Genomic DNA, 144,179 nt, shown 5'->3' with positions numbered 1-144,179 from the left:
CCTAAAGGATGTCTTGAAGGTCTTTGTTTTGGTTCTCTGTTCAGTCACAGACTTCCTTTTTGACTTTGAGCAGATGGCATTGTCTCTCTTAAATACCAGTTTTTAATTTATAAAATAAGGCTATGTAGGGAGTAAGCAAACTTTCCATAAGTGAGTGCCGGAATGTGTTTTTCGTTCTGAAAATGAACTTTAAACAAGGGAATGGATACTTGGCCAGCATGGCGTGACACTGCCTTTCAGACAGGATCTGCAGTTTCTTGCTGGTAGGAGTTCCCAGATCTTGTGTCCCATTGAGGACACCAGGCACCAACAACCCAAATCTTCCTGTGTGACCTCAGTGACATCCCCTTCAGCCATGCTGGAATACTTGATGCCTGTATTCCTATGGTAGCACTGGGGAAATGCATAAATAAATACAGAGGAAAGAGAGAAAAGCGTAGTTGCTCCCTTGGGGACTTTTACCCTAGGGAAAAAAGACAAAAAGATTTCAGTGGCTCACCTGGCATCACATTGTCCTTCTGTACAAGTTAGGTATAATATATCAGGACTGCATATCTGTTTAAAATGATGACAGCAATTGCTTCCAAAATAAAGTTTACTTTTAAGTATTGGTGGTCATATCAAATCCTATCACTATGTCAACACTCTTTTGCCGACTGTCATGAAATATTGAAAGCTGGTAAAGAAGGGAACCTATCAAATTTGGCTGTCAGTAAAATCAGTGGAGAAAAGAAAATGTATGTCAGTGAAGACTTTAAGATAATTTAAGAGAAAGAAAAAGAGAATTTTTTCCCTTAGTCTGGTTTAAGTTCCTGGGCTAAATGCATAGTTTAATATGTAATTTGGATTTATGGGCTTTTTAATAGTTTGTATGATAGATTCGGCACAAACCAGCCATTCAGCACATCATCGTAAAGACAGGTGGGAATCCAAAACTGCTTTAAGAACATAATTTTCTGAGATGGAGGAGTATTTTTAATGTGGTATCTGTATTTATTGTGCTTTTATTTTCTGAAGTTTTATTAAGAAAAAAGTTAGGAGAGAGAGTGAAAAACAAAATGCAAATTTCCCCCCTAGTAAATGGGGTTTGCTGTCGTCCTTCTATTCTGTCGGCCAGGATTTTCTCTCCTGCTTCTGTAAGTAGATCAGCAAAACTCAATGGAGAAGCACGGATGTAAAGTCAGTGCAAATGTTTTCTGTACTATGTCAGGTGCTGATCCTCCCTCCCACCATCTTTTCTTATAAAAGCCCCAAGAATTTAAAGAAAAATCTGAATGCTGTACAGCAATAATTCTATTTTGTATTTGCATACCACTTTCCTTTCAAGATTTTAAAGTTCTTTCTGTGACAGTCTCCATTTTATGACAGGACAGATCTCAAAGAGAGATCAAGGTTTTTTTCAGACATGCCTAGAGGATCTGAGAGCAAAATTTCTATGGAAGGTGCGCTGGTCATTCGTCTCTTGTGCTATTAAGAATTACAAGTCATTTTTGAAGAGGGTTTTGTCTCCCAGATGTGAGCGCTAAGAAGCCCTTTTTTCCTGTCATGGGGAAATGTTTTATGGCTGTCAAAATTAGGCAGCAGAATTCCTAGAATGGAGCATATTAAAACTGCTTTAAGGATGCATTTCAAAATTCAAGCCAGGTGCAATATGGAAGGCTACATCTCTATTAGCAAACTGGCCTTGGGGGGAGGTTGCACACTGCAGATTATGAATATGTCTAAATTCACTTCTCCTAAACATACTCCTGCATCCAAACTGCCTCTGGAGAACAGTTCTTGGTCAACACTGTTCCCTGGACCAGCCTGACCATTGTCCATGAAAGTGCAGGACAGTATACAGATAGATAAATAAAAGTATGTGTTACAGACAATACTGGGGCCCCAGTCCTGTGCTGTTCTGGTCCTGTTTATTTCTTTAGTCAGGTTGTAGCCAAAGAGACAGATTGGGAATTAGGAGCACAAATGGGGGTCAGATGATTCAAATTTCATCTGCCCTGCTAAAAGGTCAAGAAACCTACTGAGCACTCACCAGACATCTCGTGTATAAATAAACAGTGAAAAACTAGGAACTGTTTCCAGCTAGTGGATAACTTTTACCTTAACTACCAGGGAAAGACCCTGCTGGAATGTGAAGATATATTGGGTGAAGAAGGAAAGTTCAGTGCTTGTGTGTAGCTGAAACCTCTCCATCATGAGAAACACTGCAGTATTTAAGAAAAACAGGGCAGTGCCAGGCTTAGAGCAACTGTAGATCCTCTGCTTCAGCTATGTTGTAGTAATCTAGACATCTCAGATCAAAGTAAGACCTGCTGTAAATCCTTGGAGCTAGCACACGTCTGTTGCTCACACAGCAAAACAGAAAACTAGAGAACATGCTCAGAGGGACAAAATAACTTATTCAAGGTCTAAACCCAAGTCACTAGCAGAGTAAGAGAAGTAATTCTGATCTCCTGCTTCCAGATGACCATGTTGCTTGCTGGCTTTATGCATAGCAATAACATGCTGTTAGAGGGAGATCAAATCTCCGTGTGAAACAAAAGCTTCTGAAAGCACTGCTTTTCTTTATTTGTTCAGGCTGGGGCCAAGGTGCTAAAACTTGGAAAGAAAAAGGTTAAAAAATCCCCAAATCACGTTTTCAGAAATTCTCGTACTTCAGCCTGTGCCACATAGGGGTTACACGTGTGTCTCCTACAGAAAATTTGTCTCCTAGTTAACCAATCAGTCTATTAGTTTCTGCATTGTGCAGTTCTAGGTCAGTCTTACTCATTTTTAGTACCTATATTGTGTTGGCTTGCATCTAAATTGAAGGAACTTCATTTAGCTCCTCTTAACTCTTTTGGATAGTCTAAGAAATATGTGTCTCTTTTTCTTTTAGCCTGATCCTGCCTGGCTGTGTAACTATGGATTTCTTGTGTATGTACTGTCTTAGTTTTCAGAAAGCATTGTCTCTTTTGCACTGATGGTGATGCCATCTTGGTAGGTGAGCACACAGATAGTCTCAGGTGGGATATTCTTGAGTCCTTTTGTATACACACCCCAAAAATCTTTTCAAACTCAATCTACTTTCCTGTCAGTTGCAGCATCCCCCCCCCACCCCCAATTCCCAACCTCTGTGTCCTAATTTCCTCCCTGACTGATTGCATGAGTCGTCTTTCCTTCTGCTGCTGTTGTTACTGTCATTGTTACCCTTGTTATTCGGGGAAGTGTTCTGCAGCTCAGTTAAACATCCTGAAGCCAAAGAAAAATGTGTTAGAAAGTCACAACAATTGGGAAAGATTCAGTGGGGACATCTGCTGACAATCCTGTTAGGTCAACAGCCCATGGCGTTGACAGCCTGACAGTCCTAAAACTTAGAAAACTACAATACTGGAAAGCTGACAACTTCTGCTGCCAGAAGTATGAGGGTCACTTGTCGTCGCAAATGCATGCGCAACTCCTGATCAGTCAGGGTAAAAAGCTGAGCCTGGAAGGTACTGAATACCTTCACCTGCTGCTATGTGAAATGCAAAATGAAAATGATCAGAGCGCATCCAGGCTGGGCCTGGATTTTTCTTATGAGACCACATCTGCGGTGCCGTGTCCAGTGCTGGACTCCCCATTGCGAGAAAGACATTGCGAACTGCAGGGAGTTCAGTGGAGGGCTACTGAGATGACTGGGGTTGAAGCACTTGCCCAGTGAGCAGAGGCTGAGGGAGCTAGGCTGTTCAGACTGGGAAGAGAAGGCTGAGAGGACATCTTACTGCTTTCTTAAATTACTGAATGGGAGGGTATAGAGAATATGGAGGCAGATTACTGCAGCGAAAGGCCTGCAGATGACACATATTATGGCTGGTTATTAGGAAAACCTTTTTCACCATAAAGGTGTTCAAATATTGGAACAGAGGCCCAGAGAGGTTGTGAAATGTCACCTTGGTAAATTAAAAAAATCAGATGGATGAGGTGTTGAGCAACCTGATTTTAGCTAGTGTTTCTTTGAGCAAGGCATAGGACCAGGTGGCCTCCAGAGGTCATTTCCAACCTTGATTATCCTGTGACTCTGTTCACCAGGAGGAATTGTTATTCCAGAGATCTAATAAAAACTCTGGCCACTGACATATTTTATACTTCTATACAGAGTTAAACAGAAAAAAGGCTTGGAAAGAGTTAATGGTTAAAGCTACTGAACAGTTAGTGGAAGCCATTAACAAACAAATGTTCTATGGACAAGAAAAGGAAACAAATTTACCAAGCTTAAGAAAAAATACAAAGTTTTTAATTCTTTTGAAATAACAGACTTTCAGGGGACTCAAAATAGCCAATGTTGATGAAGATATAAGTTCCTTGAAAACTTTTCTTTCCAAAATAATCAAAGTGGGATTATTTGACTTTTTACATTTTAAAATGTGAACTGTGACTTAGAATTCAGTTTTTCAGTCTTCAGAGAGAAACTATTTCAGTTCCATTTTTCCATCTGCCTCTAATCCATAACGGCAGAAATAATCTGTAAATACTATGAGGTAGAAGAAAACTTTATCACACATTGGCTTGCTAGAGAGCATATTCAGGAATCTCTGCAGCAGGCAGCACCAAAAATTTATAGGGTTGTACTGGGTGAACCAGCAGAGCAAGAGAAGTGTACCCTTACCCAGTAGAGCTATGCCCTTCCCTATTGCCAAAAGGTAGAGTTGCCTCTTTGTTCTGCTATCGATTGCAGCTATTTGTTATCTTCTGAATCTCCAGCCTTAGAGTGAAATTTTTCAGGTTTATCCTCTGCCAGAAGGTCACATTCAAAGCAAGTTCAGCTATTTTTGTGTACAAAATGCATATTAGGTAAAAACAGTGCACCCCTTTTAACCATCCTCTCTTCCTTCTACCATCATTTATTCTTATCCAAACTTCTTGATTTAATCTGCATGTGTGCACAATTGAATAACCCTTAGATTGAAGCTGGACATTTTTTGTTTACATTTTATTGTCCTTCCTTGATTAAGCTAAGGGCAATCTGATTCTATTTATGCTGCCTCTGAGCTTTTCCTTTTCAGTTCTCGCTGAAGTATACCTCTGATCCCTGCATGGCAATTGGGGTAGTTTAGATTTCAGAATGGACTGCTCCCAGCAGAGTCCTAAAAAAACCCTCAGGGCCCAACTATTTGTAACATCTATCACTTGTTCGTGAGGTGGCATATGCAGGACCTCAGCTAATCCATGGGACAGATTACTTTGGAATGGCTGAACAAAGACTGCAGATGGGTCTGCCTTTATTAACAGATGCAAATGGGATCACTTTTACAGTTTGCAATAAAATGACTGTTACAGAACACTACAGCACCTACTTTTTGTGGTATGGTTGGCATGACCGTGTCCCCTTCCTGCGCAGGGACATCAGGGTTTCTTTATGGCTGCCACTGGAAGTACTGTAAAACCCCATGACAGCTGTTCTATCTGGAAGGACAGGGCAAAAAAAAAATCCAGTTAAGTAGCACGTCAGGACTGTAGAGGGCATGTCAGACTTGAGAGACAGTCTTTGGACTGGGAATGCTTCACAAAAATCTCCTGCCTTTGTAGTCTTTAAGGTATCTTTGGAGTCAGTCCAAGTCTTCACCCTAACAGCCAGTCAGGTCCCCACAGTGGCTTGCTACCAGAACATCATAAAAAAAGCAGAGGAAAAAAGCCTTCCCACATGGGATCCAGCAAGTCACTAAAAGGACCTGCTTTCTTCAGGCTGCACCAGCTGGAGATCTGCTGAAAAGCTGCATGAAGCATGGACTGAGGCTGCAGGAGCTCTCTTACTGTTCTGTGTAACTTCTTTGGATGAAAAAAGATGCCCAGTTGCAAGCCCAGCTGTGCATAAGCATAGCTCATCTCAATGTTTGGGCATCTGGGGGGTGTGTGTATGTGTACATGTACATAGAGCAAGGCAGAAGGAGAATTCATGTTGGAATAGCTGAAACGCTGGTAGAAACCGTGTGTATAAGGGGTATTAGCTACACTGTCACTGCGATCTAAAGCAATCTCAGACCAAAAGGTCAGTACTGTTTCTAAAGATGTTAAGTACCTTCTAGCGTGAGTGGCTACTCCTGCAGATGCTTCTTGTTTCCTGTCTTTGCTGAAAAGGAAAACGATGCAGTAAAGAACGATTCTTTCCCGCAGTAAGAAAAATAACTCTGCCGAAGAAAATAGGGCTGGGCTTCCATTCAGATTGCCTAATGACATAAGATAATGTTCAAATTCAGATCAATGATCCTTGGTCTGAATCAGGCAGAAAAAGGCATTTACGCTTGATATCTCACCCTGTATAAGTGAGCAGCCAAATCATTTATGTACTAGCCGGTGGAGCAGAGCTAACAGAGGGTCTCTGAGCTGTTTTTAACCATGTCTACTGCGAGCTACCACCTTCCAGCAGTGAGGCTTGCCTGGTGGTTCGCTGACTCTGAAGGAGCAGTACTGTATCCCCATCCACTAATTCAAGGCTCTGACCTCTATGTAGTGTAATGGGGATGGCACCAACAACTTTTTTTTGGTGAACTGTTTTACATAAAATGCTTATCCCTGTATATATCTGGAGCATATGAAGTCACTGTGGTTACTCCCTTGACTATATAGTTTCAGATAAACATAGTAAAAGAAAACCACTCCAGATTGGACTCTTGCTAAGGAGTGATAGTGCAGTCCCAGGAGTTTTACTTAACCTGGAATCAGTACAGAACATCCTACGAGGCAGTCCAATTCTCAGCTTCACTTTTAAGGATTTCTGGGAAGCACAGGCATTTTCTTTTTGTCCTGCTTGTATATTAGTAACCCAAAAAATCCATGTGGGAAATCAATGTGAATTAAGATTGTTAACTCCCAGTTATTATAAAGGGAATGAAGAGAATACAGTGAGCTGGGTAGCTTAATTGTATATCTTTCAGAGTGTTTGAAAAATATGGGCTTACTTGCTATACTTATTACCTTTATTATCCAGTACAATTTGTAACCAGAAATATACGAGAGTCAATTAAGGTTTTGAAGAAAAGTTTTCTTTTCTTTTCCAAACGAAAGTGTCATACATCATGCAATATCAACTCCAGTGTTAGACTAGCAGAAATTTACTGCACCATGTCCCTGCAGTGAAAATTTGCAGCTAGATTAATGTTCCTTTAGCTGGCATTAAATCAATTTCATACATATGCTCGTATTTTCACCAGTGACATTCTGCAATAGCTGGTGTTTTGTAGGAGCAGTAAAGAAAAAAACTCAGAGGATTTGGTTCAAGCTTCATATATATATATATATGCATGCATATATATATATAAATATACAGGTGAACAACACATTTCATGCTTCACTTGTTATAAAAAAGTCTTGAGGTTTCAAAGTTAGCCAACTTGCTTCATGTTTTTCATGGCATATACACTGCTTATTATCAGTACACCTTCGCACAGTTGAGAAACATCTAGAATTGCATATATTTAATCTGGATAGAATTGAATTTTTCTTTTTTTTCCAAGTTTGTTGAAATTGTTCTCGTTATGCAACTTACACTTCAGCAATTGACATATGGGGATAAAACTGTCACATGTCTTCTTACCTAATGCTCGCCACACCGTAGCTGAAATCATCCTGGCTGATTCTCAGTAGATCAATGAGAAAACAGCACTGTCCATGACAAGACATGCAAACTGCCCAAGGAGATTCTGCCTGTCTGTGGGAGTTTGCCCCCTGACTGGGGCAAAGCAGTCTCCTGGGCAGGATTCCAAAAAGGTCATTTTTCCTGAGTGTTCCTTCTGAAGAAAGGCCATTGAGGAAAGCAGGAGTCAGCTTGCTCAGGCTATCCTCACGGAGCAGCCACTGCAGCCATGGGGGCAAAGACAGTGTCTCACCTTCCTCCCCCATTATTTATCTGACAATCACCTGGGGCATGAGGAGTGGTTTGTGCAGCAGTGACATCACCATGACATCACTGATAAACAAGTCACAGGAATTTTCTCCGTTACCTTGTGGTAGGTAAAACCATACCAGTTGCTTTGGTCGTCAACAACTATAGCTGCCTCTCTTGCATTGAACTAGTATCTCATCTGCTGCTTGATCTGACATTAGGCAATATGAATCTTTTGGGGAAAAAAACATTTCTGTGTAGGCATCTCACCTAGAGGATCTGATCTGAAAAAGAAGACCTCATTTTATCTCAGTAGTAAAGGAGGAGTAAGTCTAATGGGTGGAGAAATCACTCCAAGTGAAAGGAGAATCAAGCCCAAGATTTGCAAGTAGCTCTACTGTGAATTTGCAATTGAAGGATTTAAGGGTTTACAGGCATTCAAGTACAGGTATATTCTCTGCTGAGACACACAAGGATGTAGGGATAATGTAGCAAAGACAGCCTATATATATGGATATCTCTAAATATGCCTAGGGAAAAATATATTTCTTTTCCAGCATTACTGAGGTATAATGAGGGACCCGTGAAGGACTGTGAGGTCTCTTGGAGTGACAGTCAATGGCAAGTGCTGATCTTTTGAAGGCTGCCCTCAGGGTGCAAGTGAGCTGATCTAGCCATTTTATTGTATGATCTCCATTCTGTGGTATGTAAGAACCTCACAGGCATCGCCAGCTCTCAGTGAGATAGGAAACACTCATTGTATTTTAGAGGAGGGACCTGAAATACAGGGAAGACTACCAGGAAAATTCTTAATTGGCATTAATATCCAGGGGTCCAGGTGATCAGCCACAACCCTGAGGTGTTCTGACTTTTCTTATATATCTAAATTTTATGGCGGAAGGACTCTAACCTGGGGAAGCAGCTCTTCCCACACACCGAAAGTTGGTGGATAATGTTTCCTTAGGACGCTGCTCAACACTGATGTGTTACTTGTGATGTTTTTCTGTGAGTAACTAAGGTCATGCATAAAGTCTGTCACTAACCTGGGTAACAAACTTGAGCTGCCCGAATGCCTGTTTTGCATGTAGTTTTCTATCTTTCTATGTCTTTTTAGATATGCTTGTTAATATCAGATCAAACTCAGTCCCTGTGTTTCTAAGCAGCATCCAGAAACAAAGTCATCCACCTATTTTTTTCTAAGGAGGGATTAAATTTAATTCTCTGCAAGGTTTCATATGTCTTTTGTCACTTATTTCTTAACCCTTTGTCTTGTTGTGATGAGTATCTTTTGTCAGCACAGTATACAGTTAACATTTAATTACTGGAAAGAGAGAGGTTTGGTTTTTTTCTGACATGTGAGGCAGCAAAATTATAAATTAATACCTGGGTCAAGAAGAAACCAATCCATTAAGCATTTATTGTTGCAAATTACTTGAATGACTCACTCAGCTTTGGTCAGCAGTGTTGAGTGGAAAGAGAGGCCTCTTACATATGCATTCATTATGGAAAATCAAAATGGGTACCAACAGAGGCATTACGAGTATGGTTTCATTTTAATACATACATCTTGAGGTTTGCTCTCCCCCCACCCCCGCCAATTATTATTTAATATTCAATGCAAGGCAAACTATGCACTAGCAGAATCATAAATGAAAAGCTGCCTGAAAAAATCCTCAAAGATAGGACAGTCTTGGAAGACAGCTGATATTTCAATGTCTGCCAGCAGTGTGCATGGAACACCCAGTGCATTGGCTCATACACCTCCACCTGTGTATTGGATTTGCATGGCAAGGTTTTGGTAGCTGGGGGGCTACAGGGGTGGCTTCTCTGAGAAGCTGCTAGAAGCTTCCCCCATGTCCGACAGAGCCAATGCCAGACGGCTCCAGGACGGATCCGCTACTAGCAAAGGCTGAGCCCATCAGCGACAGTGGCAGCACCTCTGGGAGAACAGATTTAAGAAGGGGAAAAAGTTGCTGTGCAACAGAAACTGCAGCCGGAGAGAGGAGTGAGAACATGTAAGAGAAACAGCCCTGCAGACCCCCAGGTCAGTGCAGAAGGAGGGGAGGAGGTGCTCCAGGCGCCGGAGCAGAGATTCCCCTGCAGCCCGTGGGGAAGCCCCTGGTGAGGCAGGCTGTCCCCCTGCAGCCCAGGGAGGTCCACGGTGGAGCAGATCTCCACCTGCAGCCCGGGAAGGACCCCACGCCGGAGCAGGGGGATGCCCAAAGGAGGCTGTGACCCTGTGGGAAGCCTGTGCTGGAGCAGGCTCCTGGCAGGACCTGTGGCCCTGTGGAGAGAGGAGCCCATGCTGGAGCAGGTTTTCTGGCAGGACTTGTGACCCCGCAGGGGACCCACACTGGAGCAGTCTGTGCCTGAAGGACTGCAGCCCGTGGGAAGGACCCCATGGTGGAGCAGGGGACGAGTGTGGAGTCCTCCTCCCCCTGAGGAGGAAGGAGCAGCAGAGACAACGTGTGATGAACTGACCCCAAACCCCATTCCCCGTCCCCCTGTGCCGCTGGGGGGGAGGTGGTAGAGAGAACCGGGAGTGAAGCTGTGCCTGGGAAGAAGGGAGGTGTGGGGGGAAGGTGTTTGGGTTTATTACTCATTACCTTGTTCTCATTTTGATTGGCAATAAATGAAACTAATTTTCCCCAAGTCTGTTTTGCCTGTGGTGGTAACTGGTGAATGATCTCTCCCTGTCCTTATCTCGACTCACGGGCCTTTCGTTATGTTTTCTCTCCCTTGTTCAGCTGAAGGGGGAAGTGACAGAGTGGCTTTGGTGGGCATCTGGCATCCAGCCACAGTCAACCCACCACAACCTACCCTATTGTTCTTAGGAAGGATTTTCACAGTTTCCACGCAGGGGACTGTCTCTCTAATCCTAAAGATAAGCTGCACTAGAATTTTACTTCATATATTTCTGTTTTGGAATATGTGCAATGTGTTGTATCTATTGATTCTTTAGCTCTGTTGTGCTTTGAGGTTTTATGATGTAAGTGTATAGGAAAATAAATTCTGAGCATTATATTAGTTTTAGGCTTTGTTCTTCAAGTGTTCAATTTTTTATTTTCTGTGCTACTTCTTGGTTGTTTTTTTTTTATATATGCACACACATGCATACCCATACACATGCTTCCTCTATCATCTCAATTGCCTGTCCTGCCTTTTTTATAAATCACTTTTTAAAATTTCTGACTATTCTCTGTGTCATATTTAATTTAATCCAATATTTATAACCACGGTAAAATGAACAATCACCCAATGCTTTTCTGTGCAATGTTTGAAGCAATTTTCATAAATAAGGATTTAATAAAAAACAGGTTTCATTTTTTACACTCTAATTAAAAATTAAGAGGAAAAAAATTAAAAAAGAGTGATAAAAATGGACCAAATTCTTCTCTCAGTTGCATGCACTAACCTGATTGGATTCGCTGGATTTACTCTAATTTAAAATGTGTGTAAGGGGGAAAAGCAGAGCTTGGAATAACCGTTTATGAAACAGTGAGCTAGCAGCAATAACAGGGTAGTAATTAAAGAGTGCCTCTAGCGCACTCTTTCGAAGGAGCTCATATGCCTTTGCTCACTCGAGAGTGTTAACTGAAAATTTATTAAACACAAAGCTGAGAGTTTAGCAAGGCAGCCAACAGATATGCAGAGACCAGGGAAATATTTGCCACCGTTGAATTACTGCAGCTCAGCTGACTAACAGTAGTGTGTTGTGGTGTCTTGGCCACGGTGACCCCCCCATCCTTTGCTGCAGCATCGGGGTCCTCGTTACGTACTTCCCTACCTGTGAGAGACTGAAAGTTAGCGTCTCAAACATTGTGGTGGGGCACGTTCTGCTTAAAGACAAACCCTGCACGGCAAGGAACCCAGGTGAAAAGCCCATCAGCTCAGACATCAGCAACAGGAGGGGGAGGGCGTGCTGGAGGGTGCGCAGCTCCCTGGTCTGATAAGCTGTTCTGATACAAAGATCAAACAACGGCCGTGGCTGCAGGGAAGGAGAAGTTACTCCACAAACGACCCCCAAGCCCAAAGGCTCACAAACTGCTCATTAACCTGAGGAGTTCGAGTGCCCGCCCGAAGGAGGGGCAAGGATGATAAAAGGACACAAACTGAAGCCCCAGGTACGCAAGCCCACCGGGACTGCACCCCTCAGCTGACTGGACCCCTTTGGCTGACTGAACCAACGCTGGACCCAGGACCGGTGAAATCTTTCTCTCTTCCTCTCTCTCTCTCTGTCTTCTTCTCTCTTTCCTTTTCCTTTTCCACAATCCCTACACCTCATTCATTTCAAGACATAAACTGTTGACCAAGTCTGAGACTAAGAGTGGATCCAGCCACCCCTGGGCCCTTCTCTGAGGAGGAGTCTGGAAAGCAAGGGCGTCTGCTCTGAACTTCGTGACTCAACGGGAGGGATCTCCTTCTTCCCTGAATCGATGTATATGGTTACACGGTTTACAGAAGTAGTCTCATGCCAATTCCTGTTGTGAGAAACCCTGCCACCTACTACCACGCCTCCCCATTTCCATTTGCTTCTGTCATAAATAAAATCTTTAACTGATCATTTGGTGTCGTTTCACCTTAATTTAGCCTGAGGGAATTTCAAATTAAACACGACTCCCTGGTCTGTCCAGTCTGGGTCGTGACACTACCACTGCCCTATACCATTGTGTGGCCTATATCAGGGGCTGGGAAAATTTGATCCATCATGGACTTCTCATCCACAACGAGCTCATTCTCACCCTCTGGAGACAAATGTGTCTGAAATGGCATGATGCAGACTGGGGACTTTCCACTGTCAAATCTCAAATTCTAGTTGTTGCTCAGAGGGACTTCTCATAAGCAAGGTAGAATATGCACAAGGAACTGGAGCAATCAATTGGAGTGGGGACATCCTTATCTTCACTATGGGAAAGGCTCTGAAAAGTGCCACTGGGCCATCCTCACCTTTTCTTCTTCATTGTCTTTTGCCTTAGATGAGATGAGAGGCTGGGTGCAGCACAGGCAACACCACATGCTTCCCGCAAGTAGATTTTGTGCCCCAGTTGGGCCATTTCAGTATTTTGTTCTCTTTTTGACAAAACAACCCCCCAAATTAATTCCTATCCTCTAGAACAAACCACGTTTTGTGGAATTTTCAGAGAAGTCGTCTGTCCCTATGGCACTCAATTGCAAAGCTCCAATGGACTTTTCAGGAACCAGGTTTTCACCCCTGAGTTTCCAAAAAGCTTGAATCAGGGTGCATGGGATTGAAAGCGCAGTCCTCTGCATGGACTTTGCCTCATTCTGCTCGGTACTCCAGGGGACACGTCATGCTACTGTCACACCCACCCACTGACAGCATGGTAAAAACTTAAAGACTGTCCTAAGACTTTTTTTTTTTTTTTTTTTTTTAAACTTTCATAGAACAGTTTGGGTTGGAAGGTACTTTTAAAGGTCATCTAGTCCAGCCCCCCCAGGGCGGATCATCTAGTCCAACATTCAGCCTATATTTGGTGCAGCAGGACACTTAATTCCAAATGAAAACATGAGAGAACATGGGGGTGGTTTGGTACAGGTGACAGTAAAACAGAGTGGTACATCGGAGCTATTCATCACTGCAATGTGGCGCGGGGGATAACGGCAGTCTGTACTCCGTGATGCAGACAGTGCTGTTGGAGTGAGGGTGCCATTTAGGTGCAATTAAGTGAGCTTAAGTTGCCAGGGCTGGGAAATTCTTGATGTATTTTTCCAGCACACTGTTGCATGATGATTTTTCCTTCTTGGTAGAATGGTGTCTCTGATAGCTGACAAAAACAGTGGGCATGTGAGGGTTTGAGAAGGCAGATGCCTCTGTAGATGCCAAATCTGCACTCTGCATTATTATTACAGGGCAATCAAGGGTAAACATGGGTAATAACACCTGAGCGGTGTTCAAGATTTTTTATAAATACATAATCCTTTCCTTTTCCGAGACAGCAAAAAAAGCATAACCCAAAAAATCCAAACCCCAAACTTATTTTCAGCTTAAAATTTTTCTGGTGTTGAGTGATTTTGGGTGTATCTGAGAAAACCAAGGTTCACTGCTTCTCTAGAAGGAACAGATGAGTTTAAATGGTGTTTGAATCCAATCCCTGTACCATGGACTGTACCGCAGGAAACACCTTACAAGTCAGTGTGGCTGCTTTGAATCTGAAAGGGTTACTTTGATGTCTGGAATTGCCATTTGTCCAGTTCTGAGAAAAATCTTTCCCCAGTGGGAGTCAAACCCCACAATTATCACAGTGGAGGAAAATGTAGAACAGGGGTATAACAGGGGACAGGGCTATCTCACAATTTAAAAAGCACAGAATTCCTTATGGGACAGCACATCACATGTGGAAGTGAAACACTTTTGATCTGCTAAATGCTTAAAAGTGAAAGTCTTTGTCCTAAGGGAGAGAAGGAACTCTCTTATAAATTAAAACGTTCTCATTTGGATTATTAAATAGTTTCTCAGTGGGAAAAGAATAAAATTAGAAACAGTACTTCTAGCCTGAAAATTGTGGGGTTTTATGAAACTGCTTTCTTTTTAGAACAATGAAAAAGACTTGTCATGGTTTTTAACCAGATCTTGTAAAATCATTCATGGTCAGTCCTCAAAGGGCCTTACAAATATTACCTAGGTGTTGAAATGCTGCATGTGAGGGAGGCAGGCAGTATTTGGACTGATGGAATGGAGTATCGGAGAGGGAGCCTGGGGCCAGCGTAGCTCAAAGTGACTGGCAAGTTGGAGGTTATGTGTTAGCTCTAGTACCATTGAGGCTGTAAGGCCAAACCACTTCTGAGAATGGCATTGAAGTTGCTTATTCTTTTAATGCTTTTGCAAATGGTGCTCATGATTTTGCAAGACAGCTTTACCTGGATAAGAACTGGAGACAGCCAGAGACTGGATGCAACATAAAGCTTTTTACTCAGTTAATTATTGTTAAAATGGAGGATTATAATAAGGAAGTCAGAATATAGCCCTCCAAAGAGCATATTCGTTTATGCTTTATATACTTACAAATACCAACATTTATTATTTTCTGTTGCAAGCAAGTAATAATAATCCTGTGTCTGGCTTCATAAAGCGTCTGAATTTGCTAATATGTCTGTATCAATATATGGCAATACACAGTTGGCTAGCATTTGTTTGCATCTGGCTGTAATTCTGCGAGCTAATCTCATCTCCTATCCAGTGTAAAACTGTCAGATTGTCTATTACGCTAGGAGACCATTTATATTTCCACTTGTGCATAGTTAAATCATAGTTTGCAAGCAGCTCTTTAAGTCTAACTCATTCATGTGTGTGTATGTCTGTCTCTGTCTTTCTTTAGTTCTTTGGATTAACCAATACTGTGTTGGGAACTGCCCAAGAAAAACTGGGCACTCGGCATTAGAGCTCTTCCATTACTAAACTTTCCTTTCAGACATATGCAGCTATTGAGAGTTTAAGAGAGAGTTTAAGAGTTTAAGTTTCTTGTTTCTTATAGCCTCAGTGCAGTATACCTTATGCTGACTCCGAAAAAGTTTTTAATAAAGCCTTGTGGGATTAGGAAAAGGGGCTAAAAAACTAGACTGATTATATCAGAATCGATTAAATGTGCTGTAATCCTCATTCTCTGATGATAGACTTTTAACAGAAATTAGTTTCCCTGCACTGCAGTTTAAAACAAAGTTCGAGAGCTTTTAGTAAGTAGGGCCACAGAATTACAGCCTTTCTCTGACTCCTAAACAACATGAAGAAGTATGATATGAGAAAAAAAATGTACATATTATCAAAGGCATCATTTTGACACTTTTATCACAGTAAAAACAACTGCTCAGGTTTCTGAATGTTCACTGATCTATATTTTGCTTCCTTTTTTGCATTCTTAAATTTAGGTCAGGCTTTCAAAGCAAAGTTAGTCATTCTTCTCAGAGGCAGAGCAGTATTTAACTTGCATTTTCACAGGTAGCTCAAGGCGTTTTATTGTTGTCTGCAATGTGACAGTACAATCCTCCTGTAACAAAAATTAAATTTTCCTCTAGAACAAACCCCAAATTCTAAAGATCTAATCAGGATGAAAAAAATAAATAATTAAAAAATGGAAATATTCAAAACTCAACTAGCGGAGACATGCAGTTTTGCTGCCTATAAAATATATGCCAGTGAAGGGGGTTTCAAACCTGTGCAAGGTTTTCCTCCTTCTCAGTGTAGTATTTATGTAAAAAACAAACCTCCCATATCATCCATCTAGTGTAGGCTTAGTGACTTTTCTGTAGAGATGAGGTGGCAGCAGACATCTCAGACTGGATGTGCAGCCAATTTCATCCAGCAAGTGGAAAAATGGCAGACCTTTAAAAGTGCATTTCTCCCACCTGTAATACAACCTCTCTTTTGCTTATTAAATGATTTTAATACACACCAAATCCTAATCCCGCTGAAACCTATGGAATTTTTTTCCATTAATCCCACTGGCAGTGAATGGAGCCCTAGTAGCACTCAGAGAGTAGCTTGTGAGTACCTTTTTTTCCTTCTTTTTTTGTACGTCGCTCAGATTTGCCCTTACTAAGACAGTAGTGATGATGAGCCATGGGAGAGTAGGTCTCTGTAAGATACAGACCCTTCTTCATTTTAAAGATAAGCATAGCTGCAGTTTTCTCCACTGATAGAATGGGTGATAATATGTCATTTCTTGATCTGTTTGGCTCAATAAATGTCCCTGAGCCCACAGGGTACAGCCTGAGCATCCCTGTGCTTATCCTGTAACGAGAAAATGCCGGGACACAAAGAGTTGGGTTGCTTTTTCCTCCATGGAGAGCTCTGTCTTATTACAGCTAAATTTGAAAAGCTTCAGCGCTGACAACAGCAGATGAAACCTGTTGGTGCTGGCATGATGTATCTTCCCCATAATCATGTGTGCATGTGTATTTCCTATTAGCTGTAATAAGGGTTATGTATTGAGAGCAGATGCTATTTAACCAATAACTGTCTCATACTATTACGTCTGGATTTATTTAAATGCTGTTGTCTCCCCATACCATGTGAGCATTAGAGTGCAGATTTCCACAACAAACATTGAGAAAATTCTCAGTGCTGCTGATCATCACAGTGCAAGGATGCACTTTTCAGATCCATAAAGCTGACTTTTTTTCTGAAGCTGACTTCACTAGTGTCAAAAAAAGCCTTGAACCACAGAAGATGAGCATTCCACTTACAACAAAACTGCAGTTCAGAATCACCTTGGATATGAGAAGGTGCACCTCAATGTTAGACGTGCACTTGGACTGGCTTGTGCATGGGTGGGTTTTTTGAGCAGAGATAATAAAAAGGCAGAGGTTGGAGAAAGAAAAAAATAATCTGCGACAAGTTTACTCTTGGGGTGAAAGTACAATTTGGTGTGAGCTGCGTTTGCTCACTTCTCCATTAGCGGTCAGTGTCCTGAAGTATAACAAAGCTCACTTTCTAGCACAGGTCAGTCAGGGCAAGAGGTTAGAAAAACCTCTGTGAGAACTCAGGGAAAAGTAATGGGAAATGCTTTGTTTCATAAAAAAGGCAAAGAAAGAAAGAAAGAGACAGAGAAGGGAGAGCGTGGGAGAAGAAAACCAATAAGAAAACACATTTACTGTGCGAGAGTAGCTCAGCACGGGGAGCTGGAGTGAGTCAGGGGAAGGTAGGGGTTTTCTTATCACACACATTTTTCATCTCAGTCCTTTGACACAAAGTCAAATGGATATAGGCTCTGTCTACATGGCACAGGATTTCACATTTCTCCTTGAGCAGTGACTGCACATCTAGAAGCTCAGGGCTGCCCTAGGATCTGTCTCTTTTGGAGGTTCATGCCGTCTCTTCTTGAGCCTGTGGACCTACTTCTTGATCTGCTGCAGGCAGAAGGAGTTAGATCTTTTTAGAAGTTATTTCTGAATAATTAAATCCCCTCCTCCTATGCAACATGAAGTCTCATGATGCAGAACAGTCTTCTGGTCACATTTAGCCCAGGGTATATAATGTCCTCTGACGCAATTTGCAAAATGCCCTTGTTGCTTGTTCTCCGCTCTGGTCAGGAGGTTTCAGGTAATGTCAGCCAATGCAGAACGGAGAGCTGTCTTTGCTTTCTTCACCGCTGAGTCCTGGGCTTTCTCCCTACTCCAGGGGGCAAATAGATCATGAGAGGGAAATACCGCAACCTTTAAAATGTCCCATTTTATGTACTTACCTGAATACACAAAACTTGTTCAATAGGCAGAAAACCTAGACAATGAACTCTAATGGCCACATTTTCTAATTAGAAGGCACTCAGAAATCCAGGTCCTTGTTTCCACAGAGGTAACAGCACAGTTGTGTGGTTACATTCACGTACTGCTTGGGAGCACCTCTGTGCTCTGTGAGGGGTGTAGCAGTCCTTAGATGACTCCTTGGGACAGCACGATTAGGATTTAGTAGTGTCTGCCCAATGCACAGGGGTCGAATATGATCCGACTGTTTCATAGCCAGATTCTTTTTTCTCTCTAAGGTGACCAGGAGTCAGCTCTGAGGGAGAGCCCAGTCTATATAAATCTGTAAGAAAATATCTTAACACATGTGTTCAGCCTCTGGCTTTGTAGCAATTCAAGTTAATTCAGTGACAGTTGTTAGTAAAAATTCGTATTTATCCATGCAGTTTCTTTTAAGGTGGGTGCAAATGTGTGGCTGAGTTAGATCTATACATTTTTAAGCAGCTAGTTTTAATCATGTGGCTGACTTACTTTTTACATAAAACATTTTTTTCCTGAATATATATTATGTGCTGTGGAGGGTAGGCACTTGTCAGTGGTTAAATCTACTGAACACTCCAGAGCAACAGAAGAAATGACCTTACTGGCTGGGTCTTTAGGTGAGCAAAGGAATGTTGCTCTGATGTTTCTGTCTGGTGTTTCAACCTTGCAGGGCCATTTTTTGCAGCACAGATGTCTGACCAGTCTTCCAAAGGCCGAGGTGAGCAATTCCACAGGGGAAGCAAGTCAGGCATTCAAGAGATGAAGAGCTGTTGAATTCACAATACTTCTGTCTGCTTTTCTAACCCAAACCCAGACTTAACAGACGGGTTCTGAGGTCTGTTTCATGACCTCCCATGCTGTCATTGAGATCGGAAATCCCCACTGCAATTACTAGCAAGTTCCTTTGTCCTCATCTGTTATGAACATTGACTCCCTGGGGAGAACATAGTAGCCAAGAAACTGAGTAAGGTTGACATTGTGGCACTGAGCTAACAGGATGGACCCAAAATGTCATCCTTTAGTTTGGGGTGGATAATTTATTATATCTTTTTTTTTAAATTGTCTTTTCTGGTCCTTCCCAATTTTAAGAAATTAACACAGTAGCAATATGCTTAAAGGCTAACATTATACTGTATGGAGTAAGGCCAATTATAACAGAAAAAAAAAAAAAGAGGAAAAAGGAAAGGGAGGAGGTAGGTCTGTTTTGCTATGAACCCATCAGTAAATTGTACAAAATGCAGAATGCTGCAGGCCCTGAAAGATTCCAGCAGCAGTCCCTCATCTAAAACTGAGTGGCTCTATCTCCACTTCTGCAATTGCAGTCTTTGCTTCGGTTACATTATTCCTCCTCAGCCTGACTACATTTTTCTGTATTTCCCCTGTCTATTTTCTGAAGAGGCAATTGTTGTGAATGGTGGAGAAGGTTGAGTGCCTAACTGAAATAAAGGAAAATTAGTTTTTAAGGAGAGTAAATTGGATAGAATAGGACCCGTAAGGATAACAAGCTGGTGATAATTCAGTGTAGTCTTCCTGTTCTGCTCCTGTTTATTAAATATTCTTATTGACTTCTGCTTCTCAGTACTCTATGTTCTGTAGTGTACTAAATTACAGTAACCGAATATTCTGTCTACATATGCTGACTGGTCATTTGAGAGATGAGTGTACTTAAGACAGAAATGCTTTCCTTTAGTCCTTGCATCTTTGAAATGCCTATTATAAAATGTACATCTGTGAGAAGGCACTTCTCCTTGCCAAATGAGATTTAATGCTGAAAAAGCTACAGAGCTAAATAAAATAATAAACTTTAAGGAGGAACCTTCTTTTTGACTCACAGTTCTCTTTGTTAGCCACCACTAGAATTGTGAGTAGGAATAAATGACAGGGCCTCCATACCGTCCCTCCAATTAAAGAAGTCCTACCACACAAATGTTCCAGAAAGCTTAGCTTCCCCTTGTTGTGACCTAAAAATAGTGATAGATTTTATAAATTTCAGTCTCTTTTGCCTGGGGTACCAGACACTCTGAACGTCAGCCTCTTTTGAAAATGAAGGGTAAACTATACTGGGCCAAGGAATGCTCTCAAGCACAAGCATGCATTTATCCATAACATTTAACTGTTAATACTTTCTCTAGAATAGCTTTGATGGGTACATCTAAAAGTCTTTTGGGTGATGCCTGGACGTGTGTTGTGCTTTAACTCCAGCCAGCAACTAAGCACCACACAGCCACTTGCTCCCTCTTCCCCGCTCCCAGTGGGATGGCGAGGAGAATCAAGAAAAAGAAGTAAAACTTGTGGGTTGAGATTAGAAGGCTTTTGTAACAAAAGTAAACTAAAATATAATAATAATAATAATAATAATAATAATAATAATAATAATAATAATAATAATGATGATGAAAAGGAATATAACAAAAAAAAGAGAGGGAAATAAAAAACCAAGAAAAGACAAGTGATGCACAATGCAATTGCTCACCACTCGCTGACTGATGCCCAAGCAGCGATCCACCCCTGCTGGCCAACTCCCCCAGTTTATATACTAGGCATGATGTCCCATGGTCTGGAATACCCCTTTGGCCAGTTTGGATCTGCTGTCCTGGCTGTGTCCCCTCCCAGCTTCTTGTGCACTGGCAGGGCAGCATGAGAAGCTGAAAAGTCCTTGACTTAGTGTAAGCACTGCTCAGCAACAGCTAAAACACCGGTGTGTTATCAACAGTATTCTCACACTAAATCCAAACCACAGCACTATACCAGTTACTAAGAAGAAAATTAACCCCATCCCAGCCAAAACCAGGACAATGTGGCATGGGGAATCGCATAAGCTAGTGACTGCTCTCAGTAGACAACACAGATGAGGCCATTGTGTTATTGAGTGAGAAGTTTTGCTCCATGGATTTACATGGTGCTTTTGTAGCTAGATGACAGGTCTTGGTCGATTTTCTTTACTACTGCAGAATAGATTAAATATGCCAACTTCCTTCCCTTTTCAGAAGGGGACATGGGGGAATGCCACTTCTCTCCCTTCCCTAATTATTGGGCTGCACAATCCTATTCCCATTAATGCTCTTTTCTTAGCTAAAAAAAGCTTTAAAATTTTCTTTTAGTTTTTGTTGTACAGTGGCAGAATTCCACCTCCTTTCCACCTAGCATACCCTGTTCCTGGGAGACAGGGCATTTGCCAGAAGGGTATAGCTTTGAGGCCCCTCCTCCTGATGAAAGAATTGAAACCAAGTCTCCCAAGGGCCAGGCAACTATGTGACCATTAGGAGATTTTATAACTGTGGAATTTCCTCAAGCTATAATTTTTTTTTAAGTGTCACTCTGAGAACACTTTTCACAAGAAGCTCCCAGAGGAGAAAAATGAGGGGGGAAATGCCTAATTTCCCAACACCAGTGAAGCTTCTTTGTTAATCAGATGTTGAAGTGCTCAACAAACTATGCAGAGAAAAAAAAAAATGCTCATCCATTTGCTCCGAGATAGAACTTGCAGTCTCATGAGATATTTGGGACTGAAAATAGTCACATTTGTGAACTTTAAGTGCCTCCAGATATGGGTGGAAGAAGTACACTGCTTTAGGAACGTATTTAAAATTATGATGTACAAATATAAAGTCTATCCCTTGATGCTCTCATGTTCTAGGACTGCCTTTATTTCCTGTATTAGTGATTGAGATTTGTCCTTGCTTTTTTCTGCAAGACCATTCCTTGTCTTCCATTTGCTGAACTAAATATGTGCTCCATCTTGCTTAGCTGTCTCTGCAGCAGAGGCTAAACCTGCATCCAAAAGGGAATTCAACATCTACAAATTCAACATGCATTGAGCAATTTGGAGGCAGCTGTTCAGAAAACATTCAGCTTGCTGTCGCTGATCTCTCTTTTCCATTTGGTGTACCAGTCTTTTAAACCACATACAACAATCCCCCACCAAACTGGGCCCCAGGGCCCCACATCTCTCACAAAAGCCAGGAGAATTTCTTTTGCCTTATGCTGTGGTTTAACACCAGCCAGCAACTAAGCACCATGCAGCCGCTCAGTCACTTGCTCTCCAATCTACTGGGTGGGGGAGAGAATCAGAAAAAAAAAAAAGTAAAACTTGTGGGTTGAGATAAGAACAGTTTAACAGAACAGAAAGTAAGAAAATACTAAAGATAATAACAGTAGTAAAATGACAATAATAATAATAATAAAAGGATTGGAATATACAAAACAAGTGATGCACAATGCAATTGCTCACCACTCGCCGACCGATGCCCAGTTAGTTCCCGAGCAGCAATCCCCCCAAGGCCAACTCCCCCCAGTTTATATACTGGGCATGACGTCCCATGGTATGGAATACCCTGTTGGCCAGTTTGGGTCAGCTGCCCTGGTTGCGTCCCCTCCCAACTTCTTGTGCCCCTCCAGCCTTCTTGCTGGCTGGGCATGAGAAGCTGAAAAATCCTTGACCTCTTAGTGTAAACACTACTCAGTGACAACTGAAAACATCAGTGTGTTATTAACATCCTTCTCACACTGAACCCAAAACACAACACTATACCAGCTACTAGAAAGAAGATTAACTCTGTCCCAGCTGAAACCAGGACACCTTAGAAAATCATAAAGCATATACAGTCTTTTTTTTGGGGAGGAAGATATTTTTTCCAGTAGGAAGTACTTAGCTTGTTATCTAGTTTCAGCCACTTTATATAAAATTGTATGCAAGTACGAGATAAGTATATCTATCTAATTACTGTAAGATGCTGTGCCTAGCCAAGCACCTGAGCTGTGCTACCTCAACTTAGAGAAATGGTTCAGAGTAGAAAAAGTAATTCTGTTCCCTCTCTATACATACAAATTGTTAGGTTTTATACCCCTGGGATTCTTTAAAACAATTAAGGCCGTGTAAGTGTTCTGATTTATTTTTCCCATGTGCAAACATATTTAATTTGTTTGGTATATCTAATGCAATAGTCTTGGGATTTTTCTCAGCCTTCCCAGTTTAAGGTGTCCCTCGGCTCCACAATGTAGTCTTCAGAAAAACAGGAGGTGCTAGTTCCCATGTTTACATGAGAAGAATTGTTGTGAATTATGAATCAAACCTGTCAGGCTCAGGTCTTTCTCAGGGTGGAATTCACACCATGTAATTAAGGTGTCTATTTTATCACTTTGTCATGGGAGAAAAAGGAAATGAAGAGAATAGAAGTGACCTTGGTGACAATAATCATTTAGGCACAGCGGATTTCTTCCCCGGGTTTTTTCAAGATGCAGGATTTCAAGACTAGTTGTCACTCGTTTCCTTCTTGTGAGTCACAGGGACTAGACCTGGAACAGTTCTTCTGAGTCATTCTCTCAAGTTTGCTATTGCAGCAAACCTCACCATCAAACCTCTAATTTAATAAACTCACAGAGAACTCAAAGATATGTAGGCACCTTGTAAAGTCTTGATTTTCCTTTCAAGACCCAAATGTCTTGAAAAAAAAAATAAATCTAAAGAATATGGGTTCTGACCACAGAGTTGACCTTGGTTTAAGTTGGAGTAGATGACCTCAATAGGACCCCTTTCCTGACTTATCCTATGTTCCTATCATCCCAGCATAAATGGGCACTCACTGAGGCCTACAGACTACCCATGAGATGCACAAGTGACACCAGTAAGGGATTCCATTGAGTTTTCACATCTCATGATCCTTTTAGAGACAAGTGAAAATCTGATAAAACCATTGCTTTGGCTAAACCCCCTAACTGCTGTTATTTTGTTATACCACGTTCATTTCACTGAGGTGCTTCAGCTTCCTGTGTTTATGCCCCAAAATGATTCAAAGCAGAAGTTCTACAGAGATGCCAGCAGTTGGAACAGAAAGAAGCAAGAAGTAGTAAAAATCTGTTCAGCAAGAGAAGAGGATGGGGAAGCAAAAATGACTTTTAATTTCCTTTGTTATCACCACAACTGTTTCTTCGTCTTATGTTAATTACTGAAATTGAAATCTCCAGAGCACAGTGGAAAGACTTCCATCGACTTTAGTATATTCTTGACTGTAGCACGTTCTGGATCTGTACAGGAGGAAGGAAGCACGTATGCTGGCAGGAATACATCCCTTCACTAAGTCTGCTAATGGTTTGTTAAATGCAACACTGTGGGGGCCAGTTGACTTCTGTGCCTCCTGGTCCCCCCTGCTGAGGCAGAAGCCATGCCAAACAAGTATAACAAAGGCACAGAAGATTAAATACTTGTCTGTAGCATGTACGCTCTGAGACACCCCATGGCCAACAGGTAGATCGTACTGAAGAATAATCTGCTTATTAGATCATGTCTCCAGTGTCAGCAGCATGTCTGACCAGGGCCTCTAAGCTTCTGTTCCTTTTCCTGTGCCTCTTCTCCACCTATCTCCCAATGAGGAAGGCAGATTGATCTTACTTTCATGGTCCAAGTCTTATTTTTGAACCTTTTTTACATGTTGGCAGCAGAAAGGAGGGCAAAGGGCTAAGATCAGTTTTGTTATGGGAGCCAGTCAGCTCTTCTATTTGTGCTAGAGAGATACAGAATAACTGTTACGGGACTTCTCAGCAGGGCTTAGTAGCTTAGACTTGGCCACTCTGAGCAAGCACATCTGCTTGTCAAATGCTTTGCAGATATCATGGGAAACCTACCTCCAAGCCTGCTCCTAGGTCTATACAACTACGCATTGCTCTCAGGGTAAGGACCAGGGTGAAACCATAGTCTTTCCTGTTCTTGTTATATTACTCACGTGATGAGGGTGGATTACAGGGAGCTTTAAAAAACCCTCTCTGTCCATGCCTTTGCTTAATTAGCAAACTGTACAGAATGATAGATGAAGTAGAGAGAGCGAAGGAAGGAGTGCTGTGTATTGCAAAACCGTGACACGAGTCAGCAGGAGTACAGCTATCTGCACAGCACAAGTCCTGCAAAGACTGAGAGTGTTTGGACTTGGATTTCTAGGAAATAAAGCTTTATCTCATAACTGTCTCTCTGTGTTTCCTCAACTTCAGACTGTGCAGTTATTTCCTAATCAAGATGCAGTAACAAGTAGCTGTCATGGAAAGATGTGGGTGGAAAAGATCCTCTCTTGAATTTCTGCTTCTTTAACATTTCTTCTGTGAAAGCAAGTAACAGCAAGTATTATATTTCAATGTCATTATTAATGTAGTGATACCGATGTAATCACTGATGTGATTATGGTACACTGTGCACCAAAGAAAGACTCTTCGTAGTGAGACTATAGCCTCTTAGAGCAGTAACCTGTTCCTGACAGCTGGTGAAGGAAAGAAGACAAGAAAAGGCAAGGGTGACACTTCTGCTGATACACCTTCCTAAATCCCAGAAACCAGCATTTTGGGTGCTTCTCTATCTAAGCACTGGATCTGTATATTTATATTTAATAGCTGTTGATGGACTTTGTTTCCAAGAATCTGTCAAATCACTTTTTGGCATTTCTGAAATTGTGTTTCAATGACTTCTACTATGTCCTTGGGCACTATATGAAAATATAAATCCTTTCAATATTTGCCAAATACCTGCCTCATAATTTCACTTGTGTCCCTACTTTCCCTTATTCTTAGGTTGTGAGAAATAATGCATGATCATTGCATATTTCCTTTCTCCAGGATTTTCAAAACTTACATATTCTGCTACCGTATCTCCCCCCATCTTCTCTTTTCCAGACAAACACATTTTCTGTTTAATATCTGTCCATACAGATGATGTTCCATCTCTTCAGTCATTTTTTTTCCCCCTTTTTGTATTTCTGCTAGTTCTAGTACATCTTTTTTGTGATGTAGGGATGAGAGGAGCATGCAGTATATAAGATAAAGGAGTATCAAGATTTTATAGATTAGTATGATGATGCTTTCTGTTTTGTTCTCTGTGCCTTTTTCTGTAACTCCTCCTTGTGGGTGTCAATCTCTTCTCCCGAGTAACAAGTGATAGGGTGAGAGGAAACAGCCTCAAGTTGCACCAGGGGAGGTTTAGATTGGGTATTAGGAAAAATTTCTTCATCAGAAGCGTTGTCAAACATTGGAACAGGCTGCCCAGGGAAGTGGTGGAGTCACCATCCCTGGAGCTGTTTAAAAAACCTGTAGATGTGGCACTTAGGGACATGGTTTAGTGGTGGACTTGGCAGTGTCAGGTTTACAGTTGGACTTGATGATCTTAAAGGTCTTTTCCAACCAAAATGATTCTATGATTTTATGATTCTATGATTCTGTTTCACGTGCCTTTCTGTCTGCTCTTGAGCACTGAGAAAGCATTTTCAAGAAGCTACTCTGTGTTATGAGTAATCTGTGTTCAACCTGATTCTATCAAAACACAGTATTTTTTGAAATCTACATGCAGAAATAAAAGGGTCTCTCTCATAAAGTTTTTGTATAAAGGCATAGGTAGGGGTAGACAGTGGTAATGGAATACAGATTGAAGGGTGGGTTGTGAGGTCTTTCTAGATAGACTCCTTCCTGGACTTGAGAAGAGGTTTCTGGGTGAGAGGGATTGGGGTCCTCACTGAGTGGGGTTCCACAGTGAATCTTACATTCCTCAGGTGTGGACATCTCTAAGAAAACCCCAATTTTGAGAGACATGCAGTGTGGCTAAGACAGAATCTCCTGCTAAACTCTTTTACATATGGCTGCAGCAGCAAGATACAGCACTGTTATCTCAATTGTACATGGGAAGCCAAGAATAAGTGAAATTAAAAAAAAAAAAAAAGAAAAGGGGAAAAAAAAAAAAAGAAAACCCAGGACTTTTCTTTCAAAGTGGTTGTTTTTCAGAAAGTTGTTTGCCTGCAGGTTATGGCTAATCTTGGAGTGGAGCTCATGGCACCTGTTCAAGAAGCCAGGACAGAGGGTGTTGTTCAGAGAGGGATGAAGCTGTCCTTTATCAATAACTCCAGCACATTCAGTATAAACAAGCTTATTCCATCTGTGCTGCATCCTGTCATTGCCTGAACAATACTGAAAGGAAAATCCTACGCCCCGCTTACTTCCTGCTTTTGACATATGAAGCTCCAAGAGACTGAAGGCAGCACATGGTTGAAAAGAAAGAAAAGAAATGAGGTAATGGCCAAGCATGGCACAACTCTCCCATCCCGCTGACTCATCCAGAGATGACAGAATAGGTAGACCTGAGGGTGACTCCCCTGAAAACCATGATGCTGTGAATTTTAGGTATTACGTTTTGCTCTAGTTATATTGCAAGGGGAAAAGAATGGCAGGTGTGGGTCATTTATTTCCCAGTCCCAGAACTCCACATTGATGAACAAAAGCAACACACCCATTTTACAAATAGTGGATCTTAGATGCCAAGGTGAGGAAAGCCAGCCTTGTGCTCCTTGTGAGCATGCAAGCTGAGCATTCCAGCTTGGAGGGAGAAAGGGAAAGACAGACAACTGATATTTGTGGACCTAAATGAACTAGTCATAAATTAGTAACAAGAACTGCAATGGAAGAAAACTCTGCATTACAGCAAGTGTGAGGAGTAGCCCTGTCTTGTTCCTGCTACCACTATTGAAAGTCATCTCACTGACTCCGTTGACCCCTGCTCTTGCTGAAGATAAGCTATTATAAAGATGTAGTTACTGCTTTTCCCCTTGCACTCTGAAGCACTTGTTTTTTGAGGTTCTAGCAAAGTTGAGGTAAAGCTTGATTTCCCCAAGCTGTTGTACTGGCACCATTAGACATTGTGATGAAACACTGGTATGTTTTTCACAAAAGAAGAAAAGGAAGTGCTCTGTAGCCCAACATTTGGATCCATATCCATGTAGGTAGGCCCTTTGCCACACTATCTGGACCAGAGAGAGGCATCTCAGACCCGCAGACTGCAGGCTATCACTCACTGAATTCCTCATTCTTTCTTTTGCAGAAAAAGAAAACAAAAAACCAAATCCATTTCTGGAGATCTAGGAGAGACTTTTCTTCATGCAAGTGGTGCATGTACATTCCCATGAAAAGTCAGCCTTTCCAACTCCTACCTCCAAATAACCTTCAACTCCCACAGCCTCCCTGGCGAACAGAGGTTGTTCAGCCCCTCACATGACCGAAGGCAACGTACCTAATGGATGCAGCGAGGCTTGGCATATAAGTCCGAGCTCTCCAGGTGAACGGCAGTAAACTCACTGGCCTTTTGTACTCCTGTGCTTGCTGACAAGATGAACAGTTCACTCCATTGCTAATCAGGGGCACCAGCAACAGTAAACTGTTTTGGCCAGTTCTTCATTCCCCAGACCCATAGTAATGTTGTATATTGGACAAAGAAGAAAGCAGTGGTTTAGAGTTATTTAGAGTGTCTGGTTAGTGCCTAGTTAATGGGGAGAGACATATGCTGAAGCCCCTGTGTAATAACTCCTCCCCACATTAGAAAAGCATCCGAACTAAGAGAGGTATTTGAATTGAGGTCTAGTACTCTTCTGGAAGTTTTGCGTTTTAAAAATAGCACCCTTCTCTTTCCGGAGAAACAACTGGCATATGCATGTTACCAGCTGCAGCCTCAAGGTGGTGGCTCCACAGCTAGCCCACCTCCAGTTGCATCCCCGATAGGCAGTAATTGCCTGATGAAGCCTAAGGATGATTGAAGCCTAAAAGCACTTAAGGTCCAGGGAAGAGAGAGATTTAACAGACCTCTCCTCAAAAATTCCTACTCCTACCTCAGCTGGGAGGGTAGCTTTGTGGTTTTAATCTCTCCCCAGTCATTGCACAAGAAGCTCAGATGCTTAATTCAGGGTGGCAATTTGGCTGAGAGCCTTTTAAGACTTAGATGTTGAGAAGCTGCCCTTCTTGCCTTCCTCTGAAAGTCTTTTGCAGCCTCTCCCTATTTTAGGGTCACAGCAACTGATGATCTTTGATTATCTATGTCTGCAACACCTCCTGAAATAAAGTATTCTCATTTTACAGATAAAGAATAGACAACCAGAGCCTCTAAAGACTGAGGAGCCTAGTGGTCCAGCAAAAGCATGTGGTGAAAGGAAATATCCAGCCGACAGTTCCCCTCTTTTCCCTGCTCCCTGTGGCATCTCATCTTAATAGCCCAGGGCATTGGCCCTTTCTGTTAAACATGAGGAAACCTTTTGCATGGCAGAAAGTTAAATTCTGGTCTCCTCAACCAACATATGACTCTTATGCAGCTGATTATCCACTTGTTTGCATCAGTGTAAGCGTATATCTTGATGGCAGTGGAGTTATATGTGAGTAATATGGTCACAAGTGACTGAAGTCAGGCCCACAGTTTTTTAAATCTTCTTCCAAATGGATGAACAAGAACAGCAACAACAAAAAAACCCCCACCTTTTTCTTGTTTATGTTGTCTCATAGTAGAAGTAACACCCGTTAGAAGTGTCAGTTCTGACTGAGAAATTCATTTTTGGGTCTTATATGGCACCAGGTAACCTCTACTGAAGAAATCAGTACTATTGCCAACAAAATGTAGAATACAGGGAGAATATGGTTAATAGTAATATTAACAATGATAGTAACAACAACAACAATATTAATAGCATCTTCAATTTTAGTAAGGGACAAATAAACCTCAGGTTGACACGGAATTTAGAGCAAAGGAAATTCTACCCTACATTTTGTTGATGGTAGTATATCACCGTAGGAGGTGCTAAGTCTGGCTTTAAAGTGTCTGAAAATATAGAAAAGAACATGCATCAGAATCTGCCCTCATTAAAAACCATGTTACTTCTCTGACTTCAGAAAAAGCAGAATATTGGTTTCTAAAAGCAGATTTTAGCCTCACAGATGACTCTGATCATATACTTATACAGTGCTATAAATTGCTAATAGGCTTGTGGATTCTGTGAAGCAGGAAGGAACTGGTTGGAAAAGTGCTGTTTTCAAAAGAGTTTTTGAAAGAGGAGAGAAGGGAACATAATCAGGATTCTTGCAGAAATCCAAGGTCACAGGCTGGGAGCAGAACTTCGGAGAAGGAAATCAGAAGAGAAAGAAAAGTTAGAAGGATGAGAAGTGGTGACATGCAGAAGAGGGGTTAAAATTATGGTGGAAATGAAAAGGATGTCAGAAAATGTTAATCATGTAGCAGGAACTTCAGATATCCCTTGCTCCATGTCTAAGCCACTTTGCCTGTGATCCCCTTTGCAGTGCTTAGCTGGGACCAGCTCTCTGTGTTTGTACAGACTTCAGCACAATAGGGACCTGCTCTCTGTTCTCTTATATCTCCAGGCATCATCATCACACAACTAATTAACAGCAGTAATAAATGATACTGTATTGCCTCTTAACCCTCTGCATTTATTTTTCTGTGGGTTGCATTATAAAGAACAAAAATTTTTAAAAAAGAAAGATTAATAATCCTCAGTCAGAGTGAAACTCTGGAGAGATGACACCATCTGGATGATTAGTACTTGTTTCATTTGCACGTTGAACTCAGTACTCTTCCGGCACTAATTATTGCATACCCTTTCCTTATACCATGACTTCTGGGGCTGTGTGTGTGATATAAATAGCAGACTAATGACATGGTGCATGTTGCTCAGGAGACCTCATGTTAGTTTACAGCATTTCTCTGATTATTACTTTTTTAATAGAGAGAAGATAAAATACTGATCTCACAAGCGAGACATGAGAGCCTTAATTTGTTCACATTTTTCTAAGAGCCAGTGCATGATGAAATATTTATATGTTCCTCTCTGCAGCATTTTGAATGTGCTGGGTTGTTTATTGTTGTAGTTAAGAACTGATGGGGAAAGAAGTGCTGGAGCATTCGGTAGCAGGATATCCATGTCCAGTGTGAAAGTAAAATGGGTATAACCAAAGCAAACAGAACTACACACGGTGCTAAGGGCCTGACCTAACCCGTACAGACAGAGAATTTAATAATTTGTCAATTGGTGGAAGATTTGTAGGGGAAGTCACAGAGTCAAACACTGTTCCTAATGTCTGAAAAGCAAGGCAAACATAAGGTCATTAAAATGGCATGTAATGCCAACTAAAATAATGAGGTTTGTCATCTTATGGGGGTGTAACACAAACTATCTAGAATAGCCCAGTGAGGAAGCAAAGCACAGAGCTTTTGGAGAGAGGGATGCCATCTGAAATACAGACACTGCTGATGAGATGTCCATCCTCAGTTAATCTAAATGTGACCTGGTAACACGTTATCCTCCTAAGGTTTCACCCTGGTGTGCTCCTTTCTAGCTGTAAATTGACATGTACAAAAATCAGTAACTGATGATAAGCACAGTGAGGCTTGGTGTGGCATTTCCACTGTTGTGATGACATTTTGGTGGGTTAACTCATCCCCCTACGAGTGAGTTAATAAATGTTGATTGTTATTCACTCCTTGTCTGTACTGGGACTAGCAAAGACTTCTTTCTCCCTGCACAAAGTGTGGATTTAGTAAAGGTTTTAAGAACAGTGTCATGGCATATAAAAACGTGTGTATTCTAGCTTAAAGACCAGACTGATAATCAGGAGATTGAAGACCATTTCTGCTGCTGATGTTTGCTGTAATGCACTCGCTTGGCTGTTGTCTGCCCAACTCAACCATCACTCTCTGCTCAGATCCCAGCTCCGTGCCACTCTCTTGTATGTCTGCAACTCTCCACAAAATATACATTTGAACCATGGAGACCTCTTCAGCAACAATCTTGAAAATTTCTCTTCCTGACTTATAGCCAGAAACTTCCAGTCCATCCTTGCTTTGCTGTTGCTCACAAATAGTGAGACCTTGGAAGGAGAGACTGCTGGCCTGTAGGATGACTGTCAGCAGGGATCTGCAAAAGAATCTGAAATACACCTTATCATTGTGCTCAGGAGACATAGACAGAACTGAATACCTTGTGGGGAATAAAGGAAAAAGGCAGCTTACAGATTCTGAACTGCTAAATATTAGGGCAGGATTTTAGTTGTTTATCCAAACTCTATCCTGAAAATTTAAGCCTACTGAAAGCAGGTTTAGTTTTTTTAGCTATGTTTTGCAGTTCACAGACCCTCAGAAGGCTGCAGTCCAGTTTGAAATATAGTATTGAACATATGCCATTGGACACATTCTAGGTTTGGTTTAAGGTGGGGTAGGAGTTTAAGGAGTCCATGGGGACTGAAAATACTGCTAGAGCATTTAAAGTAAAGATGATATGCTCCTCTTTCCCATCCACTCTGCTCTCTCCCTACTGACCTTGCTCTGTCGGCTAGCCCAGAAAACAAAAGGACTATTGCCCTTTTCTACACTCCTTGGGGTTTCCAGTCCTTTACCTCTACTCGAGCCTTCACATCCACAAAGTCCAAGGACCAAGAGTAAGGTAAGGAGAGGGAAGGCTCCTTACAACTTTCTCATCTTCTTGCGCACCCATGCAGTGCTAGCTGCAATCCTGGCCCTCTGTGATTCATAAACTATCTAATTCTCTTTTTAAAACTCTCTCTTAAATCAAAGAATTTTGTTTCATTGCCTCCTGCTGCATGAAGGTCAAAGCCTAGTGGTGCATACTTCACTGATTCTTTATAACAGTGCCCTCTTCCAGATTGGTTTCATTCGCCATGTGTCGATGGTTTCCATTCCCGTCTTCATATAATTACAGGAAGGTGACATGAACAACCCCTCTTCACCTGCATGGATGTCTGAAACTATCTCTGGATGTCTACAGGTAATTAAGATTTGAGCTTGCTGTTCATGTAAAAGGCTTTCTCTGGTTTGGGTTTTTTTTGTTTGTTTGTTTGTTTGTTTTCCTAAAGAAACCTTGGGTTTCGTGGCTTAGATTTTAGACTTGGGCATGGAAAAAATCAGTGCATTAGAAATGTTGAATATATCAGGTACAACGCATTTGACAATAAATGCTTCCATTTCTTTTCACAAATTAGTTTATCCTCTAACAAAAGACAAAGAATCAAAACAACAAAGAATAACTAGTATTAGAAAGGTACTGAAATAAGTCTTTCAAAATAAGGAAAATCGTATGGGCTAATACCTATGTGGTGCACTCAAGGGAAAAATGCAAGCAATTATAATATTATCTCTCTATTCAGAATATGGGATTTTATGGATTTCACAATGCATGTAAAAAACCACATGTTCCATTATATTTACAATCTTCCACTTTTGTTGCATACACTGAAAAAATAGAATGCAAAATGAAGTGGAAAGTTCTCTAACCCAGTTTTATTTGACTTGGTCTGATTTGCTACTGTAAGTAGCCAACAATGTCACAGGAGGTAATTCCAAAAGTAAATGTGTGGGCATTACGTAAATGTGCTGGTAAGAATGCTACAATTTTCATCTTAAAGAAGTGACATATCAAAATATAAAGGACTATAATGAATAAGACTAAGAAGTGACATTGTAATTTGAGCTGGCTGGCCACAAACACTCAGGTTTGATCTACTTGTATTAGGGAAATTCTAAGGGCATAGGTAAGCACGGCCTGAATCACATATACTTTTCTAACACCTACAGTTCCAGCTATCTTCAGTGAGCAATACAGGTAACCTGATGGCCAGGACAGTAATGTAACTGCTTAAATACAGATGGAGAGCATGTTATATACATGGTCAGGTGCAGGCAGATCCAGCCCAAGGTCGCAACACGAAAAGCCTGTATGAAAAATCTCGTGGTCCAGTGCCATGTCCAGCTAATACATTTTTTGGGGTTGTTTTGGGGGGGGGGGGGGGGGGTTGGTTTGTTTTCTCTCAACAGCTTAAAGGACAGTATCATAAAAACTTGGATATGGGGCTTTTGAGTCACATACAGATGGTTTGTGTCTGACCATCATGAAGTATAGACATCCATGCTAATATTTGTGCTCAGGGGACAAAGGCTGTTGGGTGCTTTCCTACAGGTGTTACAGCTCCAGAACCTTAGTCTTCACTCAACGTGTTGCTTCTCTTACTGTATATGTTAATATACCATTTAAAACCAGTTTGCTGTGAATTTGTTCACAGGCTGTAAACACCCTGAGGAAGGATGGGTTTGTACATGGAAAAAGACTTTCACTGAGGTTAAGGTGGAGCAGCACTACTTGGGGAAGCTGTGGGCTTTCCTAGAACAAGGAAATAGTGTTTCCCCTGCCCTGGGACTAATTTGGTCTTGCTGGAGGATATGGCAAAACTTCCATTGATTTAAATGAATCAGAATTAGGGTCTTGGGGAAAAAAATAAACTTGCTCTTATTTGTAGGTTTTTGCCTGTGCATATATTTCAAATAATATGCAAATCCAGGTACTATGTTGTGACATAACACATATTATAATGAATACTGTAATAAATATAATACATTTTAATGCATACTCTACGTTACAATTACATAAATTCTTAATAATATAATACATATGATACAGTACAATAAAAATAAAATACATATAAAATATTATAATACATCACAATATATAATGAAACACATGTAACACAATCCCATGGCAGACTTCATAATTTCAAAATACCTCTTTTCTGATTGCCATCAAGTGAATGTATGATCAGGAGCTGATGGGAGTGTAGGGTGAGAGCTAAGAGATGAGGATGTTGTTACAAAAATGTATTCCATTTTAGCAGCAGAAAAATCAAATATCATGGCCAAGTATCAGGAAAGCGCCCCAATGCATCTTTGGAGGAACACAAATCAGGAAATGGCCCTTTTTCCCTGACTTGGTAATACCATCTGCCTGAATGTCTTTGGCAGGAGAACAGCCTCTGAAGGAAAGTGCTAGGACAATTAAGACTAGACTGGACAAAATCCAAGGAAAAATTCTGTATCAAAAGAGTGATGGACTACGACATTTAAAAGGCCTTTTCGTTCTCTGTCTATGTGCTATTTAGTGGCTTTGGGTCTGATCTGTAGAGCTTAATATTTAATACTGAAATATTTTGAAAAGTGTCATAGAAACAGTATTGCCTTCATATCTTACTGCTCAAAACAAGATAGCAGAATGGCTAGCTCAGCATACGGATGCTTTTGCAGGATCTCGTTCTCTCTTTACACTAAGAAAGATCCCTGCCACTGAGCAGGGAGGAGGAGCAGCCCTGCTAGCTGTGCTTGTACCTGTATTTCAAGACCAGCCTGGGCCAGGTGGAGATTTTTGACTCCATGGTGATGCTCCTGACTGACTGTTGATGTTTCCTAATAATGACAGAAGCTTGCAGGGGAGCAGAAGCTTACAGAAGAAGAATTACAGAAGAAGAAGCTACAGATTTGGTAGAAGGAAGAGTGAGGAAATGAAGGATTTGATGGCAGGGAATTTATGTAAATAAGACAATAAAAAATCACATTATATGCAAAATGGGACATTGCATTGTATGTAGAGTGTCTGCAGTTTTCTCAGCTTACTGCATTGACAGCTGTGAGAGAGAAAGAAGGAGCATGGCCAGTCAAGTGTATTAGCTGATGTGCACATCCAGTCCTGGCCAGGATCTGCTTGCACACACAGGACTTGGCTCCAGATAATGCTGTTACTCTTCAGTCATGTGTCATGTTTCTCTTAATCTTGCCAACAGCCAATATCAAGATACCCAGCTTTCTTGCCCTCAAATATTTTATACATAGACTTCTTAAGCACACTGTAAATGCAGGAAAGAAGAGCAGAGAAACTCTTAAAATTACTGCAGCAACTATATTTCCTTTCTGAAGCAGCAGGCAAATAATTTCCTTAATTTTATGGGAATTAACTACAAGTGTTCACCAATCTTGATATTTTCTTGAAAAATGTGACATATTGGATATGCAGCAAGGATCTGTGCTGGAGGACAAATTTGTTCATTTCTATTTGCAAGAACTGTGCAGCACAGGGAAGGTCCCCCTTCCACTTTCAGCATACCATGGTTGTGTCATCCAGTGCAAGAGACATGAGTAGAGAATAGGGTTGTGAGCGGCAGGGATTTCTCTTAGACTAATTGTTCCAATATTGATTGTTGCCAGTGATCAGCGCAGCAAGTGCTCGCTCACTTGCAGCAACCTACACACTTGGATAAGCCTGACAAACCTTCAACACAATGCGCAATCTTTTCTAAAGGTATTAACTTACTGATTCAGAAGCATTTTCTTTGTTTGTTTTGTGGTGGTTTTTTTTTCCTTCTCCATACTATTTAAATCCCTTCACTATTCACAGAAAATGTTGTCTCTGAAAATTGTGATTGATTCCTTCTTTATTTACTGAAGATATGATTTACCCCAGTGACAAGCTTTCATGAATAGTGAAATAATGTTTCAGAGGTGAGCAAGATTTAGTGGCTTTTGCGTACTTTGCATCTTTCTTAGCTTCAGTGCTGAGACTGCTAAGAAAGATAAGAACTAGAGAAACCAGCAACAGGATTTCTCTGACTTGAGTAAGAATTTTGCAGAGTGCTTCAATTTTGACCAAATTTCTGTAGTCAGTTGAGCAGATTTGCTACTGACATCAGTGGGAGCTAGGGTAAGTAAAGGCAAAGCACCGCAGTAACTCCCACTCGCAGGGCAATCAAGCTGTTACTGAATCTGGCATGAAAGACTCTGCTGGGAGTAGTGAGACAGAGACCACATGTACCACATCCTGCAGTTCATTCCACGTAGCTCGGTAAACAACCTTCAGCTGGTAACAGATGCTCTTTGAGTCTCTTGAGGTGGCATTTTAAGACACTCTAGCCTGATGCTTTTCAAGATGTTTTCTCTTAATCAATAGTACCTGCCTGTTCCAACAATTGGGGTATTTGGAATAGGAGCCCGTTCTGTTTTCACAATAAAAACAAATGTACAATAACATGGTGAGCTGCTTACGTCCCAGGTGAATGCTGAGAAGAACACAATGAGATCTAAGGATCCAGTACAAAGCAGAGAAGGCTTAATCGAAAATGAGTCTGGAGCATGTCCTGACCTAAGCAACATAAAGAGAAAACTGACATTAAAAGGTGCTAAGAGGATAAGTGTCCACAGTGATCATTACTGGTGAATACAGCTATCCTAATTTCATTGACTTGTGAATTATTTTCAGAGCATTGCATTTCTTTCTGCTCTTCTCTTCTTTGTCTTCTCTTCCTGCTGCTTTCATCTTTTTGATGTGTGTATGATTGGCAAAAAAAGGAGGAGGGTTGAGAATAGCTAATGCTGAGCACTAGAAAATATCTGGGAGGGAAAAAGACTTTTCAGATCTGAAGCTGTCCAGATGCTTTCAGTGCAGTATTTACCACAGCTGCCTTTTCCCTTGAGAATGCTAAAAAACTATACCAGTGCAGGAGTTGCGGTCCTTCTTCAAAACACTTGGGACTATCTCTTCTGTCTCTAGCTATTTCAGTTTTCATTCTGATAGATTAAAACATATGGTAGTCCACAGCTCAAAACTCTAGGAAGAAAATATTTTTTTCCAGATAAATACTCACCAGGCATTGGTGATTCTTATTTTGTATTAGAGAAAGGAAAAGAGATTCTCAAAAGAAGAGATGGGCAAAATCCTACACATCACTGATTTTGACATTTCATTTTCCCAACACTTTTGTGTTGGTGGTGCTTGCTGACCTCTGAGTACTACTGCCCAATCTAATTTCTTCCTAAGAATAACTGGTAATAGCAGAGACCTAATAGGAAACATAAAAAAGCCCAAACCCCCACCCCCCCCAAAACCCCTTGACATCCAACCACTGAACAATAGACTGAGCTAATAATTTAAGGAGACTAATTTTAAAGAAGCTACATATTAAAGAGAAATAAAAGGGTTCATTATGTGTCAGTAAGGAATATTAAGCATCCATGACCCAGGAGAAGAAAAAAAGAGAGATTGAATTCGACATCTGAGTGAAAACCCTTGGAATAAAAACAATTAGGACGTTAATGTAAAAGGATTCAGCATTTTTTTAATGTAATTGACCTTTGAAGCCCTGTGAATCTCTTTTACTTTTTTTTTAAGATTGCAAAGCATCTCTAAGAGCCCATTTGGGAACATGACAATTTAGAAAATGGAAAATGCATTCCTTAGCCTGAGTTTAGTGCAGTTGCAACCTCTCAGCATTACCCATGAGATAACACTTCAGTGCTCCTGTTTTTCTGTTTCCCAAACTCAGACAGTTACATCCCTAGATATGTCTAGGAACCCTGGGTATTTGTGCATCATTACGCTGTCTGCTTCACTCCTTCCGACCCCCAAATTGGATTAGGTCCATCATCCTTAAAGGCAAGGCATAGAACATGAATTATCCATTGTACTAACTTTGAGAAAACTGTTAAGTGCTGTAGAGTTTCAGAAGCAGCTTTTAATATATCCAGCAGATCATCCTCAGATGCAGCCTGATGTAATGGTTTCCATGGACAGTAAGTGTGCTAATGAAACCATAGATAATGAATAATAAGATCCTAGTAGGCTATTACAGTAATAGAGGGCTTGGGCGGGGGCCGTGTCAAACCTGGTGACACCTATTTAGAATGCTTCATTGATGCAAGTGTAGCAAAGCATAAGGTGGGATGCAAGTCCCTGATGCCTTCTCTGGAAGTTTCTTAATGCACTTCAGTGTTAGTGTATAACTTAGTGCCATTTGGTCATCAAAAGGACTGGGTTCAGTTTCTTATGAAAGACTTACTGGGACAAACGTAATATTTTCAGCTCAAGTCATTATCCCAAGATGTGGGCAATATTTCTCCTCTAGAAAGTAGTCAGTCTCTGGCTTGAAAATGAACAAAACTTCACCGTAGGGGAACGGGACTGCAAAGTCAGAAGGACAAATTGTTACTTAAGAAATACCATGAGAGGCTGCTATTGCCGAGGGAACCCAGCAGCAGTCAAGGACTCATTTCTCTTCTTTTGTTGATGAGTATCCGCTGAAGGGGCAGAGCAGCCTCCACTTTTTCCCCTTGAGCATTCCTATTCAAAGACTTGTAATTATGCAGATTTCATTCAGGCTAATTACAAATAGAAGATCCTAATGTCTTTATCAACATTTTCTTTTACTCCGTCACCCATTCTGGTTTTTTCTTACCCATCATTCACCTTGACCCTTTCTTTTAAAGTGCCAGCTCCTCTTGACACAGAGCCAAGTGTCTATCTCACCTTTTAATATTCCAGGTATACCTACTCTGCATTGTACAGAATACTGTATAGAAGAGACAGCTGAGCTACGTTTAATGAGCTCATTTGAGCGTTTAGGACGTATAGTATAATGCACTGCATAAAGCACATGAACCCCCATCCCTCTTTCACAAATCCTACCTGCTATATATGTTTTTTTTCATCAATTTAATCTCCAATTAATTTAGTTAGGTTTGAAACACCTTCCCGTGTCCGTCTGTCTGTGTGTAAGACACCAACTTTCTCACATCATCTGGCCACGTACAATGGGTCAAATTTTGTTCTTGACACTGTTTCCATTTTATATGATAAGGTTGGAGGCTGTAGGGCTTAGTGAAAATTTAGCCTTAGCAGCAGTGCCTGGTGGGACAGGGTGTAGCAGTAGTGAATCTATACTGTTGTGAAGAATTAAGGTTTATTGGGCATCCACAGGTCTGCGAGTGACTTTGGATAGCCTGTGAGGACATCTAGGGGAACAGTCAAAGAACTGATGTCTGGTTTGGACTAAAAACTTGGCTGGAAGATCCTGTTACACAGCTCGTCCAAGCTAGAAACTGTTAATAAGACTGTTGATTAAGGTTAGGTAGTTTCTGCCCTGGGGAGTAAAGGTGTTAAAATTCTTTACCCTGAAGAGAAAAAAAGATTGCCAGTCATTCTTTAAACTTTTTGGTGACAAAGAGGCTAATAAATTGACACATATATATGTGCTACCAGGAAGAGGAAGGAAGGTGGTTGCTCCACCATGTCTCATTTTAAACTTAGTATAACGTTATATGCATGATGGCAGTATGTCAATATTTAGGAAATGTTGCTATGAATAAAAGCAGTGCATTAGACTGCAGCAGGGTCTCCTGGAAAAATTGTTGAAAACATTGCATCTTGAGACCACATCTTGCAAACCACACTAGACATAACCCTCTAGAATATATTAAAAAGACAGATGTAGTAATGAGAGAGAAGAAAATTTGATTCAGTGAGAACTTTAGCTTAATTTCTAAGCAATAAAAATGAGAACCATGTTCTAATGTACGAGCTAAAAGAATAAGAGCCAGATCAGACTGTAGGCACTGTTTCCCCCTAAAAAAAAAAAAAAAAAAAAAAAAAAAAAGTGTATTAATTTCCTTCCAGGAAAATGACAAATTGTTTCAGTACACTCAATATGAATAATTCACAAATAACCTTATTCACATAAGTGAGAGGATTCATATTGTGCAGTCCTATTCATATAAGCAATGGAGCGACAGTTTAGCTGAAAATAATTAGCTAAGGGTGCTTTGGAAGTCTATATCAGCACCAAAGATTAAATCTGAATCACTTGAATCCTGATGTAGTTCCTTAAGTTCAGGAAATTTATCTCCTCTTTGTTTGAAACTGTTACATTGCAGTGGTCACAGGTAATGGCTTTTTTTCTAAGAAAGAAAGAAGAAAATATTTAACAATGTGTAGAAATTCTCACATCTGTTTTCTATATCTGATGAATATAAATTTTTTTTATAAGACTGAAATCTCTGATGATTGACTGTATTTCAAATAAGGTTTTTTAGATTCTCTGGGAGAGCTTTTGCTTGCATCCACATAACAGAAAATAGATTTTAGGAGGATAACTTTGGAACTCAAAGACAATGCATAAATGTTTTGGTATCCTAAAACCCTATGGAACAACTGTTCCAAAGGGAGCTCATGTTATTTGTGAGTCTTGCTGTTCATTCTCTTTCCACATCTTTGGGATCATACATACTATATTTTCAGGAAAAAAACACTCAACAAAACCCAACAAAAAACCAGAAATTTGGAAATGAAAGATCTGAGCCCTCAAAGACTGTAAAAGTAAAAATACTGTGATATGCTGACTCACAAGATTCACAACAGGCTCATGAAGAAAGTAACAGAATTTTATGTTTGTGTTAAATTATACGATATTTTAATTCTGTTTTAACATGAATTATCTAAGGAATTATGCTGTCACAATGATTCAGATAAACTCAGTGGATACAACAAAGAAGTGTTATATCAATGAAAAGGGGTATATTTTTCATACATAAATGTGGAATAGTTCATTTTAGATAAGGGTGTGAACTTCTTCCATGTCAGTGGAACTGATTTTACTTACTATAAACAGTATGTCGAGAAGAAAAAAAAAAATAGATATCTGAATTGTCAGAGAAAGAAGAATTGTTTTTTTCACATTTTGTATAGGTAGGTGAAACTCCACATAACTTCTAGCCATTTGCTGCTATGTGAATTGAGTATCTCCATGATCCAGACAACTTACATAACTTTTTTTAAACTGCAGCAACGAAATTATTCATAATGGCAAAGAAGGGAACTGACCCAGTTTACCTGAAATGAGATTCCCCTCCTTCCCCCCAGCAATAGCTGACACCAGCAAGTTTCACTTCAAACTGGGGTTAAAGCAGTTTTTTAAAACAGAAAAACAAACTTACCAAAATAACGTTTGCAAATGGGAAACAGGCATTTGTAAGCAAATGACAAGCTTGCTTTTTTAAAGCTGATGTTCTGAAGCTGATTGCACTCAGTTATTTATATCTAAATGCCTCCACTCTTTAATAGTGTCCATTTATATTTCGAGTGGCCTAGATACACAACGCTGGTGTTACACGGCTGCTCCACATGCATCGTAATTGAATTACTGGAACAAAATACAGGCAGGAGTGGCGACTGATGATGTTACATAGTTATTGCAGCCTAATAAGGTCAACAGAGATTAATTGTGGAATCAGAGCCTGTTCCATTTGAGGAGGAATATACCCCAGATGACAGTAAAAAGCACTGTCCCATATCACTTGTCAAAGATGTGGCTGGTTTACCCTCGTGCACTCCTTATTTTATGCAAGTGACACTAAAGCAAAGGCATGTTGTCCAGCGTAGCACTGCCTGGTGCTGACCTGGGAGCACAGGAGTTGGGAAAGGGCAATTTCCCAGTCTCTCTTGCTGACTTGCAGATTGTAAGAGGTAGCTGGGAAAGAGTTCAGCATTTTGGGGAGAAGCGTTTTGCTTTTTTGCCTCAGGTTGGAAAACGCGCCTTTGGAAATCCTTCGTATGCAGCTCTGGGGAGTGAGGAACTAGGAGGCTGTGATGTGGTTAGCCCGTGGTTAAAATATTCACTGCTAACAGGGAAAATGTTAGACTGGGACAGAGAATCAAGGTTTCTTTTAGCTGCAGAGATCACAGAGGGCCTAATCATCAGCATATTGGATACTATAAAGTAGGTTTTCCCTCACTGGGAATTTTACCCTGAACACGAAAAACCTTTTCTGATTAAAATCCAGTTGACACATTGCGTCATGAAGTGGTTCGGTTAAGACTGAGTAGCATATTCTAAGGAAAACAATTTCATTAAAAAGACTTAGCTAGATCTCTGCATCTCTGACAATAATCAGAGCTGTAATCCGGCAACCTTTACAAAAATAGCTCCACAACACGCAGATATGGGATCATCTGATGTGGGATCATCTCCATCCCCTGCTGTGTCCTCTTTCTAAAAAGTTACAGTTCGGGATACAATACAGTAGTCCCTCACTGCCAGTCCTACATTCAGGGCATTATTCAATTCGTATGACTTACAGCATTTGAATTTGCATCCACATTCTAGAAAATACAAGGAGTGCTTTCATGACCTCTGCTCTCGTAGAAATACTCTTCCTAAGGTAGCTCCAAGGAGAATACGTGGTGTATCCACAGTTTCTCCAGGTAGCTGCCTTTCTGTGCCCAGTCTAATCTCCCAATTTACAATATTCTTTTTCACTCCCACGGGTTTTACTTGATCATTTTGTTTTCCTGTTATTTCAACTCAGAAATATATATGTTTTCTTAAGTAACATAAATTGCCTTAATGATCATCTTGTTTGAGAACAAATATCAGCCTATGACTTACTCAGAGGTAACTGAGTTGTGGATTTACTTTATTTATTTATTTTTTTAATTAGGGTGGTAGGAGGTTGTTTCACTGGCAGATAGAATCTGTAACTTTTCTTTCTACACTGATTATCTTGATGGCCATATGCATGGCTCTAACATGTGCATGGTATATACATCCATTCTGATAAATGAATAGGCATTACAGCTGAAATAGGGCATCTCACAATCTGAATTGCTTTCTGATGGCAAACAGGGCAAAAGAAAATGAACCTGATGGATAATTTCTCATTTAAAAAATGTATTTTATTTGGTCGATGTCACATTTTTAACTTTAGTAAAATTTCTACCAGGTACTGGTAGAAAGATAGAAAAGATGCAAAAAGATAGTAATACATGTTTGTGCTCTCCTCTGCAGGATATTTTGTGAAATCTTAACAGAGGGTGATCACATGGCAACTTGCTGGGTATAAAAGGGCTGCACAGAAACTGAGTTTATAAAGGCAAAGAGATAAGGCCATGTTTCTGTAGCTTGTAAATGCAGGTGACACACCTCTCAATTGGCAGGTCTGGCAGTCCCTGAGCTCTATAATGAATAATGTGTGACATGAATTGCCACTAAGATATAGGGGAAAAGCGCTGAGACCACAACATGAAGGAGTCTCCTGCTGGTGCAGCTCAGCCTCAAGCTAACCTTGGGGAAATGCTTTGAAATGGGAGCTGAGTAGCAAGGAAGCCAGTTCTTTGTATGTCAGTGGTGTTTCAGACACTGACTTGGCAACATTTAGAGTTGTTTCTTTGCTCAAACTTTTATATTCCACTAAAAGAGGACCACTGAGGAAAACAGCACCTTCAAATGGTCATTGTCCTTTTTCAGCTTTATTTTTCCAAAGAGAAAGCAATTGCTATTTTTCCCTGAACCCCAGGCTCTAAAAACATCACTCTGTCGTAATGACCTAGAAATAAATTGGCTTGTTCACATGAATTGCTGGATCATTGTTGTCTAAGGTGCAAAAATCAGTTCTCAGCTTCCCAGAGTGTTGTGGAAAGATACTGACAAAAGGCGAAAAAAAAGCGTGATAGAAAAAAAAAAAAAAAAATAAGATGAGCTTCAAGTTCTTTCAGAATATTTTACATTTACCATTACATATATGTTGTAATTTTCAGAATAAACATCTTAGGACAGTATTGAGCAATACAAAATACTTATGCAGATTTTTTAGGTTAATTTTTAGAAGTAATGCTATAAATTCTGACAATTCATATCCAAGAAGAGAAGACTAAACCCCATGAATTTAAACTGCTTTAATAATGTCATGAAATACACTTCTCTATTTCTTACATTTTTAGGATGCCTATAATGAAACTGCTCCTCTCAGGAAAACATAAGATCAGGTTCCTACGTTTATCAAGGGATTGTCGAAGTTGGCTCAAAGCATATAGGAGGAGCTGAATACAGCTATTGACACTTTATCTTGCCGTATTACTACCCAAAGTGCAAGTGTGGTTCCTTAAGCATCTACTGTTATCCCAGTTCATTCAAGCTTGGAAACTGTCCCGGTTTCAGCTGGGATAGAGTTGATTTTCTTCTTAGTAGCTGGTATAGTGTGGTTTGGATTTAGTGTGAGAATAATGTTGATAACACACTGATGTTTTAGTTCTTGCTACGTAGCGCTTATCCTAGGTTAAGGATCTTTTAGTTTCCCATGTTCTGCCAGCAAGCAGGTGTACAAGAAGCTGGGAGGGAGCACAGCCAGGACAGCTGACCTGGACTAGCCAAAAGGATATTCCATACCATAGAACATCATGTCACGCTCAGTATATAAACTGGGGGGAGTTGGCCGGGAGGGGCAGATCGCTGCTCGGGCATTGGTCAGCGGGTGGTGAGCAATTGCATTGTGCATCACTTGTCTTTTCTTGGGTCTAATTTATCTCTTTGTTATATTCCTTTTCATTACAATTATTATTATTATTGTTATTATATTTGTATGATTTTTATTGTTATTATTTTATTGTTGTTATTAAATTGTTCTTATCTCAACCCATGAGTTTTACTTTTTCTCCTGATTCTCCTCCCCATCCCACTGGGAACAGGGAGGAGTGAGCGAGCGGCTGTGTGGTGCTTAATTGCTAGATGGAGTTTAACCACCACAGAAACTTAACAAGGGAATAGAATATGTATTAAAAGGGCTGATAGACATAAATTCCCCTGCAAAAATTGAGGCAGGCAGATAAGGATTCTACATCCCAACTTTTCCTTGTCTCTCTCATTTTGAAGAAGGCCGATTTCATTTAAATGGTTTGAATGGAGACAAAGGTGTGCGAAATTGATGCAAGAACATATTTTAAGAAATTCATAAACCCAAGAAAATCGAGCTTCCAAATTTAAGCTGTTCTATGGACTGTGAACTTTTTTGAAGTCAAATCAGGTTCTGACTAATATTTTTTACTCTATGTATAATGCAACAGGATTTGTTTGTACTGTGACTCCCTCTCTACCAGTGAAAAACATGCGCTTTTTATGTTCATATGCACACTTTGTCCGCTTTTGGTTACGCAGTGGACTACTGACAGGATAATCCTTTGACAATTAGGTTGCATACCAGGCTTTCTCCATCCCTTCAGCCTCCAAGGGCCTGTGTAAACAAATTGAGATGCTTTACACAGCCTACCTTTATGGACACCATTGCAACTCAAGATAAGGTATAAGAAAGAGGTCAAGCAATCACGCCTCCTTCCTTCATCTTCTCGAATCCTTTGTCCACACTTTTGTTCATCTTCCCCATCTCCCTTGCCCCTGTGACACATCTCCGTCTTGTTGCTTGGTAACCTCCCAGCACCGCTGTGCATGCCGGCATCAACTGCTCCCCCTTCCACTTGCTCAAAACACCGAGAGACAGTCTAAAATCGGATGAGATTTTCTTCTCTCCAATTCTGACAGACAAAACAAATTCTGAGTAAATGCTGAAAGCTTGGTTAGAGGGTAAATTCTCAATTAAGAAAATGAAACAGAGGAAGATACACAATTAGAAACAGCTGATTAACAACATGGGACTTCTATACGTCAATTATTTCAGATAGTCAATGGAAACCCTGCTACTGTGAAAAAAATAAAAAAGGTAAAAAGAAAATAAAAAGAAAATAAAATAAGGATGGAGAGAGAAAGAAATTGTTTATTACTTGCATAACACCAGTGGCTAAATATCCAGCTGGATATGAAGCCCTAATAAGTTAGCTATTACACAACAAAAATAAAGCAAATCTTATCCTGGAGACGCAGCAGTCTAAAAAGATTGGCTGAATGTTTTAAGCATCAGGGTGTCATCTTGCCACAGGACAGTATATCTCCCCTTCCTTTTTTCAAAATAAATTGGCAGCTTCTGATGCATTTTATGCTTGCTGTTAGTATTCATATTATTATAGAAAATTATAGGTGAGTATATTTCTTTTGGGGACAGCTTCTAAATTGCATATTTAACAGGAAAATGGCAGGATTGAGACACCTGCAGGTGAAAGTGGGATTTTAAGTCTCTAAGGAACTTGAGTGTTGAAATTGGGCATTTTAACAGAGCGGGGTGCTTCCAGATATCAATCAGATCCACGTTGGAGGGAAAACATAGTTTTGGACTGAGCTGTGTCCTGTGGTGGGGATCTTGGAGCTGGCTGGAACCAGCTGCGTCCAATATAGGATAGCCCCTGGCCTCTTCCCACCCAGGTCACCTCTGCAGAGCTCCCCTGCCAGTACCTGGGCATGGACGCTGGAGACACTGACCTACAGGAGGGTCAATACCTAAAGGCAGAGGAGGTTGCACAAGGATGTTTCACATAGCATTAGACACCTATATCTCAGCAGCTAAATTGTGCCTCTAGAATTGCATCTGTTTTCAGAGTAAACCAACTGAATTTTGGCACTGGTGTATACAATTCTGCATACTCAATCTAGGACCGCACACTCTCGTTACAGTCAATAGAGACCTAGTAAATGGAGCCCATCTTTCAGCTGACCAGGCAGTAGGCACTTATTTTAGATAAGTTGAACTGTAGTCTGGGCGTCGTTGTCTATATTGACCAGAGGCTTGATTCAGTAGCCCACGTATGTGCCCAGGAATATCTCACAAGCTTTAAGCTATCCTCCCTCACCGCCAGCTGTGGCTCCAAAATGGTCTGGATCTCTTGCACACAATTTGTCACAGTTGCCAACTGCATGGAGATGCCTTGAATAATCTACAGATTTTTAGATAGTACCATATATGTATGTTTGAACCTAGATTGTCATGATGTCTAATGGGAGCTTGGACACCTAGCCCAAACACAGGCATGGCATACAGAATCCTAAGTTCAGCTGAATCATCCTAGAAAAGAATTGCACGCTCACTTTTCATTTGTTTCTTAGGGATTTTTTTTCCTCAGAAACTGCATTCCGTAAAATGCATTTGTACAGTGAAATTGTAGGGACTCTTGAAATCTTAAGAGTCCAACTTAGAGAGTAAGAAGGCACCCTGCAGGATTTTTGGGGCATAAATTTGGTATAATTCAGTAGTAATTTAATAGTAAAGGAAGGGGAGAATGACTGATGTCCCAGTAATGACAATGAAATCTCTGTTCTGAGATGGAACTGTGTATACACAAATATATATAATATATCTTCTTTTAAGTGCAAACCAAACCCAAAACCTACATTCCTTTTATATTCAACAGATCTTACAGTTCGTTCGCAGCAAGTCCATGCTGCTGCTCAACCACCTCAGAAGTAAGATACAGAGAAGCCGATGAGAGCTCTGGGGGACTGTCAGTGAGTGAAAACCCAAGTCGTTTGTATTCCTTTCCTCGTGTTATGGGTTTGTGTGGCGTCGGTTTTTTTGGTAGCAGGGGAGGGGCTGCAGGGGTGGCTCCTGCGAGAAGCTGCTAGAAGCTTCCCTGGCTCCAAGTCGGACCCACCTCTGGCCAAGGCTGAGCCCATCAGTGATGGCAGTAGTGACTCTGGGAGAACAGATTTCAGAAGGGGAACCTGCAGTGAGTGAGGGGATTGGAATGGGAGAGGAACCCCTCTGCAGATCCCGAGGTCAGTGAGGAAGGCGGGGAGGAGGGGATGCCCCCGCAGCCCGTGGTGAGACGGCAGGCTGTCCCCCCCCAGCCCAGGGAGGGCAGCGGGGGAGCAGATGCCCACCTGCAGCCCGGGGAGAGAGGAGCCCACGCCGGAGCAGGGGGATGGATGCCCCACAAGATGGCCGCCGCTCTGTGGGGAAGCCCGCGCTGGAGCAGGCTGGGACTGAAGGACTGAGGCCTGGGGAAAGGAGCCACACCAGGGAAGTTCAGGAAGAACTGGAGCCCGTGGAAAGGACTCATGTTGGAGAAGTTCATGAAGGACTGTCTCCCATGGGAGGGACCCCACGGTGGAGCAGGGGATGAGTGCTGAGTCCTCCTCCCCCTGAGGAGGAAGGAGCGGCAGAGACAAGGTGTGATGAACTGACCCCAACCCCCATTCCCGTCCCCCTGAGCTGCTGAGGGGAGGAGGGAGAGAGAACTGGGAGTGGAGTTGAGCCAGGAAGGAAGGAGGGGTGGGGGGAAGGTGTTCTAAGATTTGGGGTTTACTTATCATCTTTGTTTTGATTTGATTGGTAGTAAATTAAATTGATTTTGTTTCTTCCCCAGGTTAAGCCTGTCTTTTGCCCGTGACCATAACTGGTGAGTGATCCCTCCCTGTCCTTGTCTCGACCCACGAGATTTTTCTTATGTTTTCTCCTCATCTCACTGGGGCCGGGGAGGGGCGAGTGAGCCAGCGGCTTGGTGGTGCTTTATTACCAGCTGGGCTTAAACCATGACACCTTGGTCTGTAAGGAGTTGTACCTTCGTTGCCCTCATAATTTTTCTACACTTCATAGACAGTTTTTAGGATAATTTATCCTTTCTTTTTTTTTTTTTCTCTGCCCTCTTTCTTCCTTTATTTTGTGAAAAACACACACATGCAAACACAAAAGGTGAACATGACTTCTATTTTTCATAAAATAATAATAAAATAAAAAAAACACAAGGGAGAGGGGAAAGAAAAAGGACAAACAATATTCTTTTTGTAGTCTTTTGATTAAAAGCATTGACAGCAACTTCACCTGAGGAAAGCTGTATTTTAGAGAGCACCTGTCTAAACACCATATGTTTATAGGCTTTCTGCTTCTAAGTTTCTGTATTTTTCTAAAAAATAAGCTTTGATTGTTTCAAACTGTTCCTGTATCTCTCATGACACTAATTCTAGGTGGCACCATGTGAATGTCATTAAAGGTGAGGAAGGACCAAAAGATGCAAGAATATAAAAACAATCCCCTTTCTTTCAGAGAAATAAAGTGATTCATATCTCATCAATTATTCCTCCGTGGGATTCTTGGCCTGAGTAGAAAAGACCTCCTTTTTGGAACATATGGGTGAGTCAAACTGTAATAGGAAGAAAGCACATGTCTCAGTAATTTAGTTTCAATTGCTCATTTATATCAATAAAAAAATATTGTAAACAATGCAGTTGCGTTTTTTTAGCAATGCACCAGAATAGCTGTAGATGTCTGCATGAATATCTGATCTGTCTGATATATTTCATTTATGCTTTTATGATTTTGCAAGGAACAAGGCAAGTCTTATTAGATTCTTCTGCATTAACTTAATGGGGAAAAACAAAATCCCAACATCTTCCTTCCCCAACAAAATCTGATGTGTAAGGACAAAGTCACTCTGACTGCAGACTGCAATGGGATAAGAATAAATTGCAGCACATATCACACTCCCAGATTTCCTGCTGATTTAACTACTGATTTAACTGTTTTCCTACTGATTTAACAAGTTCCATACTGACAAAAACAAGCATTAATATGGGCTGACAAGCTGATGGGAAAGAAATTGTATAGCTGCAAGTGACATCACGAGTATCTCTGTTCTCTGCAACTCTGATAAAATTTTTTATCTGAAGTCTTTTCCTATTGTCTGGATAACAAAATGTATTCTAATTCACCAAACTAATTCTACAATAAAATCCAAAGAACAAAACTAAATATTTCTCTTCTTCTAAAGACAGTTTACTTGGCTGAAAAATGGATTTAGGTTTTGGATTTGTGATGGAAACAGTGTTGATAACACACCGATGTTTTCATTACTGCTGAGCAGCTATTCCACAGAGCCAAGATCTTTTCGGCTTCTCACCCCACCCCACCAGCAAGGAGGCTGGGGGGGCACAAGAAGTCGGGAGGGGACACAGCTGGGACAGCTGACCCCAGCTGACCCAAGGGATATTCCAGAGCATATGACGTCATGCTCAGCATATAAAGCTGGGGGAAGGAGGAGGGGGAATATTTGGAGTTATGACGCTTGTCTTCCCAAAGTAACCGTTAGGTGTGATGGAGCCCTGCTTTCCTGGAGATGGCTGAACGCCTGCCTGCCCATGGGAAGTGGTGAATGAATTCCTTGTTTTGCTTTGCTTGTGTGAGCAGCTTTTGCTTTACCTCTTAACCTGTCTTTATCTCAACCCATGAGTTTTCTCACTTTTACCCTTCCGATCCTCTCCCCCATCCCACTGCAGGGGAGCGAGTGAGCAGCTGTGTGGTGTTTTGTTGCTGACTGGGGTTAAACCACAACAATCACTCAAGACTATGCCAGGCAAGGAGTGTCTTCCTCTCAGACAATTCATGATTTTGCTGCAAATTTCACAGCGTAGGCTGCTGGTTTGCTTCTGTCTAAATAATCTCTATAATCACAGATATAAGGGTAGCCAGCCTATGCAACATATTTTGTAGGGTTTGGGGGTATTTTTTTTCACTGTTGTTGAGGATATGTCAAACTGAAAACCCTACCATGGGATAACCCATCCAGTCTTCTCCTCATGGAAATTTACTTACCATCAGTCATTTTTTCCTTTCTGAGGGGTAGTTCTATAATGCCAGCAAAACTGGTTTGACAATTTTCCAATCATCCTTGAATATGTAAGAGCTCATGATTCCCAGATGCACTCAGATTAAGGATGTGTTGATGAGATCATCCAAATTCCTAGCAGTGATGTTTCAATAGTAAATAAGCATAGTCCTTTTTTTTTCCCCATGAATGAAGAGAGTATTAAGCTAAGAAAATTAATGTTATCTATCTCCTTTGTCCATTTTTATCTTTCTTTTTACTTTCTTGAATCCATGCACTGATTTTTATAAGTTTCCAACATTGATCCAGGTTGCAAGTTTTAAAATTATATCCTTCAGTATTCACTATGGTCTTCTTCATGTAAAAAATACGTGAAACTGCTCTGTGTCCTTTAAATCACTCAGAATATTCATATTTCCTTAATAATATCTTCTGAAGTGAATGAAAGACTATTAAAGTGAGTTTGCTATAACTCATTGTTGCTTTAATTTGTATTTTTTCTCCTTCTGTAAGGTGTACTCCATAGTTCCTGTATGATTGCCTCTTTATCTATCTGCATGAATGAAAATGATGGAAAAAACAGAAGGCAAAAGGAGTTTTTAGGTCTGAGATACCACATTTTCTGTACAAAAAGGTACATTTCATAGAGACATGAAGATATGTTATAGAGCACAATAGAATCACGGTGACATATGATCCACTACCCTCTGAGCTGATTTCACAGTGGTGGGATACTGATTCTCTAGTATAATTCTTGAACAAAAAATAAGTAAATGAGCATTTTTACCCATTTATTAGAGGAAAGAACATAATACCATTACAGTTAGGCCTGCTCCTAGAAAATAAAAGTTAATATCCTGGAAAGTTATTTTCTGTATTTCTTAGGTACAGAAATTAGTTCCGATTCCTGAGTCTCTTTCCTATGACGACCACCATGGCATTGTCTTAAAGGCTATTCATCACAAAATCATTCTCCCTTCTCTTCATCAAAAGCCAATTTTGAGCTTTTCTAGGTAATGCAGGTGTTGCATTGTACACTGTGATCACCCTGAGGGAAGGCAGTGTTTGCCAACAGTTGTCGTAAGACAGTAGCTAAAATGCTGAAATCTTTTTCTATATGTGGAAGAGGAAATTGGGTATTTCCAGTCAAGTAAAGACAATGCAGACTTTTTAGTATGACTGTTGCATTAATGATAACAGGATTCTAAAAATGGGCTTTATATCCAGTACTGTTTCATATCTTCATCAATGACATAGTGGGATCCAGTGCACCCTCAGCAAGTTTGCAGATGACACCAAGCTGAGTGGTGCAGTTGACACATCTGAGGGACAGGAGACCATCCAGAGGGACCTGGACAAGCTCAAGAAGTTGGCCCATGTGAACCTCATGAGGTGCAATAAGGCCAAGTGCAAGGTCCTGCACCTGCGTCGGGGCAACTCCCAGTATCAATACAGGCTGGGGGATGAAGGGATTGGGAGCAGCCCTGTGGAGAAGGACTTGGGGGTACCGGTGGATGAAAAGCTGGACATGAGCCAGCAATGTGCACTTGCAGCCCAGAAAGCCAACCATATCCTGGGGGGCATTAAAAACAGCATGGCCAGCAGGTTAAGGGAGGTGGTTCTGCCCCTTTACTCCACTCTGGTGAGACCCCACCTGCAGTACTGTGTCCAGCTCTGGAGTCCTCAGCACAGGAAAGACATGGACCTGTTGGAGCGGGTCCAGAGGAGGGCCACAAAAATGATATAAGGAAGAAATGTCTTACAGTGAGGGTGGTGAAACACTGGAGCAGGTTGCCCGGAGAGGTGGTAGATACCCCATCCCTGGAAACATCCCTCGGATGAGGCTCTGAGCAACCTGATCTAGTTGAAGATGTCCCTGTTCATTGCAGGGGGGGATTGGACTAGATGACCTTTAAAGGTGTCTTCGAACCCAAACTATTCTATGACTCTATGATTCTTTCTGCACAACTAAATCCTCACCTGTCATTAGTCAGCAGAACTTCATTGCCTCTGAAACAATAACATACACTGGATAAGAATTTGATTCATCTTTTTTTTTTCCCTTTAATTAGACTTTCTTCTTTCATCTTTCAATTTCTTCTTTCCCACCCACATATGCTTCCCCTATATGAAAAAAAACAAACCGTCAAATATTCTAGCCACATTAGCAGTGTTCAGCTGGTTTTAAAGTTAAGCAAACATGTTTAGCCAGCCTTATTTCCAGACATTACTCCCCTCCTCCTCACCAAAGTAATGACTTTCTATTTCAACAACTCATTCCAGACTACAAAACCAGATGGATTGCTCTCTACTACATGAGTGAGCGTATTCTTGATCGGAAAGTAGCAATCATTGAATACATCATGTACAATGACACCAGGGAGGGAATTGTTCTTCATTCTGCCCAGTGAAGCATGTTGGAACACCTGTTTCCTATCTTGAAAATGTTTGCGATGACTGCCAAAGAAGTTAGTGCTGAAACAGCACCATTAAGCCAAGTTATCCTGCTTGGCCACCTGTTGAAACAGAAAGCTGCCGAGGCGATTCCAAACCTCAGCTGGTCCCAGGGATGTTACACGTCTCACTGCCTATGGGGAAATTTTCTTATCAATGAAGAAGTCTGCTATTTGAGGAAAAGGAAAGCAGAAAGGGAAACATTCTAGTTTATGAAAGCTTTCTGTTATGTCAAAGAGTCTCCTTTGCTGGGTAAGGTTCACAGAAAATACCAGAAGTGAATCTGAGAACTGGTGTATTTGAAGGGAATAATGTGAGCTCCATTCCTTGCAGGTGGAAATCATATACTTTGAGCCTGAGCTACAGTCAGAAATGGGATTCAGAAAGCTTTCTTAACACAGGTTTGTGCATCTTGGATTTTATTGCCTATGTTAACTAATTTTCCATTGCCTAGCTCAAATGCGGATGTGTGTGTTTAATCAGATGAGTCCTACTCCCCATACTGACTGAATGAGAAACACATTGTATGTAGAGTGTATGAGAAAAACCCACACTGAACACTTGCTATTAAGGTGAGATGAGGTCATTACCTCTGCCACTTAATGTGTTTTCCTCCCAAATGGATGAAAAAGAAAGATTGGTGATACTTGACCTTGGAGAATTCCACTAGCTCCAGTGTTGACATTAAAGCTGTGCAAATAACTGCATTTTTGGTACTTTGAATGAGTTGGAATACAAAAGAAGAAAATATTCAGTTGATTTAAAACTACATTATTCAACTTTTCTTGTGAAAAATTGAACTCCTTTGCAGTGGATTTAAACTTATACCACAGCACAAATCAATTTGTTGTTTAAATTGTTTGTCCTTTGTTTTTATTAAAATTTAACTTATATGTAGTCAAACATTGTATATATTTTTCATTATTTCTAAGCTAATGTACCACTAAATTTGCAACTTTCTGTTGACTCAATTAAATTTTTTTTATGAAAAAAATTCTCAAATCTAGTTAACCTCAGGACTTCACTACATAGTTTTTTCATGAGATCATTATATACAAATGGAGAAAATCAACTAAGTAATTTATCTGGCTAGAGAATATACTATATCTTAAATAGTGATCTCTGGGCTTTCATACGTAGGTTTGTTTATTTTTATACTGAAAATAGCTACTTCTGTGCTAAATTTTGTGGAAAAATGATGATTTGGGATCTCAGGCTTCGATTACAACTGGCAGGTGCTAATGTTGCATGGGCACCATGATATAAAGACAGAAATCAGTTGTTTAGAAATATCAGTTGCACAACTGGGTATACTTAGAACTTTTCTGATGAATTTTCAAAATGTTTTGATAGTGTTTATTGTACTGTAAGACAATAAAACTTAGCCGTTACAAGCAACTGCAAGAAACTCAAAACAAAGATAGAATGTTAGGAAATATTTTTTTGTATCTGAATTCAGTAAACTAGTAATTCTTGTACTAGAAATAATGTGCATGTCTTGTCAAGAAAATAAATCAAAATTAATCCCAGCCTGATCGTGATTAGTTTTCAACTTTTGATTATTTCTCATCATATGATTGTTTCTTGACTATTACTCAGCTCTTCCCTGGAGAGCTCACAGCATAAATAGATGAAAATAGAAGTATCTTCCTCTCTTTTTACAGATTGAACCCGTTTTACAGATGAGGAACTGTATCTTATATGTGTTACTTGGTGTGAGGCAACAAATACATTACTAGGTTTAAAGAATGTGAAACCCATGCCTTAATTATAAGTCAAAATGACACAAATCTTAAAGCAACGTGCCAAGTGAATTTGGTATGGCATGTATCTTTGATTTAGCTTTGTTGATTGCATTGATAAAGCAAACAAAGGCAACAAAGGGAAAAAACCCCAATAAACCCTAACTAGTAAAGTAACAGATAGTAAATAAGAAGCAAAGTAGTAATACATGGAATTTCACCACACCCCACTAGGAACTCAACTGTTAGAAGTATCTTATCACTTCATATGAAGAGTTTATGAGAAAAGATTTTACAAATCATTCAGTGTACATTTAGTTTGCATATTAGGGCTTAGTTCCCAGCCATGAGATCTATTGTGTTGTGGAATGATCTTAGAAGAAAAGTAATTGCTTAAAATATTTTGAGATGAGACTGGACAGATCTTGAGGAAAATATATTGTGGAGAGTAGTATTTCCTTTAAGGGGAGATAGACTAGCTGATCAACAAGGTCTCTCTCCCATCTCTGTCTGGTTATATTGATAGCTTTCCTTCCCTTTTTCTCCCTCTTTCTCCCTTTCTCTGATAGGTATTTGAAGTATATAAATATGTAGATGCTTAATGGATACAGGAAAAAATCCCACTGTCAGCCAGAGGAAAAACATTCCTATTTTACCACCATGCTGTGTACCCAGCTGAGACACACAAAGGCAAAAATGTATCAGTTTGTGAAGTTGGGAAGGGAAAAAAGTGTAAGAAAATGTTTCCATTTTTAAAGAAAACCTTTCAAAAAGGTTTCCAAAATTGAACATGGAAAGGAGAAAAAGAGACATCATGGCAAACATAACAGCGTTCAGTGGCCAAGCTCCATTCTCTTGACCACTCCGTAAACACTTAACTCTAATACAAAGTCAACTATCGGCAAGGATGGAATTGCGGTGGGTGAGTTTGCTATCAGGAATAAGAAGAGAAATGAACTGGGATGGCTGGAATTTCCAACTGCCAATAATATGGACATTTCTGACTTGTTCTTTTGTCACTCATAAGGCAGAGTTGTGAAGACCCAGGCCCAGCACATCTATTGAGCAGGTCCTTGCTATTGGCTGTTGGCAGTCAATGGTCAATGATGTATGAGTTCTCAGAAATGCTGGTCAGGGTATTGACTGGCCACTTCTGCTGATGAACTGGCACCTTAGCCTTTAGTGTCAGCCAGTTCATTAGCCAAAATCAGTCTAGTTCCACCAAATCTCTTATTAAGATAGAACCATTGCCTGGTTATTTGTTTAAAACTGTGAAAGACTCTCAGTGCATGGGAAACTGAAGACTTCCTTGTGTGATAGAGGAGTGAGTTCAAGTCACTGACGATTTTTACAGATACTGGGTCCTCCGCCCTTGACATTTCAGAAAAAGATTGGTGAGAATGTGCTCACAGGAAAAAAATGAAGCTGAAAATCTCAATCTCTCAAGAGGAAGAAGGAAGAAAGTTACTGCTGGATTGATTTAAATTCAGAATACTGAGTAAGAAAAGTAAAAAAAAAAAAGAACACCTCTGGGAATGACATTAGGTAGTTAAGTCAAAAAATACTGACACTGGAGTCAATTTACATCATCTTTAATTGGCTACTGAGAATATGTGATGCAAGGTGAGTTTCATTGTCCTGAAAAGAACTGAAATGCAAGTATTATCTGGAATTAATGATTGCTATTTGATATCTCTCATTACAGAGATCTTAAAACACGCTCCTTAATTGTTTGCTTTAAGCATCTTTTTTCTTGAATAAAGACTGAAACTTCTAATAGGAAATACTTCTTGGTATCACCATGCATATATAGACTGTGGTGTATAGCTTAAAGAATTGCAAAGCATCAGGTTGTGATAATACAGTGCCAGAGCTGCTACAGACAGATGGGAATTTTATTCTGTCATGGCTATTGGGTCTCACCAAACACGTGAACCACTAATACAGGTCATGACTCCCAACGACTAGGGAAGGCCAGGGATGCTGTATCATCTCAAAAAGATCATAATGTGAATAAATCTTTGGTAAATGTTGTTTAGACCTCAACAGTTTATCATTACAAGATTATACTACTTAATATGTGTTTATCACCACTACAAGAGAGCTAAAATGAAAGCTAAAGCTATGTTTGCAATATAGCCATGTTCATGTTATGATTCTCCTGAATCTGTGCCACTCCAGTGGAGCTCCTCATACCACTGGAGGCCCATAATAATTTAGAAAGAGTCTTAAAAGTAGGTGAAAACTATCATTATTTTTGAAAACACATGTGCATGTACATTCCTGCAGTTGGCACAAATGTCACTGCCGGCTGGTGGATGAAACTGGGAGATGACCCCTGATGGTTGTTAGAGTGTAATTAGAGTGCTTGTAATTATAACAATAAAATTAACGTTTTTGTAAAGCAATAACATTTTGATTATGAACATGCTAAGCATTTTATTTATGTATCATTATCCCTGATCTGCAACTATCAAGCTGTAGGAGGATTTCAGATACTTTTTTTGAAAAATTTGAGACTCAGTGCCATACAGTTGATTCATAGCTCTTTGAATCCTGAATATTTTGTTGGGGAGGAGGTGTTGTTGCTGCTTCTATACAAAGTGTGTATATCTGTAACTCTTTGGAATCAGTGAAGCGCTTACTGACATTGGCTGAGATTTTCAGCCAGCAAAACTTTAGATCTGGTTGTTTCACCTACAATCAATTGAACTGTAGTCACTGCAGTCTAGAGTGGGAGGATCACAGAATTATGGAATCATGGACTAGCTCAAGTTGGAAGGGACCCATAAGGACCATCAAGTCCAAAACCCTGCTCCTTGCAGGAATACCTAAAACTAATCCATATAACTAAGAGTGTCGTCCAGATGCTCCTTGAACTCTGACAGGCTTGGTGCCCTGACCACTTCCCTGGGGAGCCTGTTCCAGTGACCAACAACCCTCTGAGTGGGAATCTTTTCCCAACGTCCAATCTGAACTTTCCCTAAGATAGCTTCACTCTATTTCCTCATGTCCTATCCCTGGTCACCAGAGAGAAGAGATCAGCATCTCCCCCTCCAATACCCGCCTTGAGGAACTTGCAGACTGCGATGAGGTCACCCCTCAGCCTTCTCTTCTCCAAGCTGAACAAACCAAGTGACCTCAGCCATTCCCTGTAAGTCTTGCCCTTGAGGTCTTTCACCATCTTGGTCATCCTCCTCTGGACACACTCTAATAGTTTGATGTCCTTCTCATATCGAGGCACCCAAAACTGCACACCATACTCAAGCTGGGGCCGCACCAGTGCAAGATGACTCAGGTCACGCTGTAATAGCCTTGTAGGGTTTAACTCTGATGCCCAAACAGAAGCGTTGGTGCTGTTTGGGAACCCTGACGTATGCATTACACCTTCATAGTCTGGCAGATGTGATACGAAACCTGCAGGAGATCTATGTCCTTCTGGAGAAACAGGCAGGATATCTGAATGCAGTGATGTGGTTGCAGCACTGGTCTCCTAAGAAACACCCAGCCATAAGGCATTAAAAGAATATATGTCCTAGTATGTGTAATACAGTAAACAACCAACATCAGCAGTTCCTGGCAAAATGCAATTATTCAACTCTCCTAAACATGGTGAAAATAGTGTACTTGAATTTCAGTGAATAAAAGAGCTTCCTGTTCCATCTCTTCCATCTTTCTTAGTACATGAGCTCACTCACTCGCTCACCCACCCCAGATGCCTTCTTGAGCTTCTCTTAGACCGTATAAGCTGTGCTGCTAAGCAGACAGGTTGATTTTCAAAACCCGGGTGCCATGCTAGTCATGGCTCAAATCCAAGGCAAGCTGTGGTTTTGTTTGCAAAGGGTGGTTTAAAATTGCCAAAGTAAGATCTTGGAAAACTGCATTTGTGAAATTCTTTCAAGGTTTCTTCACAGTGACTGTTCACAAGTGAATACAGAGTGTATTCCACTTGCTAAAACTGACACAATTTCTTTTATTCTCAAAAAGGAATACAGTTGGAATAAGAAATCAGAATTTTGCATTCTAACCAGCTAAGGCTCGCAAATAAGTAACATTAAATTTACCAGCCCACAAACCATTGTGACTGTGGTGCATCTACGTAAGATGTGTAATTATTAAGGCCTAGCTTATTAAGCACATTTGGAAATTGGCTGAATTGCTTGATTTGGTAAAAAATTACATGCTACATTTAATCAGCCCTCCTTTAAGGAACAAATGTCATTAAACACCATTTAATTAACTGTTCCTACATCCCCACTGTGTGAAAAATTGTATCCTTGATGACTACAAAACATTTTTAAGGTCAAATGTGGTGAATAAGAATATCATTGAATGCCCTCTGGTAATAGTCTACATAAAAGTGCAGCTCATTTGCATTAATTGAAAAGATTAGTTCTGTATCACAGTTAATCAGAATCTGATGTCTGTACTGTACAGATGGAGAAGACCTTCTATAGTTAAGCTTACATTTTCTTCTTTTTTTCAGTTGTTTATAAGTCTGTTAATTTGTCATGGTGGGTAGACATGAAAATACCTTCTTGCTCTATTAATTTAAGATTCCTGCTTTCTACTACACCAGCACACCATGTTTGGAGAGAGGAGAAATGGACAGTAAAAGATAGGAATTGACCATTTTGAAAAAATAATGACTTTTTTTCCTCTCTCTTTTTTCTCTCAGTAACTAATATGGTTTCTCCTTCTGTGTCTGCATGAGATCTGATATCCATCTCACTCTTTATCATTCACTCACTAAAGCCTTTCCTGCCTGTTTACCCCGTCCTTGCTTCTCCCTGCCACTATGTAATGTGCAATGCTGTGTGCCTGAGACTCCAGCCTGGTTATTTCACTGAGACCTCTGAGTGTTACTCCTTTTAGAAAAGGCGTGTCAAGAGCCAGATTTTGGGCAAGTTCCAGTGAAACAGTCAAATAATCTGAATCACTGCTGTCATCCCCTGATGTATAAAACAAAAGAGAGAAGAAAAAGATGAGATATGAGCACGGATATATATAGATAGGAAGCTATGGCAGGTGTTGTGGCTTGTGACAAAGATTTCATCTGCTCTCTAAGCAAACTGTGGGAGGGATGTCAGCATGATCCCTGGCAAGAACTGCAGCATAGACCCTAGCAGGCTTGCAGACAGTCAGATTTCCTTAGCTAGTAAGAATGAGCCCAGTATTACCTGAAAAATGTACCGATCCAAGGTTTCACTGTGACATTTGGTTTCACAGGATGCACACACAACAAGATCATTTTTCTTCTGGATATATTCCTAGACACATAGCCACTGGGACAGTGAGCTTGCCAGGGATATTTAATGGAAGAGTTCTCCCTGATGGGAGATACTCAGTGGCTTTATTTCTCTCTTGAGCCAGGAGTGGATGAAAATGCGGGAAGAATGATTTTATTCCACCTTAATGCCTCCTGTATTTTGGGATTCTACAGGGATTTTCCTAAACTTTGGTATAAAAACAAACAAAAACCCAAACAAACAAACAGAAAAACCCCAAAACCTCACACCCTGCAGTCTTGCTTTAACTTAGGCTTCGCAATGCCCTTGGAGTTTGGGGCATTTGATGTTACGTCGGTATGTAAGACTCTAGTAATAGCTCTGTAGGCTGGAGCAGGGGTTGTACCAGCCTGGCTCCATGTCAGGGAGGCTCACGGCACAGCAGCTTTCCCCAGAAGGCTCTGCCTCTTCCCTTTCCATCTCTTCCTCTATCCAATCAAGGTAACAAACCTTGTTTTGCTTCTGTTTAATTAATTGAAAACATGTTTCTTATTGAACAAATATATCTGAGGGGATCATGTGGAGAGACTGTTTCTTATTTTCATGGTTATTCTTGGGTCTTTTCTTTAAAAATGTGACAACAGAGTGATTCTCTGTATCCGGGAGAAAGCACTGAGTGTTTTGTCATGGTGTACAAGTGGTATATGCCTCTCATGGGATCTTCAAAAGATGGTTTTGTGGCACAGTTTCTTTTTTCCTGTTGTTTTTCATAATTTCTTCAGTTTTAAGCAAAGTTAAAGGATACAGAGGAAGCAATTGGACTACTGAGTTTTAAAGCCCCTTCAAACACTGGAACAGGCTTCCTAGAGAGGTGGTCGATGCCCCAAGCCTGTCAGTGTTTAAGAGGAATTTGGACAATGCCCTTAATAACATGCTTTAACTTGGTCACGATGATGCCCTGAATTGGTCAGACAGTTGGACTAGATGATAGTTGTAGGTCCCTTCCAACTGAAATATTCTATTCTATTCTATTCTATTCTATTCTATTCTATTCTATTCTGTTAATTTAATTGCGATCTCTGGAGGAAGAAGAAAAACAACAACAAAAGAGCAGCTACCAAAAAAAAAAAGGTATTTTCTTTATAAATTCAGAAGTAAGAATTAAAAAAAACCACAACAAACCTCTCAATAAAATTAGTGTTGTTGTAAATTAAGTAACCCCCAATGGAAACAAGTTCTTTTTTTAGTTATTTTTCTATTTTCTTGTCATTGCACAACTTTCTTACAAATACAGACAACAAAAATAAACTCTATAGGGTTTCTTTTAAAAGGCAGAACAAGGTTTAGTGTTCATAGTTCTGTTGAGAGCTAAAAAGTAACGTTCTCTTTAGATCTAGAAGCAATGCCTTATGCTTGCAGTGATAAAAAATAAATGTATTCCTGAAGCGGAGATGTAGGGGTTGAAGGGTGGGAGAGGAATACTTTGAGAACATTATTTATATATAAATGTTACAAATATAAATATATTTTTATATATATATATTTCAACAAAGTTGAAGGATACGGTTTAAGGAAACACAAAAAATTATTAAGTATATGAACAGAGGCCACACTCTCCTTTTCTCTCCTGATGAAGGAGTGTCCCAGGCACATTTTTGCCAAGCAGGCAAGTTGATCCCAAATGTTCTTCAGTTTCTTACAGGGCAAAGGTCTAACCCCTGAGCCCTTGTTATCTGCTGAGCTCTTCTGAAGTTAGCAAATTCCTTTAAGCAGGTCTTTGGCTCCACTCCAGTAAAATTCCCCAAAGACTGTCATAGGAGTGTTTCTAACTAATCCCTTAAAAAATAACTAAGAACAAACTCTCTGATGTTAAATCATAACAGATTTCTCTTTCAGCAGCGGAGTGCCTTCAAACTGTCCCCCTGGTCTCATGATGATGAACCTTTGAATGTCATGAAATAATACTTAAGGCCCAAATAATTTGAGGCTTAATAGTGAAATTATTTGCGGTATGAACTCTTTCTTGGCTCTCTACTTTTCCTTAATGTTTCTTCTGTCTTTTCTAATGGCATGTCTTTTTTCCTTGCATATGTAGGCATTTCAAGCTTAGTTTGGATACTGTGAGCAAACATAACCTTCATGCAGTAAGTTCCTCTTTCTGATTTTTGTACGCTTATAGACTGTGTTTGGATTTTTAGTACTCTAAAAATGTTTAAATTCAGAAATTACCTCAATAAAACTCTGCTCCATTGTCCTCTGTGAACCCATTATTTTGTTGTACATTACCAAAATACTGCAGAAGCATTATTTTTATGCATAAAGTAGATAATATGGTACAATTGTTAGTTATTTCATATACATACACAGGCAAGTATGCGCACAATATTGGATCTTATCCATACGGCAGTACTTGTCAAATGAAAATCATTAAGATTTTTCTAATTTTTTGGCAATTTTCTCTCAAAAGAAATCTTCAGTAGAAATATTTGACTTTAAACTTTACAGCTTCCTTAATCAAATAAGAATATTTTGTAGACTTCATCTTCACTATTATCTTTTTTATTAAATCTATGGACTTTCCTTTCCTTTCCACTACATCAGATTATGTGATTAAATGGCATTAGGTAGTTAAAGGAAATATTTCCTCATGTCCTGTCTGAACTTTCATCACGGGGCTGTCTCCAGTTTCCCAGTGTTATCTTATACTGTCAGGCTCTTGTTTATTAAGATCACAGACAAGGAACCACTGTTGCAGGTACTTTACGAACACAGATAAAAAGGTTCTACAAAGGCAGGTACAAATTTAGCAGTATCTTATCTGCCCTCAGCAGAGTAACGACTGGATATGCAGCAAATATTTCCCATTCCCATGAAATTTCATCTCTCTTCATCGTGATTAAGGTATATTAACATAACATGAGGGAAGCTCTGCACTGTTATTGATACCTTTGTACATGAGTCACACTACAGCCCTTGCTATAAATGTTGTAGCTCTATTCACTTTCTAGAGATCTCTCCATCTCCTTCTGCTAAGGTTAACTTTATGTACTTATTTTTTTAGATAGGACGAGGCAGAACATGCAATTGATTTAAGCTTCACACAAACCTCTGTTGTGTGTGTATATGTGTCTGTGTATCATCATGATTTGGAGCCAACCCTACTAGTATAGCTGGATCTGGTTGCTGAAAATTATAAGCATCTGAGGTGATTGAAATTAAGCATTAGACATTCACTGATCATTTAAGTTATACTCTCTAATCTGATCGGACTATACCTGGCAAAGAATACAGAGGAAAAACAAGGTACTGTATTTGGCCACAGGCTGTAACAGACTCTGTATATGTAAATAACTAAAACATGCATGGAGGCTCACAGTCTGTATCTGGAAGAGGTATCTGGGAAGCTTGCAATCTGTCCCCAGCAGCCCAAAGTCTAAATTTAAGAACAAATCCAGCAAGAATATATAATAATTATTCTGACTACTTGGGAGCATGAACTGTAGGTACCAAGATAAGATTTCATTTGGTTACACAAGCATTTCAAGAATGTTTCCAAGATGTTATTCCTGATGTATGACTCGCAGCTGGGGCAAAGCAGGACAATTCCATGAAATCCCTTTTCCAGTGGATTCCTGATCCCCTCCATCCAGTAATGTGGAATACTATGAACATGAATTTTTGAAAAAAACCCAAACACATTCATATTCATCTCCTGTGTGGCTGCTGAATCCATCACTTCACCCAGGCTGTCTGACGGTGAATGAGGTGGCTATCATGTCTAATATTTAACTAATAATTTCCTTGATTATAATCCCTTCCTGAACAATGCTATTTCTTGACAGAGCCTGCACATTTGCCAGTGTGTGCCAGAATAAGGCATCTTTTATCTGATTTTTACTTTTAGACTACTGGAAGCCCTTTACTTTGATTGGTGTTGATGAGTTACCTTATGAACAATAACATTGAACAGGACTTTGAGACCTCAGAAAATAATGTTTTGTCACATCTCTCCAGGCCATTTTGTTTTGAAAAAAAGGACCCAAAACAAAGCCAAGCCCCTCTCCCCCAGAAACAAAGAAATGTGACCTTCTGTCATGTTGTTCTGGTAGACTAGCAGGTGCCAGGAAAACCTGTGTAATTAATTTGTCTTGTGATAATCAAACTGATCCTCCTTTCTAATGTTGTTCCTGCATTATTTGGGGGGATAGTCACTGCATTCTCATTCTGTAAAAGTTCTTTTTTACAGTGGCAAACAGCTGATTTATCTTCCTTTTATTTTAAGGGCTGCAGTAGACTCGAAGGCTGATTTATTTTGTCTGTATTAGTATGGGCAACATCACTTGGTTTAATGATTAAGTATTCATGTCTGGATATAAATTACTTTCTTTGCTCTAGATAATAACAGATTATTTTTCACCCCTGCTATATGAGAATTATGAAAGATAGTTATTTCTTTAATCTCTAGCATATCTTGCTATGAAAGGGTTTATGCATTTAATTCTCCTGGTTCAGGGAAGAAGTGATCTTTTAAGACAAACTAGCATGAACGTATAGCTGCTGTCAGAATTTTTTTTCCTTTTTGAACATACTTTAGAAGAAAGAGAAAAATGACACAAAGACAAAACATTTCTTTTGCCTTGTTTTCTTAAAAGTTAAATTCAAGTGGATACACAAAAGTATTTGGAAGCCATTGAAAACACCAGAATATTTATTTGCTCAGCCAGGATATTTCATTCTGCTATGTTCAGTATCCAACCCTTCAGCAAGCAGATGAATCTTTCCTCCCCTGAGCTGTCTGGTGAGCTCGCCTTGTCAACGGGCTCTGAATTAGACTTCAGAAAGATGGGAGTTCAGTTCTACATTGAACTATGTGAAAACTCTGTAGCTTTGAACACTTCTTGTGGTCTTTATAGCTGGTTCTCGTATGTAGAAATTAGGGTAACAACTCCACCTTGTCATGTGGAGAACTTTTCTACTGCTCCTTAAGATGAGGAGAATTGCACTCAGTAACCAAGTTGACTTGATCTCCTTTGATTGTAAAGGAAACCAGAAGTGACTCAAATATAGATATCTCTGCTGTAGGCAAGTATGTTTAATCAGGTGAATTTTACCCACAGTTAAGATCTGGATGGCTGGCTGGATGCTGTCAGCCAGTTCAATATATTGCTTTTAGAAACTGGTTTTCTTCAGTAACAGCTGATGAAATCTGCTCCTTCTGCTTTGATTCTCTTTATAATGTGTCTCCTCACATAGGCAGGAAGAGCTACTAGTCTTTTGCTTATCTGAGAATTTGCACGTGTTCAGTCACGTGTATGCAAAATATCCACTCCGGTGGAGTATGTGCTATTGCATACTGATATATTTACCTCATCAATGTATGTTTGGCCAAGTATCTTCCTCCATCTTATTGCCACTTCTGGTGACCAAGATGACATCATCCACATGTTTTAAAAGTAAAATAGAGTATCAGGGATCTTTGCATAGACAACAACAGCCACCTTAAATTCATTGCTTTTTCTTCAAATTAGGATTTTTTCCCTTGGGCACCATGATGTAGCTAATCTTAATATGGCCTACTGGTTCTCAAATTGAAAAAAGGTCATTATGGAGTGCAAACGCTGTTGGTAACATACTGCTATATTAAACTTCCAGATGTCAGCTTTGGCAGAGGAAGCCATCAACAATTCATGACATTGTAAAAACATTTTTCTTGCCGATCCATTTACGATGAAGTATTATGTTGCCCTCTTGACAGGTAATGTAATATTATGTTAAGTATAAATAAATCAAAAATACAGATGTACTTGCTTGAATTATGATGGCCACTAATGGCATTTGGGGAAGAAAAAGCAAATTTGACGTCTGACTAATGTCTCTGGTTACTCCTGCCCGGTGTTTCTGAGGTGCTCTGAAGTCCGCAGTAGCAGAGTAGAGCTTCAAGGGAGCAAATGTTTGTGCTTCTTCGGTAACCCAGCTGGAGCCACACTCCCACACATTTGTTCTTCCTTTTTAAGAAGACTAATAGGAACTCTGGTAGGGCAAGAACACTGACCCTCCTCTGATGACAAAATTCAGTGCTTGCCCGGGGTGGGAGGGGAGTGGACCATCCAGATTCTCTGATTCTGAAGGTACAGCAGCCCTCCTACCCAAACTCAGCTTGGTGCCCTAGCACAATAATCTCTCCCAGGCAAATGGTAATGGTGATGCTGCTCAAAACCTTATCAGCCACAATCTGTTCCAAATTGATTTTTCTCTGTCAGTGGAAAGGAGAGTATATACTAGATAAACAGATCTATCTTTAAGCAAATGTAACCTTCTAAGAGGAACTTGTTAACAGGTAACCAGCATTTTTCTGATGCTATTTGCTTTTAGATGGATACCCATAATTAGAATGGAGAGATCTTTTTCAGGGCTAATCCATTCCATAAGAAATGAAAAAGTGCAGTTAAAAAGTGATGAATATTTCTTGGGAACAAGCTAAAAAGGATTTTGAGCTGTAATATTTAAACTTGATGATTCATGATAGCAGAATACTTAAACTGCATAAAATGTATTCATCTTTTGAACTTGTTGTTTTGCTAGCATCTCAAATGATGGATTCAAACATCTTCATAATCCACTAGTTCATTATAATCTCTTCTCAGTGTTTTGGAAGTATTATTATCTCATTGGCTTATTTATTATTATGTGTAATGTATTAAAAAGAGGGTGTTCTGTTGACCTTAAGCTCTGAAAAAGTAATATACGAGAGTGAAAAAGCAATAGTTGGAATTAATTATGGATGTAGACATGATGGAGGACTCTCTGCCAGTGTATATTGGCATAGTCCCATTGAAGTCAATAGAGTAAGACCAATTTACGTCAGCAGAGGAGCTGATTTAACAGGCATTGGAAGAAGATCTGCTGGGATTTTCACAAATGTGAAGAGAGAGGCAGAGTACTGAAAACATCAGGCTGCTTGGTATTGTATTTGTATGTACGCTATGTTTGTGTAAGCACTGCAAAAGTAACTTTTTTTTAACATGTGCAGGAAAGGTACAAAATTGCAAGGATATCAGCTGAGGGATTTGCATGAATACAAAGCTTGTTGAAACCCAATCATGGTGTCTCATAAAATGGTAAAGCTCTTCTTTTTGAACATCAAAGAAGTACATCAAAGTGTACCTCCTGATGCTATGGAAGCTGGCTGAACAGATTCAACAGTTATCCTGTAATAAGCTTTGAAAAAATATCTCTGCATAAATGAAGCAGAATATTTTGAAGTATGGGAACCTTTCTAAAATTACATGGAGTGAACAAATAGTAGGTCTAGTTCTTACCTCTCTTTCATTTTACTTCAGTATACTTCCACTGACTTCAGTGGCAATGTGCTGGATTTACAACATGTAAGGGTAATTCAAAACAGGCATTGTAAGGGCAAAGTGACAGAGAGATTATTTCAGACAAATTGCAGGAGAGCAGTAGGGAATAACCGGATAATGTCTTTCGAATATTAGTAGAAAAATAGGGCTGATTTTTGAGTCCACTCTGAGTCAAAGTGCCTTTTCCTCACACTTTACAATCTGACTACAAGGAAACCTACTTAGCGTGGAGTTTTTGGTGAAGAGACTATTTTTATAATGCAATGATTCATGCCTCCTGTTTCATATAAAGTGTTATTTTGTGCTAAGCAAGGGGCTCAGTGTGGCAGTCTGGGTGCCAAAACTACCTATAGAAAATAGAGACCTCCTATCTAGCAGTAGAAGAACTTGTCTTACAGCCAAACTCCAGACTACTTTACTGGAAAGAAAAAACTTTGAAAACCACTGTGCATTAAAAATCAACTTTGAAAATTAGCTGTTCTTATTTATTTTGTTCTTCTTTTCCTTCAAGCATGAATGACGCTGGCATAAGTCCAAAGACTTAATTTGCAGTTAGAGGAATCTCTCTACTCTCTTTCCTCCTGTAGCTGTGTGAACACAGAACTGGAGACGGTGCCTGGAGTGATTGATCTGGTCCTCTGGTGTTCCAGAGACTTGCACAGAGCCACCTTAGCTATTTCAGAAGTGGGGGTTCAATGGGATATAGCTATGTTGAGGGTGGTGCTGTGTCTGTCATGGGACTAGGAGGGGCAGAGAGAAGAGTGTGAGAAGGGTGAGGTGGAGCACCCATGGGGAGACCACAGAGGGAGAATGATGGACAAGTGAGGTCTCTGCACCCAAAAGAAACAGTCCTTGCTGGTCCATTCCTCTGGAAGCAACAAGCCAGACTTGACATGCAAGAAAGAGGTGGACAATCTAAAGCTGATCTTGCATTCATATAATTTCATCCTCTTCAGCACGTAAAGACTTACATCACTCTTGGTTTTCAAGGTCTCCATCTGGCAGAAATCTGTGGTGCTTAGCTGTGCAATCATCAGGCGAGATTGCTCTTTTGGCTTGTTTGAATCTTCTCTATGCATTGCCAGAGAAATTAGTATGATCCACAAACATAAGGCTCTGAGCTTTATTAGGCAGAACTTAGACGCTGGAATAATTGTCATGAAGAATATACACACAAATGGGACTGGATAGGGAGTATAAAAGGGAATGTCTCTATATCGGTGCATGTAGATAGCCATAAAAAGATACTTCATTAGACTTGATAAAACCAGCTGAGATTCCCAGATTTTAGCTAGCTGAAGATATGGCCTTGTTAGTTTACATTCATTAAGGGTCACCATATGTACAGCCTTTCTGCCATTTTGCATTTCTCTGATGTACCACAGCAATACATCATCAAAATACCATTTCTCTGATAATGTATTGCTGTGCTATGCTGTTAAAGTGACTTTGCTTGATGACATGCTCAAGTAATACATCTTTAGACACATGAACTGTAACAGCAGTGGCCTCTCTGTCTGTCACATGTAAGGGAGTATGGGGAATAAAAGATGTAGTGGCAGGGGCTAGGGAGAAACATGAGGCTGAGCATGTGCCAGGCTTTCTGGGACATAAAGCACACTTACCAGGAAACACATAGGAAGTCACTTAAAGGACAAATTAAATGGGCTTGCCATTGGGCCTCAGAAAGCATGTGAGTACTCCTTATCTCTGGTTCAGTAGCCTTAGCAAAGTCAACAGCAAGAAGTACCACGAGAAAATTCAGAGTATATTAAAATGATTGCTGTGAAGAATATTCCATGGGGATGCAAAACACTGGATTCTCTTAGGACCAAGATAATGCATTCAAGCTGCAGCCCAGGAGACCCAACTTCACATCTGGCTCAGATAAAATGAGTTTGGCATTGCAAACCCATTCCTCCGGTGAGTTTGTCTTCATTCAACTGTGCTGTGGTACAGTAGTTCAGGGTAATTAGAAAGTTGTGCTCAGGATCAAAGGGACTCCCTGCTGCTGAGTTTCTGAGTGTTAGCAGGGATGTGTGGTAGAAACTTTGTGATCTTAGAGCCAGGAGGCTCCTACAGAAGAATGTGCATAAAAGACATTACAGCAAGACACACTGAGATTCTCCCTTCTCCCTTTACTGAAAGTAAACAAAGCAAAATTCAGGGAGAGGAGGCATGCAATTCAATTCAAAGGCATATCCTTTTGTAAAAATTGCTCAGAGTAATATCTTTCATGGAAAACTGGATAACTCACCATTGTAATTCATTGCTATAGGAAGGTGGTGTGTCAATACCACTGGGTAGCTTTGTAGATTTAAGAATAGAGCTGGATCGCGCCAAAAACACAAATAACAATGGTATTACAACAGCACAAGTACAACTATGAGAGCTATCCAATCCTATTTTTAAGGTATAGTATGACCCACTGAGGTTAGACAAAATTGTCCTGTAACATATCACACCACACAGTCAGATTCACTATAATAATTTTGCACTCTCTTCTGAAGCAGCTGCAATGACAACTGTTAGAGATGGGAACTTGTTCCAGCTAGTCCATTGATCTGTTCCTAGATGACAATTTCTTCGTGCCTACAAATAAATCCAGGGAAACTGCAAAAGCTGCCTAAAGTGCAAACTGAGCTTAGAGAATCAGTCTTTCATTATCTGTTCTCTCTCCACGTATAATAAACCAAGGTAACATGACTAATAAATAATAAATGAGTAATTCTTAGGCCTTATGTAGCACCTCTTATCAGAGCAGCTCTGAACACACTGAAGGGAATACATAAATTAATTCTTGTAGTATGCCATTGAGACAGATATGTTTGACTGTATACATTTCACAGCTTGCTAAATTATTTTGTGCTTTTCCAATTAGCATAGTCCATAGTGTCCACAGTCATAGAGAAGTCCCCTGCAGTTCTAAATGCCCTGTAAGCTCTGTGGTCCCTTCAAGCTGGGTGTACAATCTGAGTATAAGGCAAATGACAAGAATTGTGCACAGGCAGGTGGGAAGAACAATATGCAATAGCGGGGTGGGCAGGGATTTCTGCACTTGAATTGCCCTACTAATTCCAAGTTTTCTGTAGGCATGCAGAACTTATGGCTATGGTATTCATCAGCACTCAGCAATATAGTTATGGATCGGGAAAGTCAAGAATATTTTTATTTCCACTGGAAATTGCTATTTATCTTCTTTCTTTATTTTTCCCCACAAAACCCTGAAGTAAGGGAATGATTTTTATTCAAAAGGAAGTTGCAGAAACTCCTGGAGAAGATAGCGCATTCCTTGCACCTTTACTTTTGATAGGCCATGACCTTAAGTGAAGTGTATCTGCCATTATGTATCACAGTTAGGAAATTCTTGCTGTACAACTTTCCATCTTCAAAAACATAAACAAGCAAAAAAACGGGGCTGCGGGAGATATAACCTATCTAGTGATCTCTCCAGCTGACACTAATGAGTCCACGGGGAACGTGTACAACTCCACAAAGAAAGAGCTACATTTTTGTTGCAAATCTTTCTCTCCAGCTCAAACCTTTCAGCAATCCCCAAATTTATTTTCAAGTAATTTTCTTAAGGTATTTCCTGAAAAGACAGCATATTGATGAGTTATTTGTGGATCACACCCTTTTGCTTTTTTTGAAAGTGTGTAAAAGGCTGCAGTGGAACATAGGGTGCTGAGAACTTGAAAATCTAGCCCCAACTATTTTGCTTTAAGTCACATCATAACAAGACTCTGTCACTTGCTGTAACTTTGAGACAAAGCTAAATGAGTCAAGACAGTTCGTTGCTTATGTTTCGTAAACCTGAGACAGAGCAAACTCTACAGCACAACAGGACGCATTTGGAAAGAAAAAGAATAGGGGACATTTATTTCTAAGTCTTCACTTACTATTATAAATTGTCATAGTCTATGTCATGTAGAAAATGTTAGCGAGAAGTTCAGTGAGTTACAGTGAAGCAAGTTATAAAGATCCCTTAAAAATATTTTCTATTTCTATGGCCAGTAAAAAGACAGAGGCTAGAAAGCTTTGCAATCTTAAGCCCCCTGTCTCGAGCCCCAGTCCCCCATTTCAGGTTAAAGAACCAGCCTGCCATCTTGTTGAGGTATTTTAGTGTTTTCTTTCTTCTGCTGGAATTCATTAATTCTTTCTTTTGTACCAGGCTTATAGGATTTTTTCCCATTTTTCACATGAGGTTGTTTTCATGATGGCCATAAAGGTAGAATTATTTTTGCTAGTGAATTATTTGCAAAACACAAATACATATGGAAAAATAAACACCAATGACTATGACTTAAAAGTCACTTCAATAGCCCAGGAACCAAGAAAATGCATAACCATGGGCTAATCTCTTTTCAGGGAAGAATTTAAGTGAGTGCATAACTCTTCTCATCTGTTTAAATGCTGTTTTACTGAATCAGACAAAGGTCACCCAGAGAGGATTAAACTGCTATTTACATAGTGTAAAATCAGGCAGTTTATACTTAGGTCAAACTCTCACAGCATAGTGTTCAGTAATTCTCCACTCCTCAAAACGTAAAGTGGGTATAATTAAGGTTGTAAGTAAAATCTACTCAATTTCTTCATCCACTTACATCTGAATAAATGAAAATGTAAATAAATCTAAAATAAAATTGTATATATACTGCATCCATATTTGCTGTCACATAAAACACGGTATTATTGAATACCTGTATTTTTATTCATTTGTAATGCTGCAGTTAGGGTGGTATTTGTCTTCCATATTATTAACATATAGAATAATTTGCATGCACACAAGTACCTATAATCATTTGAGATGTTCTAAGGTACCCTCTCTCTGCCTGTCCAGAAGAGCAAAGGTGTCCCATCAGTCCTGTAGGCTACCCACCAACCTCCTGTGCTTCTCTTGTACACCCCAAGATATTTGACATGATGCTCGATGTCGACAGGCTTAAAAGTCAATGAAGTAGGCATACAGCCAAAAAGACCCCACCTAAGTTGTCTCTGAAGCCAGAGACAAAAGTCAGCTCTTCTGGAAGCTGATTTATCTCACCCTAGGGGCCCATTTTAGGTCACCATGAATTGCCCTCTGCAAGCATTTGTCTTTGACCACAGAAGGCTATGTGAGACACTAAGAATATTTGTCCACTGTTTTGGTATGAAAATATTTTTCTTCCCTTACAACTAGTTCTAAAGGAAAACTGGCTTGTTTTAACTGTGACTATCACAACCTTAGCGTGTTACTTATGTCTGCTATGTTCAGATTCTCACATCACATGCTCATTGCTCTACTGCCTATATGCTTTCTGGGAACTACATGGCACCTTTATATCTGGGAGGGATATTTCAGGTCTCCTCAAAATTTGTAGTGCACAAAATAAGTGGGAGAGAAAATCAGATTTTATCTAACTCACCACATTCAAGGTGTTGCATTGCTGTCTGACTGTCTTGCCCAAGTAAATCTGGTGGCAAAGGGCTACAGTGAAAGTGCTGCCTCTGTTCCTACCTCTTCACCTCAAGAGTTACTTGGGGAGTGAGTCCACCAGAGGAGGGACGCTCTGTGAACAGCTGGTGGATCAAAGCATAGATAAATAGAAAAGACTAATGGGCATGCTCAAAGCATAGTATTATTTCATATGTTGCACTATTTCTTTTGACATATATTTCTTTACAAAGAAAAAAGCAGTTATGTTATAAAGCAGAGAAGACTTGTAATTATAATATAGTACAGAAGTCCAAGCCAATGAACAATGTCAAATGCATGCAGAAAGATGAATCCAGTTACCATGAACTTAAACAATTGTTTCTAGCACAGAGGGCAAAAATTATAGAAAAAAAGAAAAGAAGGAAATTAGAAAACTGTTTTACTAGAAAAAAAGAAAGATGGAAACCAAGTTTTTTTGTATGATGTTTTCTGCAGTATGAAAGAGAGAAGAATTTGATCTTTTTTCAAGGTGCCCCTTGAGAGCTGGGACACAAGTAGATGCTATAGATCATCTGTGTTTATTTTTCCAATACTGTGCAAAGGTCTTAAGTTAGCTAAAGCACCTATTAGAGAAGGGAGCAGCTAGAGGAAAGTACTGGCACAAAACCTCAGTTATGGTGAGACAGCTCACCAGCAAAGCATGGCACAGCTAGTACAGTCAAACAGCAAAAGGTCAGTTCAGCTTCAGTTCAGCTCTTGTGACTAGCAAGATTTTAACATTTAAAATAGTGCATGAAAACTACTGCAGGAAAGAGAAAGCAGCTGGTTGGCCTAGCAGATTACTACGGCTGTAATTTCACTTTAAGAGTTAGTTATAGAAACAGGCTGTCTGCTTGTTTATCTACCTTGTTTTCTTTTCCTCTCTTTAACTAAAAAAAAAAAAAAAAAATTATTGGCATCTGAGTCACATTTGGTGAAAAGAGAAAATATGCTTACTTGATTATTGGAAGGTTTAGTATAATAGTGCCAGGATCCTGGGGGTTTTTTGGTGGTTTGGTTTTTTTTTTGTTTGCTTTGGGTTTTGCTTTTTTGTTTGTGTGGGTTTTTTTGTTGTTGTGTTTGTTGTTTTTTTTTATTATTTTTTATTATAGTGACCTCCTTAAAGTTCATTTTTAACTAAGTCCTGGCAGAACCCTTCTGAGTCATATAACATTGCTGAAGGCTGCTGAAGGGCATCGTGTGCTTCGGTGGTGGCATGGACAGACCTGGTTTTTACATACAAATACTCTGAAAATCTGAAACTAAGTGAGCAGAAGAAATGGAACAAACCACACTGTCTGTAACACTGCATATGAATATATATTTATATACACAGTCCCTGCTACAGCATTTTCTCATCTAATTTTTCCTCAGCATTCCCTGTTCTTCCTTTAGGTTCTTTTTTGGCTTTAATAGCTCAGCTATTATCATTTCAGATATGGCTCATTAATTCTTCTGTATGAATTCATGCACAGTCAGCTCTCCCGTGTTCATGACCAAAGGGGAATAATGGCTAATGCCCACTGAGAAGGATATGTATTGTTTTAGCTGCTTCTTGATTTATTGAAATCTCTCTGTACATTCCTGCATTCTCATTTTTTTATAGAACCTGAGAAAAGAAAATATTTCAGAAGCCATCCAAAATAATGGTCCATTTCTGGTTAGTGTGAAAACATGGATGTTCTGGGAAGGGGGAGAGGAGAGGTTGAGAAAGGGGAAAAAAAAAAAAAAAAAAAAAGAAAGAGTACTTATCTGCTGCATTTATAATACCAGAACAAGGAACACCCAAAGAAATTACCAGTAAACACATTAGAAACTAGAAAAAAGGAAGTGATTTTTCTTACACCACATGTTGTAATTGCAGAACTTACTAGGACTGGGTATTGTGGATTGTGAAAGAACATGAATTAACAAACCCAAACAAAACAAGGACATACGTTTGTCTAAAGACTGAATCAGCTTCCAGTTCAAGAAATCCCTAAGCTACTGCTTGCCAGAAACTGTGAGGGTCATAACTAAATCTTTTTCTTACCCTTATACTCACTATTAAACATCAACACTCACCATCAGACTACATGGATCCTTGGTCCCATCCAGTTATACTCTTGTGATGCTGCTAACTTAGCAGGTCAAAGAAACAATCTGCAGAGTACCAACCACAAAATAAAACTGGTCAATGGGCAAACAAGAACAAAACAAGATAAATGTAAAAGATTTAGGACACCATTAAATTAAAAAAATTAATTTAATATGAAACTATTAAAAAGAATTAAGTAATTATTAAAAATTCTTCCTCACATTTCCTTGCCATTAGAGGTGGGGTTTCTGTGGTTCTGGTTCAAATTCTGTTCCTTAAGCAACATGGAAACACTATTTTTCATTTTCATCCTTCCATTGCTGGGTAGTGTTACTATACATTTTTAAAAGATTTCAGGTTCTACACCTGGACTGTGCTGCAGGCCATCTGGGAAGGAAAAATATTCTGTCTTGTATATAGCTTGCAAAGTGTTTTAAAATCCTTGAGATAAATTAATGAATGTAAAGGATGTCCTCATATATCAATGCTTCACCTTTCTGAGATGCTGACCTTGAGTATCATATTTATAAATAAATGTCACAAATGACCATTTCAGAACAGAAGGTAGAAGCTGAGAATTAATAAGAGCTTCCTGAAAAGTCAGACAACACATAAACTACAGACAAACAAGAGAGCACCTTTTTTTTTTTTTTTTTCACTACATCAAAAAATTTTTTAGCGTTCCCAATGCTGGCAAAGCTTTGTTTTGTGAAAGCCATGAAATTACTAGACCACTGGAGGAGGCTGCTGACAAAAAAGGTCCAGCTGCCTTTGTGAGTGACATATCAGGTTATTTTCCCTTTGAAAAATACAGATTCAGATCTTACATTGTTTCCTTTTATAGTTTTGGCCATCAGAGTCATTTTTAGTTCAAACAGGCAACATAACTGTGCAATGTATCAGTGTAACTTTTAAGAAGCATATCTGCAGAGGATTTTAGTGGCAAGTTCACTGACTTCAAAACTCTTCTCAGCATACAATTTTTTCAGGTTGTCATGAATTTAAGAGGATTCTCTCTTCATCATTTCCACATCCCTGGACCACTGTTTATATGCAGCTGTCAAAACAGATGTTAGGAGCTAAGTTTTCTGTATGATACAGGTTTTTGGTAGACAAGATTTTAGCCAAAATAGTCCATTGAAGGTAAAACCATATTTGGCTAAAATCTGTCTTCAGTAATGTTGGATATATGCAAAATAAATTACGGAGTTGGGGGTTTTTGGTGTGTGTGTTTTGGGGTTTTTTTGGTACTAATTAAATGTGCAAATCAGTCTAATCTTTAAGCTGATTAAACAAGAAATTGGTAAGAAAAATAAAGAAACCATCCAGCAAGACATTTTCTTCAGGGGATATTGCTTATAGCATGGAAGCAAAGGAATCCTGCTTACAGTTCAGCCCAGCTAAACATAAAATAGGTAAAGCCTGCCCTTCCTAAAGTTATTATCTCTTCCTTCTTTCACCAAGGTAGCCAACTATGAGCCACCAAAGGAGGAAGTAGACCTGAAGTTAACTTCTTATTGACTAAGGGCTAGAAACTACTACTGAATCTTGTTTTGTATTTCCCCTGCCACAATTACTGAAATTGTGATAGAACAAGGCAAAAAGAAACCCCCAAATGCCAAACAAACAAACAAATTAAAATAAGGAAATGTAGGAAATTTTTTTTTTCAAGAAAAGGGCCTTTTCAGAGTAGCCCGAATGACTCGAGAATTAACAAATGTTCTTTCAGCTAAAAATTATTAAAAAAGGGATGAATACATAAGAAATGTTCTGTTCTACCAGAGTATTACAGTTCCTCTACAACATTTCAGTTTCTCTGGCAAGGTTTACAAGAGCCCTTTCACGAAGGTGTGCTGGAAAAGCATCTTCTGTATCCTGTAATCTAGTGAGAGACACTCACTTCAGAGAAAGGAGAACCAAATTTCCTCTTCCAGAGTTCAATCACTAAGCTGTCACTGATCACGATCAGCTCCCTTACATCTAGCTCAGTGGTAGACCCCTACACATATAGGTGTCTGAGTGTGGAGCTGAATTGCCTGCCCCCAAACTCAGGTAAGATGAGTATCCCAGCCCAGAAGTATCTGCTTACCCATGTAAATGTCCCCTTTTGATTGTCTAAGTATATCTGATTTTGACTTCATTCGGATAAAGTGTGTGTAATGTATGAAGTCTTAGGGTGTGACTCAGATGCTTAATGTCTAGCCTAACCTTAGGCATTTAGTGTTGTTTTAACTGTTCCAGGACATTTTGCTTGATATCTAACAACGGGTCCAGGAGGATGTGGGTTTCCTGTAGGTCCTGCATCCTGAGCCCTAACTAACATTGGGATGGCAAAGGGTGGAGAAGATGACTTCCATCCCAAAAGTATTACTGCTTTACTCAGTGTAATATTAACAAGTAAACAAAAAACCACCCCCCAAAACCAAACCAACCCAAAAACCCAAACAAACAAGATCCCCAAAACCCAAACCAAAACCAAACCTTGTTACCTAAGAAGTATCTAACTGGACTGGACCAAATACTGAAAGGACCCAAACCCTATCCTGCCTGGGAGCATCAGTCAGAGTGCTTTTAGCTGACTTCACTGTTCTGAAACACTGTAATGCACTAAGAAAAGCATCAGCCCTGCATCAACCCAGACATAGATGTCTTCACTTGAAAAGTCAGGTTTTGGCTCCTGCTGTATTTGGAGATGCTCAAAGTAGTAGGGAAGCAGAAAATTAAGCAGAGTATTCTGGTGCTGGTCAGGAGCTTGGTTAGCTCCTGCTTAAAGTTAAGTCAGACTAAATCTTACTATATTATCTCCACTTTTTATGTTCCTGGTCTGCAGATTTTTTACACTGAACTTTGACCAGAATCCACACCATCCCCAGGGCTGGCAGCTGAGTCAGTGCAAAATCTTTAGCTCTATAATCATCTGCAAGCCACAGGGTCATTGTTAGCGGGTCTTTTTCTGTTTAATATCTCCATTACATTTCAAGGAGGTGAGGGGGTTAAGTATACCTTGGTGCAATTGAGAATCAGACCTATTCTTTTTTATGTAACAAATTGTTTAAATTATAGAAATGGGAGAACAGATAATTATTTATCAAAAGGATAATTAGGTCCAGGAAGAACACAATGCACCATCTTAATGACAAAGCAGGTAATGCTGCTTTAACCATTTTAATTTATGAAGAAATTTTCTTTGTGAACATTTGACAAAATAATATATCTTTGTACAATTTCAAGTTTGTTAAGTGGGTCTCTTAACTGCAGGTTGAGAGGAGCACAAACTGTCTGTATCCATGTTTAACTAGAATCAGACATAATGAGCATTCAAAAATCACTGCTTAAGGAAACTATTATGTATTTATGTAGATTTTTTCATTTGTACTTCTGTGTCACATATAATCTCTGTAGTGGGCTGCTGTGGTGTGACTTGACTTTCTCCTGTATTGCTTTCACTGAAGTACTGGATATATTGGTATATGGAAATACAAACTATTTTAAATCTACTTTTATTCAAATCAAAAGAAAAAAACCTGAAAAAACCACTAGTAAGGGAGACAGACAATTCTCCGATTTTGAGGTATTTAAAGTTACAACTTACTGGAAGATATACTTTAGTAAAATTCAAATTAGGAAGCTGAATATAGGGCGAAGGAACAGTTCTTTGACTTGTAATGGGATCCTTCTGGCCCTAAATACTAAGGATTAAAGTCACCAATACTTGAAAGAGCTTCAACAGAGCTAAATGCGCAGATGTTTAGTAGCTAAAAAGTGGATCTGCTTTTTAAAGACCTGTCATAGTTTAACCCTAGCCAGCAGCTATGTACCACACAGCTGTTCACTCATTCCCCACTGGTGGGAAGGAGGAGAGAATCAGAAGGGTAAAAGTGAGAAAACTCGTGGGTTGAGATAAAAACAGGTTAATAGGTAAGGCAAAAGCTGCGCACACAAACAAAGCAAAACAAGGAATTCATTCACCGCTTCCCATGGGCAGGCAGGTGTTCAGCCATCTCCAGGAAAGCAGGGCTCCCTCACATGCAATGGTTACTTGGGAAGACAAACGTCATCACTCCAAACATGTGCCCCTCTTCCTTCTTCTTCCCCCAGCTTTATATACTGAGCATGATGTCACCATATGGTCTGGAATATCCCCTTTGGGTCAGTCGGGGTCAGCTGTCCCAGTCGTGTCCCCTCCCAACTTCTTGTGCCCCCCCAGCCTGGTCGCTGGTGGAGTGGGGTGAGAAGCAGAAAAGCCCTTGACACTGTGTAAGCACTGCTCAGCAGTAACGAAAACATCTCAGCGTTATCAACACTGTTTTCAGCACAAATCTGAAACATAGCCCCTTATCAGCTACTATGAAGAAAACTAACTCTATCTATCTCACCCAAAACCAGCACAAGACCTTTCTCTAAATAGGTAGTCTGAGATTATTAGGATGTTTAGTTTGATTTGAATCTGCTCAGAACTTTTTTAATACCTCAATAAGGACAAAGCTTACCTAAGAATGTTGCTGAGATTTCAGGTGTTGAGATCTTTTAAAAATTGCATGCATAAGATCTTTAGATACAGAAGATTTTTACCCTGAAACTAGAGAAGTGACTTATAGTAAAGAGAAGTGAAATAGCACAGCTTGCTCCTTAAAGTTAGATTGCAAACCTGTGACATGGATTTTCACATGGTTATTTATACTCCAGGAAAGCTTGCTCTTTGCAAACTATTCCAATAAATGAAAAAAAAAAAAAAAAGGAGCTATGAAAAGAATAAGACATTTGGACACAAATATGTTGAAGTGTGTGGAGAAACTGAGAGGGGAAGCCTTGAGGACCACAAGAAGCAGTCACAGAATCGGAATCATAGAATATCTCAAGTTGGAAGGGACCCATAAGGATCATCAAGCCCAACTCCCTGCTCCTCACAGGACTGCCTAAAACTAAAACCCTTGACTAAGGGTGTCATCCAGAAAGTGTTTCTTTCCCTCTGTTACAGTATGGATCACAATCCACTATTCAGGTAAAGTGGGTTGCAGTTAAGTGTCTGTATTCAAGCTGACAAATCCTGTGGTTTGGTTCTGGCCCCTCTGGGAAATCCAGGGGGGCTGAGCACATCTGCATTCACAATATTCAGGATTCATCTTCAAGAAGGTTGTATGATTGCTGAGAAAAATGGGAATAAACAGAGAAATGTTGTCTATATTTCTGCACACCTTTATGCCTTCAGTAAGGCACAGCTGCAGAAGACTATAGGAGGGGACAGAGAATGAAAAAGAGAATGAAACTAATAAAACTGGTTCAGGAAAAAGGCAGAAAAATTGAGATACATACAGAGAAAAAGAAACAATGAAGCAGATATGTAAGTTAAAGAAACTGGGTTAGAGAAAGGCTAATATGTGCAAGATAAGGAGAGAAAGCTTCTTCTACCCAAAAGAAGAAAAGTGGAAAAAGCATGCTGTGAGTCAGGGAGGCATAAAAAAGGGTTAGATAAAGACCCGCCTGCAGAGACAACCACACACACATCACCGGGGGGACATGTTACCTGTAGACAAAGATTAAAAACACCTCGAAGGTATGAGAAGAAAACTTCCCTGCCTTTCTGTATTACAGAAAAATTGGGGAAAAGATGTCAAGAATGCTAATAAGATAGTGACTGAAAGTCAGAAATACAGCCAGGCTTAGAAAATATGCTTATATCATTTGACATTAATATCAGGAAAGTGTCTATGAAAGTGATAGAGAATACATGTACTACCCCATAAAATGCCTGCTTCATGCTACTCACTGTCCCAGCTGGTGTATTTTTATCTATTTTCAGAGCTGGTTGTGGTAAGTACAGCTTTATATTTGTAATATACATTATACTACTGGGAAATAAAGCAGCCATTGCTTAGATGCATAGCTGCAGATGGCACAAGTTTCAATGCCATCCTTTAAATTACTGTAAAAACATGGGGAACTAGCTGTTGTACAAATAAATGCTAGCATAGAGGTTCTCAGGGGGCTCTGAGTATCAGTAGCAGCCTTTGAACCTCTGAGTAACATAGTTCAATACCAGTTCAAGTGAGTAATAGCAAAGGAGTCTCCCTTCTGAAAGCTCTGTGGCCTGTGTGACTTAAATTGGTGGTTTCAGCCCACATCCCTGTAGAAGTGTTGCCACAGTTAGGAAACATCAATGTTATAGCTGAGCTGTCATGGGAACACGTTACCCATATGCTTTGGGAATAAAAACCTTAGAGATTTATGAAAGGGGTTGTGGCAGTAGTGGCTGAGACCTCCAGGCCAGATGCTGACACATCTGTATTTTAAATTCCAGACACTGAAAAGGCATCAACCGTTCATATAATTGAGATCACAAAACACATGCAAACGAGTCATTTGTACCTGCCTTGAGGTGAGAAATCTTCACAGTATAGTTTATTACTACCCTAATGAAACCAGTCCCATTGCTATTAAGTGTAAGATGCACAATAATATTAGCAGAAATTAAAGGACTTCTTTTTTTTAACCTATGAATTTCTATGATTTGCACAGTCTGACTGCAGTGCTCTTACATCTGTTACAATGGTTGAATGGATTGCAATTCAATGCATTGAAGACATATTACTGTTATTTATGTGGTACCATAGGCACGTCACTTCTTCTCTTGACATTTTTACCCCAAAGAGTTTTTACTTTAAATAAGACACGTTATACCAGGGGATACTTAGAGCAGTGTTGGCTAATGGAGGATGGTGGAGATTCACAATGAACAGAGGAAGTGTGACTCTCTTTGCAGACTATATTTATTGTATACCTTTACTGTGATTTGGCTTTGATGGTTCCAATTAAAAAAGAACAAAAAAATGGACAAGAACAGTTCTGTCCCCAAATCCTGCCTGTATGACTGCTTGAGAGTGTTGTGGTTTAACCCCAGCCAGCAACTAAGCACCACGTAGCCGCTCACTCACTTCCCCCCCCCACCCAGTGGGATGGGGGAGAAAATCAAGAAAAGAAGTAAAACTTGTGGGTTGAGACAAGAACAGTTTAATAGAACAGGAAAGAAGAAACTAATAATGATAATGATAACACTAATAAAGTGACAAGAGTAATAATAAAAGGATTGGAATGTACAAATGATGTGCAGCACAATTGCTCACCACCCGCCAATCGACGCCCAGTTAGTCCCTGAGTGGCTATCCCCCCGGCCCCACTCCCCCCAGTTTAGATCCTAGGCGTGACGTCCCATGGTCTGGAATACCCCTTTGACCAGTTTGGGTCAGCTGTCCTGGCTGTGTCGCCTCCCAACTGCTTATGTCCCTCCAGCCTTCTTGCTGGCTGGGCATGAGAAGCTGAAAAATCCTTGACTTTAGACTAAACATCACTTAGCAACAACTGAAAACATCAGTGTGTTATCAACATTCTTCTCATACCTAGCTCAAAACCATAGCACTGTACCAGCTACTAGGAAGACAGTTAACTCTATCCCAGCTGAAACCAGGACAGAGAGAAGAAGCAAATCTGTGATTGCTTTGTGTATATATTCACACTATATCTCGTCTGTTAACATTCCTCATCTGAATGATTTAGTGGATTTAGTGTAATCACTGTATGTAACAAGAAGGAAAGGGATTTGATAATGTTTTATTTGCATTGCAGATCTGGCCCTAGACAGATAAGCAAACCCATAGCTTGCCTGTGATCTTGAATTACGGACAAGGTAAAATTTGATAGAATAAAAGGAGGGAAGTGTGGAAGAAATTTGTCTTGTAGCCACTGAATTTGGGGACAAAGGAGACATTCCTGTTGGATGTAACATCAGCAAAAATATCAGTCAGCAAACAAAAAGGAACTTTCTTTAATAAGTGCAGACTTCTGTAATAATCATAGACAGGAGGGAGTTATGACTGAGGAAAGAAATACTAAAATACCCTGAGTGGACTACTGAGAAAAAGGCTTCCTGTGTCTTGCTGCCCTATATCTTCCTGGAAATATCTTATGCTCTTATTTCTTCTTTCATCAGAGTTATTGAGCACCTTTATTTGTTATTACAGCTATTGGTGGGATTTTTATCACACTTCAGAAATAGAATCTTTCTTGCCGCTGGAAATTAATACAAAATATGTGTATGTTCTATTATTTTGTATATAAGGACCTATAACACTGAACATTGTAAATGCTGAATAAAACCAAAATGATAATGAAAAAAAAAAACAAACAACAAAAAAAAACCAACAGGAAAATGAGGCTAAATACCTACTCATCTTTTATATCAGTCGTTATTACAGGCAACGAATTTAACACAAATCTCAAGCAGATTTTTCAGTGTTGTCCTTCATCTTTGCAGACAGGCAAAAAGGGAGGTAAGACCCCATCATATTTTTTGGGGAAGGCTGATAAAATTCTGAGACACATCTAAAATAATTTTCAGATTGAGGATGGTGGTGACCTGAATCTGGCTAATATAATGAGAGAATTTGATTCATACTGAATCTCAAAAAGGAACATGACCTACAAATTTTAAAAAGGGAGAATAAGAAACCTTGAGTGTTTTCAGAGGCTAGGGAACTATCTTGACCAGTATGTGGCCAAGAGTTAAAAATCTTTCAAGAAGACATGAGAACACCACACTTTAAAAGGTCAATAATAAGCTAAATGATGTATTAGACAACAGATAGTCTTAAAGGATTTAGAAATGAGGTCTTCATTAGGAAAATGTCAAATATTGCACCTTCTGCAGGTACAGATGCAAACAGAAGTTGAAAGCACGATTTTATTCTGTGCTTCTCCCAGATGCTGGTGTTTGACGGCCTGAAGTGGGAAAGTGACCCAAAGCCATTGGAGTCAATGATCTCTTTCTGATTAGTTTTGGTTTGATCCCCAAAGCTTACAATAAGACCAAGACTTAAGTTGATTGCGATAAAATGCTGCCCCTACCAAAGGGGATCGAAATTCACCTTTACTTCAGAAAGCTTACAAATTCATCTTCAGTCAAGGAAGAGTTTAATTTGGAGCTCAGGGACAAGGGGAAAAGATCAGAGGTTGGATCTAGTTGAAAAGGGAACAGGGGAAGAGCATTATTTAAACTGCATTGTTTAAACTTTCTTATTACATTTCCTTAAGGAGCCCAAATAATCAGTCACAATTTTAATAGAATTTTGTGTCTGAGCATTAAACTCTGATTTAAACTTTCTCTCAGAGCCGTGAAATGCATGATACCAGATTACATTCCCCACTGTGATTATATCTATCTGTCTGTCTGTCTATCATATCAGCTCAACATGACCTGGCAATGTGCATTTGCAGCCCAGAAAGCCAGTCGTATCCTGGTCTGCATCAAGAGAAGCATGACCAGCAGGTTGAGGGAGGTGATTCTCCCCCTCTGTTCTGCTCTCATGAGACCCCACCTGGAGTACTGTGTTCAGCTCTGGGGCTACCAGCACAAGAAAGACATGGACCTGTTGGAGAGGGTCCAGAAGAGGGCCATGAAGATGATCAGAGAGCAGGAGCACCTCTCCTATGAAGACAGGCTGAGAGAGTTGGGGTTGTTCAGCCTGGAGAAGAGAAGGCTCCAGGGAGACCTTCTAGCAGCCTTCCAATACCTAAAGGGGGCCAACAAGAAAGCTGGAGAAGGACTTTTTACAAGGGCATGTAGTGATAGGACAAGGGGTAATGGCTTTAAACTGAAAGAGGGTAGGTTTAGATTTGTATGGAAGGAGTTCTTTACTGTGAGGTTGGTGAGACACTGGAACAGGTTGCCCAGAGAAGCTGTGGATGCCCCCTCCCTGGCAGTGTTCAAGGCCAGGTTGGATGGGGCTTTGAGCAACCTGGTCTAGTGGAAGGGGGCTTGGAACTGGATGATCTTTAAGGTCCCTTCCAACCCAAACCATTCTGTGATTCTATGGTTCTATGATACATAAGCATTATTGTGTGTGTATACATATATGTGTACATACATACATTTTGTTGATTCTTTGCTATTATGTGAGTATTTCTGCTTTCTCTCTCTTTCTATGCTAAATCAATTGAGGCAAAAAGGAACAACTATAATTAAAATTATTTATTTCTCAGTATAAGTGAGCATTATGGCCTGTAGACAGATACTGTGATTAAATTTTTCCTAAAACAAATTTCAAATTCTGGAAATGTCAATATTTCTGTGTACTTGCATTACATTTATTTATTACTATCTACTATTTACATTAACATAATGTATAGGAGACTCATTTGTAATTAAAAAGAAAATTAAAAAGTACTTTAATATAACCACATAACAAGTTTCCAGTATATTTCCAGCAAGTTTCCAAGTATTGTTGGCAGCCTTTAAAAAGATAGTATCTATATTCTCTAGACTAGCACAAATATTTGCTAAATCTTAGAATATTGACTATAAAAGCAAGTATGTTTTAAACTTCAACATAGTTATTAGCAAGAATAATTTGTTTGTGTACTAATTTAATGAATCATTAAATGTTGCTTTTAAAACCAATGATTTTTATGTATGGTTAAACATTATTTCGTTCTCTAATTTTTACTTTGCTTGTGCTGCTGGTTGGTTTCCCTCACAAAGCATGTGCTTTGATTACCTTTGCTGGGGAATGTTCTTACATGGGATGGCATCTATACTCTACCAACACGGAAGCATTCCTGAAAGAAAAAAATAATTGAAAATTTTCCATGTCATGGGTTTGTTCTGGAAAATGCCCATTTAAAATGCAAGCCAGCAAGCAAGCAAACAAAACCCAACTTCTTTTGTTGCATTTTTAATGATTATTCAGATCTTTCTCTCATGATTTCATTAATTCTGTTTCTAATCATATAGAGTCAAATATCAATAGTATGCAATGCTTCACAATGGAGAAAGAAACCTGAGATTTCACTGTTTCCCACAAACCCACATGTTGAAATCTCAGCAGTTCCCACGTGATGAAAACTGTATTTTCCATCTTGTTCAGTTAGACTGTATCATGTTTGTGAAAACTCTCCTGTAGCTTCTTCCATTACTGCTTCTCAAAGCTGTAATTGAATGAAGCCTAAACCATGAGTAACTGATTAGCCACTCTGCTTATTCCTTGAGACCAAGTCTCCAGTTACTACTTGTCGGTTTCCCATCCACTTCTTCTTAGGAGATTATGAGAAGGTGGCATAAAATGACCATCCTATGCTTTTTCATTTCTTGTAGGGGTGTCTAGTTAGCAAAGATGTCCTCCTCTGAACAATGAACAGGTTTTATTTCTGTGTTTGGAGCAGGGGGAAGTCCTCTTGAAATTATCTAACTTTGTTTTCTTTTCAGATGGGCAAGGGGAATGAAAAAAGCCAAGACAATCAACGAAAATTAAACTTAAAGTATGAAATATTTTCCTTTTATTGTTGTTCTTAACATGAATCACTTCAGTTTTTTGAGCGTTTATTTCTATACTGTAGAAATAAATTAAGATAATCTGTTCATTTCTTTCTACATCTTTCACGATTTTCTAACAAAACAAATTTATCCATTCAGCTTCTCACTTTTCCGAGCCAGTGCTGTGTGCATGGGGTGCCAAGTAATTAGTGATAAGTGCAAGGCAACATTTACTATAAAATGGCACTGCTGCTTTTTTGGGCTTTCTCATAGGTTTATCAATTCTTTCACCATAAGATTTAGTATAAGCAAATACCTTATCCAGAGTGTCCAGCACTACACGTCACATTAAAGAAAAATCATCACTGCTCAGCATTTTACAAATGCTATATGGTAACAGCAAAAAAGTGACCTCTTTCTCATTTTTGGTGGCTCTAATACCTTTTTGTTTAGACATGTTAAAATTTTCAAAGCCAGAAGATGCAAACAGACATTTCAGTGAGAGTTTGAGAAGCAAAGAATAACTTAGTCCCACAGTCCCATTTGTGCACTGATGCTGCCTTAAGATATACTTTTCCTCTTCAGATTTTTAAGAGATGTATTCTGTTTAAAAAAAAGATGCAGTTGCAGGTTTAATTCCTCTCTTGGTAGAGCCCTGGGGTGGGGACAAAAAGAAAAGGGAGAAAAAAAGACAGAGCTACATATATGAACCTCACTACTCTTTATTCATATTAGGAAAAAGAAAAAAAGAAAGAGAAAGAAAGAGAAAGAGAATGAGAAAGAGAAAAGAAAGAGAGAAAGAGAAAAAGAGAAAGAGAAAGAGAAAGAGAAAGAAAAAGAAAAAGAAAGAGAAGAGAAAAGAAAGAGAAAAGAGAAGAAAGAGAAGAGACACAGACACAGAAAAAGAAAAAGAAAAAGAAGAAAAAAAGGGGTTGGAGAATGTTGGAACTTGTATGAAAAGCATGTGGGAGAAACAGTGCAGAGATTTCATGTAGCTGGGTTTCTCTCTGTCTGATCTAATCTTGTTCGCGTATGAGCTGCAAACCTCTTTAAAGAAAAAAGTATAAATAGGAGGAAACACACCACACACAGCAAGCAAAAATTAAATGGAGAGAGAAAAAAAAAATCCCATCATTACTTTTCTGAAGTCTCTCTTTTGGAAGCCAGGAAGCTTTTTAAAGTGCTGTAGCTTTAAAGTGCTACATTAGAATTCTTGAAGTCAGCCTATGTGAAAATGGGAGAGCTCGGTATAAAAGCTGTCTCCAAATTGACAAAATGCTTCGACCATTTGTTTAAAAGCCAGCCTGGGTTTCTGAGTGGCATTTGCCTTACACTGTAGACATTCCTCTACAATTCAAGACATACCCACAGATCACTGCTGCAAAGACAGTCACCCGGCATGAATGCCAGCATTCCCATGTGACAAAAAATACAAAGACGGGGAACACGGTTGTGCTACATCAGACCAACTGATGTAGCAAGTAAGCTTGGGAAGGAGAAGAAATAAATAGGACTATGGTAGCAAGATTATTGTGATTAAATGAACACCTGCTTGGTTTGCCCTTTGCATTGATAGATATATGAAAGTGCTTCTGCTTTCCTCTGCAACATTTTAGTGTTTTTGTCACACCGCTTCTTACATGTCCTCCAAAATCTTAGACCTCCTTTCTTGCAGATAAGCATGTTCTAATTCAGTAGGGCTATTCATGTGCAGGAATCAATATATACTTGTGTATTAGCAGCATCAGAGCCTTAGGTGGTAAACTTTTTGGGTGCCTTTGTTGCAAGTGCTGACTCTTGGTAAGTGTCTGTGCAAATGCAGCACAACGAAAGCCTGATTTGGTTCTAAGGTCAAGGAGAAAATGCAGGCACTTTAGTATCTCTCCACTTGAGGTGACAATGCAAGCAGCAGTTCTGGGTGTTTTGTGCAGTAGTTCACAACCTAATTACTCATGCTCTAACATTTATTTGGATTAGATGTTCTCTCAAAAAGATTCAAACTCACCACTGAGTTTTGCTCCCTGATGGGACACAAAGGCCTTCACAAATTCTTTTTTGCTTCTTGACTTCCTGTTCAGATATGATTGACTACACTATTCTCCCAAATCTACCAAAAAAAAAAAAGAAAAAGTGATAGAAAGGTGTTTATTTTCATAATTTATTCCTCCCTTCTATTTGAAAGCATTTTCTGCCATCTTGCTTGACCAAAAAGATGTGATGACGTTGTCTGAACAGAAACATCTGGTGCTCTTCGAGATGTTTATGTCATCCTGTGTGGCTTTCAACTGCTGATCTTGCAGCATACAGGTCTCCTGTAGGTCATGTTACATCTACTAGCACACGCAGAAGTCTGGGATACTCGAGGACATCTAGCATGGAATGAGATGGATTAAGCATAGGGAGGTGACTAATGCCCAATTTCTAGCTACATTGCTCATAGCCCTGTGTCTGCTTTGGAGGAGGATCAGTGGAATCTGTGCAATATGATATATATTCATCACTGTGTTGCAGAATCATGCTGAGAAAGGTTTGGAGATGTTAGTTTTAAGGTGTCACCAAGGTGTTATGAAACAGTCCACATTTCATGCTAGACTCCAAGAAAGCTAGGAGTCATCTTCATCAACTTTTCAACTGGACAGACAACAGTGAGTCTGGAAACAAAGACAATTTTTATTGCAAACAGTCTACGGGCATAATGTTTTATCATTCTTAAACTGGAATAAAATTGACAAGAGTTTTTTTCCGAGTGAAAATAGAGCCATTTGTTTGATGGCAATGAAGAGCTATTGAACTACTTCCTGGCTGCTTTTTGCAATTTGTGGTACTTGGAAAGTCTTAAAGGAAAGTTGACGGTGACAAATAGGCATTTCTAAAATGTCAAGTCATTCTAAACATGAATTTTAATTTATTTATAGACTTACTCTGATATCTCAAATGTTACAGAGCTTCCTGTAGACAGTATTGAGCTTTCTATTAGGAATTTTCAAAATCTCAAATGTATTGACATCTTGCATGAAGATAATGTTCCAGTGACATATTTCACAAATAAATTATATAAAATTAATGGCTGGGAAATTTTCTAAGTGCATTTTTCATACCTGAAACCATTTTCTAGAGTAATTGTTTCCTAAAAAACAAAGTTGTCACTTCTCTGAGAAATTCTGAAATCCCATACTGTCACATAAGGATTAGTTGATAACACTACTGAAATGAATATATTCCCTTTAATGTTAGCTGGATGATCACTAAATAAATACAATATACTAATGCAGTGTAAATTCAAAATCAGGAAATTAAGATCTTTTGTTGTTTCTCAATTTCCTGTAACTTCAGTGACAGGAAATTTCTGAAGTTAAAACAAATTGTTAGCCTGCAGGATGAAGCCTTTGTGCTGGAGTAAATGTAAACCTTCTTACGACACTCTTATAGTTCAGCATGCTTTAAAACTTTCATATTTCAATATTTATGTTCCTCCTAAATCTGTGTAGAAAACAGAAAACTCAGAATTTTTCATTGAAAAAGATTTCTCTGTTTTTATATAAGAGTTCTTCAATAAAGAAAAGCTTCAAAAAGACAAAGCAGAAATATTTTTTCTCATGGTGTTGCACACAATTTTTTAAAACATATTGAAGTAGTCATTATACAATATAGAAAGCATGGCCTTACTTTTTTCTGCAGACTGGGCCTTCTGTGTGAAATGCAATGCCTAGATGTGTTAAGTACATCAGACGGGTGAAACCCTGGGTCATCAGGAGTAATTTTTTTTTTTTTTTTTTTGTGAGATTCCAAATTAATAAAACCTAATTTTTCTAGAATTAAATTTTGCTTTGTTTTTTTTCTGCAAACTTTCCTTCTTGTGGGAAAAAAAATTTGATGAAAAATTCCTGACCAGCTTTTTTGTCGTTTTCACAAAGGCAGGGTACACTTCTGATATGTAAGGACATGAGAATGGCTCCTGTGATAAATCAAGCACAATAATTCCTCTTCTCTTATTCTCTGGGATAGTTACAGAAATGGATATTATTAGGAATAAATCTAACCAGTAGAAAGTATATCTCTGGATCTTCATTTAACAGGAAAGAAACTGGGTTACAACAGCGCTTCCCCCTTGTCACTGTTCTAATGGCTTTCTGCATTAAAATTTCTAAATGGGTAAATGCACCAAGTTGTTTACAAATTTCAGGTGGGAGAAAGAAGGAAAAAAGTGAAAGAAAACAACTCTTTGCATATTGTCCTTCATCGTGGCTGAGTTGGAATGTTTCTAAAAATTTGCCTTTACAGTTTTAAAAATAAAGGGTTTATATAGGTTGGGGACAGGCAAACCCACAGGACAGATTTCTAGGAGCTGACATGTAAGGAGCTTGTCCTGTCAGCCATAACCAGGTTCTGCCAGATTCTTCAGAGCCTCTTCTTTCAGAAGTTATTTAATAATGATTTTTACCATGTGACTTTGGCTACCAAAAACTTTGAGTGTTTTCCCATTTCACTCCTGTTATGCTGTATTCAATGGTCTTTTGACGATTCAGGTTTCTTCTAATAAGACCAAATGATCTACACTCAGCAGTGCTGGGAGACAGATCTTACTTTCACAACTTTCTTTAACTTATAGGCCATAAAGTCATGGACAGCAGCAATGTTAGCTCTGCACATCCACATGTACCCATGTGATGGGTAACATGTGCCTCTAAGTCTTCCCTTTTTCCTGGGTGGACACAGCAAGTCTTGACTAGGCAGGGTGAGTCATAGGAGTGATTTCCCATGAACAGCTCCTGAAAAAATCGTTTTTTTCTTCTTTAGGGGAAAAAATGGTTGGGGGCAGGTGGGCGGGTAGGTGGGAATGTGGAGTTGTCCACTTGGTTTCTTAAATGCGATGAGTTATCTGAAATTGAGCACTGTCTTTGCACACGATCTTAACTGGGTATATCAAAACATGCTTAGTCTTACAAGTGGATCCTGTTCCTTTCAAATGTCCTTCTAGCCTTTTTCAGGACTATTACTTCTCCACTAGCACAAACACTGAGCCTGTCAGAATATCAAGTCTGTCCATCTGTTAATTTATTGATACCAGTTTGATTCACCTTAGTTTGGGAATTATCTGTATATTAATACATTCTGTTCACCTAGATTCATCCCTGATGTAGCTAAATTTATGTCACAGGCCATTAAATTTCATATTCTAGCTCTAGACTTATTCATCTAGACTGTCAGGGCTATCCTGTAGAAGGATTTTTTACAGAATTGCCTTAAAAAAGAGCGACTTCCCTTAGTATCTTAACATGGTTTATCTTTTCAATGATCTTGCCTGTCCTGGCTTTGTTCAAATCTTCATTAAATGCAGAAAAGAACACAATTTAGTTGTGCTAAATTTTGATGCCTCTTTTTCTTCCTATAAAATATCCTGTTAGGAACTTTGATATCTAGTATCTATCTCATTTCAGCTGTAAATATACAATTCACATCATTGACTGATGAATCTCTACCACCACAAAGTATCTGCTAACTATATTTGGTTTTATATTATTTGTTTTTGCGGTAGCTTGAATCTTTGCCTTAAATTGTGAATGTTCAGTGCCTTTTAAAATTGAGGCTTATGCTGGGTTTGATTATAAATCAATATTCACTCCATACAAACAAGTTCTGCTTGTGGTAAGGTAAACAGAGATTGTGTCAACAGCTTCCCAGGGACAGATCTGAGTGTGCCTCCTTCTGCAGTAATCTACCTGTAGCAATGCAGAGTAGATGCAAAGAAAGTACAAGCACTAGTTAAAAACTAAGAGTGAAGAAGGGTAAGTATGAAACAAATAAGAATTCCTCACTGTGAGGTAAAAATCAGAAGGATGTTCAGATTTCTGTTACTTGCAGTTATATCAGCAAACATTTTCAGGCATTTGGGGTTTTCTATAATGCCATTGCAGCACACTAAATGTTAAAATCAGAAATGAGGAGAAATAACAGTTTTCCAACATCAGAATTGTTTAATTTTGAAATCAGTTATGAAAAAAAAAAATAACAGAAAGGAAGAAACTTGATCATTTACACCTAGCTAAGGTAATAACACATTGCCATTCAATGAACATTGCTCTGCCAAGAGGAATGCAAAGCTTAAAAACAACATTTTATTCCCTTCAGAAATTTGGAGAAACACTGGTGCAAAATCTGACATTCAGGTGATCTCTGGCAAATGAAAAGGGTACATTTGGAATACCATCAGATCAGGAGTTATTCTGCCAGCAGCTGGTTGATTGCCTCATTCAGTTGCTGAAATGTTGCACCTCTAGGCTCTGTTAACACCATCCATTTGATGTTCATCTCTGACTGGCACATGCAGTTTCAAACTCTGTTTTCTGGAAAAACCCTTTTAAATTGAAAATGGAACAGGAAGCAGAGTTTGCTCTAAAGCAGAGGTGGCCAAAGAATAATATTAAAATCATGATGTGTTAGAAGAACAACTGAACAGAACAAGCGAAGAATATATATATATATATGTTAAAAGACATTTGGAGCTGAGATTGCTTCATATAGTTACAAAGTCTGAAGCAACAACAAGGTGTTGTGGAAAGAGGATGATACTAGGAAAGAAATGTTGTTTTATATTGGTTTAGTAAGGAAACAAATATGGGAGTGTTGACCTTAATGATGCATTTGGTCACTTTTCAGCATTCATGGAAAAGGTTACCAAAATTGCAATTTTCCTTCCTCAGATGATTTGTTTTGTATATTAAAATAGTGCCTAAATGCCAGAAGTGAGATCAAGACTTCACAATGCTGGATGTCATAAAACAAAAGAAATATTATAAAGCCAACCGTCCTCATAAAGGCCACTGAAGAAATAGTGAAAATATTCTGCAACAGTTTGCATAAATGAGCAGTTTTCTTGAACCAAAAACTGCAGGAAATTTTCTAATACACCTTAGTGATAAGGTAGGAATTCCACTGCAGCTTTCTGTTTTCTTTTAATAATGTTTCTGCAATTTCTATCTGATATATTATTGAATATACAAACTCCTGACAGTTATTTCAGAGCAGGTTTCTGAACCTTGGAAGTTTCCAGAAAAATTATTTAGGAATGCTTTGTTTGTTGTATTAATTTGTGAATCTTCAAAACAGAGCTTAAGTGTTGTGGTAATTCAGAGGGTAAATAAAAGGAAGAGGCATAGAGTAAGTAGCACAGAAACCAGTTCCTCTATTTTGCCATAATATAAAACCAAAGAGAAACAGCAAGCTCAACAGCAAGCAAGCTGAAAAAGTGATTAAAAGAATTTCATATAACACAGAGGTATTTTGTGAAACTCATTGGCACAAATTATCACCACTTGCTGGACTTGTGCTTTGTACTTATGTATGAAGGTTCAAAGTAAACACAGTTATGAACGAAAATTAGATTTCCATATTGATATTGTTAGATCTCTTCTGTTTCCTTTGATAATAGTAAAGGTTGACCAAGGGTTGATCAGACTGGAACAGAAAGTGGTACAGCTGTCAGCATGGGTTGGAGTCTTTTTTGGCTTATCATTCCCAGAGACCAGATCTGTACAATTTCTCTTCATCCCAAAGGGCATTTCTGTACACATTTCAAAATGGTACCACATTTTCTGCTGTTCAACATATATAAGAAGCTACTGATCAGAAAGCAGACATTGGATTGTAATGCTGTCATCCTTCTGGTACCCAGGTTTATGTATGTACCTCCCTCTGTCTTTTTAGCCAGTATTTCAGGAAATGACACATTAAGATCTTAAATTTGCATGAAATGTAGGCATGGTCTGTAGGCATAGACTTCATTTTATTGTGGTTGGCTATTTCTTTTTGGCTTGCTGGATTAGCAGCAGCTGCTCGTTTTAATTTAAATTTCATATTTTATTTCTGGCAAGGTTTTCTAATCTCTGGATGGATTCTTTTTATCAGGATGTTGATGCATTTATTATAAATAGAGAACAATAACAGATAATAATAATAATAGTGAGCTGCAAAGATAGAGCAGGGCCAGGTGGCTTCCTGTGACTCAATGACCTTTTGGTATTAGAAACCACCCACTGCCATTACTTATATTAAACCCTTGCAGCTGGCTTGCAACAATGACAGAAATAGTTGCTGGACCCTGATCCTGCCATCTCAGAGCTACCAATAAGCCTCTTTAAGCAGGGGGAGGGGAAGTTATTCAATGTATTTCAAAAGAACTTCCTACTTGGATAAGGTCTGTTCTGGTGGAAAAGAGTGTTGGAGGATTCCCTGGGTAGGTGATTGGCTTTATTAAGACACTCCAGTGGTTTTGCTGCTTATTGAATCAAGTTGTGCCTATAATTGGCCCTCCTTTTTTTCTTTTTTTCTGCTTTTTCCCCTGAAACACTATGCTTTCTCAATTCCGCGTCCCAAACTATGCTTATAATAAAATGTAAGTAAAATAATTCTTACTAAAGCACCAGCAGAAGGTCTTGGCAGTGTATACTTTTAAAAGAGTCTGGAATAAAAAAGGAAAAAAAAACCCAAGCAAAAATCTTTAGCATAGCTGAATATTGAAAGTCTCTAGCTGCAAACAAAAAACTAATATATTTTTTCTCTTGAAAGATGACCCAAAGATGCTGAGTTATAGTTAATGTTTCAGAAGTCTGAGGTGGAAATGAGGTGTACAGTGTGTGCTGTAAGTGTTAGTAGCATTCTGTGCACAATTAATGTAAGACATTCTCAGGAGAAAAATGTGTCATATGTATATAGAGGTGGTTGAAAGTTTCCCTTCACAAGTGTAATGTTATGGAAAGATAGAAGTGTCTGTTTTTCTGAGTGTCCAGAGCTTGCCTTTTCTCTTCAGTGCCTGCAGTTTTTATGCCACAATGTGGGGAAGCTTCCATTCATGATGTCAAAACTAAAATGTTATGAACGTGTTCAAGCACAATTCAAATGAGTCTCATCTCAGGATAAATCATTCAGAATCTGGAAAAAAAGAAAACCATGCATTTGGCCTGTTCTTCTAGTAGTTTCTAGTTCCTAAAAAACTACCATTAACCCACCCACTTGTGCCCCACATCAGTATGTATCCCCCTTATACTGCTGGAGTACCAGTGTCATTTTCTCACACGTTGGTATTGCACAGCTAGCATGGCAATAAGGTGCTCTTTTACCCTATGCTACTTGGCATTTTTGTGTGCAACATGCCATATGGGAGATGTTCCTGTAGTTTCTGTTAGAGTTTGAAGAGGCTGTGATGGTGGATACCAAAGTCAATAACCACTTACTGCAGTTGTCACGCTGCAAACAGCTAGAAGCTGCAAGGTTACATGGTTCAGGACCAAGAGGGGAAAAAGAACTCCCCTCCTTAAAGTGGATATTTTATTGACAGACTAAATGGGTGGGATTCAGCTTTGGATTGTAGGGGTGGGGGTTAGTTTAAGACATCTAAAATCTAGACCTCTATGTGCAGATATCCCATGTGAGGCAGGTGTCTTGTTTTTCACTAGAGTCATGAAGCTCAATGTACTCTGAAGAGCTATTCAACTCACCCTGAAATATGCATTTGTATGCGGTCAGCTGATTCTCAGCCCCTCAGTCATGAAGATGGACACTTCTGCTGTTTCTCTTCATATTACATCAACCTCTTCATGAGTCAAAGACAATTCAAAGGGTAATCAAAGGCAAGAAATTTTTATTTCTTGTCATAACTGACAGAATCCCTCTTTACAACTTTTGGTGTTAAGTAAGCAAACTATAATGCACTTCTTGTCAGCCAGGTGTTAGCCACCAGCAATGAGAAAAAGAAACTGGTATTCCAGCACAATCAAGCTCCTTGTGATGCTCTGCAACCTGTGCTGCATCATTATCCTCCCATTAATTTCAAATTATTAGCGCTTTGGATAATGGTGACCAGGGGGGAAAGAGACATAACTAATTAACGAAAAAAAAAAAAAAAAAAGGAAAAAAAAACCCCAACCCTTCGCAATAACTTTTCATCCTAAATGCCTGGACAGAATTAGTGAGTGACAATGACTAAAGGGAGATTTCTAGTTTAGCTTATTTCTGGGTGAAGAGAAAATGACCCAGATCCAGAAAAGTTTTTCTGGATGTTTACCTAGTAAAGCAGAACGAGTAGACAATAGATCAAAGCGCTTTGGCTCTTGGGTTAATTTAAAGCATTGGACCTGTTCCTGTTTTTGAAAAATACAGCCATATATTCATAGTGTTGCCTCTGTAATGATAACACCAGTTAAAACTAATGATCTCAAAGTACGTTAGAAACATTAAGCTTCACAAATTTCTCCAGTTATTACTTGAGGAGGGGGAATAAGAAGCTTGATCTTAATTGCACTGTCTAACTTTACACCTTTTAAGGGTACCAGACTCAAGACTTCCTTACAGAGGAGGATGACTTCAGGCAAGGCTGGGATGTCTTTGAGAGCACACCATGTCTGGCACCAAGGGATAGTATGACCTGGGCTGTCTGTATACTTGGGAGACAGGGAGAACTTGGAACATACTCTGGTCTGGAGATTGACCTCTTCTAGCCACAAACCCATACAGTCTCCGCATTTATTTCCGTACTGCCCTGAAATATGAGCCACTTGGAGATGTCATGTCCTGCCTCATTCTTGCCTTTATCCAAGTGACCGGACTCTGAGCTTGCATTTCAGGTAACAATTTAGGCATACTTGGACATGAAGAATACATTAAATATGCCTGGGACTCTGACTGGCTCACTGTGAAAGTCTGTTTTAGACTATACTAGCTGGTACTGCTAAATTTTCTTTGTCTCCAAAACAGTGGCAACAAACTGTGTATTGGAAACAGTCCTCAACTTGTTCAAACTTCTGTACTGTGACTAGGTGTTGTCTGCGAGGACACATGATGCCATGGACAGAAAATATTCCAGGGACTGTTGGTTGCAATTTAATTATCATTAAACTCTATCCCTTTCTATCAGATTTGGATAACACTGAATATTACTTTCAGACATGAGTGGTGTGGGGACTCAGAAGACAGAAAGTCCAAAAAGCTAACGCATAAGCCTTTCTTCCTTAGGAAATAAAGCTAATGAAATTTTTCATAAACCGTATAATAATCCTGTAATATTTTTCCACTAAGCAAATCTGGAGTTGCTCCACTGATCTCATGACAAACAAGTAGAGTAATATAAAATGTAAATTAAAGAGATCCTATTAAAGAAATTGAACTCCCCAAATGCTAATTACAACAAAAAGAAAATTAAAAGTTTAACAAGAGTGCAATAAAAGAAGGAATTTAAATATTCTAAATGTATTCAGATATAACACTTAATTGGCGCTGAGCAAGTTTAAGTTAGGCAGCTAACAAGATAAACACTTTTGATGACAGAAAATTAATGTAGTGGCACAGCAAAAGACTATTTTATTTGGTATTTTATATGTGTTATATGACAATTTAATTAAACATTGAAGTAATCCAGGCAAATAATTTCCTAGTGAAATAAACCAAGAATGATCAACTTCCTTTTCTTTAAAAGATCGATGCAGGGTGACACCTAATTTATGCTTTATGACTCTACAGTCTTAAATTTTATGTCAAAATTAATGAGACAAAATAGATTTCTAAGGGCTATTTTTTTCACCATCACACACGCATGGTAAGTCAATTCATTCTTGTTGGAATGAGCTCAAATAGAGAAACAACCCTGGTTCTTGTGATGTTATTACTTTGTAATTTTCATAAAAGCATGTTGCTAAATCTCAGTGGAAGGGGGAAAAAGAAAGGCTTTCAGTCCAGATCAGTTTGTCAGGAGAAGTTTTGGAACATTTTGACTGATACTTTAATCATGATATGTAATCTGTTGCCTTTAATAGGAGCTGAAAGGAAAAACTCTCAGAACACATCGTGTGATTCTGAAACAGTTTATTTGAATCAATTAAATAGAAACATTTTTGTTTCTACTGATTTCTATTAGAATATTAACAGGCATATTTCTAGTAAACTCCATTAATTTCTGTTTGTTATTTTTAATGTCTCAATTATGTGAAATGCTGTTTCTCTTGCAAACTGAATGTAATTTGAGGATTGGGTTCACTGGCTTGACATGAGGCAGATAAAACATGTGTGCATGTATTTTATGTATGTTTTGCTTATTTGTGAGTGTGCGCATGTGTGTAGCTGTGGTCTGAGAGCATTCGTGAAAGGCTTAAGTTGTCGTCTAGACTGGGTTACAGCAGGCATCCCATGAAGAGCATCCCCATGAGTTTATGGTGTATTTTCCCTGAGGTAAAGCTGACCAAGGTCGAGGAAAGGCAAACAGGGAGATGGACTTGCTCAACCTCAGAACAGGTCAATGACAAAAGTGGGTCTGCATTATGGATGTCTTTGGTTGAATGAGGTGAGTCACTCAAGTAGGCACTAAGAATGTCTACCTGAGGCACACAGCTAACTTGCAAGACTGAAAGAAGATGTTGCAAATATTGGTGACGCTGTTTTACAACTGTAGACACATCTGTTTTTATGTCCTCAATGTTTCCTCTTGATGGCATATATTTCTATTTTCATTTTTTTAATGTAAACCAGGAGCAAATCTTTAAGTGATAGGAACACTCAAAACCTGCACTTTCTACTTCTAGCAAGATAGAATGTGCTTCTAAGTTATTTTATAAAATACTGTCATTATTATTTTACTTTTTTATTTATTGAGAGAACAAACATTTTTGTTCCAATAAAATGTACTCATATTTTAAAATGTTTAAATAACATTAAAAATGCTTTAACACCAATTTATTTCTCCTTCAAGGGGTAATAAAAAGAAAACATTTGTTTGTGTGATTCAGGGACAGACAACTTTATTAAACAGCACAGATAGTTATACAAGATAGACAGCAACAAATAAGTGAATTTACAGTGTAGAATACATATATGTGTGCATTAGCTTATCTACAACACTTCACCTTGTGTCATTTTAACAACCTCCTATGATTTTTTTGCTTATTTTTTTCACATTAAAAGTCCTTCAAAGGCTTCCTAAAATGTTCTGATGATGACAAGCATTCTTTTCTCAATCAAACATAAAAAATATTTTTACCCTGTGGTCTGTTGACCTTGGCTGGCCACCCAGAGGCTCTGTCACGCCTTCTCCTCAACAGGATAGGGGTAGAAAATAGGATGAAGAAGTTCATAGGTAGAGAAAAAGGCAGGGAGATCACTTACCAATTATCATCACAGGCAAAGCAGGATTATATGGGGAAAATTAATTTCATTTATTGCCAATTACAATAAAAATTTAATTACTAATTTGAGTAGTGGAAAACAAAAGGCAAACATTAAACCAACACCTTTCTTCTCCCCTTCTTTCCCAGGCCCCCCTTCACCCCTTCCCTCCCGACTCGTGTCCCCCCGAGGGGCGGCGCAGGGGCTGGGGACGGGGGTTGCGGTCCGTCCCCCCCAGCCCCTCTCGGCCACTCCTCCCTCCTCACACGTCTCCCCTGCTCCAGCGCGGGCCCTTCCCCGGGCTGCAGTCCTTCAGGGACAACCTGCTCCCGCCCCGGGCGCTCTCCACGGCCGCAGCTCCTGCAGGAAAGATCCCCCTGCTGCGGCGTGGGGCCCTCCCCGGGCTGCAGGGTGGGTCTCTGCTCCAGCGGGGTCTCTCCAGGGCTGCAGGGGATCCCTGCTGCGGGCCTGCGCCGCCTCCCGCCCTCCCCTCCTCCTCCCTCCTCCCTACCTCCCTCCTCTCTCCTCCTCCTCCTCCTGCTGCTGCTGCTGCTGCTGCTCCCTCCTCGGCTTCCTCCTCCTCCTCTGCCTGTGCCGCCTTCGGCCCTTTCTGGAACCTGTTTTCCCCCAGCTTGGCTGAGGGGCTCAGCCGTGTCCTGCGGTGGGGCCGTTGGAGCCGGCTGGGACCGGCTGGAACCGGCTGTGTCCGGCACGGGGCAGCCCCGGCCTCTCCTCACACAGGCCGCCCCGCAGCCCCGCTGACGGCGCCTGGGCACAGACACCCCGTACATCGCCCTATAAATATGAAATATAGTCAGAGATATCCATGAAAGCTTTTCTATAATCTTTTTTTCTGCATACTAATTGGCATTGCCCTCTAAGTACTTAGTCAGCAATGAACCACACTTTGTGTCAATAACATGTTCATAGTGGATACGTGTTACTTAAAGCTGAAAAAAACATAGGGCACTGTGACCTGTGAGAGACCTGCTCTGGTTGGGAGAACTAAGCAGTCTACTTAATCTTTCCATTTTTTGGCTTCTATTATATATTTCAAATAAGAAGATCTTTGTATATTCTTTTCAGATTAGAACCAGGTTATATAAACAGATACAGTTGTCAAGTGGTAGGAGAAAGAAAAAGAAAAAAAAAACAGAGAAAAAGGAGAAGAAAGCAACTGATCTCTAAATTTTTTTTTTTTTAATTTTACTCTAGTACTTTGTCATCTTAAAGCAATCTGGTAGAGATTAAGTGATAGAGAAGGAGATCTTGAAGTCTTAAAAGTGACAGAATTTCTATGTAATACAGTCTTTGAAGAACAATCCATCTAAAGGAAGCTGTGTATCAAGGTACTAAATATTTCACTTTTTAAAATCCTTTCTTTTGGACGAAGGCTGAAACTAATGTATGTTTTTATCTGAAAAGTATCTAAAAGGCTGAAGAGATGAATACAGGATTATGATAAATTGTTTCCTGAAATAAATGTCCCAGCAGTTTGCAGGAGAGATGTCCAGTAGTAGAGATATTCTAGCCCAGCAAGAATAATAGATAACAGAATTTAACTGAAAAATAAAATCATGGAGAAAATGTATCTGTTAGAGTCCCTTTTACTTCACAAAGTTTTTTTCACAAAACACTAGGCAGATACAGCAGGATTGGTGAATGTTTATAACAAATATGTCACTGATGAGTCAATGAGAAATGATGGAACAGTAAAGCTTGTTGGCTGAAGGATGCACTTTAAGATCTAGAAGTACATATGAAGCTACATACAGTCAAGTATTGATGAAAAACACCTGAGGCTGCAAAGCAATGATGGCAAGAGAGTTGAGAGCCACAAAAAGACAATAATTTAATCTGTTGGCACTGACAGAAGACAGGAAAACATGAAGAAAAAAGGAAATTGTGTATGTCAGTTAACCTTTCGTCTTTCTTTACTACCTCCCTCATTTGAAATATGGTGATCACCTCAGATTATTGTTATATGTCTTACTCTACATAGGATGCCAAGAAAATAGACAGCTACAAATTTAAATACTGAAGTAACTAAGCAGTGACTCATACAAAGTCTGGTAAACATAAGGAATGGGTACAGCAAAGAGTGTAAACCTTAAAAGGCATATGTTTCTTTCTGAAGAGGAAAGATTAAAAATAGAACTGAGGAAGTAATTTGTAACAAATAATTTCTGAAGAACATTTTCCTTCTTTCTTCTGGCCAAAAAGCAACTGACAAATTTTCTAGGTCTCTTTTTAGTTTTCTCCAAGAATATTGCCCTTGGTTTGTCGATAGATGGTGAATAATTAGTTGCTAAAGCTCTCCAATTGCACTGTCTTTGCTGGTGAAACTGCATGATGTTGTTGGATGATACTTTCAGCACTTCCTGTTTTAAATAACAGTCCAGGCCAGTGGGAAATCACCCTTTCTTTTTACAATCTGATTTCCCCACAATTGTATCTGAATGTTAAGTTTGTATAGCTTGCTTTTTGTGTTAGGCAACACTCTGTAGGATTAGGCCACTTTGCTATTACTACCTGAACCTGAATTTTAATCAGTTTCTCTACTTTGGAACACAAAGTTTCATCCATAACTTTAACATGAGTCTGGGTTCCAAAGTGCTCCAGTATGAGTGGTAAGGCAATTTGTTGCTGCCAAAGATTGTGAAGAACCTATGGCTTTCTGTATCAGAAGTGTGCAGGTCAAACAGCAGGCTCAAAGACGACATTTGGAAATGGAGTCAGAGACAACCCACCATTTGCATGATGTCAGCACACTTGATCAGAAAGCAAGAGACTCCCAGGCCAGAGTGGAGGTTTTCTACCCCTCTAACCACCAAAGCGTAGACTAATCAGTACAGCAGAAGGACTGGCATAGATTTTGAAACCCTGCAGCCAAAAATACCTATCACGTAAGGAAGATAAAGAAACCATGTAGCTGGCTGAGCCAAGAAGGCATGGCCTTTTTAACTTAATTGCTGTGCAATGTGAAGAGGCACAAGTAATTATGTATTCAGGATCCATCATGGAACAAGAGTCCTCTTCACTGTCTTAGCTATAGAAGGAAACAGTGTGGGGACTGGAACCAAGTTTCTCACTTCATGCTCCATTTCCTTAACCACCAGGCACCATGTCTCTGCAAAACGTAAGGCTTCTATTTGATAGTGCCCTCCCCAATCTCATACAAATAGTCCAGTGACTAGACTGTGTTTCTCTGAAAAGATAAAGCAGTAAGAAATGAGTTTAAAAAGGGGGAGCCTAATTTGTTCCTCCTTTGAAGATGAAATTCATACTTCTTTAACTTCTTGAACGAAAGGATTTACATGCCTAACTCAGATTTGAACTTAATGGATAGGTAAAGCTGTATTCTTTGTTGGTGTAAATTGCCACTGTTTTATTCAAGAATTTCATCTTTTTATTAGTCTTGTTGAAAGCAAGTAATTGATTACCTGATTATATTGTCTCATCTCCTTACAAAGTTGAATCTGTGAAATCCTAGCTCTCAGCAGGCCAGACCAAGCACCAAGCTGTCTTAGCGCCTGTAGTTTTATCAATTAATGGGAATTTTGCCACAGACTTCAAAAGCAATAGATTGGAGCCCTGTTTCTGCATGTTGTACTCATTGCCTCTAACTCTGTGGTCTTAGGTTGTAGATAAACATAAAAGAGGAAGAAAAAAGATTTAAAACATCTCAATTTTCCCCCTAGATTTTTCTAAACTGTTACACTCAATTGCACTACTTCACTTAGGTACACATTATCTATGTTTTCCTATCAAAACTTAAAACATCGTTAAATTTCTCATTCCAATAAGCTTTACTCATTTTTTTTTCTTTTCATTTACATCTCTGTTGATATATTAAAGTTCTGTCCAATCACTGAAAATACAATCAGATATGAGATTTTTTTTCAGTTTTCTGGTTCCACTGATCTGCAGAAGGATTCAGGAAGTATCAGATATAAAATAATGTAGTAATTAAATTCACTCCTTTCTTCCTAGTAAATGGAGACAGAGCAGCTTGCCCCAAGGGTACTTGAAATTTTGCAGTTTCATGTTTTTGAGCTGAATAAAGATCTTCAGCCATTAAATGACCAGCTCCTTCTCTCTACATTTGTGTGAAAAGTAAAGGTCTTTGTGTCTTACAAACGTAAAAATAATATTTTAATTCAGTTGCAATGATAAGGGGATAACACCAGTGAAAACAAATCCTTACCTTGTCTCATTCACCCTTGTGCAATGAATCAATGGCTTGGCATTGTGGTCTGATGACCCAGATAACTGAAATAGTTTAATCAATGTAACAATACAGATTGTGTTGAAAAATCTCCACATATCACAGATCCATGCAATTACTTTTGACACTTTAAATCTCTAACAGCTCAGCAACCCATATAGGCAGATAATAGCTCTGCAGTACATTGTTTATGCACTTGAATTGGTAACGCATCTCCTGGTGGAACTGAAAACCTGGTTGGTGTCTGCGGCGTGACTACGATCTTGTGTGTAAAAAGATTAGACACATTTTTAAGTGCTTGTGTTGTCTAATTCCCTACTGGATTAGTGTTAGTTGGAGGGCATGGCTCTGTCCATTAGGATTCTCAAGCCAGATGGACTGTGGATGTTTACGTTCCCCTGAATCAACTGTGCTCAGTAGGCAGAGCAGAGTCTTTCTTGCTTGAAAATGGGGAATGTATGCTGATAACAACGAAGAACTATGGTCTGGTCTCTTTTTTTTTTTTTTTTTTCCCCCTAGCACCAGCTCCTCTGGAAAATATGTTAGGGCAAAATGTCACTCATGGACACTGTGGTGCAGGGCGAGCCACTGTCCTTCCAGAACTTTGGGACTGATTGTCCCACTTGGCATTATTCCTCCATTGCCACACAACAGCAGCAAAACAGTCAGTCCTGAGCTCTAATATGAGCAAAGCAGGGATGTTCCTCATGGTGGCAGTTCTGCATCTCTGACACTATGCCCTTGCTTGGCAAACGCCTGAATTATCTTTGCTGAAAGCCATCAATGGAGGAAATCCAAGGAATTTCCTTCCATCATTCTGGTATTCTTGTATTGTGACAAATCCTGTTTGGTATCTGGGGTTCTTGTGGTCCTTTTACCCATTCTGACTTCAATGTGAGTTTTACTTGAGGAAGGCTTGAATAATAGTAGGAAAGAGAAAGGGAAAGGGAAAGGGAAAGAGAAAGAAAGAGAGAAGGAAAGGAAGAGGGAGAGGGAGAGGGAGGAAAGAAAAAGGAAAAAGAAAAAGGAAAAAAAGAAAAAGAAAAAGAAGAAAAAGAAAAAAATGAAGAAAAAGGGCTACATTCTGATAATGATGCTAATGTTAAAGAGTATTTTCTGTAGTGGTGCAAGCCTAATGAATTCACTGGGTCACATCCTAACATTGCTCCAGAGGAGCAAGGCATGCAGAATTTGTCTCACTGATGCTTCTCACAGAATAAAGTAGCCAGGGCATCAGAGTCACAGTGTGCTTTGATTTTCATGGCTGCCTGACAAGACTTTGGGGGAAAAAACCCCAAACCCAATAATAATTTATCCCTGCCTGGTTACTTTTCTGAGTTCAATCCTGCTGGGTGCTTTGTACTCTGATTCTTTTCCTTAAGTACACTGATTCTTGTGTTCAGCTTTAAATATATGAGAAGTCCCAGCAGTTCAAGCTAAATGTGTGTTCAAATGTTGCAATAAAGCTATGGTGTTCTGCACTTCACAAGACAGAAACTCTTCAGAGGATCTTGAAATCTTTCTGAAGCATTACCTAATTGATCTTTGTGATATCTGTGCAACAAATGCAATATTGTTCCATTTCTTAGGACAGTAAGCTGCGCTATGGAAAGGTAAAAGACATGATGCATCTGGGAAGGAGTAAAGAATAGAATTAAAATATCTGCACTACCCATCTCATGGTATATGTACTAAACAACATTAACCACGAAAATGCTATTTTGCCTTCTTTCTGTAGCCCTGCAAATCAGTAAATACTATTTTATCATTGTCAGTAACAGACCATGGGCTTAAAATTAACTCTGCCAGACCTCAGGACTTGTCAGTTTCTGTTTCAAATTTTCCTGCCCTGCCTGGAGCTTTATTTAAGCTTCTTTAGCTGTAGCAGCAATTTGTAATGACCAAGTAGTTATTGCCTGATTTATTTTAATGTTGCTTTTTTTTGTATATTTCTGTGGTATAACGATGATTTTCACATTAAAAGTGATAAAAATTATTTGCTCTGTGTAGCGTCAGCTACTTATGACCCTAGCATAATGACGTAGTGTGGAGGAGTATTGTCATGGGATAATAGCAGAGTCCTCAAAAGTGGGGACACAGGATGCACTGCAGAAGACTATAGGCAAAAGGAAGGGGATACAACATGATCCTGAAAATCCCAAGGTTATAAACAACTCACCAATGGTCATTTAGAGAAATGTAGAGGGAAAGCTGGTTTTAGGGGTAGCAATGAGTAAACAGAGCAAATACTTTGTATAGGTAAGACACTTCACATACAGTAAGTTCAATACTAGCATGGAGTAGCAGATCACAGAAGAAAAAAGCAGGTGTAAAGCACCACTGAAAATGTATAGAATGTAGTATGTTTTTCCTGTATTACTTTGGTATAGACTAGTAACAATTCTTTGAGTAGGCTGTTAAGATTTCAATTACACTAATAAGACATTCTTGACTTTAGATATAGGGTATGTTTCCTTTTGCCCACAACAAGGTTTTGAATCTAATATTTTTATACTTTTGAATAGCAGGAAATATAGAGAGTCTTAATTATGGCCTTTTTTCAGTTTTTCTCTTTCAACAGGCAACTAATGTAGCAATCAAAATAAGCATGTAAGGGATAATTTCTATTTCTTGAAAATACAAGAAAATAGCATCAGTTTTAATTATAGTATATAATTTAGCATATATTTGCATATATTTAATTTTTTAAATGTAAATCTGTAATCTGACTCCACTAAGGTTTTTTTTTTAAAAAATACTTCCATTCAGATTGAATGAACTATTTTGGTGGACCAAACCGAAATTCTTTTTGCCACCTTCTGTTCCAAGAGTATCTTTTTCACTGATATTTTTTGTATAGTAAATGATCTGAAATTGTTTTTTTCCTCATTCCTGGCTTACAGTCCTATTTTATTCTAGGTGCAATGTAGAAAAAGGCTTAAAGTAACACAAGGCTGAATGATAAATAGCTACTCCGGATGGGTTAAGCAAAAGAGAGGTGGCATTCATCTGACTAAGATAGACTTCACCAGGGTAAATCAAGTTGCTTAAAAATGGGCATTTAGGATAATTAGAGAGGCTCTGGGGTACCGAAGACATCTACACTCAGGTGGCAAATGCTACACAGAACTTAGGAGAGCCACACTCTTCTCCAGCCCCAGATGGAAGTTACCCCACAGTGCTCAAAATGGCACCACTTATGTGGAGGCAATCTTACCTTGTTGAGCATTAAAAATATATGCCTTGAGCTAGTTATCTGTAATCCTTTATTGGTCATTACAGTAAAACAGATTGTAAAAGACACTTAAGAAAGATGCACATTTTTTCCTAAAGTAGGGGCCTAAAATGGGCCAAATGTCTTGCCGGTGAAAACATCCATCTCTCTCTATTAGGTATAGCAGTGATCTAGTACAGCCAGTTAAGTTCCTGCTGATATCATACATTCAGTGAGATGAATACCACCTGCTGTGCTGGCTACTGAATTGCGTAAACTTCTTAACTGGGTTTTGTGGTTTTTTTGTTTGTTTGTTGGAAATATCTAATGACAAGAACTTCACTGAATTATGTGAAATAACACTTTGCTTTGCTAGTGGATTTGCAGGCTCATATTTTGACTTTACATAGTTAAGGATCCCATATGTTGCATACTGTTCTCAAAGCTGAATAAATCTATTGATTTGTCCAAGAGCAGTACTGCAGATCGTCAGCTTCATAGTAATGTATTCTTATTCACTGCATCCTAAAATTGCACAGTATTTGTCATCTATGACAAAGAGAGTTGAGCATAATATTTCCATAAGCCATACCTTGCAGCTAAGTGGTACTTCTGAGAAATACATCCATCCAGGTTGTTTACATCACTTGGTTTTAAGAATGGCATATATCTTCACAGTGCCTTTCCCTGGAAAAGAAATGTTAGTTTGAGCATATTTGGTACAAAACTATTGGTGACTTTACTGGAGTTCACACAGGTAGTCTAAAACAGATTTGAAGTTTAAGTTGGGACTTCAGCTCTAGGTTGAGACAGGTGAATACAGGTGTCTTCTTATGCAATCAGTACCTAATTTCCCATTCTAATCAATGGAATTTTGAGTACTTTGAGACTAGAAAGAAAATTATTCTAAATTTAACACTTACTGGCAAGTCAGCTGAATGATCCCCTGAACTCCTGTATTTCTGCCTAAGGGATTCAATTCAGTTGCCCACATACAGACACCTATTGGCACTTCAGAAGTTTTAGAGTATTCTCCTGGTTTCAGCTGGGATAGAGTTAATTTTCTTCCTAGTAGCTGGTATAGTGCTGTGTTTTGGATTTAGGATGAGAATAATGTTGATAACACACTGGTGTTTTAGCTGTTGCTGAGCAGTGCTTACACTAAGTGAAGGACTTTTCAGCTTCTCATGCTGCCCTGCCAGCGAGGAGGCTGAGGGTTCATAAGAAGCTGGGAGGGGACACAGCCAGGACAGCTGACCCAAACTGGCCTCAGGGATATTACATGCCATGTGACGTCATGCTGAACAATAAAACTGGGGGGAGCTGGCTGGGCTGGGTGGCCCACTGCTCAGGGGCTGGCTGGGCATCGGTCAGCGGGTGGTGAACAATTGCATTGTGCATCACTTGTTTTGTGTATTCTCTTATCATTATAATTTTCCCTTCCTTTTCTGTCCTATTAAACTCTTTATCTCAATCCACGAGTTTTACCTTTTTTCCGATTCTCTCCCCCATCCCACCAAGGAGGAGCGAGTGAATGGCTGTGTGGTGTTTAGCTGCCTGCCAAGTTAAACCACAACAGGTACCCACCATATAGATCCATGGCTCTGGCAGATATGAGACAGGAGGCCTATTAAATGCATGCATTTCTGGACTGGATGCTCCAGACATCCTAACAGTAAATTACAGGAATCATGTGAAGAGCAGATAAATTAGGTAAGAGTAATAAAAAGAAGAATGTGGAAGCCTCCTTAAGCTGTGAGAAAAAATATGGCTTGGTAAGTGTCTTGGTAAGAGGAGCTTTATTTCAAGGTCTGGGTGAAGTGGAAGTGAAAGTGGGAGGCCCTTCCACCAGTGTACAGTTGCAGGAATTCATTTTGGATGACAATCGAGTGACAGTTTCAGCTCTGCTTTCTCCTTCCCTGCAGTCTACCTGACTGGCCTCCTCAGTGAGTTTTTCAGAGGTTGACTTATCTCTGCTGTGTTGTGCAGAAATTTTGCAGCCCAAGAAACATTTTCTAACATGGGTTTCATCAATACTTTAATCTTGTAAACTCTCTCCATTGCAATAAACCCATGATTTCAAAGTAGCAAAAAAAGATGTTTCATTAAATCATTCTCAAGCATCCTAGTTAGGACTTGCCTTTGAAATGGCATTATCTATACACTGTGAGAAAATATTAAATTTGTGGTGTGAGGAAATATTCTGAGGTGTAGTCATCTTCAAAACCACTTAAGACTTGCAGAAACAAAGAAAAAGTCATAGCAAAAATCCTTGTGACATGTGCTGGAGATCCAAGTGCTCTTGCAAAGTGGTTTTCAGGCTTTTGTGCCTGGAGAAAGAAGAGAAACTGAATTGGGGAAAAAAAGAAGCAACCCAAAAAGTTTTAGAAGAGCCTTGTGATTTCACAGGCTTGACTCATAGTGTTAGTGAGCTTGGCATTTACTAGCCAGTGCATGTGCATCTTTTCTTCTCCCTGACACATCTTGTTCTCAAGTGCAGGAAATCTTAGTGGCAGGTTTTGCCTTCATTTTCGTAACCAGGAAAGACCATTTTCATTTATTTTGGGTTTCCATCAAGGAAAATATTGAGTTTCCTTTTGAAAGAGTATAGTATTTGATTTCTACATCCCTTTAGAAGAGTATTTGGCCTTTGATTGCTGATACTTCATGGTTCATCCTTGGAAACCACTATTATTTTTCTTATTCTGCTTGATTCTACCTGTCCTCCAGTTTGGAGTGTGAGGCATTTGTTGTTAGTCTTTTTTCTCAAGCATGGATTATATCTTCACTTGTTGAGGGCTCAATACAGTAGACATCTGGTACTAACTGCTAGTACAAATACCAGCCTGTATTGTTACATTTTGTTCTCCTAAGGAAACAGGAGATCAAGAGTTCTATATGCAGGAGGAAGGAAGAAAGAGAGAGTAAATATTTCTTTAGTTATTGTCACCTTGGTAAAAAAGATCATAAAAGACCTCAAAAGCTATGACTTACAGCCCTAGTTACTGCTTGTGCTACAGTAGGATCCAACTAGAAGATCCAATTTAAAAAGGTGAGTTCCACTGTGCCAGTTCCTAGGCAAACATTAAGTCGAAGACAGCTCCACACATAGAAATTTAAGATCAAAATAGAAAAAAAATGAGAGAATTGAATAATTATTTTTAACAAATGGGGAATAAAACCTTAAAGAGTTAATGTTCACCTATAAAAGATTGTGGAATGGGTCAAAAGAGGAAGTTAACAAGTGGGCAGATGAAAGAGAGAAAGTGAAGTTTACAAGTTCTTCTGTAGATGAACTGAGCTATAGGGAATTCAAGTTAAGTGGAAAAAAAATAAAATTAAAACAAAGACCTGCAAATGAGAAAGACAACAAGCAGGGTTATCAGGGAAACATGACTTAGATCAGAAGCAGAACACATGGGCAACATGGAAAGGAAAAGAGCTGTGAAGTTTCGCTACACATTGACCGTTTCTTGATTTCCCGAACTGTACAGACAACTCTAAACTCTGTGTGTGCTGTCCATTACTGCACTGGACACTACCTTACAGAGAATATAAAAATATTTGGAAGCCATACCCATAAAGTTCAAATATTTTGTCATGATATATTGACTTAACATTACAAATATTGATCTAAGCTGAAAACAAAATTATGAATTCCTTAAAGTATGATAAACATTGATACTAACTTTGGAAAAAAACCCAATGTTTATTACGTACAAACCTGAAGCAAAATATTGTCCAGCAACCAAAATATTTCATGTATTGTCTTTTTCAATTTGTTCTACATTTTATAACATTATAAAAGATAATGCAAATGTGAACAGATGAAGATATATCAGAAAGTAAAATATGAGGAAGTAAGACATGGATGTCAATACACTACCATTTTAGAAAGATATTAGGGTTTTTAGGATCTGCAGTGCCATTTACCGATGGTAAATAATAGAAATTAATTCTTAACAGTACCTGCCTCTTTACCAGTAATTATGAGTTATTTTCACAGGAATGTTATAGTATTACCTACTTAAATGACCTTTGTGAGAGTATTGTCATCCTCAGTGGTAGTAGTAGTAGGAATAACTGTTTATTACTTCAGCACTTTAATCTATAAAGCTAGGAGATGGATCCCATCCTCACACTATAGTTCTATAATGTCTAATAAAACAGGTCTGGAACTCAGTTTGGGTTTCCGGTGTGTAATTTTTTTATATATTTTTTTTCTCCAGCAGACCAAGATTGAGATTAGAAGCACAGAGTAAAGCTAGAGTCACTGTAGTAGTAAAGAACGTGCAGTGATACCTTCACACCCTTGTGTGACTTCTGCAAGAAAAATATGAGTAAAAATAAGAAAAACATGCAACTGCCAGTCAATTTAGCAAAACTGGCTCTGAAATCACACAAGGTGAAAAACTATGAAGAAAGGTGTTATTTTTACCGACATTCTTCATTTTTTATTTAGACACTGTTTGCAAAATGTTTTCTTATGCTTGGATGATCAGCACTAAATAAATTGAAGTGAAAATGTGCTGTATAAGTGTTATTAGGAAAAATATGGATTGCTAGCTAAAGTGATGTTTCATGATACAACACAAAAACTAAAGTAAACCAAAACTCTTCAGGTAGAAACTGTTTTGCATTGAAAAGTCAATGAGTATTGATTTTAATATGAACTATGTTTGTTTTATATTGCTAGCTATATAAAAGATTTTGATAGTTTCAAAAGAATAATGTGACAAATAGAATTGTAGAGGATTTTTCTCATTAGACTAACTAAAAAATGTAATAAAACAGTCACAGAGCTTTCAAAGATATGAGGCTTTTTATCTATTAAAATGCATAGATCAAAATCTTGATTCTGTTTATGCTGGCATTTAACTGAAAATTAAACTACATCAAAGAGACTAGTAAGAAATGAGATTAAGGGGTACACTATCTCCTTCCATGTCAATAAGTGACTTTTTCATCCACTCTGAGAATACGTTTCCAGAAACCAGGAAAAGCAGAACCTGCCAATCAGGGCCTGGAGTTTGGGAACATCTCTCTCTGGCTTGGTTGCTAAGGCAAAATCCTTTTTCTTTCTGGTTAAAATGGATATAATCACTATTTCTCTACCTCACAGCCCTTTGCAATACTAAAAAGGGAGAAATTAGCATATAATCAAAGCAGTGTGTGAATGTGAGTACATGAGTATGTATATTTAACGGATGTGGGAAAGAGTGTTAAAAAGCTTTTACTCTCTAGTGTGTGCTATACGTCCTGGTGTGATTCTGGCTGTGCAGATGATGCTCTGTTCTCAACACGTTGGATCAATGTTGTGTACATCCCTGCATGAACGTACATGCACATTTACACAGAGTTGTCCACATAATTCAGTAACAAATCATTGCTAGAAGCTTTCCTTTGGAAAGATAAGCTTTGCCGTTTATCCTGTTTAAAATGCACTTTATTCAAAACCCATCTGGGGGAATTGTACGTTTGTAAGTAAAAGTAGATTAGCATAATTTAATCAGCCTATATCTGCTGAACACTCTTGTCATCTCCTCAAAGACTTAATAGTGCACTTCTTTTGCCTGACCTTTGCTCACTCTGACAATAATCTCTGAGAATATTCCAGACACATTTCTATATCAGACTTGTTAGGAATCAAGCAACTTTAAAAACTGGAAACAGAAAAAAACTAATTAGGAAATCTTTCCTGCTCAAATGCAGAAGTCTCCCTGGTTTTGCATTTTGCATCATAACCATTAGTACTAGCTGGCAATAGTTCTTAAAAAGAAAAGTAACCTAGGATAGATTTCAGTAGTCAAGAGAATTTTAGTGTTAATAGGATCTATTGCAATGCTTACTGGAAACAACAGAATGATTGGTTTTGTTATGATGCATATAAAGGAGATACTCCATGTTATTGATTGATACCAATTTTTTTTTTTTTTTCCCCAGTAAGAAATGGTTCTGGGTTTGATTAAAGGCTCATATAGCCTCATATCAAGTCTGTAACATTGACCCCTAGTGAGTGGTGTAAGAAAAAGGTACAAGAATAGGACAAGAATGTTGCAATAATTTCTAGAATATTTTCCCAGCACCTTGATTGGTGATTCAGAGGCCTCCTTAACCAGAAGAGTTTTCTTCATATTTAATAGCCTGTGATAGATATTTGTCCTATTAATTTGTCTAATCCCTGTCAAAAAGTTCCTTATATTAGAAATCTATTAATGCTGAAATTTGTCTTCCTCAAATTTTCCATTTTTTCCCTATTCACCTTCTCCATGCCAGATCTGATTTTACAACCCTCTATTGCATTTTTTCTTCCCCTTCTTCCCCTGCTTCCAGCTGTTGTTTTCTAAGTAAAAGACTCTTGGTCTTGTAATTTCTTCCTTATGCAGGGCTGTTATCATCATTCTTTCTCCACAATAAAATGGTTCAAACTTTGCTTCAATATTTCTGCTCATAATCTTACTCTTTCTAATAGAAATAGAGCCATATTCTGCTGTAGACATATCCACACAATTCCTGTTGACAGGTGTAGGAATTTTCTATAAAAAACCCGTGAGAGCTGTAGTGTCCCTCTGTACACAGCCCATCACGATTAGACAGTTTTATCATGGCTATACTTCTTTCACAACCCAGTTTATGCTAGATAGCTACTTTTTCTGCAGCTAAAATTTGTCAAAATGAACAAAATCTTTCAGTTATAGTGGTGTAAATAATGATCACACGCTCAAGTAATGTAAACAGAGCTCTTGTTGACTAGTAGCATGACTCTGACATCAGAGTTATACTTCTGCAGGTCATATTCTGCTGTAGGCAACTAATTTCTTTTCCCACATTAACCCAAATATATAGCTAGTTGCTGAAGAGACTAGAGAAAATGGAGGGTTCTTCTGGGTATTAAAATCTATGCTCTGTCTCACTAAAAACAACCCAAATATACACAGATAATTAAAGGCATAAATGACTTATTGTTACTTTCCTAATGTATGTGTTTTTAGAATCCTGTTAGATTAATTATATATTACATTAACATTCATTCTTGCAATTAACGTTCTGTTACATGAATTGGTAATAATTACTGTTTACAGATTAATGGAGACTGTTAGTTATGCAGATGCTTTTAGTCATATTTGGAGACAGTCAACACAACTTTTTTTCCCTTCTTTCTGGTAAGTGGTTTTGACAATTTCAGATGTTATGGGTGCTGCTGAGATCCATGTGATGTAGTTATTGGAAAGGAGATTGCAATGTGCTTTGTATGGGTCTGCAGTGTAAACCAATCCAGGAGGTGATGAAGAAGGCAACAGCTTACTTGCTAAGAGTTATAACTCAGCATGAGAACCTGATCTGAAGTTGTTGAACACAGAAACAAAGGGATTCTGGCAGTCATGAAGGCTCTTCATCAAGCTCTTCATGTTATTTATTGATTGACACAAGGCCAAATCTACAAACAGACTTAAAGTGTGTAGTTCATAAATCTGAGCCACCTTAGGTAAGCCAATAAGTATCAGCCAGTCCAAGTGGTAAAACAGCCTTCACAGAAGGTTTTGCTCTAAACTGGGAGCTGTATTTTTCCCTTTCTCTTATGAGACCCTTAAACTTGCACAACATCTAAAAGTCAACAGGACCATCGAGGGTTAACCTTGGCTAAGGGCCAAACTCCCACCCAGCTTCTTTCTCTCTCCCCCTACTCAACAGGATGGGAGAAAATAAAATGGAAAGGTTTGTGGGTTGTGATAAAGACAAGAAGATCACTTACCAATTACCATCATAGGTAAAACAGGTTTACCTGTGTAAAATTAATTTCATTTATTGCCAATTACAATAAAAATTTAATTACTAATTTGAGTAGTGGGAAACAAAAGGCAAACATTAAACCAACACCTTTCTTCTCCCCTTCTTTCCCAGGCCCAGCTTCACCCCTTCACTGCCAACTCCTCTCCCTGCGAGGGGCGGCGCAGGGGCTGGGGACGGGGGTTGCGGTCCATCCCCCCCAGCCCCTCTCGGCCGCTCCTCCCTCCTCACACGTCTCCCTGCTCCAGCGCGGGCCCTTCCCCGGGCTGCAGTCCTTCAGGGACAACCTGCTCCCGCCCGGGCTCTCCACGGCCGCAGCTCCTGCAGGAAAGATCCCCCTGCTGCGGCGTGGGGCCCTCCCCGGGCTGCAGGGTGGGTCTCTGCTCCAGCGGGGTCTCTCCAGGGCTGCAGGGGATCCCTGCTGCGGGCCTGCGCCGCCTCCCGCCCTCCTCCTCCTCCTCCTCCTCCTCCTCCTGCTCCTGCTGCTGCTGCTGCTGCTGCTGCTGCTGCTCCCTCCTCGGCTTCTTCCTCCTCCTCTGCCTGTGCCACCTTCGGCCTTTTCTGAAACCTGTTTTCCCCCAGGCGCCACCAGTTTGGCTGGCAGGAATGTTCCCTTAATTAGGGTCACAGGAAAAGCGCTTTATGAGAGATATCACACAGTATATAAGAAGTATTAGAGCCTTATATAAACCTTCAAGGATCTTTAAGTTCTTTTCCTGACCTAAAGACTTATGGCTCAGAAAGTTATGGAATTACATGCAATCTCACAGTGAAATTAGAGAGACATTCTGGTAAAGAGATTTGCCATATGTCTTCAGCCCTCCTGTAAATGGCTGTGGTTCTATTCATAGGTACCATGCACAAGCTCTGAAGAAAGATGGCTGAAACAAGGGTTTTGACAACAGAAATATATCTTTGTTAATAAGCTCCTTTGGAAATCTGAACAATCTTCCAGGATGTCTTCTCTTCTCATTTCCTTTCTCTTATATTAATTAATTTTCTGATCATCACTGATGGATATGTTTCAAGTAAGCCATAGTATGTCAAACTGATTTATAGAGTAAAATGTGTATTTACTATTCCTGGATCCTCCTTCAATTAATATTGTAAAGAGTGTGCTATTTATATATTCAGGGAGGCAATTTGTCAGGGCAATTGCTATTACCTCTTCCACCCTCAGCAATAGTAGTTCTTACAGTAAAAGTCCAGTATATACATGAGGGCTTTTATAGTCACAGGCTCACACCCATAGCTTCCATATTTATAGATGGAACTGAATTTTAATTTCGATGTTAATTTAATCTTAAAATAACCTATATTAACTTGAGTTGGCTTTGGGTTTATAGAACCAGTTAGCTTTGGGTTTATATTATCCTTCTGTTAATCCATCAATCAATCAAAAATATAGAAATATTCAACTGGTTTGAAAGCAAAGACCCCACCTCTTTTAGTTTTGAACACATGAGTTTGTATCTCTGAAATGAAAAATCGGCCTCATTAGATGAAGACACCCATGGGACAAAAAAAGGGACAAAGAGGGAGCTACACTGTTAACCATGGGAAAGTTACTATTCATTTTCTGAAACTGGTCTAAAAAGAACATGGTTCCAAGTTTTTTTCTGGCATCCACCTCAGGATGTTCAAGTTTGAAACCTAACTAACTAGTGAAAAAAATAGGAATATATTTTGAATATCCTATCAAAAATAGTATTTGAGAGTATGTTTCTCCACAACTTTTATGGTGCATGATGAGTTTACATGCAGTACTCATAATTCCAGCTTTTGAACAGGACAAAAGCAAACAGTGAAAACCAAAAGCTAACTGAACTGATTCACATCATCTCCACAACTGAGTTGCTCTGATTTACAGTGACTAAAAATGTTGACAACTGCGATGAAATATGTGGACGTTCTTTTGGGAGTTATTACCTTGTCTATCCTGGTCTTCAAAGAAAGGTTGCTGCCATGACAGCAGGCGTGGTAGACCTGAGTAAGTACCAAGTCTTCAATTCCTGTGTTCACACATTGGTTTATTAGCACTAGATAATATCATTGCTGTTTTAAGAGGGTCAGGTTCAATGTGTGTTGCAACAGAGTCAACAAAGTAAAACTTCTTAAAATGTTTGGGTGAGTTATCTGGCACTGGCAGAGAACAGACACTGATGTTAGTCAAATATTCAGTTTGCTCTTGCTACACTATATTGAGTCTATTATCTCTTGATGGGTGGCAGTAAGTATTATTAGCAGGGTGACTGAACATCAGGGAATGAAGAATTGTACTGAAACATCTGTTTTTCAGATATCCAATTAATATCAATGGTCATTAGCAGGGCAGTTCTCAAAACGATACAGCAAAAGGTCAAAAGTTTTCCTGACGTAACCGTATTTCGTTGCCATAAAGCCAGTCAATGAAATAAACCCCCTGACTTTTCATTTAGGAATAACCAGGACTTTATGATTCAGGGACTCTGGCTAATGGGACATGGAGATTTCACAGTCATTGGTTTAATTTTGCTTAAGTGCAGTCCAAGTAAAGTAGTTACCTGATAGTGGTAGATGCAAAAGGAAGTGCTGATTTCAGATGAGCATGTAACCCCAAAGTTATTTTTGTCTTCACACCTAGTGGCAGATTTGCTAGTCAGTTTTCTTTTTTGCTATAAGTTATGCAGGAGCATGATTGAGTAACATGTCACCTCTTACCAGCATGTAGAGGACTTGAAGATTAGAGCTGGAAAAAAGTAGATAAGTGCCAGGTTTCTCAGGTTGCCATGTTTCTCTAAATCCGATGTGGTACATGAGGTGGAGTTAACTGGACTTTCAAAAGGCAGCGATCAGTCCTACTGGAGAATTTACACACAAAGTTAGCCATTTAAGGCTATCTCTGATGTCATCAAGATGTCTAATCAAGAACTTACTATCCCACAGTTAGATCCCTTTAACTAGCACTGAAGGAATTAAAATAAAATTTAAAAGTTTGAAAAGACAAGTGAAAAACAGAACTATGAATTGTTCTTGATTAAAAAACAAACCCCATCTTTCTGTTATTAGTTCATATCAAATGTACTGTATGAGAGCAAAGAAGAGACAAGAGAAGCAGAACCCACCTATATCTGCAATCCCAATGTATTTGTACACAAGATAACATGTTTTAGTGCTTGTTTTGTTAATGATTGTAGAAGATTCTTAGCTATTCATAAAATTGTTGGAAAACATGCAGTAATATCTCTTCTCAGGGAGGATCTCAATTTCTTCACTTCCACTCCAGGATGAATTAAGGTAATCCAGTATAAAAAAAGTCTAAAAATATATTAAGACTCTAAGAAGACTTGAATCTATCTAAAGCATAACTTAACATGATATTAGTTCATATTCCAATGAAAATCTACACAAAAGACATTATTAGGTATGTCCTTAATTTTAGTAGCAGAATAACTTGAGCATCTATCCTGGTTTTGGCCGTGATAGAGTTAATTTGCTTCCCAGCAGCTGGTACAGTGCTGTGTTTCAGATTTAGTATGAGAATAATGTTGATAACACACTGATGTTCTAGTTGTTCCTAAGCAGTGCTTATCCTAAGTAAAAGACTTTTCAATTTTCCCATGCTCTGCCAACGAGGAGGTGCACAAGAAGCTGGGGCGGGAGCACGGCCAGGACAGCTGACCTGAACGAGCATAAAGGATATACCATGCCACAGGACATCGTTCTTAGAATATAAACTGGGGGAGTTGGCCAGGCTGGGGTGTGGCCCACTGCTCAGGGACTGGCTGGGCATCAATCAGCAGGTGGTGAGCAATTGCATTCTGCATCACTTGTCTTCCTTGGGTTTTATTTCTCTCTCTTTTGTGTTATCTTCTTTTTCTTCATTACTATTATTATTGTTGTTGTTGTTGTTATTGTTACTGTTATTATTATTTTATTTATATTTATGTCAATTATTAAACTGTTCTTATCTTAACCCATGAGGTTTACTTTTTTTCAGTTCTCGTCCCCATCCCACTGGGGTGGAGAGGAGTGAGCGAGCAGCTGCGTGGTGCTTAGTTGCCGGCTGGAGTTTAACCATGACAGCATCCAAAGAGTTAGTTTCTTTTTACTCTTCTTGCTGTAGATATACCTCTTGGCAGAAAGGACGTGCTACATTCACAGGTACAGAGTGAAAGAATAAGCAGCACACAAAAAGGCACAGGAAGCACTCTATGCCTTGTACTAAGGCTATTGATCTGTATGGGAAATTCTGAGTTTTAGATCTTGTTCCTCCAGTATTACACAGTTCACATTAAAGAGTTTTTGGGGCAGAAAGTAGATGTCGTCTGTGGATCCACGACCAAAACCCAGGCTGAGTGTCCTAGCTACTAAGTCACCTAGAAATTTGAACGCTTTATCATGATCCCTTTTTGTACCATGTCTTAACATGAACTTCAGGAGGAGATAGAAGAATCCTTGCAAAAAAATGCCTAGGTACCATGTTTCCCATGGGACAAAGGCAGAAGCGATGTATCTAATCATTAAGAAAACAGCTCTGGGCTTGTTCAGAGACATACTTTCCAGACACAGAAGAAAATTTCAAGCTCAGCAAGAAGAGACTTTTAGAGGTGATTTTAGATCACTAAAGTTGTTTTTAGATCACAGTTGCATCACGGTATAACTGTTACTTTTAGATGACAAAGATGACAAAGATTAAGATATGATTTTCATACTAGTGAAGCATGGACATAGGGGCTGACCTACAGGTCTCCCAGACAAGATTATGGGGAGACTTGGATTACTGGGGTATTATGTAATGTGTTTGCTCCACATTACAGTTACACTAAAAGTTTATATGAGAAGCCATACCTTCTTGTAGCTATCCAAGAGTATTCATTTCTCTGTTGGATTAATCCCACAAATGACACAAACCAAGTCCCCTTCCATCATTCCCTGTCCTAGCATTGGTGACTGTTTTTATTTCTTCCAGAAAAATCACAAAATTCTAAGGCTGAATTGTTGAGACACTGGAGTCTTCATTTCATACTCAGGTGAGGCATTGGCAAGTCACCACCATGAGAGAAATTTAATGCTGTTATACTGTGCATTGCTGTATTTACTCCGTTGCTTGTTGCACTAGGACATTTTCTGTAAATTGAATTGAGGAGAAGTAAAACAAATACAGTCAAAATACCATCAATCCCTTAGAAGATTTTGACTACAAAGAGCAATATCTGTACTTAAAATAGAAGATACAAAACCTCATTTCCCTTCCTGTTATCTATATGCAGGTGGTCCTGTCTTTTTTTAAGTGAGAACAAGATAAACAATGGGAACCAATTTCAAGAAACATTCTTTAACTATGAAAATGAAATTAAAAACTCTATCGAACAATCTAACAACCACTACATAGAAGAACATTGCAAAAGGGGAATGGTGTCTCATATTAAAGTGTGATTTCTACTATTCTTTTTATTCATGGCATGTGATGACAAGAAGCAGACAGGTGACAATGATTGGCCTGTAGGGAAAAAAAATCCACAGAACAAGCAAAGACAAATAGTTGGGCCAACTATAATGAACAACCTATCTTTTTTAGCCTGATCCTGAAATGATGCCTTGGTTGATTTGACTTCATCTGGTTAATAATTTCTTATCAATTTTTTCCTGATCTAACAGATAACTCAATACATGATGGACTCTGTGTTTCCCAGAATTGGGAAATATGGTCCAGATCTAGGAAAGAACTCATGCATCTGAGTTAGTTAATTTTGTGCCCTAACTTATCCTCAGGAGGGATATCAGTTTAAGCATGTGCTTTTACCCCACAAAACTCAAAGGGACTTGACCACTTGGAAATAGAACTGGAATGTATATGAAATAAGCACAATCTCACGTAATTTGCAGTATTAAAGAATGGCGAGCACAAAAGCCTTGTGGACTTCTTTCCTCCAAAAAAACTGTGCTGCAACAAGTGTTTCCCCATCATGTTAATGGAGCCAGTGCTGTAGTAGGTGCCGAAGAATGTTGGCCCTTCAATTCTCAGCCTGTCAATAGCACCACAGCAGTTTTTCTCAGCCCAAAACGATAATCTCATGGTTGGCAATTTCTTTATGGCAGGAAATATAGTGATTAAAATCTTTTTCCTCTCATGATCTTCTGGAATGGCTCTGTCTCTCAGGTTTCTGTCTATAAAATACAACAATATCATTTCTATACCCTGCAACAGTACTGTAGGGTAATCATATTAAAGATTGTGGCACTCCATAGTGTTTGTCCACATATGGATTACAAATAAATATTGCAATGACTAGTACAAACTCTAGTCTCTATGGATTTGTTGTCAAGGCTCTGAGGGCATTCACAGGTTGCACCTCTCTTCTTCCCCATCTCTGCCCATGGCTCTAGACCCCATTTCAACCCCCGTGGGCTGTCAGGCCCTGCCTCAGCGACACCGTAGGACGTTGGTCTCCAGCTCTGTCAGAACCCTGCCCTGTCTGGCCATGGAAGCCACCGGGCCAGTCCCATCAATGGGCCAACATTCTGTCCTGGCCTTGGCCTGTTCCCATCCCCAGGATGGTGCCAAAGCCCAGGGCTGGTGCTGCCCCCCTGCTGCCCCCGGTGTCCCCTGGTCAACCCTGTTTCTGGTGGGGGTGTTGGGACCGGCTTTGGCTACCAGGCCTTGCCCCGCCACCCTGGGAGAGTCTTCATGGCCCCTGGTCCCCAGCCCCAGGGAACTGCCAGCTCCCATAACGTCCTGACGCTTCTGGAGTTATACCGCACACGTCATAAATGATCAACCTTCATTTAAAAATATCTCCATTTTAAAATAAATGGTCTCCCTGTTGCTTAAATGATGATAGTTAACTGTCTTCGAAAGTTGCCTCGATAGACCTTTTTATTTTTGATGAAGACGTTCAAATTTTGCATGTTTGTGCTTCTGAAAAGGAATATTAGATCAATCTTCTGGCCAGGGCTCCCCTGTATTGTGCTTTACACTACAGCCCAAAGCAAGTATTTCAAAATCATGAGACAAGCCTCTTCATCCTCAAAGTAATGATTGTCTCATGAAGCACAGGAATACTGAAGCCTTGTTCTCCTGGGAATGGGTAGTGCTATTGGACTCGCCAATGCCCAATGCAGCATGAGGTCAGAGGGGTTTTCATTTCACAGTAGTGGTATTCATAACATCTCTGTCCAGAGTGGATTTTTTGACATCTAGCAAAGCCTGAGTTTATGTCACGTCCTTTCATATGATATTGTAGAAGGGGAAGATGTGTAAATAGCCTCTCTTCTTTCTGAAGCACCTATTAAGTGCTACTTAGGAAACCTTAAGGTTCACTTAAGAAACTATACCTAAGACCTTTGTCAAAGGTCTTTTTGGTTGGACATGAAAACTGTTTGAGAGGTATTTAGGGTAAACATTCACAAATATGCACAAAAGCTGTATAATTGCACAAACATCACCTTTTTTTAAGGAACAACATGAAATAGATGTGCAAGGCTCTCATCTTGGAAACGTTAGGAGGACTCAAGTTATTACTCCCAGTTTTCTTCTTTTTGTTTTAGTAGTTTGCTTCATTTCTTTGCTAAAAACCCCATGAATATTCTTGCAGATTTGCAGGAACACAACTTTTTGCAACACATCAAACAGTATAACCCTTGGAAAAGCAGCATGAGACTGCAATACAGGTAGGGTGCAGGGAAGAGTGCCAGAAGTCACACAGTAGTGAACAGCAGTCAAAACCACAGACCAGAATTGCTGATTCCATGATTGCCACTTCAAAGCTACTAGTTCAGGCTCTCAGGTAAGTACTTTCAACATCTGCTAGTTCTAAAAAAGAGTAAGCAAGCTCGGTAGACCTTTTTGTAAAAGTTTTTAAAAATGTAATCAGGTTATTTTAAACTGCTACCCAGATTTTATGATTTCCTACAAATGTGTTGAAACAACAAACTGAAGGAAACAAATTAATAAATAAATACAAAAAGAAATTATCTTTTCTTTTTCTTCTTACCCAGTTTGTTTCACAATAGCAGAAACTGGAGGTTTTATGTCAAATTCCAGACAATTTATTGTAAATAGGGGGATGACTGACCAATCAGCTAACTCTAATGGTGCGTATGTGGGATTGGTATGATTTTCTATTTTCTTTTGTGGGGTAAATCTGAATGATTCACAAGCTCATGCCTACAGTACAGATGGATTCTTAGATAAGTTACTGATTTCTCTGAATCCAATATTTCTCATATTCCTGTCCACAGTGAGCATTTTGAATTTAAAACTCTGACCAGAACAATGTCTGTAGATAGTTGGAAATTTCCAATTGCTCCAAAGGATAAATTCTCCCAATGACATTTTAGATCAGTGGCTGAATCAGTGCTTTGGTGGCACGTAACTGTGAACCCTTGAGCTAATATCCCCTGGAAATGATACTTCCAAGAACAGTATTTTTTCTCACTTTCATCTCCTCAGACTGCCTGCAGCAATGGCTGACTCAGTTATTGATTAGTAAGCTGAACTCTAATGAAGCTGCAGTAAGGGACACTCAGTTGAACCTGTTTGTATGTCAGTGCTGAATTTCACTTATTACTGTAGTGGAAGCATATTGTCTTACTGTATTCATTGCTCTGATGCTGTACTTTAGAGCTGATCTGGTACTGAAACCTTCTGGAAAGAATCCAGTTCTAAATTTAACTACTAAATAAATAAGTTGAATATAGATAAAATTGCTGTCCAACAATACAGTGATAAGTCTTCATTTAATATGCAGTCCTCTTTAGAGTACAACATGTAGTTTTTATTTCAAAGGATAATTAGGGATAGGTTCTCAGTTTCACTGTAATTCAGTATAAACAATGCTTTTGTTTCAAACTGTATTGCATTGCATCAGATATTGTTAAAAACAATGTTTTCTGATATACATCAACAAGAGCTCTTGTAGCTTAAGAGACTGGCTTATTGAAATACCTTTTTTTTTCCACAGATTTTAAAAATTTATGTTCTGTATTATAAGCTCTCCTTTAGGAGGTATGCTGTCAAGAAGACTACTAGAAAAGGCATATTGAAAGGCCACAACCTGGTGCTCAGGAAAACAAGGGCAAGTTACTTATCTGTTAATGAGTTTACGCAGTGCCTTGCTTTTTACTATGCTAGCACCTCAAAGGCAAACATTTTGATCCAGCAAAGCATATAACAACGCATTTAAGTCCTAAGACAAACATGTGAGCAACTATAATTGATTTGAATATTAAATCACTGCTGAATTCTGGACCTCTGTGTGGGAAGGAACATTTTCTTTTCTATCTTCCTCTCTCCACTGAAACAATGCAAATGTTTTGATTTCTTGTGCTTTCAGTGATTGCATATGGTAAACCAAAGATAGTTCTGGATTTGTACCTTCATAGCTGTAGATTTCTAATGACAAAGTCTTCAGTCTTGGGAACACAGCTGCTGCCGTGCCAATTTCCGTGCCATCCCACTACTCTCTGAACATTCCTACTGTTCTTCAAGTTATCATCAATGCATGAGGAGTCACTCACTTACTTATGAAGTACTTATTGAAGTGAGTGAAGTACTTTTTCACCACTTTCCTTATGATACACATTTTGAATTCTGTACTGCCTAGAAGCCCATGCTGTGGAATAAGGTTCCCATTGGAGTGGAGACCATACAAAATTTGAACAAAGACATTATCATCTGGCTAAGAAATCTCACAATCTAAATGCAAATCTCTTCAATACAGACAGAATGGAGAGCCTGAAAAAGCCGGGATTATTTCTTGACATGCTGAGCAGCCATCTCAGCACAACAGCAACTTGCTATTTATTTATCTATTTTCTGTAAGAACAAAAGGGAATTTTAAGAAGGACATTAAGAAAAAAGTAATTAGTCTTGCACAAACAAGTAAGTCTTTTTCCACCTCAGTGTATGAAGTCACATTTGAAAGGTGGAGTTTGAGGCAATGTAATGGGAGTCAGCATAAGATTTACATTTACCCAACACATTATTATCCCCATGCTTTCATAAGGATGGACTGTCCTTCAGATTTTTTTTTTTTCATTTGTTGAGCTGCCACTTATAAACACTTATGCTGTCAGCAACTTCTAAATTGTTTAGTGCACCATCGTGAGACTGGGCAATGGCTGTGTTGTAACTGTCTATACTTTTCCCCACGCATTTACATTGGACAAGGTGGAGAAAATGGCTACTAGATTGATCAGAGAAAAAAAGCTCCATTTCCATTGACTAGTGAACATAGGATTTGTATTTGATTCCCATCAGTGCTCTGACTCTTACCAGTTCTAGGCGCTGCACAGATATATAAGGATATAAGAAAACCAAATTAAAATAGTCTGTATGGCTTTGTAAATTATACTTAGTAACTTCCATAGAAGCTTTCTCCCACTCATTTTAATGTAGAAACATCTAAATTATTATGTCCATTTGAGTGGTTTGTTTAATCAAAAATCCTTTTCACTTATTCTGTATTACTGTGTATCTGCCTAAGCTTTTCTTTGGCTTATGAAACTCATGGATATTGCTTCTAAATCATGAATCACATAAAGTGCTAAAAAAGGTTTTCTTATTTTAATATCCTCTTGAGTCCTAGAAGAAAGCTCTTATACCCAGACTGGCACAGTGATAGATCCTATTTCACTCATGCGTTTGATAAAACATGTCATCATCATTTGCTATTTTATTTCTTTTCAGCTTAGGATGTGTATGTGTTTGTGGAGAAAGGCTGGCTTAAAAAGAAAGTAAAAAATAATGTTTTCATTATGTGTTTGGACAAGGCATACATTTTAAGTGCTCAGTTTCAGAATCAGACAAAACACTGCTGAAGCTTAAATGACTTCTTAATAGTACTAGGCAATTTAGATGCACTTAGAAGTGACACAGCTTCCATTGCTGGCCAATTGTTGGAGGAAGTATCATTTGTCAAAATGGTCTCCAAAATGCTCCATTTTTTAAGTGTCTCACATACCTACATATCAAAGTCAATCTCAAACATATTCCAAAGTGTTTAAAAGTTATGTAATAAATTTTGCTGTTGTATGATCTGTTTGTGCCTCAGAGATCATTTGCAAACCCATGCTCACAGTGACAGCCTCACGGAACACAGAGTTTTAATTCTGACCTTCCGCTTTCAAGAGAACCAGCTATTAACTTCCGAATTGCAGCAGTTTTCAAAATCTGTTGAGCTGCAGACTTTGTAAACAAACTAATCCATCAGTAGATATCAGCACTATATGTGAAAAAGGAAGAATAATTTGATGGCTACGGGTAGGAAAACAATGAACATGTTAAATTAATGGGAGATATTACTTGGGAAAATGTAAGCCCTTTCAGAAAAGTTCTTTAAAATTTAAATTCTTTTCTTCCTCACCTCTAAATCTTATGCTTTGACAGTGATTATAACATTAATGTGGTTCCTGCTAGTTTTTCCTGTGTAAAAGGCCTACACTCAGGTTAATGTCTTCATTTTCCTCTTAGGTCTCCTAAATGTGGGAGAAGAGTTTATTTTTATAGTTTTTGACCCTCTCTTCCAAAAACGATATTGAAATTCTATACCCAGAAAGGAGGCAAGTGGAATCTTGAAATTATTTAATCCTTCTGTTTTCCACAGAACTGGAGGAGCAATAACATGGGTTTGAGTACAACCTAATTTGAGAGAATGATTTATTCAAACGTCAGTATAGTTCAAGCTTATTAGTTTCTTTGCCCACATCCCCAAGCTATCTGTAAGAATGCCAGGAAAATATCAGCACAGTAATAGTAGTAATATAATTATTATTTTGCTAACATTTAGATCCACCATTGAGGGGAGCTGATTGTGTTGGGGTTACTCAAACATAAGAGAAAAACATGTACCATGTACAGACAGGCTTCATTCAGCATAGAAAGGACTCTACATTCATAACAGGGCCCAGCAGTTCATTACCAGCAAGCCACAAAACAGCCTTCAGGTCTGGGCTCCAGGCCTAATCCTAATGGATTAGGATTCCCCATGTGAATAGCTTCATTCAAATCAAGGATTTTACCGAAGCAACAATCCTCCAAAAAAGGATGTTGAAAATCAGCACAATCAAGTTGTTAAGACCTTTGCCTGGGTGTGAAAAGAGTTTTTTCCTGAGCGTTGCCATCAACTTGTTCTGTGACCTTTGCAAGTGACTTAGCATTTGTGTTTGCACATGCTTTGTCCAGCCTGTAATAACTTTGGAATCTGAAAACTCCCTTACTTTGAGTCACTAGACTCCTGCCTAGAGCATGCATCCCTATAATATAACTAACTAATCTGCAACCTAGAACTACAGAGCTCCACATGTTATTACCTCTGCCATCTAGCTAAAATTCCCCCCTCACCAATCTTCAAAGACTTCAAGAAAACAGGAATGAAGAAATATGAGATTTATTTCCATATATACTCATTATTACAGCAAAGACAAAAGGAAATGAATTCTGACTCAAGGTTTGCAAGTTCTGCTGGGATTTACATTGCCAGTGCAATTTTGCTATTAATGCTCACCAAAATAAAGATGCTGCAAGTCAGAAACTTGAAAATCCTTGAATTTCCATATTCAGTAGCCTCTTTCCTTTTTTTAAAGGCTTCTGTGTTCCATAATTCATTTGTTTTTTTTCTTTTCCAGATAGGTCATGTATTCCTTCACATAAAATCTCACTCATAACATTTTATATTTTCTTTATAATGTTGTAAACCCCTAAAGCTTTCAAAGATAAACATATATCTTTGGAAACTTGTATTTATTTATACATATGTGCAATTAAGCTTATATGCAAAACTGTTGAACAAGTGTAAAAGTTTAAAAAACTTACCACAGTATTGGTTATTATATAATGAAGGGAAACTCAGCCTGAGAGATACTAACTATAATACATCCTATGAAAACTACTTTATAGTATAGTGAAAAATGGAGAACAGTTTATTTTGCCTCGATTAAGCAGATTCATGGGTTTAGTTTCCAGAAAATATTTCTGTTAGGGAAACAGAACGATTTCTTTCAAAGAAGTAACTTTTCGAACCTTTTTCTGTTTATCTAGGACTTTGGAAAGAGATCACCAGATCTTCTCAACTGGTATAAAATGGCATTACTTTGCTGTTCTGTAGCTGCAACATACCCACAGAGGTGCCTGATGCTCTGGGCTGGGGGCTGCCCCCCCCATCCCTCCCTCTAGTATCCCAAGGATCCCCTGCAGATTCTGGCTCCCATGGAGTCACCAACCCTTGCAGCATCCTGGCAGTTCAGTGGATATTCCTAGAATTTTTTTGCAACATGTCATAATTCATAAATGGGCTTTACAGAGTCAATGGAAAACATTGTTCCAGTGGTATCAGTGGTTATAAGAACCACCTAGCATAATAAATTGGCAAGCAAAGAACTGAGGAAAAACTAGCCTTTTTATAAAGATGTGTCGCTTGTCTTGCACCTAATGTGATGACAATACGAAGTGTGCAGAGGCAGTTATGAAGACTGCAACAAGTAGGATTGAATGTGACGTGAGGCCTGTGACAGATGTGAAACCCCTCCACCCCAACCGGATAAAATAAGTTAATTCTGAAGAGTACATAAGAGTTTAAACAGGGTGGTGGCAGGGTTTGGAGATACAGAGAAACAGTGGGAAGTGAGGTCCAAAACGTCATTAAGGAGCAGCATTGCGACTCCAGCAGCAACACAGGAACCTAGTCTTCCTTACATTGATCAAATCTCCTTCAATTGCAGTTTTGCTTACTTATAGTAAACACATTATGATGTAGTGCATAGCTGTTGATAATAAAATTATTCCTTAGGGGCTGCAGTGTGTCATTCTATTTGTGCTTTGAAGTAAGCCAGAGTAGGTGTTCATCCTCACAGCAGGGACTCCTTTGCCACCACATTGAAAAAACAGTTTGTGAGTTGGCCTGTCAACCTCAGCTGGTTGACCTGACCTGTGAAAGGCAGCAACCTTCAGTTGTTGTGCAATAATTCAAGTGAACAAGCCGTATTTTGGTGGGTAGTGTGCAACCACAAACATGCAATACCACCTTGGGACTTGAGCAAAGATCACCTGCAGTCTACTGCAGAGTATCATCTCCACATTATCTTCCTCTCCTGAAATATATAACAGCCCAATAAGTTAAGAAAAATGTCATTCCTCACTGGAAAGACAAAAGGAGACAAAAAGATATCTGGGCTATACAAAGCCCTTAGGGATCTTGTTTAAACTCAGGAGTGGAGCTGAGCAAATAACTAACTCTTGGTTTTGTGTCAATGCTGGAAAAAAATGTTTTGGACTGAACAAACTAAGTTGCTTTTCTCAAAAGTAGGGATTTTTTTTGTCATTGAGTAAAAATGCATTTTATTACAAGAGTTGTAGAAGAACAAAAGCAATTTTTTGTCTCAAATTATTTTCACAAGTACATTTGCAACAATAATTTCAGACAAAAATGTTATTGTTGTTTTAAAAATCTTGAAATAAAAAGCATTATTTTATGTTACTTTTAGTTTGCTTATATGATTGACATGATTCTGTATTTTTCAGCGGAAATATTTAGGTCAAAAAACACTTCACCCATCTCTACTCAAGAGACTATATATCATACAGCTGAACTCAGCTCAAAATAGTCAGCTTCTCTTTCAAATTTTTTTTTCTTTTGTATTTATAATAACTTGCTCTGTTTTGCTAGCACTTTTTAATTTTAACTAATTCCCTGCAGTTATTGTACTTCTAGGATAACTAAGTGCGCATAAGAACCAAATGTGCTGCATGAATCAGTTTTACTGAAGGGGAGAAAAGAAAAAAAAATAGAGCAATGTCAAAAATGCAGAAGCAGAAGAACTTTTATTAGGGGCATGATCTTCTATAAAGCAATCAAGAATTTAGATAGAATATTGCGTATAAGAACAGAACTGTCTATCCAAAGCTGAGAAGTAATTTATTTTTTTCTCATGTTTGACATTTACAGTCACATAACATCAGTCTGTGACCCCAAAATAATGTATTGACATATCTTGGAGAAACTCGACATAGCACATCTGGATATTTTTTTCTTTCTGTAAGAGCTTTTCTTTCAAATACCTGCTGTACATTTAAATAGCACGGAGCTAAGGAGCTGTTTCAAAAATAATTGCAGTGGGTAGAAGGAAAGCTAATAACAGTACATGCAGATTCTCTGCAAAACAGCAGATGCAGAGGTTCTCAGGCTACCTGAATTATTTATGGTTAATTCGGCACATCTCTAGTAATGTCTGAGGCTTTATAGGTCTCTGAAGCACATCTGAGAAAAATGCACCCATATTCATGCACCTGCATACTTTTAATTATAAACTCTATGGATTGTGTGACCAAGTCATTTAGAAATTTTGGCTGAAACATTCAGAGAGTAATTTGACATACTTTGTGCTGCAGTTTGCAAAAGCTTCACATTTATTTGCAGGCATATTCATTTTAATTCAATGACTTTCAAACGTGATGTGATTCAATAGCACAGAAACACAGGAATCACCATACCAGCACGGATCAATGTTCCCTCTATTCTGACTTTGGCTCCAATTCTGCACCTGGATCCAGTAACACAAAATCCTACCAAAATCAATGAGACTCTGCACTGACACAGGATGCTCAATAGCTGAGATGTATGTTGGTCATGGTCCTTCAATAATATTCTGAAAAAAGATTTCTCAAAATGAAAGCAGGCACTTCAGTAACTTTCATGCACCATAGTAGCTAATGTTATTTACTTTATTATTTTTTTCCTTTAAGAATGCTTTTTCCTCCTTGTGTATATGCATATGCATCACTGTGAATTTTGTAGGTGTGAATATTAGCTAAAAACTTATTTGTGCATGTAAAGATATTCAAATACATGCAATCAAAACCAAGTATTTTGTATGTCAGAAATAAACAATCAAAATCTTGCAATAAATGGATGTTCAAACAAGCAACAAGATTATTAAACATTTAAACTAGAATGCAAAATATGTGTGAGAAGAAAAAATTAAAATACAAGGATTTAGACTTGGGAATTTGAATGAAACCTGAAGGATGAGAAAATTAAAAATATCAGATTAACCTTCTGCTTTCTCAGTGTTTAATTATCTTTTGTTGTTCACAGAAACTGCCTGGACAGGATGGACTAGGGTTTTAGTCTGCCCACAAATTTCCTGTGTTCATGTGCATATTTTCTTTAATAACAAATATTTATGTCTTCTTTCTACAGCTGTTATGTTGTTCAGAAGGTGTTTTTATTACTACAGTTTTAGGGTCAAGAAAGCTGAGTCACTAAGAGAGGACTTTCTTATGTTTGGTCCATACAAATGCCGAATAAAAAGTTCCTTCTTCAAAGAGCTAGTATATGATAAATATTTGTAGTGATGCAATTCAGGTACAGGATCAGACATCAGCTGTCTAGTCACTAAAGCCAAGGAGAGCTAGGACTCTCTTCTAATTCACTCCACATTCAAGAAGAAGCATGGCTTTAAGTTATCCAGATCATTTTTGCTGTCCAAAATGTCCCAAACATACATATTAAGCATAGAACACAAAAATCAGAGCAGCAGCCCAGAAAGATCAGTGCCTGACATCTATTTTAAGGTTTTTGGTTGGTTGGTTGGTTGGTTTTGTAGGATTTTTTTATTGGTTGGTTTGTTTTTATTGTTGACCCTTTGCCTTTCTGTATTTTAAGTTTTTGCCTTTACAATTTAATAGCACTTCCCTTCTTTACAGTGAAGTTGTCAAGATAAAGTCCATTAAATATTTTGAAGTGCTCAGATAACACAGTTTATGCTGTCTGTAATGATATTTAACTTAGACTTTTTTTTTTTTTTTTTAACACACATGTTTCCTTGCTTTACTCAGCAATTGGTTCAATGATGTAAGGATTGGAAATAGTGTAAACTGAAATTGAAGATTCCTAGCCCTAATTTGGTCAGTAATCATAATCCAAGAAGGGATCTGGTATTACCTTTAGCTGGCAAAGCTCACTGAAAAGAGATAACTATACCTTGGATGTTATACCTACGGAGTCCTCTGCTACTTTACTTGAAACGGTCGAAATCAGTGTTTCTAGGTTGAACATAAACCAGATTGCTTTCACCCACAGGCTGGCCTTCACAAGGCTCTGGTTAAACATTTCTCCCTCAGCTACCAAGAGGTAACACCACCACTGAAAAGATTTCTAAAACAATGTCATGACAGATGATGTGAGGATTCCTTCTTGTTATCAATGCTTTAAAATAGCCAGTTTACCTCAAACCCCTGGTGTCAGCTATATGTCACACCGTCTTACAGCGTGAAATATAAAAGGGATCAGACATTTTGACACCAGAATTTTGGGAAGAAAAACCTCCAGATATCAGGAAACACCTCTGAAGATAAAGTACCTCCAAGTGTCTGTGTACTAGCGGCCTTTAATAATCTCTCCTCTCTTTTGAAAACATAGGCTTAATGCACGTGCAGGAGGAACACCATGGCTGCTTGTGGGTTGCAAATCTTTAGAGATTAATTCCTTTGCCGCTGCTTTCTTTTCTGCCACTGCCATCTCTTCCTCATCCTGTTCTGGAACTGCTGCTGTTGCTGCTTCCTCGTTTTCTCCTAGACTTCAGGCATCCCTGCTAATCTCAGGAGTGTGATGGAGAAACACATGAGCTTTGTGGAACAACACAAACCTGACACAGTTTATTAGCTGAGGCTCTGTTCACAGTCATGGCTTCCTGCACACGTCTTGCTGTTGACTGTTGGTATTCTTGGCTAATGTGAGATGAATGTCACTACCAGTACAAAAAACGGATGCACAATTATAGACATGTTATTCTAAGAAATCTGCCAATTCGCAAAAGTAACAATCCTCTCCCCCCCCCCCCCCCCCAAAAAAAAAAAAAGAAAGAGAAAAAATGTAATAACATAATCTCCCTTGGATCTGAACTGCCTTGCGGTGCAAGGATTTCTGATCTCCTTTAATAGGCAATTAGAAATTCTGAGTTGTTTCCAGTTATTGAAGAGTAACTATGAGGCTTTCAAAAACTTATGAAAAAATCTGTAAGAAGGAGAAAAAAAAAAATTAAATCTGGAGGGTTGTAATGGATTCAAATAAAAGCAAAGATCTATGCAAAAGAGGACACTGGCTATTTCTGAGGAGACAGTCTTTTCTAAGGGACTGGAAACATGTATTTACCAAAATGCACAAAGAACTGCATTCACATATTCAAAACACAGTAACCCAGTGCACATTACAGTTGGTATTGTGCTGTTAACATAGATAAATTGGCATTTAGATGCCTAAAACTTAGGTCTACATTGCCTAAACGGGGTTCCCTATGAGCTAGGTGCTTTTGGAGACTGCCTCTGATCACCGAAGTAGGAGATCGGGTTTTTTTATTTTCTGTACAGAGGACCCCAGCAGCATCAATCAAGCAGTGAATGAGTTAAGAAACAGCCAGGAGGAAACCCCACAAGCCTGCACCCATCCAGGATTCAGCTCTCCAAAGGTCCTTCTGAAGGTAATTTATTTAATGCAGCAGAACATACCCTTTTGCAAGAGGTCTTCTAGGAGAGGGAGAAAAAGTAATGGAGGTGATGACTGGTTAAGGCAGAAACACAGAGACGTAGAGAAGCAAAATGAGTGTGTAAGAAACTGTAAGTTATTGCAGCTGTAATGTAGAGATAGAAAGGGATCAATTTAGTGACTGGCAACTGTGGTTGGTTGAGACACCCCAAGGGTGTTTTCCAGAAGGGGAACATTTAAGGTTCTTTAAAAACTTTTAAAAAACCCAAACAATTGGCAAGAATCAAAATATTCCCTGTGGAGATTTCAGTTTTGTGGGTGGTATTGTGGTACAATACAATACAATATTATATTATATTATATTATATTATATTATATTATATTACATTGAGGATCTGTTGCTTGATCTCCAATTGCCAGTCTAAAAAAGGTGCAGGTCTCTGTCAGTTCTTGGGTTATACCCAACTGCTTTGTGAATATTTTGGATACTCTTGACCTTTGTAATGAGCACTGGATGCCTTTTTTCAGGTAACTGAACTGATCCCAAAGTTATTATATGACAGAAAGCTGTGGCGGTTATTTTTTGTTTTAATAGTTCTGGTATTTGAATGCTTTACACCTGCTAACAAAAGAAATCAAGCTTTGAGTTTAAGAAGCTTGGCCGATCACTATGGACTTCTCAGCTGTTCAGCTGATCTACCTTTTTTTTGGCTTTAAGTTCTCTTGACAACCAGAAAGTAAGTGTCATAAATGAAAAATATGAGGTGCTAATAAACCATGTTGAGCAAGAATGAAAATATTCTGTGTGAAAATTCCAATTTTGCAGGTGTATTTTATTTTATTTTATTTATTTTACTTTGTTTATTTTATTTTCCACTGGGAAAGTCAATATGCCTGTTTTTCCTAAGCAGTATGTCCAAAATGGAATATTTTATTTTATGGAATTGATTTTAGAACTTTTGTTTTAAATCAGCTAAATATATATTTATTTTTTTCCTGCACATTTGCTGTTAGAAAAGTGAAGTATGTGTTAAAGTTGTCTCCTATAGTCTGAGCAGTTGAAGACATGGTTTATTTGGTGTCTGTCTGATTTCTTTTCCATTTTAGATACATAAAGGTTCTTGATTTTATGTTGTGAACAACCTCCAGATTCTTCTACAATTAGACTTATTATCCAGCACTGCAGTGCTTTGCCCAAGAACTTTTTGTGTTTCCTCTGCCTTGCATACTCACATAGCGGCTAGACAATACCTTGAATCTCAGGTTTCATGCAGAAAATATCTTTTCTGTTCACCAGGAGGAAAGAGCATCAAGGTAAAAAAATTAGAACTGAAAGCAATGAACTGGAAAGAAAAACTTGCATACACATATACACTTATTTATGAATGTGCATAGTAGTGACTTTAAACGTATCATTAGCTCTTACAGACTACAGAAACATACAGCTTAGAAAGGATATATTGGATACAAATTCCTTACAATCCTGTGTATGTATAATTTGATTGCCTTTTGTGTAATACTGAAAATTTCCTATGCTTGTTTTAGATTTAAGCCATAAAGTTGTTATAGTAGTTCAATGTTTTTCTAAACATTTTTTCTCCTATGCTCCTGGGTTTTGGAAAACAAAGTAAAACAAAACAAGTATTTAAGTTTTTTTCCAGCTGGCATTTTACTTGGAAATTAAAGAAAATAAATTTTTCAGGCATTAATTCTTTTTCAACACACAATGTATCTTCTCGCTGCACTGTATTCAAAACTAGAAAGAACTAGAGACACACTGAGTCAGAACAGCTTGGGCAAAGGCTTGCTTAAGTCTTTGTCTAGCAAAATGAGATCATCTTAATCCTCAAAAATGAGCTAGTGGATTTGACTTGATTAACTTTTATTTAGTATTATGAAATATGATGAGTCCTATTGATTTTCAAATCTATAACTCTATCCCTTTAATTCCTCCTATTATCAGCATTAGGTACTGATCGCTATTGTTAAAAGGTTTCATAGCTGTAGATACTGATTCTTATGATTAATTTGACGTATTTGATGACAATCATGACATTTGATAATTTCAGTATCTCATTAATCGAATAACTACTACATTGATTTACTTGTGCTAAGGTAAATAACCTGACAAATGCAATAAATCAAATGGGTTTTAACTTCATTGTGTGCTATTTAGTTATTAAAAAAGCAAATGCTTTTCAGTCTGTTTGGGGCAAGGGACCCTTTTGCATTTTTCCCTTTGACAGGGGTGAATCAAAGCACTTAGGCTGTAGTTTAAACCCTCTAGGGAGATGTGGGACCTGATGAGATGCATCCCAGGGTTCTGAGAGAACTAGCAGATGTAGCTGCTAAGCCACTCTCCATCGTATTTTAAAAGTTATGGGAGTCAGGTGAAGATCCAGTGACTGGAAAAGGGGTAAGGTCATGCCCATTTTTAAAAAGGGTCAAAAGAAGGAGCCTGGGAACTACTGACCAGCCAGCCTCACCTCTGTGCCTGGTAAGATCATGGAACAGATCCTCCTGGAAGACATGTTGAAACATACAGAAGACAGGGAATTGATTAGAGACAGGCAACGCGGCTTCACCAAGGGCGACTCATGCCTGACTAATCTGGTGGCCTTCTACCATGGAGTGACTGCATCAGTGGACAAGGGAAGAGTTATGGATGTCATCTGCCTGGACTTCTGTAAGGCCTTTGATATGGTCCTCCACAACATTCTTGCTTCTAAATTGGAGAGATATGGATTGATGGATGGACTGTTAGGTGGATAAGGAATTGGCTGGATGGCCGCATCCAAAGGGTTGCAGTCAGCAGCTCAATGACCAAATGGAAGTCAGTAACAAGCGGTGTCCTTCAGGGGTCTGTACTGGGACCAATAATATTTAATATCTTCATCAACGATATAGACAGTGGGATTGAGTGTATCCTCAGCAACTTTTCTGATAACACCAAGCTGAGTGGTGCAGTTGATTTGCTAGAGGGAAGGGATGCCATCCAGAGGTATCTTGACAGGCTTGAGGACTGGACTCATGTGAACCTCATGAAGTTCAGCAAGGCCAAGTGCAAGGTCCTGCGCCTGGGTAGAGGCAGGGGCTGTAGTGATAGGACAAAGAGTAATAGTTTTAAAGCAAAAGAAGGTAGATTTAGATTGGCCATAAGGAAGAAATTCTGTACAATGACGGTGATGAGGCACTGGAACAGGTTGCCCAGAGAAGTGGATGCCACCTCCCTGGAAGTGTTCAAGGCCAGGTTGGATGTGGGGATCTAGGGGAACATATCCCTGCCCATGGCAGGGGGGTTGGACGAGACGACCTTTAAAGGTCCCTTCCAACCCAAATGATTCTATGATTCTATGATCCTATGATTCTGTGATTCTATGTCTTTATCCAGTGACTAGCCAAGGAACATCAGGTTATTAGACGTGCATCACAGGGAAGTACCCAAATCTGCCACAGACATGGTTAAGACACTAAATAACTCCAAAATTATCTTTTTTTCCTTTTAGAAATCCAGCTAGCAGTCACTGACTCTTACTGGCATTTACCATTTTTTATCTGAATCTGATACATCTGATTATAGTTATAAAATGGTTTCCTTCCAATTTCACTGTTGGGAGTGCAGTGTTGATCCAAGGACCAGAATGACACCAGAGTTTATTCATCATCTTTGTTTCCTGAAATTGAATATGAAGACTTTGAGATGCTGTAGTTGCTTTCCTGAATCTGCACAGGAACTGACAAAGGACCATACACGATGAGGTTTTTTTTTTTTTTTAACAAGCATTGTTTTAAATAGTTTATTTTGCATTTAATTAACAGCATTAGAGATAAGATGCTCTTCTAGACTCAAATTAACAATAAAGCTGTGATGTACCTATTGGAGGCATGCCTTTATCATTTTGGGGGGAAAATCAATAGAAAGCTATTTTTTATTAATTTTTTCTTGTCAGATAAAATGGTATTCTGTTGATCTTACATTTTACATCTAAAACACAGAAAGTCATTATCGTGGGTGAGTGCTTATTTGATACCATTACTCTCAGACACTTTCAACTGCCAAGAGGTAGAATACTGTCATTACTTTGGCAAAGCAAAAGTGGTAGACATATTATTTCTGCTAATGAGGTGGGCTTAATTAGATAGACCAAAATATAACCAAAGTATGTCCAAGTTACTTAGGTCCTAATTCAGCAGAACCCACAACTAATGAAGCATGTTCAGAAATACCTTGTGTCCCACTTTTAGGGATGACCCTTAACTTTTATAATGGAATACTGAATGTTTGCTGTTAGGGTGGAAACGAGCACTTACATTGTGACCATGGCTAATATGCAAACACTTAATGGAGTTTGACTAGTCTTGTTTTTTCCAGTGATTAAAATTTAGTTTAGGAGGTCATTTGGGTCTTGTTTTTCATGTGTTTGTGGGTTTTTTGTTTTTCTTGTGTTCCCCACCCTCCCCGACTACAATCCATCAGAAAAAAAGAGGCAAATGCACACTGTTAATTGCACACTTTCCAACTCTACTTTGCAGTAGAAAACTCATGAGAATAATTACTTCACTCCGCACCCCAGATTCCTGACACTTCCGAATCAGAGATAATAAAAATAGAGGCAAATTCTTATAATATACACATTGGCAAAGCTTGGTTTATGTCCCAGTTCACTGGCTGGCTCACTAGAGACTAACAGCTCTTTACTTCTGCCAGCTTATAAAATTATTCCCCTGGGTCTATGATCTAAAGCTGCAAGTTATTGATGGAGGTGCACAGGAGCTGATTTTCCCAGTGTGTGACTGATTTTTTCAGATTTTATCAAATGTCCATTCCTCCCTGGGATAAACTTAAGATTCTTAACATATTATATGGAAGATTAAAGAGGGATTTTTTTCCTTCCAGGATGGTTTTAGAGACTTACTTTTGATATGAAGCATCCTTGTATTCCTGAGTCAGGAAATGACTTAAATTCAAGTCAACAATTTTATATTAATGCCCTTACATATTGGCTATCGATTAAAAAAATACAAATGCACATACATTCTTTCTCCCACAAATGCACATATCACCCAATTACATCCTTGATACATTTCACAGAAAAGTTTTGGTTCCAAAGAGCTGGCATTTTATGTTTATTTTTTGCTTGTAGTTAGAAATTTTGAGAAAATCCCATTTTCTCTGTGTGTCACTCTACCATGCTCAAGAATATTTCTTTCTGATGAAGTACCAACTGTATTTATGTCAGTTTGTTGGTCTGATTAAGCAGACTCTAAACTTGTGCTTAACCTGAATTCTATATTTCCATTTCAGACATGAAGAAGATCTGAACCCAGAAGTGTCTTCTTTTTTTTTCCCATGATCTATAGCACTAAGTTAAAAAAAAAAAAAAAAAAAGAAGGTATTATCGTCAATATAAATTTTGCTTAATGGAGTTTAATCATGTATTGAAACCCTGTTGGTTACCCCTTGTTGTATTTGTTAGAAATAACCCTTCATTACTGGTCTTGCATAATGTACACAGATAAGTATAGGTTTGAAAAAAATAAGGCTTTCAAAATAAGGCTGCTTAAAGTTATTTTTTAAGAGATCTTTTCCCATTTTTTGTAAACAGTCTTCCCTGAAGACTTCAGAATTCTTTTTTTTTTTTTCAAATGAACGCTAAAAAGACTCTCTGACTGCAGTATCAACGATTTTTTTTATTAGTCAAACACATTTGCCCATCCATGGTAAGAGATTTATTTTCTTGGGATAAAAACATACCTCATCTGAGCTATTTAATATTATGCTCTTTTTAATCATGAGATGAAGACGGTGGAAAAAAATAGCAATATGATATCAGTCTCCTGTCAAACATGTCAAAGGGAATGTCAAAGTGGCTCTGAAATACATTGCAGCTGTGAATGGAAGAAGAAAACCTAATAAGCTCTGGGAATGTTTTGAAGATTTCTGTAATTAAAAAAGAATATATAACCCTCTGGAAACACTGATGAAAAAATGTGCAACAAACAGCAGGGAAAATTAATCTCCAGTTTCTGTGCAGTCTTCATCTTATAAAGAGTATCCCTAAGATTCTTTTTATTTGAGGTTTGCCACATAAATATTTCCATGCTAAACTGCAAAAGTAACATGCAAAAGGAGAAAGTGCTATGGAAGTGCAGTGCTGTTTAGGCAATGTTGAATTAGAAAGTACTGCAGATGTGCAAAACAGCTTTGATAGTGTAGTGGTTGCTCATGGAAGATAACCTAGATAAATCTGTAGTTTTAGTGCAGGAGCACTGTGGTTGTTCCAGGTTCAACCAAATAAAATTATGTGTACGTATGTCCTTGCTCACATCATCTTTCTTTTTCTCCTTCCTCTTTCATTTTCCCCTTCATTTTTATCTTCAATGAACCTGAACTCTTCTTCAGAATGGGTGTTAAGGAAAAATCATGAAATCTTTCATTGGGAGAGGAAAATGAAAGATACTGAAGCTGAGACTAGTTTTGTTTACAAAGGAGAAACATGCTTTTAAATGTGTGACTTATGACAGATATCCCCATTGCAACTTATGACAGATATCCCCATTAAACTGGAATACTGAGAATGTCACCCCTGTTTTATTTATGAGGCTTCAACACTATGAAGTGTCAGAGAAGGCTGATGTAAGAGCAAGTGATTTCGACGTTCTTATTTTCATTCTGTTTCTTGTGCTTTGCTTAGAAACCTAGTGAGATTGTCTCCAGTGTCAAACTGTGAAAAACAACTTCTAAACTACCTGCAGACGTAGCTCATGGCTTCAGCTCCTACATGGGTTCATCAGAAACTTTGCAGGGATCTGACAAAGAACCCTTAAAATATTTATCTGTGGAAACGGATCTTAAAGTGAGTCTGTGTACATTAATCTCTTGTAAAAACAAGGTTAAATTAGTGCTAGAAAACACATTACATTTAGGGATATCAGCTAGGGTTTACAGCCTAGCTCAGCTGATCGCCTGGTTGACCAGTTGATTGGAAAGTTAATAAAGCCAGCTGTACTTATAAACCATGGAGTGTCATCAGCAGTTTCCCAGCTAAGGGTTTCAATAGGTTATGCTGCAGTTAACCAATTAATAAGTAGCAGAAAATCCAGCAGAGGAATCACACAAAACCACAATACTGAAGAAAGCAGAATGACCTTTAACTTCAGCCAAGCAGTGACCTGTGATCTTCCCTTGTGGGTTACACCCCAAAAAGCAATGTTAGGTAGTGAATGATGAACAAATGCTGCAAAGGGATGATTTTTGTTAACTTCAGTGGAGATTTCATAAGCTCCACATTTGCTCCATGGAGTAAAATGAAACAGGAACTCCTCTGGTTTAAATTTTGATGGTACAGTGTTGGTTTATATTAGTGGAGAACTTGACCCTGGGTCTCCAAAAGGCAATTGACACCCCTTTTGTGAGGTCCTCGTAGCTGCAGATTGCAGCGTAACTTCCACACAGGGAAGCTTCCACTACAACCAAGGGACAGTGTGAGATTTCCCCCTTTGCTACAGGGATTAGTGCCATAACCTGCAGGATAACGCTTTCCAGCTATCAATATTTACAGTTCAGCACTGGTATAGATCGAGTTAAGAGTTTTGTGTTGCATGTGAACATAAACCCCACCCTTTTGGTCAGATTATAGGTCCTTGTAGCCCAGTATCATTTCTCTGAAAGTGGCCAGCTGCAGGTTCTAAGAGAAAAGGAGAACGATTTTGCAAAGAGATGCTTGAACAGCAGAGGTTATGATTTCTACATGGTCATGACTGGCCTGCAGAAGATAAATACGAAATGATATTTCATTGCATCTTCTATTGCAGATAGATCATCTGTTAAAATTGACGCTGTAGAAGCCAAAATCTTGCACATGCCCCCAAAATAAGTGAAAAAATTAAGGAATGGAAGAAAAGCTTATCAAAGCTATTAAAAACAAAACCACCATCTCTGGCTCAGGAAGTCTCAGAGTCAAAATGTTTCCTTTTGTCCCACAACAATTTAAATTCATCAAACATGTTTGTTAATGGACCTTGCCGCATACCTTTCAGTACCTCTCAGTACTCCGACAGTATTAACAAAAGACATTAATAACGTCCCTCACGAGGAATTTTTAAAGATTCTTTAGTAAACACTAAAAGCTAGTATCTAAACAAACTAAACACTGCTTGGAAAAGGTTTTGTTGTGGCGTTTGGGTTTTGTTTTTTTTTTTTTTCTTCTTTCTTTCCAAGGACAAACAGTAAATCTGTAAGAAGCTGTCAGGTCTAGCTACTATCCAAAAACCTCCCATGCTTTTCGAAGGAGCAGTGTTAGCAGGTTTCACTGTCAGCCATTTAATTTGAGCTCACAAGCTTAACCAGCTTCTTGTCTACTTCCAGACTTCACGAAGTCAGTCTGGCTGCCGCCAGCCAGGAGGCATTCAGGTGCTCTCAGGCTTACAATTCAAGCAGAGATTGAAATGATTAAGGCATGGGGAGATGGCTGGAGTAGCACCTGAGGCTGATGAGTCTGTCTGGCAAAGCTGAGACTTAGAAAATGCTACTGAAGAGTGATTGTTTTCATATTTTAGAGGTCATCTGATGTAGCTGCTTGTAACAAAGGTGGTTTAATCACAACAAAATCATATACAAGATAGCACTATGTCCCCGCACTATTACAAATACCTCCCAGGTAAAAATAACTCTATCTTTTCATTGTGGGGAAAACTTCCATAAATTTCTAATTAAGAAATGTATCTTTCTTCTCCCCTCAATACTTGTTTCTCTAATTTCCATTATAAATAGATGAAAACTTTATCATACCTTCATATAGACCTTTATGAAACTCTCTAGTCCTGCTGAAAACCCAGAAATTCACCCATAAATCACCCCAAACTCACTTATCTCAGCAATTTTTTTTCTTTCTCAATGCATTTGTTTGCTATTCCATTACCTCTGAACACTCACCCAGAAGCTGTTAGTCCAATAGCATCCATTTCATGCTTAGCCACTGTTCAGGTTAAAGTATTGAAACACCCTTGAGGAGTTCCTTTTATCAAAGAATTTTAGCATGAAAGCAAGAGAAAGTCTACCTTATTTTTTATAGAAGATTTCATCTGTTTCTCTCAGCTCTGTATAAAGCTTTGTGAGAGAAAGGACCCTGGATCAAGCCCTCAGTAAATGTAGTCATCTTCGATTTCATTTCTACTAGAGGTAATCTGGTGGAGTTAGGTAGGATTACTGGTAAACTCTGTTGTTCTGTTTCATGCTGCTGCCCTCTCCAGTTTTCATCATCTGTGTTTGGCTCAGGGCTCCTTCTTCGGCTTTTCTTGTGGGCTTATTCCTGGGTTTAGAAGGCTTCACGCCTTTCCCAAATCCCATCTCACTTTTTATGGGGAAAGGCCAGGAGTAATCCCTGTCACCTTCTCACATAACGGCTCTGCTGCCTTTGTCTTGGTTCATTGCCCTTGGAGATAGCTGATACTTTTTTGATAGTAATGGAACAAATTTATAGCAGCTGAGGAACCATTGTGTCTTTACTGCTAAATGAGTATCTCACCAGTGCAATCCAACATCTGGGACCAACTGATCCTCCAATCTGTGTAAAAATTAATCATCTTCTGAGTTTTCTTTTGAAGTGAATCACCTCAACAGAACAAAAACTAGTTGCGGTTTTGGGCACAGTTCATTGCATGAACCCTTCCAAGTTCCAGAATGAGTGAGATAGTATCAGGTTTGTGTGCCCCGGCCCTACATAACCCTCCAACACTCTTAAGCAGCCAGTATAATCTGAAGCTATATTTTCTTCATTACACTGAGGATATCTTTGTCAAAAGAGCGGATAGTATGGGAAAGGGCTTGCTTTCTGGCTCTGAAGCCAAGTGACATAGCTCCACTCATATTCATGCAGTTAATTCTCTCCCCCTTCAAAACAGAGTAGCCTCATCCATACAGCCTGATGTGAAAAATCCCAAAACATACCTGAGCTTTGCCTGAGAGAAAGTTACTTGGCCTGGGAAAACCCATTCCAGGAGCTGTGTTAATAATTAATCTGTAGTGACAATCTCAGGACAGTGTTCAGAATTGTGCCCTGTCTCTGATTTATCAGTTAAGACATAGCTGGAGAGTCTGCAGAGAGTTTGAAGGAAAACTTGGTAGTATGTGCATTTAAACCCTTTACAGACTAAAATCACTTTTGCCAAATTCTATATAAATCTCTATATCCTTGCCTGGAACTATGTCTGCCCCCAGACATCAGTGCTTAGGAATGCACCGATATATTTTCCAACATAAGCAGGTGCAGTAGTTTGCACCTTTGCTAACAGACATGTTTATTACATTCATAGCCAGGGCATGAAGCAGCCGTCAAATGCCCAGGAGCAAGAATTGTACTTTGCAAGCATGGCACCTATTTCTGAAAAATACCAACTTAGTAAGTGTTGATTCCAGTTATTCTGGGAGAGGAGGCAATATGGAAGGAGAGTGAGTACCAAGGAGGTGATGTGTCTGGGGGAACAAGGACTATACGTTCTGTCACAACACAGCACAGGGATTGCGTTCACTTTTGTAGAGGTCTGTGTGCTGTTTAAGCCACTTGTGCCAGAATGCAGCTCATATATTGCAAGTTTCTGTGGCATATTGATCCTCCACACTTCAGTAAATGACTAGCATGAGCTTTAAGGGCATAAGAATGGCCAAAGATGCAGGCAGATAGCTTAGAAAATTTAAAACTGTCTTTCTTCGCTACACCAGAAAGCCCATACGTCCTTTAAATCTTAACCCTCTGTCATAGCACGTCAGATATTTTTGCTGCAAACAGGGCAACAGATAAACAGTGTTGCCTTCATCCTGAAAAGGAAAGCTTGGACTCTCTATTTCTTTCCACAGTGCAGCTGAATTTTAGCTCACCAGGCATCTCTCTCAACTTTGTTTCCTCGCAGGAGTCAAAGAGTAATTCCCAGAGGGTCATAA

This window comes from Aquila chrysaetos, chromosome 4 (genome assembly GCF_900496995.4).
Source record: "Aquila chrysaetos chrysaetos chromosome 4, bAquChr1.4, whole genome shotgun sequence".
Classification (NCBI taxonomy): Eukaryota; Metazoa; Chordata; class Aves; order Accipitriformes; family Accipitridae; genus Aquila; species Aquila chrysaetos.
Note: the sequence above shows the minus strand (reverse complement) of the source record.